Genomic DNA, 110,363 nt, shown 5'->3' on the forward strand with positions numbered 1-110,363 from the left:
AGCTTTGGTGGCCACGGCCTCCCCCCGGTGCTCTGGCAGGAGCCTTGAGCTGCTTACATGGGGCCCTGGCAAGGAGAGGGCAAACCCTCCGAAGGGTCCTTGGAGTTTTCTGCCAAGAGCACACATATGCTGACTAGACTGAAAAAGGCAAAGGAGGCCTCTCTCCTTTAAAAACCCAGCTGGGGGCCTCCCTCATCGTGGCCCTGTGTGGTGCCATTAATGGGTCCTGCCCACTTGGCAGTGTCTCCCCTCTGCCAGCCCTGAGCTCCAACTGCCCTGGCACGAGGGCCCTGCTCAGCCCGTGGATGTCGGGCAGCCATGTAGCTGTGAGAGGCACAGCTGTGGCAGAGGAACCGAGACCTGAATTTGCTTCAAGGAGATGGGCGCTCAGTAAGACAATATCATGAAACACACAGGCCTGTTGCTTCAGTCGCTCAACTCTACTGGGCTCGCAAGCAGCAACGCGCAAAGACAAGACCATCCTCTACAAAGACTGGGAAGCTCACCTGTCCTTGATCCAGCACTTCAAAGATGAGGCTGCCTTCCACGTCCTGCCGGGTGATCACGGCATGAGCAGGGACCCGTGCCAGGTGACAGGTCCGCCACTCGCTGACTGCCGCCCGGCTCCCATCCTGGCAGAGCAGCTGGAAGTCCTCCAAGGTCCAGGGAGGCTGAGCTTGGCCTGGAAGAAGAGCATTGGCCTGAAAGGAGAGCATTGGCCTCTCCTTCCGCCTTCCTCCCCCACCCCAGGTGGACCCCAGAGCTGAGCTCTAGGCTGGGCACTTGGGAGGGGCTGCCGACACTGTGGAGCACCTGGGCAGAGATGGGTCATTCCAAGTGGGCCCAGAACATAAATTGGCTTTATTTTAAAATGGTGAAACAGTAAGAAAAGTAAATATGTGCCATTTAAAAATGGCTGTTCCATTTTTAATTTATAATTTTAGGAAGCTTCTTATGACTGACAAAATAGCTGAACTTTTACATTCCAATCTGGTTTCACACTAACTTGCTAAACCCAGGTTTAGAAGCCATAATTCCTGGGTTCACATCCTGTTAACATGCTATATCACCTACCCAAGAATTATCCAGAGGATGCTGTGTCTGTTCTGATAATTGACGCGTTCAAACATGCGCCCACCTATCCCAACCTGCAGTTAGGGTTAAATTTCTGGGAAAGCAGTTTGCCCTCACACGCCCCCCCCCCCCGCCAACTGGGAGCATAAGAGTGTGACCCAGGCCTGCCCTGGCTGGACTCCTCTCGCCTCCCACCCACCCACCCATCCAGCCATACTTTGGACCCTCTGAACTGAGGAGGAGGATGGGAGACACGCTCTGCCCAAATTCTTCTTGCCTCCTGCAAATTTCTGACCACTTTCCCCTCTGATTAAGGCAGAGAGGATTGGAGAGAGCCTTTTCTGGGCAGGGAAGGCTTGACTGAGAATTGACGGGATTGTGGAATGTACCTAAAAAAGAAAATTTGGCCAAAAGCAAACCTTTGACATTAGAAAAGCAGAATTTTATAAATGTGGGATGCTGGTACATAACATTTCGCAGCAAGAGAAGCCAATGAGCAGGACTTCCTAAAGAAGAGATACTAAAAGCACAATTAGGACACAATCTGAGTAAGGGAGAGGGAAAGGTAGGAGAAGATGCTTTTGCAAAGCAAAGCGAAGACGGATATGGGGAGTGGAAAGGAGGAGAAGCAGCCGTACTAGGCTGGTGGTGATGTCAGGCACACGAACACTCGGACTAAGCTGCAGGAGGGGAAGGACACTTAAAACAACAACCACAACAGAAGGAATGGGTATTATAGAAATATGCTCAAAAGAAAAAGAATCAGTATACTAGGAGTTCGCTGAAGAAGGCAAAATGCTAAGAGGTAACAGGAAAACAGACCCACTCAATTTGGTCTTTTTTGGGCCAAAAGCAGGGAGGGGGTGAAGTGGGACGAGAGGGCAGCCCAACTCGGATCAGGGAATTCTTCCCCACGTGGAATGGCTCACCGTCCATGGCTTCGGTCACCGTGGTATGCTTGACGAAGGCCACCTCTCCTGGCCCTTCCGCCAGGCACCTGTGGGGAGCACCAGCAGTCGTTGGCCACAGACCCTCGGCACTTCCCACCCAGACGACCCCCAAGAGGCATCTTGGCCTGTGGCAGGACATCCACCCCCCTCCTACTGTGGCTTTTCCAAGGAAAAGAGCATCCTCCCCCACACAGATACCTGAAGGCACCCAAGTAGTCGTAAAATCCCTCTTTGGGGCTCATCTCACACTTGTTCTGCCCAGCAGAGTCTCCTCTGCAGAGTTCACAGAGGGAGGGAGGGTCCCCAACAGCAGTTGCCCCAGGGACACAGCTGGCATTGAAATAGTCACTGACGGCTGAAAGAGGAGGAGGAGGGGGGGAGAAAGAGAAGAGGGGCTGCATCTTCAGTTGCAACATCCTCCTCCATCTAGCCTCCCTGCTCACCCCAAGGAAAAGGACCACGGGGGATAAAGCCCTTTTGTGGGGCCCAGCAGGCCTCCCACGACCCGGGCAGGACTTACCTTGGGTGACACTGCAACCCATCATGGGCATTCGGCCGCTATCAAGGAGGAGGCCCACCGGGATGTTCCAGCCAGCTGTTCGGTTGATCCCTGTATGACAGGTCTTGGCCCCTCTCAGGTGGTTGATGGTCAGGCTGGAGCTGGCCTTCACCACTGCCACTGCGTAGTAGGAGGTGCCAAGGTCTAGAGAGGCAACGGGAAGGCCACTTACTCCAGCTTCTCTCTGCTGCGTTCACAACGGGGAGAAGTGCCGCGTGAAGGCAAACCCTCCAAATGCAGCGAGAGCATTCTACCCATAGCAGGGAGACAAGGCACTCGGCCCTCCTTGGTCTGGGAAATAATACACTTTTATCACATACAGCAGAATGAAATATTTTGTTTTTTTACGATGGAGGAGGAGGAAGAGGAGAAGAAATTGTTGTTATTATTATAAAACTTTTATTCATTAAACATGAACCTCAGTTGGCACTAATTGTTGACATGGGTTGCTGCCAGCATCCTAGGTATCAACCAGGTACCTCCTTAAAATGTAAGATGTTGTTGTTGTTGTTATTATTATTATTGGAGTGGCTGATGCCGCAATAAACCCAACTGCTCTAAAATCCAAAGAGCTGCGTCAAATTTCATTGCTCAGTCCAAAGAGCATCAAAGGAGAACGAGAGGCAAATAAGGCGTTTGTTAAGTACTTTGCAGACAATAAAAACAGACGCAGATTTATCAGTACTTTGCACACTGCATTCCGGCTGAGCCTTTTGCCCTCAACACGTGCAGTGCGCTAGTGACACTTGTTTCCTCCGCTGGGCAGATCTGGAACAGTGTCTTTTCTTTCACCTCTGGTTCCTCAAGTGCAAAATAGTATCAGTAATTCTACAAAATCCATGAGAGGCAGAAGACAAAGAGGTGGTCACTGGTCTTGTGGCCTCTTCTTTGGTCCAAAGGAGAAGCTTTATGACGGCTATTTAATAGGCAGCTACGGAGCCTTCCCTGCTGCTCCTCTCGCCCACTTACCTTGGCCATAGGCCTCAGCCACGACTGGTTTCAGACCGTGCTCCTTCCCAGCCTGGTAAAGGATGCCCCCGTCCACAGTGGCTGCATCGGCCAAATTCCGCTGCATGCAAAAAGAGAACTTCCTGGTAAGAATGGAGGCTGCCTGGCAGCGGCCACAAGAAGACTTCTCAGGAGACGGACTGAGTGAAGCAGTGGTGTGGCCAGGCCATTTCCCAAAAGCTTTGCCCTGCTTAATGTGCAGGTCCAATACACCAGAGTTCCCCAACCTTTCCAGGTTGGAGGCCTGGGGAGAGGGGAAAGAGGGAATGACTTTGTGGGAGGGGCAGGCACATGTGTGTGTGCATGCATGTGCATGCATGAGCACCCACAATGTTCACAGCAATGTGTGAGTGGGGGCACAAGCGCCCGCAATGAGGCTCGTGCAAGTGGGACAGAGGACTCCGGCGATGAGGCTCACACGAATGGGATCACGAGTGCCTGCGGCGATGCTCACACATGGGCCACAAAGGCCACTGACATTCACAGCACTGCTTGCGCGAGTCGGGTCCTACAGTAGATGCGCAAGCACCAGCCAGCCCAGTGGCAATTAGGCCACAGCCTGGCAGTGGGCCACAGCCCACAGGTTGGGGGCCTCTGCAATACTCCGTTCACACTGCCCTCCCTGCCTCTGACAGATCCAGAAGCAAATATTTCCCACTTACATTAATCCTAGAGATGCAGTCGGTTACTGAGCCACCATTGACACAGGCCAGTTCAGGGGAGATGTTTGCTCTGGAGAAGGCCCTGCTCATGTCGCTACACTTGGCCAACTCTTGGTCAGAGACCGCACACCAGCGCAGCAGGCTCAATGTGGCAGCTGAAAAGAACACATGCCCACATGCACACCCGTGCAAAGAGCGGTTCAGAGTTCCTGGCTGAAATAGCAGGTGGCCCAGAATCAAGGGCTCCCATAAACCGTTTGCAGATTTCAGGGACCAACTGTCTCCAGTTGTTTCTACCCATCCGATCCAGTCAGGAAGGAAGGGCATGCAAAAGGGCAGTTGGTAGGGCCTTGAGGAGCTTCTGGAAGATTCTGCTCCTGGACATCAGGGTGGCCTGACCCTGCTGGTCTTCCGTAAGGCCCTGGAGACCTGGTTCTGGCCTGGGCTTGGGGCCCCAGGGTTCCCCAGGGACCCGCTTCTTAGTTACGCTAGCGATTCGGGTGGAAGCTGCTCGGCCACTGTGCAGTTTAACTTTTGCAGTCTGTATAATTGCTTTTATAACCCTAACTGTAACTTTGTTTGCTGCTCTGAGTCTCTTGTTGAGGCCATATACATTGCATAAATAAAGGGAAAAATAACTTTTCCAAATATAAACTAAAGTCACTACAGTGAATAGATCTATGCCGAAAATACCTACTGAAAGGCATCATAACCATCCCACTGGATTGTGCACTAGTCTTTCCCATTAGCTGACTTATTTATTGATTGGATTTTGATTGGATTTGGGCACTGCCCAGATCCAAACTCTCTCTGGGTGGCCAAAACTCAGACCAGTAAGATAGCAGAAACACTGTCGTGAGCCTCCTAACGATGAGTTCGGACTAGACTCACCTCACTGGATTCTTGGACAGGCAAGGTGTTTTTTTTGTTTAGTTACCTGGGTTGGATTAAAGCTTTTCTGGCTAACAGAATCGCTGGAAGACCAGCCTGAGCAGAGGCATAAAGGTGTGTTAACCGTCTCAGTAAACACCAAGAAACCCCCTCGGCTACGCTTGGCGGCCAGAGAAAGAAGTCAAAACCTGCCCAAGCCTTGCTCTGGGTGGCCTATTTTCCCACCCAAGGCAGGTTCCGGTGCCCATCGGCTGTGGCGGCCAGAGGGGAGGCTTTGATCTCCTCTTTCCACCAGAGGCCCCTTCTCTGCAGTTCTGCCGTTCTGCTCATTGTGCCCAAGAAAAGGCGCAGATTGCAATCTGCGTCTTTGCCAAAGCAGGGGCAGTTTTTGCTCTTTGGACAGGCTGCCTCCTCCTCCTCCTCCTCCTCCTCCCAACTTTATAAGGTTTCAGCCACACTGTAAGGAACAAGCCCAGTTCACATTCGGAACAGCCCTGGTGGTGGGAGAAGACAGTTTCCCACAAGCGCTTGCAATGATCCGGAGGGCGACAGGAGGCAGCAAAGCAGTTCTTATTAAACAAGCCCGCAATTTTGTCTTGGTCTACATCACTGTATTGTCCAGAAAGCAAAGGAAAGAAAGTCTGTAGGTCTAGAAAAGTCCTGAACCTACTGGAATATACTTTTGCAAATATTTTCCCCCTTCTTCAAATTATAACAAGGGTTAGCAATCAGTAATGCACGAGCCCACAAAAATCCCACCAATACAAGAATAACTGGTGCTGTTGCAAGCTGGAAGGGGAACATCTCTGCACATGAGGAAAGTTAGATGGCTGGGATTTCTCTAGAGGCTGCACCGGAAGCATCTCCTGAATCCACCCTGGCCAAGAAAAGCACCCTCCTCCTACCTGTGGGGAAGCAAAGCAGAAGGGCGAGGAAGCCCGCCGGGGGCTTCATGGTGGGAGCCCTGCGTCTCGTCTCCTCTCTCTCCGGCCCTGCCAGCCAAGGGAGGACTCTGGCCCCTTCTGCAGCCCTGGTCCTCCTCCCGGCCCCTCCCCCTCAGGACACAGGCTGGGCCCTCGGGTGGGGAAGTTAATAACTGCCAAGGTTCATAAATGTGTCCTCCAGCCTGGAAAAGGAGGACTGTGGCCTGCCCAGCACCGCCACCTGGATGGAATAGAGGCTCTCTCAGCAAGGAGGACCAGAGCACAAAAGCCCACCTTGTGTTCTCGCAGGGAAGGGGGCGTGGAAACGGGGGTGGGGGGGAACTGGACAGAAGTCGAGCTACTGAGGTCAGGCCGGGCCCTCCTAGAAGCAGCAGAGCAGGCCTGAGTCCCGATTAGAAGCAGCTGACGTCAGGGGAATTCATCTATTTTTATGACGTAACCCATTTGGCCACCCACCATGTTTTCACCACTTGGGGACCAGCAAATCGACTCCCCCACTCCCAAAATGAAGAAGGAACTATAACAGGAACAAAGGCAACAACCCAAGATACAGGCAGTCCTTCACTTACAACCGTTCGTTTAGTGACCATTCAAAGTTACAGTAGCACTGGAAAAAAGTAACTTATAACTGTTTTTCACACTCATGACTGTTGTATGACACCCATGGTCATGTGAACAAAATTCATTGCCGAGTGACTTGTTTTCATGCTGCTTGCCGAGTGTCCCGCCAGGGTCACGTGACCCCCTTGTGTGACTTTCTGACAAGAAGAGTCAATGGGGTCCGGTAGCGCTGCCGCGTCGAATGGCGGCGTTCTGAAGCCGCCCGATCCTGGGAAGCGTCAAAACGCCCGGAGGAAGCGAAAATCAGCTGTTCCCTGGCGCCGGAGCTTCTCCCTCGGGAGAAGAGGGAGAGGCGAGCCTGCCTGGGTAGAGGTAGAGCTCCCCTGCGATTCTCCCAAGTAGTTTGGGGGATAACAGGGTGAGCCCCCTCGGAGCCCAGGCTTTCTCCGCTCTCAGGACGTCTCCGCTCCAAAAGGAGTGGAACAAGACGCAACAACTGCACCTGCTGCTTAGAGGGGATTGTGAGTATTTTGTTCCTTTGAAAAGCAGGCAGAGCAAAGCAGGAAGATCTGAATTTTCAAATTGGATTTTAACTTTAACTCAGTTTCATTATCTTCTTCAAGTTTCAAGTTTGAAATGGAGTAAAAATGGCGCTGGAATGTTTCTCTCCTGTGTGAAGTGACTGTGTTTGAAAATTGTTATATTTTGCTACAAAGCAAGAGATACAATTTGCAACTGAATTTATCCAGTATCGGATTTTGCTTATTTGAAAGCCTGTTCCCTTTTCTTCTTATTGAAGGCTAAGAACTTTGAGAGAATTGTTATTTTTTCTTTCCTTTTTTTTTCCTTCTGAACTTTGATTCTGCTGGGTGAAAGAGGAAATCGAAACCTAAGAGATGGCTGCGAGACGTGGGGGAGGGCCTCCGCTTTCTAAGAATGTTATTTCCTCACCTATACCACAAGCTGCAGGGCAGACCTCGATGAAACCTACAGTACAACCACCCTCTCCTCCACCTCCTGCATTTACACTGACAGACATTCAGCAAGTTGTGATGCAGTCTACACAAGTTTTGCAGCAAGAAATACAGAAAACAAGGGAAGAATTTGTTAATCAAAACAACCAGATTAGGGAAGATATAGTGCTTGCACTCCAGGGTTTAGCTGCACATATAGAACGCCTGGATGTTCGTGTGGACTCAATTATGGAGTATGTGGAGAATTTGGAAAATAAAATTATTGATGCTGAACAGAAGATTGATAGAGCAGAGGCCAAGATTGACAGAACAGAAGACGAGCTTACTCTATCAGAATACAAGAACATGGAGTTTGCTTTGTGTATCAGAGGCCTCAAAGAGAATCCTAAATAAGATTTGGAATGGGAAAAAGCACGAGCAGTGGCTCCTGTTTTGAAATGTGAACCTGAAGAACTACTTAAGGAAATGGATAAGACATTTAGGGTTAACTCCTGGATTGCCAGGCAAAAAAGTCTACCTAGAGTCGTAGTGATTTATTTTTCCATGAGATCAACCAGAAATTCTATTATCCAGGCTTTTTATCGGGAAAAATTTCAGATTGCAGGCCAAGATATTATGATTTTAAAAGAGGTACCTTCAAAAATTCTTAGAAAGAGGAAAGACTTTGCCTTTTTGTCTGATGAGCTTAAGAAGCGACAAATTCAGTTCAGATGGGAAATACCTATTGGAATTGTGGTAAATTATGCAGGGACCAGATACAGATTGGATACAATTTTAAAAGCAAAAGATTTCTATACTAAGGTCCTGAAAGCAGGTTTACCACCATCTCCCCGAATTAAAAGAACAGAAGCAAGACAAGATGATAAACAATTGAGTGAAGGGGCAATGTCATTGCCTCTCAAAAGGAGATGCAGAAGGCGGAGGCCATGGAGCAGATTTGGCATTAAAAAAAAGATCCAAAAGAACAGAGGATGACAAGAGCTGCATATAAGTGTATGGGAAAAGAACAAAAACAAAAGCCTGTAACTGGTCCAGCTACACAAGATGCGGCTGTTTCAGAGCCTGTGGGAGGAGCACGTCCTAAGAGAGCAACAGCTGATCTTCAGGCCTTGTTCCAAAGGCTCATGGTCACCAGAGATGGTGAAGTTCCTGACATGGAATGTTAATGGGTTAAATTCACCACAGAAAAGAAAGAAAGTATTTTTTTATCTGAAACAACATAAAAATGACATTGTTTGCTTACAAGAGACACATATTGCATTAAAAGATCAAAAATATCTGATTAATTCCTGATTGGGAACACATTTTGCATCTTTTGTTCCGGACAAGAAGGCTGGAGTGGTTATTTACTTAAGAAAAGACTGTTCGGCAAGATTGATTGAATTGGATAAACAAGGGAGATATGTTAGTATTGAATTAATACTACAAGGAAAGAAAGTTCTTCTTATTGGATTATATGCTCCAAATCAACAACAGCAAAAAAAATTTAAATTTCTACATCAGAGACTAATTGAACTGGATTACAAATCTGTTATTATGATGGGGGACTGGAATGGGGTTTTGGTGCCATCTGAAGACAAGAAGGGATCTTCTAAAAACTTTTTTAATTCAAAATTACCTAAAGCTTTTTTTGATTTGAAGGAAGATCTGGAACTAAGAGATGTATGGCAGGAGAGGAACATGAGAGACAGAGATTTTACTTTTTTTCCGGATAGACATAAATCTTTCTCCAGGATTGACTTTATTTTGATTACTACTGATCTTTCTTCTTCGGTTAAGAACGTTAAGATTTTTCCTAGGACAATGTCTGACCATAGTCCTGTTTGGTTGGAGTTCTTCGCTGAAGATGCTAGTAGGAGATTCTGGAGGCTGAATGAGAATTTATTTACAAATGACTTGTTTTTGCAGAAATGTAGAGAACATATGAAAGAATTTTTTTGTCACAAATATGCATAAAGGTACCTCGATGGAAATGGTTTGGGATGCTAGTAAAGCCTATATGAGAAGGGTTTTGATTTATATGAATAATGCTTATAGGCGTAAGCAAATGCAAAAACGTTTAGATATTGAGGAAGAGATTAAAACTAAGGAGAAAAAGCTCATTTTGAATCCATTGGATAATAATTTAAGGATCTCAATACATTTATTGAAAGAACAATTTAATATGCTACTGGCTGATCAAGTAGCAACTAATTTGCGCTATGCCAAACACAATACTTTTTGCAACGCCAATAAGCCTGGTAGATGGTTGGCTTATCAATTAAGGAAAAAACAGAAATCACGTACTATAGATAAAATAGAATATAAAGGCAAAGAAGTCTACCAACAAAATTTGATTAAGAGGAGTTTTTTTAGATTTTTACTCAAAATTATATTCTAAAGAAAATATACAAGCTTTAGATATAGACAAGTATTTACAGGGAGCTCATTTTCCAAGACTTTCACAAGAACAACAACTTGAGATGAACTGCCCAATTACATCAGAAGAAATTTCTTTAGTTATTAAACAGTTGAAACTGGGCAAGGCTTCGGGAACGGATGGATTAACAGCAATTTACTATAAAAAGTTGTTGCCTGAAATGATTGAACCCTTAAAGATTTTGTTTAATGAAATTCAGACTGGAGGTGTAGTTCCTCCATCATGGAGGACAGCTTTTGTATCGTTGATTCCAAAGGAGGATCAAGACCTTACTCAACCTAAAAATTATAGACCTATATTGCTTTTAAATACAGATTATAAGATTTTTGCTAAAGTATTGGCCAATAGATTAATGCAAGTTTTGAAACAAATGATTCATAGTGATCAATTGGGATTTATATCTGGGAGGTATATGAAATATAATGTAAGACAAATTGTTAACCTGCTTGAATACTTGGATAACAACAAAGTCCCCGCAGCATTGATATTTTTGGATGCAGAGAAAGCCTTTGACCAATTGAATTGGCAATTTTTATTAAGAGTTGTTGAGGAGATGGATTTTGGAGAAGGTTTTCTACATGCTATTAAAGTTATATATCAACAACAAACTGCACAAATTATAGTTAACGGGGGATTAACAGAGACCTTTAAAATTGAAAAAGGTACAAGACAGGGTTGCCCCCTATCACCATTATTGTTTGTTTTAACATTAGAGATTTTATTAATCAAAATTCGAGAGTCCTCTATGATAAAGGGAATTAAAATAAAACAGAATGATTATAGATTGAGAGCTTTTGCTGATGACTTGGTTGTGACAGTATCCCAACCATTACAGTCGGTTATAGATTTGATGGAAATTATAACTCAGTATGGTAAGGTTTCTGGGTTTAAGGTGAATAGCAATAAGACCAAGATATTATCTAAGAACTTATCTATGAGTGAAAGGGATATGTTATCAAAATTAACAGGTTTTGAAATAGTGAAGAAGGTTAAATATTTAGGAGTATATATTGCAGCCTCAAATGTAAAATTATGTAGAATAATTATGAAACACTATGGTCGAAGGTACAAGGGGACTTAAATAATTGGAAAAAATTACAATTATCATTACTGGGAAGAATTGCAGTTGTTAAAATGAATGTTCTACCAAAGTTTCTCTTTTTGTTTCAAATGATACCTATATTGAAAAAGGATGCCAACCTTGATCAATGGCAGAAGGGTATTAACAAATTTATTTGGGCGGGGAAAAAACCAAGAGTTAAATTTAAGATTTTACAAGATGCTAGGGAAAGAGGGGAACTCAAGGCGCCGAATTTGAAATTGTATTATGATGCGGTTGCCTTGACGTGGGTTAGAGATTGGCTTAATTTAACTAATAAGAGAATACTTCATCTTGAGGGATGGGATTTGGTATATGGATAAAACAGAAAAATAAGCAAAATCCGATACTGGATAAAGTCAGTTGCAAATTGTGTCTCTTGCTTTATAGTAAAATATAACAATTTTCAAACACAGTCACTTCACACAGGAGAGAAACATTCCAGCGCCATTTTTACTCCATTTCAAACTTGAAACTTGAAGAAGATAATGAAACTGAGTTAAAGTTAAAATCCAATTTGAAAATTCAGATCTTCCTGCTTTGCTTTGCCTGCTTTTCCAGTGGCGTAGTGTGGGGGGTGCAGGGGGGGCCGGCCGCACCGGGCGCAACATCTGGGGGGGGCGCGCTCGCACTCGCAGCTCTCTGCCCCTGCCTGGCTCACTCACTCTCTCTCACTGCAGTGCTGGCTGTGCGAATCCGATCCGAGCCGCCGGGTCGCCTCCCACTGTGGAGGGGGGGTGCCAGGCGTGCGGTGCGGTGCAGAGAGAGAGCGAGGGACTATCTGGGGGAGGGACAGTGCAGCGGCCGCCCAGCGGGTTAGGGGGCGCAAATTACTTGCCTTGCCCCGGGTGCTGACAACCCACGCTACGCCACTGTGCTTTTCAAAGGAACAAAATACTCACAATCCCCTCTAAGCAGCAGGTGCAGTTGTCGCGTCTTGTTCCACTCCTTTTGGAGCGAAGACGTCCTGAGAGCGAAGAAAGCCTGGGCTCCTAGGGGGCTCACCCTGTTATCCCCCAAACTACTTGGGAGAATCGCAGGGGAGCTCTACCTCTACCCAGGCAGGCTCGCCTCTCCCTCTTCTCCTGAGGGAGAAGCTCCAGCGCCAGGGAACAGCTGATTTTCGCTGCCTCCGGGCGTTTTGACGCTTCCCAGGATCGGGCGGCTTCAGAACGCCGCCATTCAGCGCGGCAGCGCTACCGGAAGTCTCCTTAAATCCCATATTCTTCTTTTAAATCCTATATTCTTAGAAGTGCTTTATTGCGTGTCTGGAAAAAGTATTATTATAAGTTAAATTATAAAATACCGATTTGGGGGATTCCTGGACACGCGATAGAGGGCGTATCTATGGGAGTGAGTATGGATATGGTTTCTTATAAGGAACTACTTAGATTGCAAGGGACTGATTGGCAACTTAAATAATTAGAGGAGTTAAGACAAGAAAACATAAGTTACTCTTGGTTTCAATATACCCAATTGAAAGTTAGGTGGAAGTCAGATCAAAAGGTTGGCATCACAATTACAGATCAAAATTTATTAAAACAAATTAGAGATTTAAATTGTGCACATATAAAGAGGATATATAATGCTTTAATTGAATTGGATTCGGAAACGGAACTGGTTAAAGACTGTATGATAAAGTGGTCACAAAATATTCAGGAACCAATTTCGTTGGACACTTGGGAGATAATTTGGGTTAAAGGTAAGGGTAAAGGTTCCCCCGCACATGCGTGCTAGTCATTTCCGACTCTAGGGGGCGGTGCTCATCTCCGTTTCAAAGCCGAAGAGCCAGCGCTTGTCCGAGGACGTCTCCGTGGTCATGTGGCCGGCATGACTAGATGCCAAAGGCACACGGAACGCTGTTACCTTCCCACCGTAGTGGTCCCTATTTTTCTACTTGCATTTTTACGTGCTTTTGAACTGCTAGGTTGGCAGAAGCTGGGACGAGTAACAGGCGCTCACTCTGCTACGCGGCACTCGGGATTCGACCCGCCAAACTGCCGACCTTCCGATCGACAAGTTCAGCGTCCTAACCCACTGAGCCACCGCGTCCCTTTAATTTGGGTTAGAAATGTTAAATTTACTCAGGCTCAAAATTTAAGAGAAAATTTTTATAAAATGTTTTATAGATGGCATCTGGATCCCAAGAAGTTGTCTAACATGTATCCTAATTTACAGTCTAAATGTTGGAGATGTGGTAGTTTAGAAGCTACCTATTTTCACATGTGGTGGACTTGTAGAAATATAAAAGCTTTTTGGATCAAAATTTGGTGGAACATTCAAAAGATTTTTAAGAGAAAGATAAAGTTTTCTCCGCAATTGTTTTTACTGGGTATTGTGGTAGATTGTGATGTTAAAGAAACTAACTTGATGTTGAACATGATAACGGCAGCACGGTTACTGGTGGGACAATATTGGAAGAAGGATAGTTTGCCCACTATAGAAGAATGGGTGTTTAAAGTTTCGAATCTTGCAGAAATGTCTAAGATTTCTGCTTATTTGAAAGATCATTCACAGGAAAGATATATTTCAGTTTGGAGGAGATGGATAAATTATATTCAGAACAAATATGGGACTAAAAAGTTCCATTTAGCTTATGAGTAGATTTTAGTGGGATATTGTTATTGGTACTTTGTAGTTATGTTAAAGGGGAGTTAAAGCACATTATGAATTTGGTTAATTGTATATTATGCATACTTTTTATTTAGAATATGATTATTGTAACTATAATCCTGTATTTAGCTCTGGGAAGTGGGGGGGGAAGTGGGTGGGTTTGGGGTGGGAGGGATTTGGGGATATATTGTAAAATTTTGTTTTTGTAAAACTCTTTAATAAAAAAAAAGTCAATGGGGAAGCCAGATTTGCTTAACAACCATGTTACTAACTTAACAACTGCAGTGATTCATTTAACGACTGTGGCAAAAATGGTTGTAAAATTCACTGAACAAATGTCTCACTTAGCAACAGAAATTTTGGGCCTAACTGCACTTGTAAGTTGAAAACTACCTCTACAATATGAAACACACCAGAACAAACTAAAAACATTATTCACTGAAATGAGAAATGCACAATTCTCCATTGTGTGCCTGTTGTGCCCTGTTCCTAGACTGAGAGACCCTTCTCACAGTCACTCATGCCCTGGTCACCTCCTGGCTGGCCTACTGTAATGCACTCTGCATGGGGCTGCCTTGAAGACTGTTCAGAAATTTCAGCTGATACAAAATGCAGGGACATAAGCAGTTATGTGTGTTTCTGATAGAACACACCTCTGCTTTGTGAGTTGCACTGGTTCCCAGTTTATTTCCAGATCCAATTCACAGTGCTGATGTTAATCTTCACAGCCTCAGATGGCAGGGAACCGATTATGTGAGGCAGCACCGCTCCCATCACATCTGTCCATCCCACCAGACCCAGCAGAGGGCAGGATCTCTGGGTTCCGTGTAACCTTTGGCTGACCCCAGGGGGCGTGGGGGTCTGCTGGGGTGCCTCCCTTGTGGAATACCCCCATGCCAGCTGAGCCGAAGTTGGCTCTGTTTGGTCTGACCTTCCGAAGGTCCCTCAAGATCCACCTGTGCCATCAAGCCTGGGCACCTCGGAGCAGGGGGACTGGTGAGTTATTATCAACATCTCTTCACCCACTACTTGCCTTAACTTTGTTTTTAAGCTTTTAATGCATTTATTGTTTTAAGGTTGTTGTACGCCACTCAAGAATCCCTTGCTATGTGAGATGGGCAGCTAGAGGCCTTGGATACATACATCACCCGGTGATTGTCCCCAGCAGTTTGGCTTCAGGCAGCCTTGACCCAGGCGCTCAGCTCAGCTATGCTGGCCAGGCAGCTTGCTGTGGGCTTGTTTCAAAGGCTTGCTTCCTTTGGTTGATGTCAGTCTGGCTTCGACTAACTCTACTCAAATACTTATTTCACTCATTAAAATGCAAATCAAGTTATAACTTTATTGAAATGCGTTTTTCTGGATTTTTTTTGTTCTTATTCTGTCTCTCACTTTTAAAATAAACCTACCATTATCATTATAGACTGATCGTTTTTGTGTCAGTGGGAAAACGTACAAAATCAGCAGGGGATCAAATAATTTTTCCCTCACTGTAGAACCCACTCTATAGCAGGGGTGTCAAACTCAATTTTATTGAGGACCGCATCAGTATTGTGGTTGCCCTCGGGGGGGCCAGGTGGCTATGGCCAGGGTGGGTGCAGCCTACTGGGTGGGCGTGGCTGGAGTGCGTATGGCCTACTGGGTGGGCGTGGCCAGCTCTACATCATTGGCATCAAGGGTGCCTATGGGGGCCTGGGCAGGAGTGGGACAGATCTGGGGGTCTCTGGCAGAAGGAGGGTCTCTGGGCCAGGGCCAAGGAAGCGGGGGCTGTTCTGTTTCCAGGATGGCTTCGGGGGCCACATGAAACCATTTCGCCCCCGGGCCTTGTGTTTGACATGTCTGCTCTATAGTACTCCCACACATACAACCCAAAATATGGATTCAGCATGGAGACGACACCTTTGTCATATTGAAAAAGGACAAACTATAGAAAACACAGGAGAACTACCAACATCATCTTCCAAGGAATAAAATTCACAAGGGATGAAGAAAACAACTCCAGGCTAGTGATGGCAAATTAGAAACACACATCAACACACATCATCCGTGAAACTACCTACAGCCACCTCTTTTACACCAGGATAAACTCTACTAGTTGCTCCTGGCAGGTTTCATCTTTATTTCCAGAGTTCTGTCTGAAAACCCAATTCTTAATCTTTTCTCTGTGATGTAACAGCAATACACTCTGCAATTCACAGAGTTTAGTAGCTCTTTTTCTGAAGAACTGATAAGGGCTGTTTATAGTTTTATTTATCTATCAAATTTGTATGCCGCCCATGGCGCCAAAGGTGACTCTAGGCCAGGGGTTTTCAAACTTGGCCCTTTTATGATTTGTGGACTTCAACTCCCGGAATTCCTCAGCCAGGCATGCCTGGCTGAGGAATTCTGGGAGTTGAAGTCCACAAGTCATAAAAGGGCCAAGTTTGAAGACCCCTGCTGTAGGTGGCTTACAGACATTGAATAAAATGAAAAATAAAACATTAAAACAATAAATAAAGGCCAATCCATTGGGTTGAGCCAGTTTCCCAGGTAGCCTGGATCCCTGCCATGCAGGGCTTAACACCTTGAGCTGGACCCAGAAGCACAGGGGAAGCCTGAGGGAAGCTGAAGGGAAGGAAGCTGCACCAACTTGGCTTCAGAAGCATTTGAACTCTGGCCTCGATAAAGGGAAACCGCTGGAGACAGGTCTCCCCTTGCCTGGGCGTGGGGTGGGACACCAGGGTGCGCTGCTCTGGGTTCAGAAGCCCATATGGGACAGGAACCTGGCAAACACATAACAGCAAAACTTGCTTATAAATCAATCTTCTATTCTCAAAACTAGATGTGAAAATTATGTATTTTGTGGAGCGTTTTTAAGAAAAACAGTTCTCACGCTTAGATTTTAGTTAAGGAAAGTTTAATACATGTATATATGTGTGTGTATATATATATATATATAGTTTCATTATAACAAAATAAGCAATTATTATGAGTAAAATATTCATTAAAATCTGGCTAACAATATATTTATATTTTTAGATATTGAGAATTTATAACCATTATAATTGCCTTTATAATATTTTCAAAGCAAAATCCATAATTCTTAAGCAAAGTCCAAGGTATTTAAGCACCTAAAATTTAAAAATGCAGTTATCTATTATGATCTGAAGACATTCCAAATAGTTTTGTAGGATCTAGTTTAAAAACAGGAGGACATTTCACCCTGTAAGAGCAACAAGAAAAATAATAATGAAGCTATAAAGATTTTCTTATGAAATTATGAAAATTAGTTTTTCCTTTTCAAATAATGCCATTTAAGAATACATTAGCTTTGATTTTGAAAAAGGTTTTTATTAAACTAAGAGAAAAAATATATATTTGTGGCAGAAACTGTGAAACTATAATTTGAACCCAAATCTCTTGAAGGAAATCATGCTAGCAAATTCAAACGTGCAAAACTGCTCACAATTTACATTAAGACCACTTTTCTTTCATCTTATTACAAAATCGTTAAAAGGCTGCATAAAAAGCTTTGTTTTCTCAAAGTCTCTGAAGGATACTTTCCCTTAAACATTAAGGAATTTTAACCACATTATTCTCCATTTCTATCCACAGGAGTGGAAAGAGTCTCCTGATTCTCGAGAAAAGAGCCCTCGAAGAAGCAGCTTGCAAAACGCTGAAACCAAAGAGAGGCTTTGTACGTCGCAGGGGAGCCCTGAGGAGCGAGTGCCGGCAGGCAGGCAGGCAGGCAGGCAGGCAGCGGCAGAGGAGGAGGCAGAGAAGGCCGACCCCTGGAGTTGGGGGACCCTCAGAGCTTCTCCTTGGCCAGCACCCAAATGACAGGGCTGGAGTGATCCTCAATGACTTGCTTGACATGATTGTAAATCTCTTCCAATGTGTCGCCTTGCACAATGGCTGTAGGGACACAAGCAAGACAGCTGCTGAGGACCCCATTCTGCTCTTTCCCTTGCTTCTGCAGAGTTCTTGCAGTCCCCCCCCCCATTCTGGTCCTCCCCCCACTCTGTTGCGAGGCTTGGTCCGCCTCGATTCTCTGTGGTTCAGTTGCTTCCCGTAAAGATGCTCAGAAAGTGGGAGTGGGGTGGGGTCTATTTAGGACCTTCTCCTTCCAGATCCCTAGATGACTGCTGGGGAGCCCTGGGCCGAATCCCCCCAAAGATGGCGGGTGCAAAACCACACACTGCAAATGGGGAGCAGCCAGCCCCCCACCTCCACTGACTGGGCCTTCCATGGACAGAGCCAAGCTCGGGAGCATCTCTCGCACTCGGGAACCAGAGGAGAGCCTGGTGCAGACTCCAGAGGCCAGGCACCACGGAGGCCGGCTCCAGGGCCACATAGACAACCGATTCCTCCCATCGTCCCCAAGACAGGGAACGTTCCGGCTGCTCCTGGGCCATTTCAGATGCCCCCCCATACCCGACAGCCAAAAGAAGGGAGCAGCGACAGCGTTGGGGACACACGTGGAACGGAGGAAGAGGCCCCCCACCTGTGAAATGTTCTGTAAATTCTTGCTCCAGCTTCATGGCCCGTTCAAAGGTTTTTCGAGCTTGCTCATCTGTTAATCGTTTATTCATTTCCCTGAATTTGCAGATATTTCAAACTTATTAGCGTTATCAACAAAACAGATTTACCAGATTTAGTTAAACACACGCAGGAAGGTCGGAGGGGGGCGAGGCTAGACAGGGTTTCCCTTGGTTAGGGGGGTGGGGAATGGGGTGGGTGGCGGTGGGGGTTTTCCTCCAATCTCGACTTCCCCGAGTTGCCCTCCCTCCCCACTTTAATAACTTTGTGGAACTATGTCATAGGCATGAGGAGCATAAGGGAAAACGGAGGGAGTCGCCTTTTCAGCTCAGGGGAGGAGGGCAGGGAAGAGGGCAGCCAGCCAGCCAGCCAGGACTCTGTTCCCTCGGAAGACTCCGGGGTGTGTGTGTGTGTGTGTCCCAAAAGAGCCCCAGCAGCAGCCAGAGGGGCAGAAAGGGGCAAGCACTCACATGATGTTCTCCACGGACTTGGGCTTGACGAAGATGGAGACCGGGTGCAGCTGGGTGCTCTGGAGCCTCTTGATGGCGTTCCCAGAGACGTCAAGGATGCAGTGCTTGCCCTGGCAGGGACAGAGAAGCTGCCTGAGGGGCCGCTCAGCGCCACCTGCCGCAGGGCCTCGACGCAGGGTGGGGGAGAAGCACCTTTACCTTCTCGGCCACCTCCCTCACGGACCGGACGCTCGTCCCGTAGAGGTGGTGGTTGTACTGGCCGGCTTCAATGAATCGGTGATCCTGGATGTCTTTCTCCATTTGTTCTCGCGACATCACAAAGTGGTAATCTCGCCCATCCACCTCGTAATCTCGTTTCGGCCGGGTCGTATCTTTGGAGAGAGAGAGCGAGGGGGAGGGGAGGAAGCAGAGGCTGAGCGGACATCCACTGGCAACGAGGTCTTCTACTGATGCTGCAAAGCAGCCGGACACGAGGCCCAGCGAGGAGAGATGTGCGCATAACACACGTCTGGTCCCAGAAGCACGGCTGACAGAAGGGTGTGTGTGTGTGTGTGTGTGTGTGTGTGTGTGTAGGTAGGATGATCCTTCACAATCATCATGACTCTGGTGGGACAGCCAGAGGCCCTTCAGAAAGATAAGACAACTTTTATTGTCCTTGTTACTATGAACACACTGGGCCACATTAAAAATAAAATTCTGTTGCCTGCTCTCAAGAGAAAGTATATATGCACATATACACATGCTATATACATATATCTATACCCATATACGTTTATACATACACACACACACACAAATCATTCTCCATTTTGAATATATAGCGGAAAGAGGAAACTTGAGAGTTCACAAGGTTGATGTCGTAAGGAACAAAACTGCGACTGAATCTGGATGTTCTGCTTCGGGTACCACGGAGCCCCCTCCTCCCAGAAGGGAACAAGGAAAACAGGTCGCGAAGAGGATGTGTAGCATCCCAGACAATCCTGCTCAGGCATTGCTTATATGCCATATCCCGGATAGAAGGGAGGGAACTGCCAATGATCTTTTCTGCCGTCCTCACCACTCTCTGCACTGCCTTCCCGTCTGAAGCAGGGATGCTTCCAAACTTGAGAGTAATTCAGTGTGACAGGATGCTCTCGATTGTCCCTCTGTAGAAAGTGGTGAGGACGGGGGAAGGAAGAGGTGCTTTTCCCATGCGACTCAGAAGATGCAGGCGCTGCTGTGCCTGCTTTACCAGTGTCTCACTGTTGAGCAACCAAGCTAGACTGCTCCTTAGCTGCACACCCAGAAACGAGGTGTGTGGCTGTGCCTGCCTTTTCTGAAATCAACAATGATCTCTTTAGTTTTTTCTATATTTAAAATGAGGCTGTTTTTGTTACGCCAGTTCACCAAACCCTCTACTTCTTTTCAGTAAGCACTCTCATTGTCATCTTGCCCACTAATGTTGTTATCATTCACATACTTCACAATATGTTTGGTGGCAAACCTGGCACAACAGTCATGGGTCAAAAGGGTGAACAACAGCAGACTTAGGACACAGCCCTGAGGAGAAGCTATGCTCAAGAAAATGGTGTTAGAAATATTACACATACTGGGACCTGTCAGTAAGAAAATCAAGAATCCACAAAGGAGTGTTGAATCCTAAAAGGCCCAGTTTGTCTACTACTACATGCTGAGGAATGATTGTATTGAATACCAAACTGAAGTTGACAAACAACATTCACACATGAGTGTTTCTTTCCTCTAAGTGTGCCAAGCTCAGATGGAGAACAGAAGAAATAGCATCCCCTGTAGAGCAATTTGGACGGTAAGCGAACTGAAGCAAGTGAAATGCCAGAGGGGGGCTGGATACAATAATGTCCTTCATCAGCCTCTCAAAACCTTTCGTAACGATGGCTGAAGTGCAACTGGACGGTAGTCACCGAGACTCGTAACTGCAGACATTTTTAGCAATGGCAAAATAATGGCCGTCTTAAAACACAATGGGACCACTGCCTGCTGCAGTGAAAGACTGAAAATATCCGTAAGAACGCAAGCCAGCCCATCTGCACATTCCCTACGGACCCACCCAGGGAGGTTATCTGGGCCTGCTGCTTCCCGAGTGTTAACTTTCCGTAGTGTTCTCCAGAGGTAACGTCAAAGCTAAGCGCTTGCTCCTCAGGATGGGGTGCAGCTTTCCTTGCGGAAGCCTGAAATCTTCCAAAAAATGAGTTCAGCTCATTTAAAAAGTCTGTATCGCCTTTATTACATGACGGAATCACTTTTTAGTCTATAACGGCCTGGATGCCTTGCCATAAACACCTGGTGTTTGTTGGGTCCTGAAAAAGTTCTGAATTTTCTGGCAATAGGCTTGCTCTGCTCTTTTTTGTGGCGCTTTTCAAACTGGCTCCGGCTTTTCCGAGTGCCGGCATATTGCCAGATTTAAAAGCCACCTTCGACATCTTGCAAACCTCGTATGTCACCAGAAAGAAAAGAACCAGAGCCATTTTAGGGAGTCCAAAGGCGCTCCTGCCCGCTCCTTTCAGACAGATTTGATCAGGGCAAGTGCGCCTGTGAGCGGGTCCTGGGCCTGCTCTGTCATCTCCGCCCCTAGAGGAGGCCGCGGTGGGCCCAGGCGCCAATTCGGGAAGGACTGGGGAAGAGAGCCCGTCCTGGGGTTGCACCTGCCCAGGGGAACCTCACACGCAACCACGCCAGCGGAAACCAGACGGGCTCCGACCCCATTTGGCAGGGCCAGGAAGACGGCTTGCCATCCCCTTGAGAGACAGCAGGAAGACCCGCAGGAGAGCGCCTCTCAGCCCTCCCTGCCCAGACTGGCCGGCTTCTGTGACTGCAGCCTTCTACAAAAGGAAAGGGGGAGGGTGGGGGTTTTACCTGTCTGGTCTACCTCAAAGGGCTGACACGGGGGGGGGGGGCACACACCGCTTTTTCTTAGTTCAAAGCCTCTCAGAATCACCCCTCTTGCCTCATCCGGGAGCAACCGACTTCCCGGAGGAACCTGGCCAGATCCCAGCAAGAGGGAGACCTTGCTGGTCTTGGACCCACCAACGGTCACTCCTGGGACCGGGAGGGGGGCGGCTGCTCCTGCTGCGTCAGTTCTGTCACCCACCTGAAATTTTGGCTGAAGGCTTCCAGGGGCTGCTGTGCCTGCACACGCTGTGGGGCTGAGGGGAACAGCCACAGCCACAGTGCTCACCCGCATCCCCTCGTCACCCCCCACTCCCACGCGGCATACATACGTGGGACGCAAGAGCCGAACTTGTCAGGAAATTCTGAGATGAGGTCGTCGTTGATGCGGTCTTTCATGGGACCCAAGACAATCACAGGACGCGTGTAGCCGACTGAAAGACAGAGCGCGGGCCTCCGGTTAGGGGGTTCTGGTGGGGGGGGCGAAAGAGCCACATCTCCCTAGGAGTAGCAGCACCCCCTTTCCTGGAAGACGCCTGAGGAAGTGGGAGAAGGTTGGAGGGCCACTGACACTCCAGTTTGAGTCAGTCCCTCAAAGACATTCTTCAGCAACCCAACCCTGAGGACCAGAAGCATGGATGGGCAACCTTTTCTTGAAGACCCTTCCACTTTTTTCTGTCCTCCACACACTTGAAAACCACAAGGTACTTTTGATTGGTCTGGCCACGTGAGGTGGAAGAGGACACGCTCAGCAGCCGCGCAGCAGGGCAGGAAGGCGAGATCTGACGGCCAGGGAGATCTACATCCCGGCCAGCAGACAAGGCCTTCGCCAGGCAAACTCTCTCCGCCGGGTGAGTCCCCAGCCAAACGGTACAAACCTTCCTGCTGTGTGACAGGTTCGTAAGAGAAGACGTACTCTTCCTGGCCACCTAGAAAGTCAGAGAGAGACTGGGGTGTAACACGCACGTTTCTAGGGCGCCCTCCTTCCCCTCAGCCCCTGTCCAGCCAGGCCTCCTGCCAGCGCGACACAAAACCCTCAGCTCCCCAGGAGCCCTTGGCCCACCCCGGCCTGCCGGGGGGGGGGGTTGCAGGTTAACGCTGGAGAACAACAGAGACACTGGGAAGGGGAGAAGACCAACGCTTCTTTCAGTTTCATAATCAGGTTTTTAATTTTCTCTTTCTTTTCCACCTGTTGCTTACAGAATCCTTAATAATGTTTCAGTGAAAGGGTTTTATTTTTCAGGCTGCTGAAATGAACTTTGCAACAGAAACACCACAAAGGCCCCTTTCGCTTCTCTTCAAAGGCCCAGGGCGGGGGGGGGGGGCAAAAAAGACCCCCTTGAAACCGATTTGAAACTCCACTAAAAGCAAAACAAAAACCAGAAAGAATAAAAGGCCGGCAAGGGCAAGGGATGGGTCAACCAGCACAGCCACCCGGCAGCCTCCGAACCTCCGCCAGGTCCACCGAACCCCTGACCAGCCACGTCTTTACAGCCTTTGGGAAGCCCAAGGCAAGAGGAGGCTCCGGCGGGATGAGCGGCTGCAGGACGGCCACTGAGGCACAAAAGGCTCTCCTCCTCCTCCTCCTCCTCCTGGGTGGCGCCAGGCAACCTCCCTCGCTCAACGGGGCCCACGCACGCCCCTCCTGCCAGGTCTGATGGGGTGGGCAGACGCAGCTGGGGAGAGGCAAACCCCCAGGTCACCCAGCCCTCGGCCACGGTGGGTTTTACCAGCACCTTGAATTGCCCCACAAGCCAGCTGGCAGCCACCGTCTTTTGTGCCAGCTGAAGCGTCAAGGACAGCCCCTGTGAGATGGTCTCATGAGGTCGATGTTTCGTTAAGGTGCTTCCAAGTAAAAAGCATCACGCAGGAATGCAATCGTTCAAAAGCTTTACTTAACGATAAAGTAAATAGAAAGGGTTCCCTGGTGTGGAGCCATCCATGCCTGGGTTGAGCTCAGTTAGCAAGCAAGCAGAAGAAAGAACAAAAGAGAACAGAGAGAAAGCAGCCCCTGAGCAGAGGTTTTTATGGGGGGGTCTCAGCCCCTCCCTTACCATAAAACTCTCGCCAATGGGGCTGCAGGGGCCGGGGACCCCTGACCCACCAGTGGGAGCAAAGAAGCCTCTTTGCTCCCATCTGATGACCTTTTTGGGGAACTGCCATGGCTGGCACGAAAACATCTAACAATTCCCCTTCTTGCCAGCCAATGACAGGGACCAGTGAGTGTATGTGAGGGGCGAGCAGGTGTCATTGACATGCATATACACGTTCAGAAGACCAAACACAAACGCTTACACAGAAGTTGTGCCGGTCAATGGGAACAGGTTTGGTGAACAGATCAGCTATCTGGTCAGTTGTGTTACAATGCTCAACATGTATAAACCCCTGTTTGGCAAGCTGCCTGACATTTTTTTTTTATTTAAAAAGTTTTACAATACATTTTGACTTTAATCCCCCCCTCCCCCACCCCTATCCCTCTCCCCCACTCCCTCCTCCCCCCCCCCCGACTTCCCAGAGCCAAATACAGGGCATAAAATCAAAAAACAAACATAAACACCCCTATGTTATCAACAATAAACTATAAATTCTATCTCTCTCTAGCTCATATAAAATGAGTACAAACAATATTAATATTACAAATAAAGTAGAAAAGAAAAAGAGGAAAACAGAAAAAGATCTTTACTCAAAATAAATTTTCTTAATCCCAGTCCTTATTCATATTAATTTCAAAAAAAAGGGAAAAGAAAAAAAAACTTTCACCTGCTATTTGCATTCTCCCACCTTTCTCTAATTTCCAAACAAATTCTCAGTTACGCGCCAAAAGCGCTTATCTCTGTTAATCTTAATAATCTCCGACCAAACTAAACTATAATCAAAAATAGTTCTTGCATGTATCACGCCAAATGTCTCGCAGTTCCAAATCATCCTTCAGTTCAAATAAAAGTTCAAATAAAAAGAGTATATAAAAAAATATTTAGGCAAACTCTAAGACAACTTGTTGTTAATTAGGAGCTTACATACTCATTCTTAGTTCAACACATACTTTAAGTCCATAACCCTAATATACTTTTCTAGCAAGCAAATAACATCAATCTTAAATTGTGTAAAATATTAAAAAAGGAAAAAAAACTTTCTTTCTCCTCTATAATAATTTTACTCCATTGACATTCTAATCTAAAAATTTAATCAGCAATCTTAACGCCCCAAAACTTTTGGAGCACCTCTGTCATGACCCCCAAAACTTCTTTAGACCGCTCTCCTCCCACATCTTCACTGTAAGCACACTTTGAAGATTCCATAACTTTCTGCTGGTCTTGCTCTTGCTCTCGTCTCGCTCTTCTTAGGGCAGCACGCGTCATCTTCTGGCCTCCTGCAGCAACCGATGAGACTGTGGCTTGATCCCCTCCAACACCATTGTCCTCTGTCTGTCTATCTGCAACATCTTGAAGCTTTCCCACACCGTATCCTTTTGCAGCTTCCAAAAATGATAGGGGGGTTGCTTTTAACACATTACTATAAAAATCACGTGCCTGAGCCACAGTAACCAAACGATGTCCTTTACCTTCGTGCGTCGCCACCAACCCAACTGGAATCTCCCACGTTTAATATCACGTTTCTTAAGTTCCTGTACTAGAAATGCAAAATCTTTCCTTCTCCTTAGGATCTTCGGAGGGATCTCTTTTAAAACCAAAACTTCTTGCTCAGCCACTACCAAATTAGTATCATAAGCAGCTTGAATGACTTCATCTCTAATTACTCTCTTTGTAAAATAGACCACCACATCTCTGGGTAACTTCCTCTGTTTTGCAATCCATGAATTTACACGAAAAACTTTGTCCATATTTCCCTCAATTTCAGATGCTGACTGGCCCAGTACCCCTTCCAGAGCCTCAGAAATCAGCTGCTTTAAATCTTCTTTACCATTCTCCTTTAAACCCCTAATTCTAATAGCATACTGCATCTGATTATACTGAACAAGGCTCAATTCTTCGTCCATTTTATCCCTTATATTTTCATTTTCTAATACCTTTGCTTCTAATATAGAGTTCTTTTGACTGAGATCCTCCACCTTTATATCCAGCTGTAGCACACATTCAGCTACGGATTCAACCTTAGACAAGATGTCCACCCTCATTGCTCTCAGCTTCTCTTCCATCTTCTTCTCCAATTTCTCCATTTTCTCCTCCAATTTCTCCTCCAGCTTTTTCAACTTTTCATCCATCATATCAGACATCAATTGTGCATGCTTTCCAAGAGCGTCTTGTAAATCCTTAAGCGTCAATACCGGGGGAGATGCAGGAGGAAGCAAAGCTTGCAGTGAGGTCTCTTGCACCAGGGAAGACCCCGCATTCCGAAGAGCTTTAGAAGTTTTAGCCGCCATCTTCCCCCACTTTCACTTATTACGCACTTTCACTTTAAAGCTATAAAATCCATTGAGCTAGAGAGTAAAAATAAAGAGTCCACTTCACCTTGACCTCCTGTACCGCTCTGCCTGCATCTTGATAATCAAAAGTATTTCCTTTTGGCAGGGGTGGTTGCTAACGCCTGGCTCTGCTCCAAAAATCCCGGAGCAAAGGCGCTGCGCAGCTCGGAGCAACCCAGGCTTCGGGGGGGCTCATCCTTCAGCCACCCAAGCTCTCAGCTCAGGCGGCCCCGGAGAGCTCAACCCCTACCTGGGGCCTCACCCCCTCCTCTTCTCCCGAGGAGGGGGCTTCAAATCCATCTAAACAGCTGATCGGCGCTGTTTACGATGGAAAAACACAGCTGTGGAGCGGACAGCCCGAAAACGGCTGTCTTTCGACGTCGCGTCGCCACCGGAAGTCCAAGCTGCCTGACATTTTTATAGCGTATGTCTATGTGGCGGGACCTAGAGCCCACTGCATATGCCCCCGAGATTGCAATTGCGGCCGTATTATCCTCTTGAACTTGGATGGGCAGAGAAGGAGGTGCCCAGATGCTTGTTATCAGAGCATCGAACCAAATCAAATCATTGGCCGTGTCTGACAGGCTGGCACATTCAGCCTCGGCCGTGGAGCAAGAAACAAATTTTTGCTGCCTAACATGCCAATGGATAGGACAGCCATTTAGCAATATGAGGAAACCAGAGGTGCTCTGTCTACTCTTAGTGTCGCCGGCCCAGTCTGCGTCTGAGTAAGCGGAGAGCTGGGCCGTCTTCCCCTTCTCTGGTTCCAGCACAAGGAGAGCATCGGTTGTGCCCCTGAGGTACCTAAGTACCCTTTTAACGGCAGTCCAGTGGAATTCTTTTGGGTGTTCCACATGCCTGGACAGTAGATTCACAGCTAAAGCTATGTCAGGCCTGCTCCAATTGCTGATATATAGCAAGGAGCCGATCACAGATCTGTAAAGCATATTATCTGTGAACTCAGGACCGTCCTTGTGAGTGTGATTGTAATAGTCACTTTGTATCGGGCTACGCGTTGGGTTAGATTCTGCCATTTTGCATTTGGCCAATAACTCCTCTATCTTTTCTTTCTGAGATAGGGCGAACCCCCCTTAGTGGCCAAGATGTGCACACCCAAGTACTTGTCAACCCACCCCAAAGATTTCAGGGTAAACTTTTCCCCCAGGACCTTGGCAAATTCGTTACACCCTTCCTTGTCAGGCACTACATATAGGAGGTCGTCCACATAAACTAACACCCATTCTGTGGTACCCTTGGAGTTGCGTGTGAAAACACATTCATCTGCATGGGATGCAGTGAAACCAACTCGTTCTAAACTTTTTCTAAGGCAGTCGTACCATAGTTTCCCCGACTGCTTGAGGCCATATAACCTTTTGTGGAGCAACCATGTATTTCCCCCTTCCTGATGGTAGCCAGGAGGGGCCCTCACATAAATCTGTCGGTCCAAGTTGGCGTGGAGGTAAGCCGTCTGGATGTCGAATTGGAAGACTTCCTCCCGCAGAGCGGCTGCAGTTACGAGGGTGGCCTTGACGCTCTCTGCCCGGACAGTTGGAGAGTAGGTCTCCCCGTAGTCCTCCATGTAGCGCTGAGCGAACCCCTGAGCTACCAAACGGGCCTTATACAGGTAGAGGCCATTGGCAAGTGGTTTGGCTTTGTAAACCCACCTTGTGCCAATGACTTTCCTCTCCTTTGGTGGTTGCTGGGAGGTGAAGACCTTGAGTTTTTTTTCAGGCTCTCCATTTCCTTCTCCATCGCGAGCTGCCATTTCTCCTGTTCTTCGATGGGCAGCTCCTGGATGTCAGAGAAGGATTTTGGGGTGACCACAACGCTGTTGACAGACGCGATGTGCCCAATGTCGATTCTCTTTGGCGGGATCCCTTTGTTGGAGCGCTTTGATCTCCTGACCTTCTGCCACTCACTGCTCTTTTCTTCCGCGGGTCTCTGAGGCGTCGCTGGGGGTGAAGACGGCGTGTCTTCCCCCTTTGGACTGGACGGCTCATCCTCCCCATCTGATCCAGGTAGGATGAGATCTTCGTCATGTTCCTCACTTTCGTCGGTGGCAGGGTATGTGGTCGTCTCAGGTGATGTCGTGGTCGGTGTGTCCTTGCTGGGTCGGTTGACATATGGGCTCAGATCATTTGAGTGGATCTGGGTCCAATTGGAGTCCTCTTCGAAGGAGGCAGATTGGGAAGTCACAGTCCTGCCCCCTTCTCCCAGGAAACGGTAGGCCTTGGAGCCAGGAGCATAGCCCAAGAACCTCAGTCTCTGGGAGACAGATCTCTCCTTCTTCCGCAACTGCTTGGGGATGTGCATCCAAGCGTAGGAGCCAAACACACGCAAGTGTCGCAGACTTGGTTTGCTACCGTGGACCAGGAAATATGGGGTCTGGTCCACAACACTGCTCCAGGTGCGGTTTAAGGTGTAATTGGCGTAGTGCACCGCCTCTGCCCAGTATGATTCTGCGACCCCAGCGTCCGCAATCAGACTACGCATCATAGTTTGCAGGATTCCATTTCTTTTCTCAGCCACGCCATTTTGAGCGGGAGTGAAGGGAGCGGTAAGAAAATGTCGGATGCCCTTACGCCTTACCCAGTCCTGGAATTTTCGGGACATGAACTCTGCCCCGCGGTCGCTCTGCAGTTGTGCGATCTTGGTCTTATACTGGGTCTCTACAAAGTCATACAGTGATTTAATGGCATCAAAGGCTTCGGATTTTTCTGTGAGGGTATACACATGGCCATATCGTGAAAAATCGTCAACGGCAGTGAGAAAATACTGTCTTTTCCCTAGGGATGGTGTGAAAGGCCCAACCAAATCAACATGCACTAGTTGGTACGGGTATTGGGTCTTACGCAGTGACACCTTAGGGATGGGGGCAGCCTTCCTCTTTGTCCTCTTACAGATGGCACAGTCCAGGAACACCTCACAATCCTTGAGCTGGACTCCCTCAGCAAACTCTCCCATCTTTTTAACCACAGGGAATCTCGCATGACCTAATCTTCGGTGTAAGAGATGGGCACACTTATCGTGGAGCGGCTTCCCCACTGACACCCTCTTGGCTCTGGTTGCCTTGAGCGGTGCTGTAGGTGCCTGAGATTCGGGTTTCTTGTCCACACTGCCCTTGGAAAGCCTTGGGGCTGGCTGAGGTGGCTTGGGTGCAACCGCTTCGGCCTTGCGCTCCTTAAACAGCCTTGGGGCTGGCTGTGGGGGCTTTCTATCATTCCGTGTGCAGGCGCCTTCTTAGGTGGCACCCTGTGGACTGTTCTCAGGGGAGAAGTATGGCAAACCATTTATGATGGCAATACTTCCAATGGCCCTCTGGTTCCGGGTGACATGACCTCCCCCTTTGCGAAATAAAACTTCCACCCTGTCATCGTCACATAATTTGATAATGCTTACTAGGTTGTTGGCAATGGAGGGAGCATGCAATACCCCTTCAACTTTTCCTAGTCCAGGTACAGAGACAGTGCCCTCCCCAACAACCAAAGCCTTATCACCATTGGCCACCTTGACAGATGAGTTAATTTTGTTTAAGCTTTTAAACCCTTGTTTCATATTGGTAATGTGAGATGAAGCTCCAGAGTCCAGTAACCATAAGTCAGTGGGGCTATGAGCCTTTGTGGTGGGGGTGAGAGGACAAGTATGCACAAAATTGCCCTTGGCACTACCTTTGCCCCCGCCACGCCCCCTACCTTGCCCCTTGCCCCTTCCTTGATTGGGACCACGCTTGGGGCCTTGTTGGTGATGGGGGCAGTCCTTCTTCAGGTGCCCCTTAGAACCACAGATGAAGCACTTAAGTAGAGCATTAACCTGCTCTGAGCTGTGGCGCCTCCCGCTGGCTCGCTGGGTGGTGACTCTGGCGTATTCTCCTGCATCTCTTCTTCTATCTTCCTCAATGAGCCTCCCTGTGAGGTAGGACAGAGTCATGACTTCCTTCATTGTCCCCTCCAGTGAAACAATGAAGCTGCTCCAATTTTTGTCCAGGGAAGCCAGAACGACAGCGACCATGTTAGCCTCAGGTACAAGGTAGTCTCTGGACATCAGTTCTGCCCTGAGTGTTTTCAATTTTCCCAGGTGCTCGGCCATGTTAGCTCCAAATCTGAGTCTAGTGGTGTAAAACTCAGTTGTGAGTTTGGTGAGCGAACCGATGCTGTCGCTGTTGAATAAATTGTATAATAACCACCAAACTTCACCAGCTGTGAGCCCATCTGGAATGCTGGAGTACAAGTTAATATCCAGTGAACTCAGTAGAGTGGTATATGCTTTCCTATGATACCACTCTTCTTGGGGTCCCCAGGGAAGAGGTGGGGGGTCCAGAACCATCTCTAGAGTCCCTTGCTCTAATAGATACATCTGCACTTCTTTATTCCATCTGCTGAAATTTCCCCCCCCCCCCAGTTGCAGTTTTTCAAATTTATTTAAGAATGCAGAAGCAGATGAAGAAGAATTCTCCTTGGCTCTAAATCCATTTATATAGATCCGTGAATTTTCCATTGAGGTGAATGGAAGAGGGACCCCTATGCTGGTAGATGGTGGTATTTTACTCTGGTTTTTGGATGGCCCCGACTGGGCATGCTCAGAGCTCATTTGGGCCTGGGAGGCGGAGAGAGTGGATGTCTGTCTCTCTGCCTCTGGACTAGGCCCAGTCCTGGGCCTGTAGGCTGGAATTTGGGCTTGAAGAGGGGCTGAAGGCCGCAGAAGCCCCGAAGATTCCTTCTGAAACCCGCCCGGCACTGGAACACTCACCGAGGGGGCGAAGATCGCAGGATGGGGGCTGGATGGCACATGGATTGCCTGGATTGCTCGGATTGCCTAGAGGAGCCCATCGCTGGTCCTGAAGACCCTGGAGGCGGCTGAAGATGGTGCTGGAGGAGGGGGCCTCATCCGGAGCCCCCCCGAAGACCATCTGGCAAGCAGGGCGTCTGGGCGGCGGCAAAAAGTAGGCTAGAGGGCCCAGGGGTTCACTGGGGGCCCTTTGGGGTTGCAGGACGCAGCTGGGAGACTCCAGGCCGGACGCCTCCCGGCAGTTAGGCCCCGGGGAGAGGATTGGAGGCCTTGGAACTCTTCCGGGAGCCCCCTGGGGTTGGCAAGGGAGGCTGGTTACCCCCGATGTTGAGGCTGCGGTCGTTTTGGCCTCCAGAGCTGCAACCAGGGTCCGGATAGTTGCTCCAATCTCTGCTGCAGTAGGCACGGCTGGGCAGGCTTTGAGGCTATCATAGGCCTTGAGGCTTTCTGGTGGGGAGGACCAGGGGGTTTCCATGCTGCTTTGGCTGGATGCCACCGATTGCTGGGCCTCGAGGCTTGGCTGAGGCCTATCAATATCAGGCCATGTGGGTGTCCTGGGGGCCGCCATCTTGCTTCCGGTTGCCCCCGGAAGCTGTAGGTCATAGTTTGGCGGGAAAATTCGCGCCAAAAGCTCCGGGGTCCCGGGGTCATTCAGGGTGGCCGGCGCCATGTTAGAGGGCCTCGTGGGCGCTGGGGAAGGACTTACCTGGCGTCCAGAGGCCTCCTGCACTGGCATCCCCCGTGGAGAGGCTTGTGGCGTCCTTTGTGCTGCAAGAAGCGTTCGGAGCAGCTCCCTGCATTCCCGTTCAGTCATCTGGTCCACGTTGGGGGTGGCCTGGTCCCTGGCCACTTCCCCGGTGTCTGGCCAGTCTTGGGAGGACTGCAAGCCTTCCATGCTTCCCTCTGTGGCTTGCAGCTGTAGGGAGGCATGCAAAGGGGTCCCTGGCACTGAGCTTGCGTCAGGGGCTGGATGCAGGGCAGCCGTCTTTGATTGAAGACTCCTTGTCACAATTGGGGACCTCCTGCCATCCGTTTCAAATGGGTTCTTGCTGGAACGTCCAGGCATCTTGCAGTAGCTGCTTGGCTTGGAAGCGTTGCCTTAAACCATCCTCTTGCTTCCAATTTGTGAGATTGTCTCACGAGGTCGATCTTTCGTTAAGGTGCTTCCAAGTAAAAAGCATCATGCAGGAATGCAATCGTTCAAAAGCTTTATTTAACGATAAAGTAAATAGAAAGAGTTCCCTGGCATGGAGGCTTTTTTATGGGGGGTCTCAGCCCCTCCCTTACCATAAAACTCTAGCCAATGAGGCTGCAGGGGCCGGGGACCCCTGACCCACCAGTGGGAGCAAAGAAGCCTCTTTGCTCCCATCTGATGACCTTTTTGGGGAACTGCCATGGCTGGCACAAAACATCTAACAGCCCCGTTATCCAGCAGCTGCCCTTAAAGGTAAGCCTGGATTTCCGTAAGCTCCCAGAAAAAAACAGCAAAAAGGAACACAATTCCATACACTTACGGTAACTGCTTTCACTGTCGCTGGCGTTGGAAGTCACGTGCTCTGAAAAGAAGCAGAAAGCAGAGATTAGGAGCCGTGCCAAGAAACCCGAAGGGCCTTCAAAGGCTGAAGAAGAAGGCCTCCGGGGGCAACTTAGGGTAATAAAGTGCCTGACGAGCCTCTCTCGACACACATCAGGGCTCTCCTGCTCCGTGGCCAACATCCCTAAAGCCGAAAGAGAAACCCACAATTCACAACACACTTCCAGAGACAGGAGGTTACACAGGCGGCCCTCTGCCCGCTTCCAGGGATCGGGACCAGGACCCAGCCCATCGAAATTCATTTCCACAAAAGAGGGGTGGGCACAACCTGGAGGAGGCGGGTTCAGAGAAGACCCTCATCAGAACCCGGCTACGATGGGGGAGCAGCCGCCCACCCCAAAAACGCAGCCGTAGGGCCCAAAGGGGGCTGGGCGTCTCTACCTGGAAGAAGGAAAGCCTGGCCTGGAGGCGGTGGGGCCAAGGGGAGGGTCCAGGAAGAGCCCCGAGGCCTGAGGCTCCCTCCACGGGGCTCCTTGCGGGGGGAAGGGAAGCGCAGCAAGGGTGGGCATCCCTGGAAGACGGGGCAGCCCCCGGGCGCCCTGCCTGCCAAAGCGCCTTCCCAGGCCACTTCTCCTTCCCTCCAAGCGTGGGGAGAGAACGAGTGGATGGCCGGCCAATATGGACTGGCACCAGGTGCCTGTTGCTCTAATGTTTCAACCGGTTGTTTTTTATAATTTTAAAATGATTTCGTATTGTCTTTTAACTTCTGACTGGAAGCCGTCCAGAGTGGGCTGAAAGGGAAAAGGGAAGCTTTGCAGCCCAGCCCAGAGGGAGCCTCTGGGGTCCGGGGGGCTCTGCAACCTTTCATCTTCAGGGACGAGGAGGGGGAACGAGTCCAAACACGGGCGGGGAAGAGGGGCTACGTGGTCAGCACCGGGGGCTGCGTGCCGGCCGAGCTGCCTGCAGCGAAAAGGAGGCCCAGAGCCGCCAGCTTGAGAAGATGAAGCCAGACTCCTCGGGAAGGGCCCAGAAGAGGCCCGTCCACCATCCCTTCGCCCCTCTCCAAGCTTCAGCCCACCTTCAAGCCTTTTTGCCAAGGCCCGCACCCCCCCCAGCCACCCGGCCAGGAGACCCTCCTGCCACGATGGCTTGTTAGAGAAGAGGCCTTAAGCGGCTTGGCCAAATGAAGCTGGCCTCCCACTGACCGAGCTGGACAAAGGAGCGGAGCCCGCACTCAACTGGAGGCAGGTCCACTGCAGGCAGACCCTCCCCATTCTCCCTTCCTGGAGATTTTTGCCTGCCCAAAGAATCGCCCTCAAGGCAAGGCAGGCTAACCAGAGGGCAGGGTCCCCGCCAAGGGCCAAAGCCGCAGAAAGTGGCCCCCGGTGGCTCCGCGGGCTGAGCAGCCTCGGGACCCCTCCAGGGAGAGGGGCTGCTCTGAGGGGAGGGGGAGCGTGGCGAGGGTGGCGGCTCAGGTCAACCTCATAGTCGAGGGAAGACCATCGCCAGGTTGCAGCAGACCTGGGCGTATCTGAGAGAAAATCTGCTGCCGATTTAACCCAGGGGCTAAGCTGCCCTATGAGAAGGGAGGGAGGGGCTGCGGCGGGAAAGCCCCCTGCCCAGCAACAGCAACCAGGTCTGGGGAAGAGCGGGTGGGGCAGGAAGGCCTGGAGAGAGGCCCGCTCATGGCTGTGGAGAAGCTTGGCCCGGCAGTCTTTATCCAACCGGTGTCATTTCTCTACCAACAGTGCCGCCTTCTTCAATGCCACTTTTAGGTTTGCCAGGAAAGAAACCCCTAAAAACGCACTGGCTCCCCATTTCTGAGCCTCCGCAAAGGCTCCTCCCTCTGGTCCTCTCTGCCCCAGATCAAAGGAATGAGGGGCTGGGAAGCTCCCCAACAAGGCAGCCTGCAGCAGGGAAGGGGGGGAGGGAGGGGGGGGTCACTTACTCAGGCCTTTTGATCCCATGTCTCCAGGGATCTCCTGTGGAGTAGTTCCCCGAGGGCAAGCAAGGAGGAGGCAATCACAGAGAAAACATCCGGTCAGTAGGGCATCCTCCGGAGGCTGCTCCAGGACGGTCCCAGCAGCATCCGTGGGGAGCCAGCCCGCCAGCCCCCCATTCAAAAGCACAATTCCCCTGAAGCCCCGTCTCAAAGTGGGGTGAGAGGAACCCCCCCCAATCGGCCGTGAAAGGAGAGTTGTTGCCTGCCAGCTGCCCCCCTCCGCTCGACCCACGGCTTGGCTCCCCACGGATGCTCTTGGGACCCTTTTCCAGGCCACACCGCACCCCCCATACTTACGGTCAACATCACTGGCCTCTGCCTCGCTCGGGTCCTTGTTCTTGTAGAAGGGGAATTTTCGGGAAAAGAGGTTCTTTTTACGCTTGTCATTGAATGACTGCTGAAGAAGAGAAGGAAAGAGGGGCAAATAGAGGGTGGGTGTCGGAGGCCCGGCAGGTCGGAAAGGCCCAGGGCCAGCAGCAGCAGACGCTCTGGGAGACCGACTTCTACCCTCCAGCATGCAGACCGCTTCCGCCCAAGACGGGAGTAGGAGGATGGGGGGGGAGAACCGGGGCTCTGTCTTCAGACGGGGGGGGGGGGGGAAATGGTCGAGGGGCTCTGCCTTCTGGGCTCTTGTGCCCAGAAATAAGGCCAGCCCCTATGATGCCCTCTCTTCCAAGAGCGAGTCGCTGGACGTCTGTCTCTGCTTTGGGCCTTCTGGTCCGCTGGCCGAAAGGAAGCGGGAGGAAACCAGGCCTGCCTTTTACTCTGAGGAGCTTGTGGGTTTCCAGACCCCCAGCCTAACTGACTCCGGCCCCAGGGATCCTCGGGAGTGGCTGGGCAAGGTTGCTGGCACCGAGGAGCCCAGGGCGAGCTGCAACTCTTGGGGTCCCAGCGACTGAAAGTCCGCATCAGACCCCCAACACTGTGGGCGGGCATGGGGGGGCGCAAGCCAGCGGACCTTTCCCTGAGGCTCACTGGGGACCAAAGTCATCAACTGTGGGTCAGGGTCAGGGTTATGGGAAGGGCTGGAAACACTAAGCAGGAATGCTGCTGAAAGCCTGTTGGGCCCCACAGCTTCACCAACATGGCAGACTTGGCTCAGCTAAAATACGCTCAGCTGGTTAACCTTGACCTTCCATTTGGGTATGGGGGGGTGTTAACTCTTAGGTAATAGTTTAATTAATTGTGCAAATTCATAAATCGGTGAATTGGTATCGGGGGGGCTGAGCCCTCCCAACCTGTTACGGCACAGCTCCAGCATAAAGCCGGGAGGGAGGGAGGGGGAGGGACACACACCCCCTACCAGGTGCAGGAGGGTTTGTGCCAGGGGTTCGGGCAACTTTTCATGGATTTTTTCCGCCTGGATAGAATAGGGGACGGGGTGGAACGAAAACTCCCATCCTGCCTCCCCCACTTGCAGAAACGGACTGGGCTCCTTCGCTGCATGGAGAACGATTAGAAGTCGGCTCCGATAGCAAAATAAAATGAAATAAAATGTGCCTAGAAATCTCTTTGCCTGTGGACTCGTGAAAGCTGTCAGCTGCGAGGCTTTCACTGGGCGGGAGAGCTCGCAGGAGTGTTAGGCGTGTGGGCTAGAAGCTCTGCTGGCCCCTTTCTGGAGCACCGTTACTGGCAAGGGGAGGGCAGGGACAGGCAGCAGGAAGGAAAGGCCACAGCCGGCCAGCCCCGTCTGTCCCAGCAGGTGACGGAGCAGAAGCGGACACTGAGCGAGCGAAGAAGCCAGCCCCTGCAGCACCCAGCCGGGGTGAGCCCTAAGCGGGGCATTCTGATCACACTGCAGCAGAGGGAACTCCCCGCCACCGCCGCCACCAAGGGGTCAGTCAATTTGGCACGACGTTTCCGTCTCTCTGCTGTGCCTGGTTAGTTCTCCCAACGATCAGGCCGTCATGCGCTCCTGATCAAAGAGGGCAAGGGGGTACTAAGCGGCCATCAGCAACGGCAAGCATGCTCAGCGTTTCCAGGAAGATGCCAGGCGGGGGGGGGGGGAGAGAAGAGACAGGCTCCCTACGGGAAAGCCCACATCAAAGCGAGGCATGGAAGGCAGGCAGGCAGGCAGTGGTCTCTCAATGGCAAGCGTACTTGAGGGTCTCCTCCTCCGGTTTCCATGCATGGGTCTGGTGCAGGGTTAAGGTACAAGAGCCGCGGGCAGCTCAGCTGCAAGGAGGCTGCACAGCAACCAGAGAGCGGTTCATGCTTCCCTAAAAGAAAACGTAACTCCGGACTCCGAGGGGTCCCGTAAACAACCGGTTTGCCAAACGGAGGGCTGCCTCAGGAGGGGGGGGCAGGGGGGAAATTACTGCAGCATAATTGATGCACCCCGCCCTTCTTGAGATGGGCAGCTGCAGAGATCAAACCAACCAATCAATAAAAATAAACTGTCCTGCAATCAATAAACTGCCCTGCAATCAATACAAATAGACTGTCCTGCAATTATGCCACCGCCCCCCACCCCGATTTGACAACTGCTTGGCCAAGCCCTGAGGATTTCTCCAAGTGTGGGTGCCTGGCTGCTGGCCTCCAAATGGCTTTCGACTGCAGCCACACACGCCTCCTAGTGTGGGCGATCAAGCCCGTCACACTTCACTTCTGGTGTTTATTTTTTCACCCCAAGTCTTCAGTGAGGAAGGCAGGAAGGACCAAATGGAAGAGTGGATAACAACTGTGAGAGAACTTGTAGAGAGCAGTCACAGATCCACGTGTTCTTCTTCTTCGTCCCGCTGGCTGCACCGTCACAGGTCAGCCAAGCCACGTTCCCCACTTGGGGGGGGGGGCGACCAAGAGGGCCAGGCCAGCACATTCGCTCTTCCCAAGTGGCCGAACCACGCCAGGCCCAAGAGGCCCAGGGATCCCTGCAGCTGAGCCTCGGCTGATGCTTTGGGTACAGTCAGCTACCCACTTTGCCTTCCTCAATCCTCAGTGCTCCAAAATGAAACCACGAATCACCTGACCAAAAAATGCACAAAAAATATATTTCCCAGTACTTTATAATAGGAGACAGATGAGCACTGTCCTGGTAACTGGCGATGGCCGGACCGGGGTATATCAGGATAGAAACACGGAGCCAGCTGCATGCCTGGCTGGAGAAGTGATGGACACAAAAGGGTGAGAGGAGAATTAGGGGAGCCTGAACCCTGGGGGGGGGAAGGGGGCTGACCTACAGGCACAGAGACAGAGGCCTGGATTCCTAGATTCTACATAATCTAGATATGATTTCCAAGATGCCGTAAGGGTTTTATTTGGTCTTCCGTGCCTCATTATGGCAACCCAGAAGGGTCACGACTCAGAAAGAGTATAGAGAAGTGCCAACGAATACAACAGCAAAGGGGGGGAGCTCACCAGGCGGAGAGGAGAACCAACCTGGAACTAAGGAGAAATTTCCTGCCCGTGGGAATAATGAATCTATGCAGCACCTTGAACTCCTGGAGTTGTGGGGGCTCCATCCTGAGGTTTTAAAGAAGAGACTGGATATCCATTTGTCCAGAATGGAATAAGGTCTCCTGCCTCGAGCAGAGGGTTGGACTAGAAGACCTCCAAAGTCCCTTCCAGCTCTTTTCTATTCTAGATACCTCCAAGGTCCCTTCCAGCCCCATGGTTCTAACTAACTGAAGGTAGTTATGGAGTATAAGTGACAGAATTGTCCAACTATTCTAACGATAGGGCAAAAAAACTCTGGGTTTAAGGAATGAATGAACCTTTACTATCGAAGTACAACATGTGTACAGTGAGACTGGCTGAGCCCCCCTTCCAATCAGTTGTCTTTGGAGAGCAGGAAACATTTCCTAACCGTAAGGGCTGCTTCAACAGTGTTTACTCAGGAGGTGGAGACTTTCCTTCGCCAGATTTGTATAAGCAAAGATTGGACAGCCATCTCTCCAGGATGCTGTAGCAGTGGAGTTCTGCTCCGGAAGAGGATCAGACGAGGTAAGATCCCTTTCCACACCCTTACGTCCCATTCTTCTTCCCCTCAGGAGAACTCTTGCTTCTGTGTTTGCAACGCCTACCTGCTGCTGCCCTCACAAAAACCTGCAAGTGCTTTTTGAGGCCACCTGGTTTCAGAAGTGCCTATGAGGACCTGCCCTAGGACTCTTCTCCAGCGCAGGAGCTTTAGCATCCGGGACTCTTGCCCAAACCTCAGAACGGCCTCCTCTTTACGCTGCTGTGAGGAGGCTAAAGGCTGGGCTTTAGGGTTAGGGTAGACAATGTACCCCTCGAAGGCAGGGAGGGGTCTGTGGAAGAGCTCTGGTGTCCCCAGGGATAGCGCTATGGCAGCCGGGACCAGACTAGGCCCAGGTCGGCACGCTGGGCCACCGACAGAGGCGAGGGAAGCAGTTCAAGGGTGCTCGCTCGGCCGAACATCCAGGAGACTTGCAAACGCTGGACCCTGGCAGGAGAAGGCTCAGCCGTGGTCGGGGGCACCGGCCTTCCCCACTAAAGCCTTGCTCACTGGCTTTGAGCGGTGCGCTCTGGGGTCGAGGGAAGGTGGGCCTTCTGGCAACCTGGTCTGGCCCACCTTCTGCTTCCCAGACCATCAACAGAGGCTCAGGAAGGCAGGCTCTGAGGGGACGTCAGGAAAAACTTCCACACAGGTAAATCCGTGGCCCAGAGGCGGTGGACGAAGAGGAGAGGAGACTGGACAGTCATCTCTACGGAGGCTTGAATTTTAAGCAGCCTTACACCTGAAGGCCCCCCCCACACCCGAATTTAACAAGAAGGAATATTTAGAAATTCCTCAATGCTTCCATCCTTCACCAACCTCTGATTATCTGGGGTCTTTTTCTTCCTTCAAATGTCCTTTTGGTTTTCAGTGTTGGAAAAACTACTCAGAATATCCAAATTTGCATCAATCGGCCTAAGCGAAGGCTTCTGTCTTTCCTCCCTTCTCTCTCTCCCGGTTGCCCCAGCAGTGACTCTGCAGTGGCCAGGCACTAAAATGGCAACCATTAATCCAAACTCACCCCTTTGTCGCCTCTTGCTTTAGAATTAAACTTCACCGTCTTCAACCGAGCGCGTTCTTTCTTCTCCACTCTGCAAGGAAAACGCAGGAGAAAAACGTACGAGGGTCTGCGGCTCTGAACCTTTCCTTCCCAGAACCGCTGTGCGTCTCTCTCTCTCTCTCCACCAGGTCGGCTGATAGGATGGGGGTCAGCAAAGGCCACTGGAGTTGGGCAGAGAGAGACTGCTGAGGGGGGTTGCTCTTCCCGCTCAGCACTTGCCTAACGGGCCACAAAATAACGGGGAGAATCAAGGAGCTGTTCACAAATCCACCTGTTGAAAGCATCCCCTAGTGCACCAGGAGTGGCAAAATGTATGCATTTCATCTGACTCTGGGCTGCTCCCAAAGCAGCAGTAGAAGGCAAGAAACACAACACACAATAGATGGTGAGGCAAAGGGGAAACCCAGCCAAGCCCATCCAACGAGGGGCTCAATCCCTGCCAGATCAAGGCCAGGGAGGACAGGCAGGCCTTTAAGGCCTCCCAGGGCCCGGTCAGAAGGGGAGGCCCCTCAGCTTTACACCCCACGGAAACATGGCTTTGCTTGGTTAGTGGTAGAGAGTCCAATCCATTCGCCTCAAAGGGTCCCTGGGAGCTGAAGCTTGGCCACCAGCGCCCCTTCTGGCTGGTCCAAGCCCCACAGGGGTTACGGGGGGGGGGGGGGGCTGGAGCTGTGCCGTGGTGATTGTGTCTTTGAGGGAAAGAGCCTGCAAGAAGCCATTGCTGGATCCATCACAACTGTACAATTTGCATTTGTCTCCAAACTTCCCTTTTTTAGGGAAGCTGGCCAAGAAGGCTGTCAGTCTTCAGCTGCCTTGAATCCCGGAGGAAACTGGATGTCAGAATCCATTTATATCATATTCATAAATGGAATGTTTCAAACATTATTCCATGGATTCTGCCATCTCCTAAAGAGAAGAGAATGGATGTGTATTGAACCGGTATTAGGCATTTCAAAGGAAAGGAGAAGCCTTTTGAACTGGGAAAACAAAAGGGGGGGGGGCTAGCATCTGGCTTTTGTCACGGAAGAGAGCAATAAACATGAAGGGATAAAGGATGGGGGACTGACCAAATGGGGTTAAGGGGGGTTAAACCGTGAACTCTTTATAAGGGTTTACTTCGTGGGATAATATTAAGTCCTGTCTCGTTCCTACAACCAAGCATGTCATAGTAAAGATTCTTTTTGGAATAGATTTGACTCCAAGAATTTTGTCTTCCTAAGACGTGGTTTGGGGTGGGTCCTAACATTAGACAGGGCTTGCACTGAAAGTCAACCTGGGAAGAGGAACCTTACCGGGGGACTTTGCAAATAAATATGATGTCTGACGATGAAGCAAGAAGGGAGGGAAACCCCACGGAGAAGGAGCCTTCCTCCAAGCCGAATTCCCAGAAACATTGGGAAGCTGAAGCGTCATATTCCTCCTGGGAGGAAACGGCGGAGCAGTACGAACGAAAACCCCGGTGGTCGATGGGCGTTGGAAGGAAAAGTGAGTGGGAAAAGGCTTCGGGAGAAGTGACCCTGAGACGGAGCGACCACCAACCGGAATGGAAACAAGAGATGGAGAACTCCCTGCACGCCAGTGAGGAAGAGCGGATTCTGGAAAAGGCCATTGATCTGATGAAAGCAACCCTGAGCTCACTAAGGGAGGAGAGAGCTGAAAACCGTAACCGACACAACACCTGGGGTCGCAACTGGAGGGGTAACGGAAGGGATCCAACACCTGAAACCCCAGGGCTGTCCAATGGAACAGGAGCCGCTGACTCAGCGGTACCCCCCCCAGACCCACAGACGGGGATCGAGATGAGGAGCGATACACTCTGCGGCGCAGACAACGCTCCAGCCAAAGATTCCCACCCCTGGAAGCAAAGTTCAAGGGGGAGCCATCACGACTGGGATTTTTCCTAACCCAAGTCCTCAGCTACATGGAAGAGTACGGACGGGACATCCCCAGTGACAAAACACGCATCCGAATTGTGCAATCTGCCCTGGATGGGACGGCTGCAGACTGGGTGGTGAACCTGCATGACTCCAACGCCCCAGAACTCAATGACTTCAACCAATTCATGTCATCTTTGAGGCGACGATTCGAGGACCCTTTGGCTGACCGGAAAGCCCAGGAGAGAATCAAAACGGTGAGGCAGGGCGGGAGAACAGTGGCCGAATATACCCAAGAATTCCGAGCCATCGCCAGCAAGCTGAACTGGCCAGAAGACATCCTCCTCAGCCATTTCAAAGACGGTCTAAACTACGACCTGTATGACGCTTGCCTGCCTCGGGGAGACCCCTACCATCTCGACGACTGGTATGTCCTGGCAGAGGAAGTGGAAATAGACCTATTGAAGAGACAACGCAGAGGAAAACCATGGGGCCGCCTGCCACTCGAGCAAACATGTGAGGGGGAAAACCCACCGGCCACGGCTAAAAAATCAAAGGGATGTTTCAATTGCGGGAGAGAGGGCCACCGTGCTGCAGAATGTCGTTCGAAAGCCCCTCCACGCAAAACAGAGGCACCATCTTCCAAAAAGCTGGGGAAGTCTCAAGGCAACCCAAAAGAATCTTCCATGAAGGGGACAGAGGCTGTAGAGTCCACAATTCCTGCCAAAACCTGGGATTGGACTCCAGCCTACACCGCAGGGGCGGTGGACACCTCGGAAGACAGCTCAGAGGGAGAACCTTTGGTAAGTGGACCTCTTCCACCCATACTTAAGACAGTGACTATATTAGCTTCCTCTGTACCAAAAGCCAATGAAATAAAAGCTCTGATAGACTCTGGCTGCATCCGCTGCCTCATCAGCCCAATGCTGGTGGAGGAAGTGAGCATCCCAGTGAGGAGGCTAAAACAACCAATCTCCTTCAATTAGATGGGTCTATAGCAGGGGGGGGACCAGCTACCCTAGCCACTCTACCACTCCACATGTCCCTGGGGCCCCATGAGGACATAACGTTTATAGTGGCCCCAGGCATGGAATGCCCAATGATTTTAGGACTGGAATGGCTGAAGAAATGGAACCCCGGGATAAACTGGAGGACAGCAGAACTCAACTTCCCAAAAGGGGAACAGGAAAAAATAAAACCCCCAAACACCCCCCCAACCCAGAGGGAGGAGACAGCAGCAGTGGGGAAAGAGAAGGGGTTACCAGAGATACCGGAGGAATACAGGGACCTGGCTGAGGTTTTCAGTGAGGAAAGAGCAGATGAGCTTCCCCCCCACCACCCCACAGACTGCACCATAGAATTCAAACCTGGGGCAAAACTCCCAAAACCCAGGATGTACGCCATGAGCCCAAGGGAAATGGCAGAAATGGAAAGATTCATAAAGAAAAACTTAGAAAGAGGATTTATTGAGCCTGCCAAACCCAAAGTGGCCGCCCCGGTTCTGTTTAGGGAGAAGAAAGATGGTTCTTTCCGCTTGTGCGTGGATTACCAGAACCTGAATACAATTAGTGAATGTAATCTGTACCCCCTTCCCCTAATGAAGAATATGCTATCCCACCTATCGAAAGATTTTTACCAAACTAGACCTGAGGGAAGCATACTACCGTATTAGGATTAAGGAAGGAGACGAATGGAAGACTGCATTCAACTGCCCAATGGGGTGCTATCAATTCAAAGTATTGCCATTCGGACTGCAAGGGGCCCCGCAGTCTTTATGCAATTAATTAATGACGTGCTGAGAGAGCACCTATATAAGGGGGTCCTGGTTTACCTCGATGACATCCTTATCTTCACAGAAACCAAAGAGGAACATATCAAACTAGTCAGAGCAGTCCTGAAGAAGTTGCAAGCTGCCCATTTATATGCTAAATTATCGAAGTGTGAATTCCATCAGGAAAAAATCGACTACCTGGGATATCGCATATCTCCAGAGGGCATCGAAATGGACCCTGAGAAGGTCAGGGCAGTACTAGAGTGGGCACCCCCCCGCACACGGAAGCAATCGCAAAGTTTCCTGGGGTTTGCAAATTTCTACCGCCAATTCATCCCCGCATTTGGCCAAATAGCCATGCCCCTCACAAACTTGTTGAAAACGAAGGGGGGGTCACCCGTGAAACCCAGCCAGCCTCTAAAATGGTCAATGGAATGTCAAGCAGCATTTGAGAGGCTAAAGAGACTCTTTTCTGCGGAACCTGTACTTAAACACCCAGATCCCGACAAACCTTTTGTAATACAGGCAGATGCGAGCGACGTAGCAGTCGGAGCCGTATTACTACAGGAAAATGATGAGGGGGCGTTGCAACCTGGCGCATATACATCCAGGAAACTTACAGAAACTGAACAACGATAGCCAATATGGGAGAAGGAAGCATTCTCATTAAGGTGGTCATTATTAACTTGGCGTCAATTTTTGGAAGGAAATAAAATACCTTTCCAGGTCTGGACTGACCACAAAAATTTAGAAGCACTAAAAACGCCCAGGAAACTCACTCCTAAGCAAGCCCGCTGGTCCCAACACTTTCACCGATTCAATTTCACTCTCAAACACTTGCTGGGGGGGAAGAACTTCCTGGCAGACGCATTACCTCGCATGCCCCAATATAATAGCACACGGGTAACTGACTTTAAACCACTCGTACCAGAACAACAACTGGCAGCACCAGTCACCACCAGGGCACAGGTAAAAATGAAGCCGGAAGTGGATAGCCAAACCGGAATAGAATTCCGAAAGTCCTTGGAAGGGGATGAATGGTTCCAGAAAAATAGGCATGTATGCACTATTAAAGATGGGTTACCTTGGGTGGGTGAGAAGCTATACATAGCTGCCACCCAGAGGACCAATTTCTTGCAACTGTGCCATGATACAAAATCAGCAGGACATTTCGGGTTTGTAAAAACATTACACTTAACTAATCCTTTTCAATCAGGATTCAGACCTGCTTACAGCATTGGGACAACTCTGGTCACACTGATGACTTTTAGCAGGTCCAAAATTGGGTGGCACGTCCACCTGGCCCTCCTTGGCCTCTCAGCCATTTCTGACACCCCTGACGCTGGTAACCTTTCAGACAAGACTTGGGTGTTGGGGAAGAGACCTCCCCCAAATCCTGTGAGGGTTCTTCAGAGACTGATTCAAATTTGTATTGGGGAGACCCCTACTTGGTGAGGTGCCTCCAGGCTCTGCTCTCCCCACTGCATTCAACATCTATAGGAAACCCCTGGGCGAGATCATCTGTCCACATGCGGTGAAGTACCGTCAGATGCTGATGAGACTCAATTCTACATTTCCACCCTGGGCCCATCGAGTTTGGCCCCTCAGGTTCTCTGGCGTCTGGATGAGGAGCAGCCGTCCTCATTTCAACCCAGACGGAGTACGAAGCGTTTTCTGCCTCCCTGAACCTGGACCATTAGGCAATTCGGAGGCCATTTTGAACCCATAGCTCTGCTGAAAGAGCAGGCGGTACCTGTGGCTAAGAGGACCTTGGCACAAAATCCAACTTGTGCGTCAGCTGCCCACATTGTTAGACCTAGAGACCCTGCTCAGCCTCACACACACCTTAGTTTTGCAATGCACTCTGCATAAGGCTGTCCTCGAAGGCATTCTGAAATTGCAGCAGGCCCAAAATATGGCGGCACAGGTGCTCCCGGGCACAGTCAAGAAGAGCCACGTAACACCTCTGCTCTGGGCACCGGCTCCCAGGAGGCTCCTGGGCACATTTCAAGGGCTGAAACTCTAGCGTGGCTACAAGGGTTTGGGGAAATTCCTCTCCCCGACTCTGTGTGCTGGTGCTGGCAGCTTCAGCAGAGCAAACGTGCTCCTCTAGGCCGGAAGAGGTCCCTGCTGGTGCTGCCCTCCAAAAGGGGACTCACCCCGAGAGTCAGAGGCCCACCAGCCCTGCTCATCCCTTGAGGAGGCCCTAAAAACCACGACTCTTTCCCAGGTGCTGGGACAGGGATGGTACATGAGCCAGGCCTGCACAGCTTGGCAGAGAGACATTTCGAGTGGGCTCCGGCAAGGGGTTGCCGTTGGTTGCTAGGCTGTTAGCCACCCAAAGACCTCGGGGACCCTCAGAGAACAAGCAGGGCAGCCATATACCTTGTAGGTAGACGGAAGAGAAGCCCCAAGCCTTCTGCAAGGCCCACCTCTCCACCTGCAGACTGCGGCCCTCCTTGTAGCCTGGGGGAGGGAGGGAACCCTGCTACTTCTGGGCTCCTCCAAGCGAAACAAATCACATCAATCCTGGCTTCTCTCCCTCCAAGCTTCCTAGTGAACTGCCTGAGGCCGAGGTTGCCAGCCACAACCTTTGGGCCTCTGAAGCGAACAGTCACAATGCCGCTGTGGTTCTGGGCAGTGGCTGACTTAAGCCCTCCCTCTCCCAGGCATCCGAGGAACCTTCAGTCAAGTCCTGGCTCCCACCGTAACCAATGGAAGATTTCATTAAAGTGTTGGTTTTTAAAAAATCCTTTCTCATCTCTCTGCCTCACTCCCGGTTCCTCCGCCAGAGGCCTCCGCCGTTCCTAGCCCTGCTCTCTTCTGCATCCAGACACTCCCCAACATCCTTCCTGGGATCTGCTGGAGCCCCCTGCCCATCTTAGGGAGTCCCAGCCCCAAGGGCTCCATTGGGACCGCTCTGGCCTTGACTTTCCACATGCTTATGACCTTAGCTTATGACCTGTAAAGTGCCCAGAGTCACTTAACAGGGGAGATGGGTGGCATAAAAAATTCAACAACAACAACATACTCTCCGTCTCCTCCTCCTTCAGGCCTTGGTCCTTCTCCAGCTTCTCATCCTCCTCCTTCCTGATGCTGCTGTCACTTGGCAACGCCACCTCTGCCACCACCATCACCAGCTGCCTTCTGGTCTTTCTCTACTGCCACCACGTCTGGTTGATTGGCTGGCAGCTGCCTGTCCGTCTGCCTCTGGAGGTCCCACGGGACCCCTGCCCTTATTTCCACAGTCTTCTGTGGCATCTCCCACCTGGACTCGGGAGGGCCCGTGTTCTGTACACCCTGCTGGCACACCACTCGGCATATGCTGCCCCTGCCTGCCTCTTGCACGCTGCCTCCAGGGGCTGGTGTGGGGATGTCTCCGAGGCCCCTCTCGACAGTCTGCACCGTGGGCCCTCTCTGAACTGGCAGAGCCACCCCCCACCCTTCTATGGACCTGGCGCTCGGTGCCTGTTCTTCTCTGCTAGGATCGGTGCCTCGGGGCCGTCTTTTAGTCCAGCCCATTCCAAGCCCTGCTGGGATGTCCCAGAGTCTGCCAGCTTGGCTCTCGGTCAGAGGTGCCTCCCGTGCCGTGTCTCGTGTTGCCATGGCTCCTCCTTTCCTTGGTCTCCGTCTTGCGTCTTCTGCCGCCTCAGGCGTTTTCTCAGCAGCTTTGGGTGCCATCTGACCAATGTCCGGCTGAAATGGCTTAGATCTGTCTGTCTATCTCCATCCATCCATCCCTCTCTCTCCCTCTCCTCATGCTCTTGACGCTGTGGCTTATATCCCTCTTGGGGTGGGGGGGCGTACGTGTGCTTTGAAGAAGGGACGTGACATCATCTCTCAACCCTGAGGTCTCCAACGTGGCAGATAAGAGGGAGTGAAAGCGTCCACGGCAAACAGCTCGAAGCGCACGGAGCCGCTCAGAGCCTCTCCTGCCCGGAAGAGAGGAGGTCTGGCTCACGGCACCAAGCAAGAAGTCAAAAAGGCTGAACTTCGGTTTCAGTATAAATAGGGCTTGCATTTGATACAATTCCAGCAATTGCTATATGTGAAACTCGAGCCCTATTTACAGTGAAATAAATTTCAACTTGTTCCATCTTTTTTTCCTGCACAGTGCGACAGAAGTCCTCTCGCTTTGGAACAGAAAAAATGCCCCCTTTTTATGCCAATGGGATAGATGGGTTTCAGCCTGCCTACCCTGCCTTCACGTCAGGTTTGGGAGAAAACCTTTCAAACACAGGCAGACACGAAGGCTTGAGGCAGGGAAGACCAACTAACCGTTTGCACAGCCAGCCGACAGGAAATCAGTCTCAAATGGGCTCCCCACCCCCACAACCCCTCCCCTGGCAGGCACACACAGGCTCACGCCCAGGTGCAAGGCGGCTACCTGCGTTTGCTGGGAATGACGCCAACCTGGTCACTCTCCCCGCCTGGCATCACCAGCCGTGCCTGCCACCATTCATCGTCCGACGCATTAATGACGTGGAGAATGTTGCCAAAGCGGAAGTTCAGTCCTTGGCTGGGGAGACCGCTGTCTTTCGTTTTGTCGTAGTCAAAGAGGGCCCTGCAGACAAAGGGGAGGAAAGCGGAACGTGTGACTAGGGAACAGAATCTGGAGGAAGAAGCCAGCAATCCTGGGGGGGCGAGGACAGGATCAGAGAAGGGCCTTTGCGTCCCCAGGAGAAAACCAGTTAAGTGCAGCACTAGGTCCCCTTCTCATAAAGCCATCGCTGAACCCCCGAAACGGGAGAACTGACAGCAAGTCTCCAGTCTTCCCATCTTGGGCACCAGCAACGAAGCCAGGCCCCACAGCAGCCTCACCTGACGTAGAGGGAGCGCTTCTGGCTGGTCCGCAGAGAGCCAGACCCCGAGCTGACACTGCTGCTCATCATCTGCTCTCTCAAGTCGTGTATTTTGGCTTCAAAACGGCCGTATTCTGAGGAAAGGGGAAATGGCGGGTCAGCTCCACAAATGCTGTCACTGCGGAGTATCAGGTTCCGGAGCGCCCCAAATCTTAGACTTTTGGAACAACTCTGCCATTAACCCCCGGTGCTCCTTTGAAACACATTATCCTTTCAACCTCCTAATATTTCAAAAACAATGTGGAACAACTCATTTGCACTCTCTCTTGCTCATGCAAACACAGACACACACAGAGGGACACTGTAAGGCTACACAAATTTGCTCTAGAAATTGGATCTGTTTGATCTATGTCTACTCCTACTCTGGTGGGCATTCAATTAAGAAAACTTGAAAACAAAATCATAAATTATCGCAAAGATGCTTTTTCAGGAGGCAACTGGACTTTCTTGTGTTTCTTTGAAGACGTTTCGCTTCTCCTCCAAGAAGCTTCTCCAGCTCTGACTGGAGGGTACTGATGATAACCAACTCCAAAACCACGAATGATCTCACCCAGAGGCTTCATGTAGATGTTGAACAGGAGAGGCGAGAGGACCGACCCCTGAGGAACTCCACAAACAAGGGGCCTCAAGGTCGACCTCTGCCCTCCTGCCAACACCGACTTTGAACGCCCCAGAAGGTAGGAGGAGAACCACTGAAGAACTTGTGCCTCCCACTCCCAACCCCCTGAGGCGCCGCAGCAAGATACCATGGTCGATGGTATCAAAAGCCGCTGAGAGGTCTAACAGGACTAGGACAGAGGAACAACCCCTGTCCCGAGCCCGCCAGAGATCATTCACCAGCGTGACTGTGCTGTACCCGGGCCTGAAACCCGATTGGTACGGGTCTAGATAATCAGCTTCCTCCAAGAACAAAGGGAGCTGATGCGCCACCACGCTCTCAACAACCTTCGCAAGAAAGCGAAGGTTGGAGACCGGACGAAAGTTATTTAATACAGCTGGGTCCAGGGCAGGCTTCTTGAGGAGGGGTCTCACCACTGCCTCCTTCAAGGCGGTGGGAAAACTACCCTCCCTCAAAGAAGCAGTTATCACTGCCTGGAGCCAGCCTTGTGTCCCATCCCGGGCTGCATAAACCAGCCAGGAGGGGCACGGGTCCAACAAACACGTGGTGGAGCTCAGCTTCCCCATGATCCTGTCCACATCTTCAGGAGTCACAGGATCAAACTCCTCCCAGATAATATCAACAAGACTGCCCTCATCCTCATCGTCAGACTCTGCCCAGTCAGAGTACAAACCGGTCCGAATCCGAGCGATTTTGTCCGACAGATGTTGACTAAACTCCTCGGCACGACCCTGCAAGGGCTCCTCCCTCACCTCCTGATTAAGGAGGGAGCGAGTTACCCTAAACAGGGCGGCCGGGCGATTATCTGCGGACGCGATGAGGGCGGCAAAGTGATTAGACCTTGCCGTCCTCATCGCTGCGAGGTAAGATCTCGTGAAAGACCTTAGTCGCAACCAGTCAGATTCAGATCGGCTGGATCTCCAACAGCTCTCTAGGCCCCGTCTCCGACGCTTCATCTCCCGGAGCTCCATGGAGAACCATGGTGCCCATTGGGATCTGCGCCGGGTCAAGGGCCACATGGATACAACTTGGTCGAGTGCCTCCATGGCTGCCTTTTCCCAGGCTTCCACTAGGGCATCGGCCGAGCTGTGAGCAAAGGAGGCAGGTGGGGATCCAAGCGCCGCCTGGAACCGCTCAGGGTCCATTAAGCGCCTAGGGCGGAACCATCTCGTTGGTTCAACCACCCCACGACGGGGAGTGGCAAAACGGAAGACCAACCGCAGGAGGTGATGATCGGTCCATGACAGGGGCATAACAATTGGAGAACCTCCACCAAGATCATCTAACCAAATCGAGCGTGTGGCCCCCCCCATGAGTTGGACCCTGAATAACTTGCGTCAGGTCCATGGCCGTCATGGAAGCCATGAACTCCCAAGCTAACTCAGATGATCCCCCCAGGGATGGTAGATTAAAGTCACCCAAAACCATAAGTTTGGGGAACTCAATCACCAACCCTGAGAGGATATTGAGAAGCTCAGGCAGGGCTGCTGCCGCACGACTAGGCGAAAGGTACACCAGCAGCAGGCCCAACTGAGCTCTAGGGCCACATCTAGGGCCACATCTCAGGAGGAGACTCACACCTGTCTATTTGGACAACGGTGGCCTCCCGCGGACATAAGGTCTCCCTCACAACTACCTCCACTCCACCACCCCTACCCTGAGCTCGAGGCTGGTGCAGCACCCGGAAACCCAATGGACAAAGATCAACCAGAGGGACACCGCCCTCTGGGCCCAACCAGGTCTCCGTGATGCAAGCCAGGTCTGCATGCTCCTCCTCGATCAAATCACGTATAAGAGGAGCCTTATTGGCTACGGACCTGGCATTAAAATACACGAGCCTGAGCTCAGGAGGCTGCTCATCCTCGCTCCCGGAACCATAGGCTGAAATCAGGGGGTCGGAGCGCATCACCGCACAGAGACAGCGGGGACGCACTCCCGGATATAGATACGGCCCCCTGTTCATACGCCTGCTGCCATTCCCTACCGCCTATGACCTGGATGACTGAGAATCTCCGTAGAAAAAATGATAAATTGATAAAAGCAATTAAACAAGAGATTAACAGATTCAATTAACAACAAAGCCAGTGCCAAAACAATCTGTCTTGTCCAGGGCTGGGAGAGAGCATGGGTCTCCCCCCCCACACACACCTCCTGCTGGATTGTGAGGCCCTGCGTTCGGTCATCTTGCGTTTGGACTACTGCAATGCACTCTCCGTGGGGCTGCCCTTGAAGAGTGGAAGCTAAAGCTGGCAGGGTCAGTTTTAAGGGCCCTCCGGATGGCCCACGGGCACCGCAACTGTGCAAACTGCACCGGCTGCCAGTCTGCTTCAAGGCCCAGCCCAAGGGGTGGGTCGTTACCTTTGAAGCCCTCGACGGGAGAGGTCCCAGGCTATCCGAGGAAGCACCTCACCCCGTGAGACTGGCCTGTCCCCCTTGCTCGACCAGAAAGGGCACGCCGTGGACCCCACCAGCCGAGGAATTTTGACCAAGGTCCTTGCTTAATGACCACTGGTTCAGCATTCAAAGATACATCAGTGCTGAACAAGTGATACTTATAACTGGTCCTCCAATTTCTGCCTGTCCCAGCCACCCGGCGAGCAGGTGATCGTGATGTGGGCATCTGATGACTGGTTCGCACTTACGACAGCCGCAGTGTCCCAGGGTCACCTGACAGCCATCCGCCACTTCTCCCACCGAGCAGGGGAAGCTGGCAGGGAAGGTGGCCAGTTGCTCTGGTCAGTCCCTTGCACCCTCCCCCACCCCGCAGCAGCCACCCCTCCCCCCGGCGCTCCCGGCTTGCCTCATATGCCCCACCTCCGGGAACTGGTTTAATGACCTGTGGTTCTCACTTAACAACGGCAGTCCGGACTGCCATCGTTCAGAAACGTGGTCAAATGACATCAGGTCTTAACAACCTCTGACATAAATTCTGGTTCCGCTCACGGTCATTAACTGAGGATTAGACTTGGGAATGCAGAGTCATTTCCCACAGAGCCAGATTCCCATTCTGAAGAGTATCCCAGAATGAAGCCATGACAGGTTATTAGGCATTTTGTTTTTAAAACGTTGCAAACTAGGCCATCTCAATTTGTGACCCTGGGTAGGGGTCTACATTTTTTAAAAAAAGGAAGGGATGGAAATCAACAGAAGGAAGCAAAAGGCAAGAGGCAAGGAAAGTCCGTTCGAGGTTGGGGATAACGCAGAGGCGCATCTGGGCCCAGAGGTGGGGGGGGGGAGGGGGGAGCCAGGTCTGCCAAAAGGACTAAGAGGCTCAGAGCCATCACAGTGCCAGAATGCCCCTGGGGGGGGGACGCAGGCGGGGACCACCTCAGGTCCCCCCAGATGGCGCTGCTTCAGAGGGGGCAGCCTCCCCACCCCCACTCCCCCCCGGTGTGACCTCTTCCTGGCGTCTTGCATCAACTGCACCGAGGCTGGGGGACTGGAGGGCACCTTCCACCTGCTCAGGTGCAGGTTTGAAAAGGGACCAGGACAGTATTGGTGCTGCTTGGGGGTTCTGTGTGGCCACAATTCATTTAAAATTTAATTGTATAAAGTGTTAAACAAAAAGGCAAGAGAAGAAACGACGGATGGAAACTGACCAGGGAGAGGAGCAGCCTGGTACTAAGGAGAAACTGCCTGACAGTGAGGTCAATCAACCAGTGGAACGGAAGTTGCCTCCAGAAGTTGTGGCTGCTCCATCGCTGGAGGCTTTGAAGAGGAGACGGGACAGCCGTCTGTCCGGAAGGGTATAGGGCTTCCTGCCTGAGCAGGGGAGTTGGACTAGAAGACCTCCGAGGCCCCTTCCAACTCTTATTCTACTATTGTGTACTCCCTACCCTTTGTACTCGTGGGGGGAGCACCGTACTGTGCCTTGACAAAGTCATCGGTGAAACAAAGGTGTAATTCGTATCTTCGGCATCGCCATCATCACGGCAGGCAACCCAGACACTCTCAGCCTCTCGGCTTCCATTCTAAGAAGGGGCTTCCCCAGAGAAAAGAGGCTTCACTTGCCTTCGGGACGATACTGAGCTACGATGGTGACCGACTGACCGGCGTTTTTCAGGGCAGCAGCTGCCTCTTCGTGGGTTGCGGCTTTGAGGTCCACACCATTTACCTGAAAAGCAACACAAATGAACCGTCGCTCACATCAGGACGCACCAAACTGACCAACCTGGAACCTGACCGGGCTGCCTGCCGGTGGATCACAGAGGCCTCCCTCCCTCCCCCGTCCCTGCTGCTCTCCTTGCCAGGCAGAGGCCCACACGGCCCGGGGGGGGGGCTCTTGCCAAGAAGACCCCACGTGGCCCAAGGAGACCCAACGGCTGCTCACCTCGGCAGGGTCTTACCGAAATGATGCGGTCTCCTTTCCTGAGCTCCCCGCTGAGGTCTGCAGGCCCACCAGCAAGGATGAAGGAGACGAAAATCCCCTCCCCGTCCTCTCCCCCCACGATGTTGAAGCCAAGCCCCGTGGAGCCCCGATGCAGCACCAGCTTCCGTGGCTCCCTAAAAGGAGAAACGAATTGGAGCCACTGCGGCAGGGGATCCTGATCTGGGCACCCGGCCTCTGCCTCGCAGTTGTGATATCGCAGAGTCCCACGGATCACCCTTGGCGACCTTCACCGTCGGCTTCTGACGAGCAAAGCTAGTGGGGAAGCCATGGGAGAACTCCAATGGGGACCACGCGGCTGCCGGGTGCTGCGACCAAGATTTGTCCAACGGCAGCACCTGGAACCGCCGCAAATGCCTTCGTAAGATGGCACGGCCCTGCGACCTCGCTCCTTACGACCGGGGCCACTCAGGGACGGAGTGTGATGGAAAGTGCAGCTGGAGGAGGAGTGGGGAGAAGGCAGCCCCTTCCACAGAGGGGCCCAAGCCGAGAGGCTGCCCGGTCCTGGCCTGGACGGGGAGGGAAGAAGAGGTTTAGGGTAACCCCAGCCTAGAATCTCCCAGGGTAGATCTGTTAGATCAGAAGGTTACAGCCAGGATCTGTCCACAAAGGGTAAGGCAATAAAGATCTGAACTTGAGTGGCTCCCACTGCGTCCTGTCTGGGGCTTGTGCTTGACAGTAAGCGAGGACCACCTGCCCTTCATTTTGATGTCAACCCACTAAGTTGCATTACAGGAATATTCTAGAGTATCCTAGAAGGGACCCAAGAAGAAGAGTTTCCACTGAGAGAAGTCATCCACAATTTGGTACTAGCAAGATTCTCCTGAGAAATATATATATATATCTAAAGCATTAAAAAAACGTATGAACGAGACTTCCACCACGACACCCCCCCCCAAGCAGAAAGTGTATCCTTTGGCTGGATCCATCGCACGCCACATGGCTCCTATTGCAGGTATTCTGGCCAGGCTTTTTCTGGCTTCTTTCCAGGTTATCCCTTGGACCCGATCTACGCTCCTGCTTATCCGATTCAACTAGACGCGTTCGACCCCCGTCCAACTGCGGACAACTCTGCCCAGCTGCCCAGCTCTCACATCCGGGCTGCTGATCCTGGATCTCCCTTCCTACTCTCGCTGGTCAGCCCCCCCCCCCCATTGTTCTTCTTCCGTCAAAGCCGAAGGGGGCAATGGTGGGGGAGGGGTCAACGGTGGGGGGGGGCAGAGGGAGACGTTCTACAGCCAACCTTGGAAGAAGCTGCCAGGATGCCCAGCACAAACCCTCCTGCCACCCAACCATTAGCAGGTGCCGCCTCCGGGCTTCCTTGCGGTCATTTCCACACCACAGTTGAGGAGGAGGAGGAAGAGTGTGGGCTGTGAGGGAGGAAAAAAAAGTCCGCACCGGAGCTGTACTTTATTACAGGTAGTTCTCAAGTTATGGCCACACCGGGGGCCAATGTTTCAGTCGTTAAATCGTGACAGTCGTTAAGTCAAGGCACCCATGGAACCAGATGTGATTTATGACTATTTGGTGGCAGTCTTTAAATGACTCACATAGTTTTAAGTCCGAATCGTGCAACACTTAGACAAATCATACAGTTCTAAAACTGAAACGGTTCTCTGGAAACTGGCAAAAAATATTGCAAATCGCACACGCCCACACCACACCGCAACAAGTCGTAAATATGAGCCAGCTGTCAAACGTGGGAAATGCAGTCGTGTGGCTGTGGGGGAAGGCAGATTTTGTGACAGCTGGAAGTGCTGTACCAGCCGTGAAGCATCCCTGCCGGGCACTTACGGTCGTAAGTCAAGGACTACCTGCGAAGCTTTGCTTGGCCCAACGAGAGCCTTTCTTCGGTGCACTGACAGCCGCTCTCAGCCAGGCGCCCATCGTCCCCTTTGGGGTGCGCTGTTCTGCCGGCCCTTCTCTTCCAGGAGCTTGTCCACTTCCCTCCATCCCTCCCCCGCAAGTGCTCAGCGCCCCCCCCCCCCGTAAGATGTTGCATCAGTGGCTGCAGAGACGCAGCTTCCTCCTACCTGGCGGTCTTGTCTTCTCCCAGCACTGCCTTAGGAGCAGGCGAGTATCTCCCTGTGGAGGCTGGTGGCAAAGGCTGGCCCAGGTAGCCTGATGGGCTGACATGGTTCTCCGCAGGCTGAGAGTAAGCTGAGGAGGAGGAGGAGGAGGAGGAGGAGGAAGAGAGGCAGGTCAGTCAGAAGAAGGTGCCGTCTGCTGCCATCTTGGCTCTGCTGCTCCCTCCAGGCCAGTCACGGCTGAAAACTGGAGGGCCCAAGAACGAGCCTTGTGGGACCCCCCAACCCAAAGAGGAGCCACTGCGAAGCACCCAGACAGCTAAGGTCTGACCTGCCGTGTCTCCCTTAACGCCGGGGCATGTCCCCAGGCCCACCTGCTGCCGCCTGACTCAAAGGAGGGGCTCCCACCCAGATGAGGGGGGAGGGCAGAATGAAAGAGGGGAGAGCTGGTTCCCTCTCGCAGCCCCAGTCGGCTGCCATTCCTTGGCCCTTTCGCCTTCGGCACTGAGGCGGCCACGAAGGAAGCCAGGCACTCGCCGCCTGATCCAATACCGGGAGCCAGACTGTCCGACCACAGAGTGCCGAGCAGAGACTCCACTGGGTCTAGGAGTCCCTGCCCTCCTTGGGGCCAGGTAGGGCAACAGACCTCAGTGCTCAGGAAGGCGCTGACCACTGAATCCTAAAAGCCACCGCAGTGCTCGACGAGAAAAAATTCATCTACCTACAGTGCCGACTGCAGAAATCAAGCTCCGCCCTCCTCCCCGCCCCCCCAACGGTGATATCTTCATTTGTTTGGTGTGGGAAACTTTGGGAAAAAAGCTGAACCTGCAGATGAGGCAGATCCTGGCGAAGAATCTCAAACTGGGGGCAGAGCACTTTTTAAAGAGGCCCACAGGAGAAAGTTAACAAGTGCTGGACAGCATCTAACTCAAAAGGATGACACTCTTTCAGAAAATGCTCTTGGACCAGGCCATGGGTGCAAGGAGCTCGTGGGTGGCCAAAGCCACCCAAAGATGGAAGAAGGGGGAGGGAAAAAAAACACCCAGCGGAAGTAATTGGACTGTCAAATGACCAAGGAATGAAACTCTGGCTGAGCGAGGATCTGGAGGCCACAGATAAAGCGAAGCCAGCTCCAGCACTCAGACGGTTCTGGGTTCAGAGAAGCCGCTGAAGCTGAACCGGTGGAACGTCAGCCTTGGGAGACACCTTGAAGCTGGTCGAAGCGGTCAGGTGATGGGCTGCTCCCTCCAAGCGCTCGGACGGGGTGGTGGAGAGGAGAGCAGAGCAACGAGGCTCAACGAGGCTCCTTCGGTTCCACTTGCCAAGCTACAAAGGTTGCTTGCGCTACAACAGCCACGCCGCTCCTAGCTTGCCAACAGTTCCGAGGGGGGAGGGGAAAGCATGGAATGCACAGCTGGTTTCTATCTGCATGGGAAGCAAGGGCGCAGGAGAGACCCTTTTCTCGTAACATCTGCCTGAAGAACTAATTGGACATTGTGCCCTGAACCGTCAGAGAGGGGAGGGAAGGTTTTACTCTTTTAATTATCTTTCTGGAGCCAAATTGCCAGAGCTGGTTTTCTATTCATTAGTGCCGGTATGCTGTGCTCAATAAAGTTTTGCATTAGAGACTGGAAGGTCTCAGGTCTGCTTACTTCGTTGGGATCATCAGCCAGAACCTTGACCCCAGCAGCAGTCACCCTGCATTGGGCCCTGCTCCCCACAAAGGAGACGCTTTGTGGGTCCAGATGTGCTGGGTCCTTGCCTCCTGCTCAAGCAGCAGGTGGGCAGCTTCAGCTGGTGTGCCAGGTGTTACGCTGGCAGGTCAACCCAGGATGCCTTGGCAATGTTCATTCATGTCTCGACCACCACTCAGTTAATGGTAATGAGCTTTACCTGGGGCTGCCTTTGAGAATGACCCCAAAATTACAGCCGGCACAATCTCACCCGTAGAAAATAACGCCAATTTTAAAGTTCCAGGTAGTCCTCACTTTCCGACTGCGACTAGAACTGGCAACTCTCGTTAAGCAAAGTGGTTGTAAATGGAACAATCATGCAACAGCACCCAACTTACGATGGCAGTTGCGGCTGCAGTCCTTTAATGAACTACCCATGATCACGTGATTGCGACCTGCAACTTCCTGACAGCCTCTTCATTGACTTTGGTTGTCGGAAAGCGGCTGCGAAGATCACAAATCTCAATCACGAGTGGCAGGATTGTGACTATTTTAAAGGCACCCTGGTTGCCAGGGGCCCGAATTGCTACGATGTGACTGCAGGGAGGCTGCAACACCCACAACTTCAAAGACTGGCCATAGATATGCTTATTTAGCACTGTTGTAACTTCAAACAATCACTGAACGAGCAGTCAGTAAGTGAGGACTGCCCATATTGTAGTGGTTACCACCTGGCATCCAAGTGCAATTCAAAGTCCTGATTGTGACCTCGAAGGCCTCACGCAGAACCGACGCACAGCAGGAACAAACCCGTCAGAACTGGAGCCCCTTGTCCATGTTTAGAGAGGGCCCCCGGGGGTCCCCTTTGTGCACCCCCTCATGGGGTGTGTGGCCCCACCCTTTGGAGGCCTCTCCCACCAGCGATACCCTACGTGCAAACAAGTCAAAAATCTTATTTCCATGCCTTTGCCCTAAGCTGAACGTGGCCTCTGCACTCATTTTTGTTATGTAACTTTTTGTTCTTTATTGTTGATCACTCGGAGCTCTTAGGAATGGGGAAAGTTTTGAATTATGTTAAGCAAACAAATTATTTAACTCAGAAAATTACACACGGTAATGACGCCATTTTTGGAGTGAAGTGTTAGATGTCTCCCACCCTTTGCAGAGAGGCTCTTCTTCCCTTCCGGCATTTTCCCACAGGTTTGCAAGAGTGGCCCAACTCCGACTCCTCCGTCTGTTTGCCATCCTTTGGCTCAAGCACCCATGCAGATCTTTCCCCCCCCCTTTCTCTTCACTTCCTGTATCTTACCAACATTATGCACGGTTCTGCTACACTGGGGCATCAGAAATAAAAACGCTATTTATTTTTACACGAAAATTGTTGGCACACGTAACAAAAGGTCAGCAGAGGAAAAGGAGAGAAAAGATGGTTTGTGTTAATTCTTCTCTAATAAAGAACAGCCATCCCAAACTCAGACTTACAGCCGGTGATCTCAGGAGGTCCGTAAGCATCGTTTATGAACATGCTGGTGGGCTTTGCAAGTTTCAGATAGACAAAATCAGACGTGTTCTTTAAAGCAGCCACTGCTTCTTCGTGGGTCACTTCTTCTAAGCAAACACTGTTCACCTGGAGGAGGGAAAATGCAAAATAAACGTAGCCCTGGAAGAAAACAGACCTTCCCTGAGAATCACTCCTTGTGTTCCGTATCACGAGACACTGGCGCAGGCAGAAGTCGGGCTTTTGCCCAGGAAGTCCCCCCCAGATTGCTGCGGTGACTGATGCAAAACACTATGACAATAAAAATACAGAAAGTGGCTTTTGAAGAATGGAAGCAGAAACAGCCACCCTATCAACGATGTCAGTAACGATGTCCATTTCTATGAATAGACTGTGCCCAAAAGAAGTTATTGAAGAAATCTCAACAGTAAAACAAGTTTTATCTGACAAGAAAAAAGTGGATTTATAATTGAGAGACCAAGAGAATGATTTGGAAAAGGGTATTTCACTGGGCCTAGAAAAGAAACTGGCTGATGCTTCAAAATTTGAGAGAGGAAAACAAATGACAAACCAAGAAAGGTTTTTTTTTCTTTTTAACGACCCTGTAATCCCTTGCGTCGGGGTGGAATCGCAGCAACTGAATGGAGCTGAGAGTTTACTGGCTGAATGCCCTTCCTGACACCTTCAGAGCTCACAGCAGATATTTTCTCTTTGCACCCAGAGAGAGAAGCATCTGCCACTTCCTAGGATCCAACTGACAGCTGCTCAGACAAACCAAGAGAGTGGCCTAGTTCATTTTTTCCCTATTGGATTTACAGGAGAGACTTACTAAAGTCTAGAAAAAAAGTGTGCGTAATGGGACCACAAAGTGAAGTGAAATCAACTCCTATGACTATATTTCAAGGAAGGCAATAAAATGAAATAATATAAAATTGGTTTATTTGATCAAAGTTAAAACAACATACGTTACTACCTCTTGCTATCTTTATACACTTTCTGTTGACATCAAGACTGAAAAAATGTTTTATGGATTTGCTTATAGATAAGAAATGGGATACGGGATGAGGAGATAAATATTTATAAATTTAAAGGTGAAGAGATACTAAATTTATTTATGCTTCTTGCGATGAAGTTGCTTCTTCACATATTTTTTATTACATTCTTTTCTTTTTCTTCTTCCTTGCACTTTTTACTTCTTGTCTCTATTCTCTTTTAAATTTAGTTTGTATTAAATTTTACTATTACAATCAAAATTCTTTATTAAAAAATTTACACACACACACACACAGACACAGCTGGAGACACAAGACTATTCAGTTACACACATTTAGCTTTTGTTTGCCTCCTAAAGACTTCTCTGCCCTCTGGAATTGGTGTCTTGCTGCCTTGTATACTTGCCACAGCCAACCCGCCATGGGACAACTCGCCACAGGGCAATTCAACAATTCAAAATAAATTTTTAAAAACTGTTTTAATTTTCGTCATTCACATTTCATTTTGTTCCTTCTTTGACTGTTGTCCCGTGGCGAACTGGCCACGGTGACTTGTCCCGGACCCTTCTCCCCCTCCCCCCTCAGCAGAGCAAGGAGATTGGAGAGGAGGGATATCCAGAGCCTACACATCAAAAGCAATGTGATCATGCCGGCAGTAGCAAAGGAGGAACTGCCTACAGAAACTGATTGCTTTTTTTTCCTTTTCCCCACCTCACAGAGCAAAGATTGGAGAGATTTCAAGACAGCAATGCAAGCTGTTTGTGTTATGTGCCCATAGTATCTAGCCCCAAACTACTTATTCTCTTGCACTCCCCCTTCCTCTCCAATCTCTCTGTTTTGCAAGGAGGGGGAGGATAAAAACAACACAGGTTAGGCACAAGACAATGCTAACAGCGACCATGCAACTGGATGTAAATTGGCCATAAAGTCATTTTTTTCAGCACCGCTGTAACTTTGGTCGTTGAACAAGTGGTCAATAAACGAGGACTATGTTTAAATACAACGCAAAAGACACAGTGATAGTGACTAACTTGGGTGGCTTAAGAAGGGGACTCAAAAGGCTCTTTCGAATGCCATGATTTTCAGGGTTCATTGTTACCCCTAGACAGGGAGCTGGAAGCCTCCGGACACCCCTTGTAGAGGAAAGGTGGGGGAGGGGTACATCTATGGCTCCTGGCAGAAAAACAAACCTTGTCTGGATTAAGACGGGCCCTGACCTGGCCCAGCAACATTGTTATAGGCGTGTACTAAAGGCCACCCAACCAAGCAGAAGAAATAGATGAACTCTTTGCTAATCAATTAACAAATCTATGTAGGAAACATACCAAAGTAGTAATGGGAGACTTTAACTACCCTATCAACTGGGAGACAAACTTTGCAGCAAGTGGGAGATCAAACAGATTCCTAACCAACCTAGCTGACAACTGTCATCGAAAAGGTAAAGGAGGGAACTAGAGGAAAAGCTATTAGACCTAATTCTTACTAATCGAGAAGTAATAGAGGGAGTTGAAATTGCCAGAACTTTGGGTAATTTTCAATATAATGAAAACAGAAACCATAGAATATAGTCTAACCAGCGTCTTAAACTTCAAAAGAGTTCTAACAAACTCAAAGAGAGTCTAGGAAAATTCCATGGATAAAAATCCTAAAGGGGAAAACAACTCAAGAAGCATGGGAAACTCTGAAAAATATGATCATAAAAGCCTAGTCCAGCACAATACCACTGGGGAAAAAAAACAAGAAATCCAAGAAGAGACCAGTACGGTTGCACAAAGATCTCTCTGATAAACCGAAAGACAAAAAGGACAATTACAAAAAATGGAAAGAGGGATACATAACCAAGGCAGAATATCAGCACAGCCCGAATCTACAAAGATGAAGTCAGGAATGCAAAGGCTCAGAATGAATTAAGACTTGCAACAAAAGTCAAAGATAATAAAAAAAAAGTTTATTTCAACATATAAATTACAAGAAAAAAGTCAAGGAAACAGTAGGTCCGCTTAAGAGAGAAGATGGCAAGGAAGTAACAGGTAGCAGAGAGAAAGCAGAGCTGCTTAATTCATTCTTTGCATTAGACTTCACGCAAAAAGAAACTATAGCCCAGCCTACCAAAAACCTAACAGTAAAAGACAGACTAGAAATAAAAATTACAATAAGCAAGAAAATGATTAGAGAACACCTATCTGATCTTGAGAAAGGCAAGGCTAGATGAATCAAAAATTGGAATTAAGATTGCCGGGAGAAATATCAACAACCTAAGATATGCAGATGATACCACTCTAATGGCAGAAAGTGAAGAGGAACTAAAGAGCCTCTTGTTGCGGGTGAAGAAGGAGAGTGCAAAAGTTGGGTTGAAACTTAACATTAAGAAAACCAAGATCATGGCATCCGGCCCTCTCAATTCCTGGCAAATAGATGGGGAAGAAATGGAGGTAGGGGCAGATTTTATTTTCCTGGGCTCCAGGATCACCGCAGACTTCAGCCAAGAAATTAAAAGACGCTTGCTCCTCGGGAGGAAAGCTATGGCAAATCCAGACAGCACACTAAAAAGCAGAGACGTCACCCTGCCAACAAAAGTGTGCATAGTCAAGGCTATGGTCTTCCCAGTTGCAATGTATGGCTGTGAAAGTTGGAACATAAGAAAGGCTGAGCGCCAAAGAATTGAGGCCTTTGAACTCTGGTGCTGGAGAAGACTCCTGCGAGTCCCTTGGACTGCAAGGCGATCAAACCGGTCAGTCCTACAGGAGATCAACCCTGACTGCTCTTTAGAAGGCCGGATCCTGAAGCTGAAACTCAAATCCTTTGGCCACCTAATGAGAAGGAAGGACTCACTGGAGAAGAGCCTCATGCTGGGAAAGATTGAGGGCAAGAGAAGAAGGGGACGACAGAGAATGAGGTGGCTGGATGGAGTCACTGAAGCAGGAGGCCTGAGCTTAAATGGACTCCAGAAGATTGTAGAGGACAGGAAGGCCTGGAGGAACTTTGTCCATGGGGCCGCGATGGGTCGGACACGACTTTGCAACTAACAACAACAATCTGATCTTGATGAATATAAATCAACTGGACCTGATGGATTACATCCCAGATTTCTGAAGGAGGTGGCAGAACCATTGTACCATATGTTTCAAAAATCCTGGAACATCAGGATTGGAGAAGAGCTGGTGTGCTTCCCATCTTCAAAAAAGGGGAAAAAACATTCGGCCTATTTGAAAGATCATTCGCAAGAACGTTATATTATGGAATGGAGAAAATGGATTGAGTTTATCCAGAACAAGTATAGGGTTAAGAAGTTTTATGTAGCATTCGAATAAGTCTTCTTTCGTTTTTTTTTCTTTTTCTATTCTAGTTTTTTATATATATTTAATATTGCTAAGGTGTGTCTTATCCTATATAAGCTAGAGAGTGATGGATTTTAGAATTTATAGTTGTTAGTATATGGTTGTTTATGATTGCCTTTATATATATATATACCTTGTATTTAGCTCTGGGAAGTCGGGGGGGAGGGGGGGATGGAGGGAGGGGGGGGAGGGAGGGAGGTTGGGGGGAGGTAGGGGGGGAGCAGGGAGGGGGAAGGGGGGTTTTTTAAAGGAAAACTGTATTTTAAAACTTTTCAATAAAAAAAGGGGGAAAAAACAGACCCAAGAAACTACACACCTAACATCTGCCCAACATCAGACTAACATCAATACCTGGGAAGATACTGGAAAAAATAATCAAAAAACAGGTCTGTGAAAATCTTGAAACAAATAAAAGTTATAACTAAAAGCCAGCATGGGTTTCTTAAAAATAGATCATGCCAAACCAATCTTATTTCATTCTTTGATAAAGTAGACCAGCGAAATGCTGTGGACATAGTATACTTAGACTTCAGCAAGGCATTCGACACAGTTGACCACAACCTACTTCTTGGTAAGGTTGAAAAATGTGGGATAGACCAGGGGTCCCCAACCCCCAGTCCATGGACTGGTACTGGGCCATGGCATGCCACCAACCGGTCCGCATAAACAAGCAAAGCCCCATCCGTGGGATGCAGGCAGCACACAAAACCACGCAGTCTGGAGTCCATGGAAAAACCTCTCTCCACGGAACCGTTCCTTGGTGCCCAAAAGGTTGGAGACTTCTGGGATAGACAGCATCACCACCAGATGGATCTGTATTAGGCCCAGGACTCTTCAATATCTTCATTAATGACTTAGATGAGGGAATAAAAGGGGAACCTATCAAATTTGTAGATGACACTAAACTGGCAGGAATAGCCAACACCCCAGAAGACAAGCTCAGGATCCAAAAAGATCTTGACAGACTTGAACAATGGGCCCTATCCAACAAAATGAGTTTCAATGTGGAGAAAAGCAAAGTTTTACACTTAAGGCAGGAAAAACCAAAGGCACAAGTACAGATTAGGCAAAACCTGGCTCAAAAACAATTAACTGTGAGAGGGACCTTGGAGTCCTGGTGGACAATCACTTAAATATAAGCTAGCAGTGTGCGGCACCAACCAAAAAAGCTAATACAAAATCACGTAAAGTATTAGTACTGCTTCATAAAGCCTTTGTAAGGCCACACCTGGAATACAGCATCCAGTTTTGGTCACCACATTACAAAATTGATGTTGAGATTTTGGAAAAAGTGCAAAGAAGAGCAACTAAGACGATTAAAGGCCTGGAGACAAAAACATATGAAGAACGGTTGCAGGATTTGGGTTTGTCTAGTCTAGAGAAAAGAAGGACCAGGGGGCACACGATAGCAGTTTCCCAGTATTTGAGGGGCTGCCCCAAAGAAGAAGAGGGGGTCAATTTATTTTCCAAAGCACCAGGGGGCAGGACAAGAAATAATGGATGGAAACTAATCAGAGAGAGAAGCAACCTGGAACTAAGGAGAAATTTCCTAACAGTGAGGACAATTAACCAGTGGAACAGAAGTTGCCTCCAGAGGTTCTTGGTGCTCCATCCCTGGAGGTTTTTAAGAGGAGACTGGACAGTCACCTGTCTGAAATGGTCTAGGGTCTCCTGCTTGAGAGGGGGGGGTCAGATAAGAAGACCTCCAAGGTCCCTTCCAGCTCTATTCTGATTATGATTCTTGCGCAGAGGAGTGGGTGTAAGAGACAAATGCAAAGTTTCCCAGCAAACAAAATCAAATGCATAAATATAGGTTGTAGCTAGGGCAACAAACTTGTGAAAAAATTGTTGGTGCACAGCAGTTGCCTGGGAACTGAATTAGTGAGCCGTGTGATGAAGCTGCTGGAAAGGCAAATGCAGGTTTAGAATGCAAAAACAGAGGCATGATTTCCAAACTATAGAAAGTAATTATCCCACTTTATTTTGTCTTGGTCGCATTCATCTCAGGTAGAGTGCATGGTATCAATTTGAAGCAGCGATGAGAAGGGCAGCCCAGGGGGATCAGCGTGCGGATTCACGTATGAGCGCAAGGAGTTATTAGACTTAACTGTCTAAAACACCCCGTCCAGCTCTATAATCCTCCTATGAAACCATCGGAGAAAACTATATAGACAATGGAGCATCAATAGGCAGGTTATGCTCAGCTCTGTCCCTCATCTAGGATGGCTTGGGCCAGGCTCGGGGGGGGGGGGGGGGGGGGCTTCCAAGTCCTCAAATGGAGCTGGGAAGAGATTCAGGAACAGAGGAGTGGGGGGCAAGGCAGAACACAGAACAGGAAAATAATATCAGGGGAGGGAGGTGAAACATGGAATTTGGGGTTTTTAGATTTGGCATTAACTGGGGACGCCTTGGTTACTGGCAGAGGGTGCTTTTGACCAGCTCTACTTGGTACTCCAACCGGCTAATCTCATTAATAACAACAACAACAACAAACAACAATAATAATAATGTTGGAAGGGACCTTGGAGATCATCTAGTCCAACCCCCTGCTCGGGCAGGAAACACTATACCATTTCAGGCAAATGGTTGTCCAGTCTCTTCTTAAAAACTTCCAGTGTTGGTGCATTCACCACTTCTGGAGGCAAGGAGTTCCACTGGTTGTCCTCACTGTCTTTGGAAAACAGCTTGACTGCCTCCTCTTTGTATCAGCCCCTGAGATACTGGAAGGCTGCTATCATGTCCCTCCTCGTCCTTCTCTTCGTTAAACTACTTAACCAATTCCAGCATCCGTTCCTTGTATGTTTTAGCCTCCAGTCCCCCTGTTGCTTTTCTGTACTCTTTCTAGTCTCAACATCTTTTTTACATCGTGGTGACCAAAACTGGATACAGTATTCCAAGTGTGGCCTCACCAAGGCCTTGCAAAGCGGTACTAGAACTTCACGTGACCTTGATTCTATCCCTCTGTTCATGCAGCCCAGCACCGTGTTGGCTTTTTTGGCAGCTGCAGCACACAATTCCAGACTTATTCAGTGAATATAATTGGTATGGCCCAGTTTCAATACTGGTTTATTTTATTTATTTATTAAATTTTTATGCCACCTATCTCCCCTGCAAAGTGGCTCTGGGCGACTTCCAATGAGATACACAAGATTTAAGGCAGATTTTCTTTCCTGTAAAACTTACTCCAGACTCCTTCCTGCTCCAGGGCACCCCTTACGCTGAGCCTGAGTCTTCTGAGTTTGTCGGACGGGCCCCAGAGCGTCCCTAGCAAAGCTAAAAGAAGACAGAACTGCCCAAGGGAACAGTGGAAAAAGCCAAAATGAATATAAACTCACAGCCATCAACTTGTCTCCGATCTGGAGCCGTCCGTCCTTATGTGCAGCTCCGCCTTCTATGATTTTGGTGACGTAGATGCTGTTGTCCCCGGGGATGTGCTGGTTGCCAACACCCCCGGCGATGCTGAACCCGAGACCTGCTTCAGGAGAGCAAAGGCCATCAGCACCGCCCCCCCCCCCCGGCACACGCGGCCTTCCGCTCCCTGGCAGGGAACCAGGACCCTCCCCTGGGACAGAAGGGAATCTGCCCAGAGGCTCCCCAGGGGGAACTGCAGGGTGGGACCCCAGAAGCTCTGCCACGCTGGTGAGGCGCCCGCTGGGACCTGGCCTGGGCTCCTCTCTTGGACGCCCCTCCGCCACTTCCAGGAAAGGGCACCTCTTGCGCGCAGGGCGGGAAAGGGGAGAACCCGCGCAAAACACCCTCTTTGCTGGGGCATCGCCCGGCAGGGGCCGCTCACAAACCTTTGGGCCCCTTCACCAGTTTTATGTCCACCACCCTTTCCGTGGCCTGCCTCCTCCTCTTGACGTACAGACGGACCACGGAGCCCGCCTCCTTCAAGGCCTCCACCGCTCTGCCGTGGGTCACATCGCGGACGTCTACCTCGTTCACACGTAAAATGCAGTCATTCACCCTGTGCGGGGAGGGGAGGGGTTTCCCAGACTCAGCACGTGCGCCTGTGCCTCCGCTTGTGCCTGCATGTGTGGAGGGGAGCTGCGTGCTTGACTGACTGGAGGACGATCAAACACGGAGCAAAGCGGCACTCTGGACAACACAAGAGGCATTCCCCCCCCCTTTCTTTGGAGGACGGCCGTCCAAGCTGCTTGCTGTATGTCCAGCCGGAGTGGCCTCTGTCTGCCTCCACCCAGGACCACCCTCATCCCTCCCTCCCTGCTCTGCTAGTGCTTCCTTTGTCCGGGTGAATTTGGGCCAATCACCCGGAGATGGTGAGTTCTAGTTCAGTCTCCCCTTTGGGGCTTGTTGGAATAACCATGATCTCTGTTCCTATACATGTAGCTGGCTAGTACTTTTCTGGCTAGTACTTTTCTACCATGGAAAGTCTTCAGTGAACCATGTGTAAGGAAGTAAGCCATAAACCCAGAAAACAAAGAAACCTAGGAGAGATGTCATTGGCTACAGCCAGATAAGGGCATAATCACAGTATTCCTTCACACCAATGGCTATTCCATTTAAGGCAAATTCTGACGCCTCCTGCAGATGATTGGTCATTACTGTATTTGAATCTACCATTAACACCAATGTCCTTTCAGGATAGTTTAGTAGAACACATGTGTAACCATGATTGGTCTATTTGAATAATAATAAAATATGATTGGTTGCTTTTGCTATAAATAAACAAGGTCCACTGCTCCTCGTGTGGAGAGTGCATCCCAGGTTCAGTGTGCATCCCAGGAGCAGCGGGGCCCTTCCCCCGAGAGATCTCTGTGTCCTTCTTTCTTGGGCGCCAACCCTGGGCAGGAGCAGCCTCTGCCCAGCTTCACCAGCAGCTAATTTCTCAACCCGGCTGCACAAGCAGCAGGTTCCCAGCACCCCCCACCCCCCAGGACCTGGGTGTGAACTCAGGGCTCCGGGCAAGGAATTCTCTGCATACGTCAAACAAGCCCCCTCCCCAGTAACTGGATAAAATGAATTTGGGGGGGTTCCCCTGAGACTGACAGCAGCCCAAGGGACTCAACTTCTAAAAAGGCTCTCAGGGAACTTCCTGACTACATAACAGCCGTGAAGCCGCAGCACAGTCTGGCTGGAAGAGCTGCTGAATTTTTTCAAAACCAAACTGGATACCCTTCCCCCCCCCCGAGTTGGTCTAGCGGATTCTGATGTCTGCGGCCCAAGTGAAGCATCATTCTGTGACGCTCGGTGGTGAATGCAGCAGTGTCATTACTGTGCAAATCCAGAAAAGCTGATTAGTTCAATAACCAGGTTCAATGTGTTGTATGAACGCCACCCGTCGGAGAGAGGCGCCCCTGAGGCAGGGGGAGCCACCACCGCCCCCAGCTGCTCCTTGCACACCCGACCGGAAGCCGCAGCTGCAGGGAGGGCTTGGAGGAGGAGAGACCTACCGCAGCCTCCCGTCTTGGGCAGCCGCCCCTCCTGGGATGATCTTTGTGATGAACACACCCGAGTCGTCCTCCACATGTGGGTTGTCGGTACCGCCTGCGATGCTGAAGCCCAGTCCAGAATTGCCCTGTAACGGCAGCCTCTGGTTACCACGCTGGAGCGCCCGGAAGGGGGACGGTCCGGGAGGGCCTGAGGGAAGGGTGGAAGGAAGGCCCTGTCCCCGCGGGAGAGAGCGGGGAGGGGGAAGCACGCAGCTCAGGAGCCGCCCGCGGCTGGCAAGAGAACTGGCACCCACACCAGCCTTGCCCTGCCGGCTCTTCTCTCCTTGCCTCCCCAGCATGGAAGCCCACCTGCTGCCTGCCTTCTCATCAAAGGGCCTCCCTCCCCCCTCCCTAGGAACTCACAAGCGCACGGCTGGGTGGGCTGAACCTGTGGAAACATGGCAGGAGAGGTGACCACCAGGGTTGCTCCAACCTCAGTTGATAAAGCCCTGTGCATGTTGCTTAAAAAGGGGGGGGGGTCGATTTGCCGGCCAGGAAATGGGGCGCACGGCTTCCCTTGGCAATCAGATCCCACATGCCGGTTTGAACTGACCATTTCAGAAGAGCTGGTCAACAGCCAGTTAGTCTATGCCAAGAGGCAATCAAATAACCCACCCTGGCTTTGGCACGGCCAGATTAACTGGGTTAAAAGAAGGCAGAAAACCTGAGCCTGGAACCAGCAGAATGGAGCCCCAGGAGCCACCAAGCAGTGAAGACCCGCAGGAGCCACTGAGGAGCGGAAACCGTATGTGTGTGTGTGTGTGTGTGTGTGTGCGTGCGCACGCAGAATTCTAACAGCAGAATGAATGAACTCACTCGATGGACTAAGGAGCAAATATTTACCCTTTCCAGCATAATTTCTTCATATTCGTACTCTGTGTCCGTGCCATTGACCTACACAGGAACACACAAGACATGCAGAGAATGGGACAATGACTCCAGATTAAGAGAGGAGCAAGACATTAAGTGGGACACAAACACAGGGCTAGTTCTAAGCTTCAGTGAGAGAAACGTACGTAAGTTGGCGTCTCCAGAGTTTCTGTGTTTACCAAAACTGGAGGGGGATTTGCCTGGAAATAAAAAAATGAAAAGCCAGATTAAAAGAAGTATGACACTCCCCCCCCCCCAATTTACATCCCCCTTATTCCTGGGCCTTTTCCCTGCTGCTGCAGCTCTTCCATTTCAAGCTCTTGGACTGGTCAGCCATGCAGCCCCCCCCCACACTGCCCTCCTCGCCCGCCCCCCCGCCCCCAAATCTCTGCCTAAAGTAAAATAAAAAAGAACTTCAAAGATCTCAGAGTTTGCCACGTCACAAAGCTTCACCAACTCCACCTTTTATTTGGTCAGAAAACCCAGCCAGGTTCAGGTCAAACCCAACAAGGCCTTCTGCCACTGCCCCCCAGATCAGCCCCCTTCCAGCCCCAGCAGGTGTGGCTAACTGGCCCCCAAGGCCCCCGGCCGGGCTCTTCCCAGCATCCTCATGGAGGAAGCCTCCTTTGAGCATCCTCCCCCCTGCTGAAGGCTCCACCCGACTCTGCCTGGCGTCTGGCCTGGGCCCCATGGTTCTGAGCCATCTGCTCTGAAGGAGAACCCCCCCCCCCCCGGACCAACCAGGCAGGCTTTCAGCCCATCTTTTCTCAAGGCTAAGCACACCCAGGTTCCTCTCCCTCTCTTCAAGGGCCAAACTGCACACAGTCCTTGGGGCGGGGGGGGGAGGGGCATGATTAAAGCAGGTGTTGCACCTTCGACTCCTTTCTCCAACCCACCGGTTCCTCCACGGACTAGAGCATCCTCCCAAGCCCTCTAGAGAGGCCCCAGCCTTTCTCTCAGCCGGCTCTGCGCCTGGAGGCAGAGGGGAAACGGCCAGAGCCCCGTGCCCCCCACCCCACGGGATATGGCTCCTTGCAGGGCCTACCCAAGCGCAGCCGGGCCTCCTGTTCTGCCCATGGAAACCTTCCTGAACCGTCTCGCTTTCATGCAAGGCGCCGGCTGCCTCGGCTAAGGTTGCGTCACCTGCAGCTTTGGGCGCCGGTGAGGACCGAGGTCCTCCGAGCAGAGGGCCATCCTTCCAGAGGAGAGCCTGGAGGGCCCCGTCTCTGCCACTCCCGGTGGGGCCCCTGAAGGCTGTGTCGGGGTGTCTTTCTGGCACAGGGGCAAGAAAAGCCGAGGCCCTGCCTACCTGCCCAGCTGGCCAGGAAGGCCGAGCCCCGGTGACCAACACAAGGTGAGCCTTCCGTCCACCGATCTCTGCCTAAAGCAACCCAAATTTATCTTAGATGGTTCACAGCCTTCATCAATGACACACTGGGCTGTGCTTAGAAACAACAACAAAATGTACGCTCCATCCGGTCATTCAAACCCCCGTCCCAAGCAGCATTTTAGACGCCACTGTTTTAATGCGGACCAGCCTGAGCAACAGCGTGGAGAGCACTCGGGGCCCATGTGAGGACGGAGCTGGCGAAGCCCCTGGGCGGTCGCGGGGGAGGGAGGGTGGTGGGGCAGGAGGGCCAGAGTGGACCTAGACAGGGACGACTGGGCCAGAATTGCCCCCCCCAAAGGCTGAAGGTTCCCAGCACGACGGCACAGGCGCAAAACAGGGACCCAGGCAGCTGGGGGATTGGACTGTGGGTGATCCAGAGGGATCTGGGGATCCAGCTGTTTTAATGCCACCCGGGAAGCAGGGAGGGCCAGTGGCCATCCTCAAATCTCTTCTCTAATGCCACCCCTTTCAGCAGTTGAAGTACGGGCAGTCCTCCACTTACCACCATTCCTTTTAGCGACCATTCAAAGTCACCGGAAAAAAGGGACTTACAAACCGTTCCTTGCATCACAACCGTTGCGGCAACTCCACGGCCACATTCGGGCAACCGGCATGCCACATCCCGGCTTCCGGCGAGCCAAGTCACCGGGGGAAGTCAGAGTCACCTGACCGTCACGTGTGACTCACTTAACAGCCTCCTTGCTTAACCACAGACATTCTGGTCTCAATTACGGTCATAAGCTGAGGACTACCTGTACAGTAGATTCTTGGAGTGAACCAGACCACACACACACACACAACCCCCCCCTTCCTTCACCCTTTCCTCCCCCCTCCCGCAGGGCCCCTCTTCTAGCGCAGGAGGGGAAGGCGGCAACCTCTGAGCTGAGCTGCGGCCACACAGATGACACGCAGCCGTTACCGACCAGCGTGCAAATGGCATGAGAGGAATAAAAACCTGAGAGATGGAAGATGGGATGAGTGAAGCCTCGGCAGGAACTGGCAGAGCAGAGACAGGAGGAGGAGGAGGAGGAGGAGGAGCAGCTTCTGGCGTCTAAAAGCAGCAATGAAAAGGAGTCAAGGGCGGGGGCCACGGCAGGCACCCCAGACGCCAGCTGCCGGGGGTGCCCCCTCCGCTGCCCGAAAGCAGCCTGACTCCTCGTGCCCAAGAAACGGGCGAGGGGAGCCTCGCTGGCCCAAGACGGGGCTCCGATTGCCCCTTTGGGGAGAGACCCAGCCCCCAGAGCAGCCCAGCTCAGACAGGAATGGCCCCTCGCAGCGACCCCCCCCTCGAGTGACAGAGTTGAAATGACCCCCCCCCCCGCAGACCCCCTCGGTCAGGGTCTGGGGCGGATGGTCCACCATCTCACCCGGGGGGGGGGCGAGGGGGGAGAACAGATATTGGAGACCTCCCACCCAAGAGGCAATCTGGTTGGCAGTCTTCACCAAGAAGAAAATCTTCCTAGTATCCGACCTGCACTGTCACCTGAGTGGCCTTAGGCCTAACCGCCCCCCCCCCCCAGGGCAACGGAGACCCTCCCCACTCTCAACACAAAGGAGCCCCCATCTTTTAGCTCTCTGAAGGCCGCCTCCACGTCAGCTCAGCCTTCCTCCCGGGGCCTTGAGCCGTTCCCCACAGCGCCCGGTCGGGGGTCCCTTTACCCGGCCTCTTCTGAAGCCCCACCAGCGTGTTGGTGCCCAGGACTGGGACTGGCCTTCCAGAGGTCGTCTGGCCAGGACAGACCAGAGCGAGGGGAGCAGATTCTGTGCTCATGCAAAGCACCCCAGATGAACCCGGGCCTGTTAGCAGGCGCATTTTCACACGCTGCTGACTCGTTTTGATTCCTGGGCGCCCGTTCACACGGACTATACTGCCAAACCAGGTCTCTTATCTTCCCCCCTCCCCCCCCGATGCAAGATACCGTATTTCTGCCTGCCCTTCTTGTTCATTTCAGCCAACGGGTAAACTCTGCCCAGACGTCCCTAGTTTTATGTTATCTGCCAATTCGATGATGTCCCCCTCCACCTGTGCCAGATGCCCACAACGGAACCGGGCCACGGAAGAGGTGGGCGAGGACGCCTGCGTGAAGCTGCATTTGTGAAAGTGCTCATCCACCCCACCCCCTTGCCATCGCCTCCGCCGGTCTGCCGAGCCAGGAAGGTTGGGGACCGTTGATCTGCGCCACTAATGAAAATGCAGAACAGGCAACGTGGGGCCCAGGACAGTCCCTTTCCAGCACCACAGCTCAGCAGCACTTCTTCATCTGCTTAAGCATCCCAAGGCGAATGCCCCCATCAGGGTTGCCCCCGCAGCCTGGGTGACTGCCAGGATAAGGGAGCCAAGCTGTTTCCATAGACTGAACAGGGTCGTTTTACTTCCTGAAGAAATGAAGCACAGCTCGGTAATCAACCAGGTCACTGTTCACTCAGAACTGTATTATTTAAAGAATAATTCCTCCTGCCACAATCTGCAACTCAGTACTATAAAGAAAATTACAAAACGGTTAACCTCTTAGGTCAGATTCAGCGGGCATCCTTAACGGGAGAAGCACGTCACCTCCCTGTTGTGGCTTCAAGCGGAAGAACAAGAACTCGCCGGCTCTGGCCTGGCACCCAACAGGCCTCACAGTGAGATTCAGGGAATCAAGTCAGAGCCACCAGCACAAAACGGAAATTAGATCCCAGCTCAGCAGCCTTAAAACCTTGATATGGTTCCAGTACAGGACGTCTCGCAATCCTAGCTCCTTAACTTTTGTTAAGGATTTTGTTTAGATGTTTTTTTATTCTTCTTTTTGCACACAAGCAATACTGGCATCGTGAATACATATTGTTGCATTTGCAGGATATTCAAGTGTAGAAACACATCTTCAAAATATCTTTTACCCACTAAGAAAATATGAATTCTTTAGCAATGATGCATTTAAGACCACCTTGAAAAACTAGTCCGATTTAAGCCTTGAACCCGTTTATAATGAGTAGTTACTGTGAGGCCGCCTCTTATGGCGGGTTTCTGCCTCAGAGTAGGACTGTTCCAGGGCCGATGGGCAAAGCTCGCTCCTTCCTTCCTTCCTTCCTTCCTTCCTTCCTTCCTTCCTTCCTTCCTTCCTTCCAATTTGGACAGAGGGACTCTGAGTAGGGCACAGTTAAAAACATAAAGGTCTAAAAAACCATATAAAAATACCGTGCCTCAACCAGGAGGGCTGGATAAAGATCCAAGGCTGGGGGAGGGCCATCAAGGGTTGCCCACTACTCAGTGAGTCCCCTGCCAGTTGGCAGAGCCAGGTCTTCAAAATCCTGCAGGCGGCCAGGAGGGGCGTCCTCACCTCCAGAGGGCGAGAAGGGCAACGGCAGGGAAGGCCTCTACCTGGAACCTCCAGTCAAAGTTCTTTGATCGACAAGGTCTGTAACACCCTCTCTCTGCCCAACTGGGATAATGTCAGAGGGACGAGAAGTTTCCTTTGCTCCCATGGCTCCCCGATGGGCCAGGAACCACGCCTCCTCCGTCACGGCACCTGTCCTGTAGACCGGTCTCTCCCCCAAAATACGGATGCCGTAACTCCCACCCTGAACCCTTCCGGCAGAGAAAGACCACCAGCGCCAGGACGCGAATAAGCTCTCGCCCAGCTCTCTTGCGTATGGCAGTCCTCGGTGCCCTCTTTTTGCCTGCAGAGCTTTTATTACCCAAAGAGGAAATGGGGAGCAGTGATGGGGGGCCCTCCGGAATTCACAGTCGCTGCGGGATGGGCAGCATTTGCCCGTGGCCATAACAGCCTTTGGGACGGCACCTTTGCCGGTGCACCTGCTGTGGCCCTGCCAGGGACCACGGGATCTCACAACTGCAACTGACCCCCTCAGGATCACTGGGGTTGAGGGGATGCCTCCAGGTTCAAGTCCCTTAGAAGACCATTGGAACCGCAACCGGCACGGACTGGCGCTCCCCTTCGCTCAGCTAGCGCTGGTTGCCAAGAACGTTAATTGCTGCACACCCTGCATTGATGGCCAAAAGGATTTCAGTGCCATTCAGAGAGGCCCTTATTTCCAATTCTAGAAAGTTCCAGCCGGAATCAACCCACCCAACACATTCATTACGGAGGAAACGTTTGGTGTCTCCATCTTTGTGTGGACCAAAACCAGGAGGTCTTCTCTGCTGTGGCCCCACTGCACTGAAGGTCTCTCTGGAAAGCGTCTTGCCTCGTCATGTCTCGCTCTGGCCTGAGCTGGCGAGGACGATGCTCTCCCAGAGCACTTTCCGGACAGGTCGAGGCCGCCTCTGGCTAGCACAGGAGGCGCCCAGTATCTGATCTGCTATTAGCACAGCAGGGCTAACAGTCTGAACTGGCTACTTAACCTTCATTTACCATGGGTGATTCATAGGTCGTTTCTTAGGCCACAAGTCATGCCAGAAATATAGCGGTACATCCTGCCTGGGCCCTGGGGCCTCTAACCAGAAGGCACCGCAGCCCACTGCACCCCAAGGTTTGATCAAGATGCCCCCAAGGGGCCTCCGAGGGTCCAGCCGAATTCAATATCCTCTGAACCTCTTGGCAGAAGGCTGAAGCCACGGCTATCGCACAACCACGCAGCAAGACCACAGAGGGGCAGCCAAACGCTGGAGGAGAAACGCCAAAGCCAGAGGCTTTGCCAGCGGCGGAACGGCCCAAGGCCCACCGAGGACAGAGGCTTGCAAAATGTGACCAAAACATTCCAGCCGAGGCCAAGCGTGGCGACCGGGGGGGGGGGGGGGGGGGGGTTGGGAGGTCAGTCAGGGAACTGATGGAGGAGGACCCAAGCGCTGGTCTCACCCTGTGAGCGGCATAACTAAAGATGGGAAGTAAACTCGGGTCGAGAGGGAGCAATGGGCTCTTTCCAAGAAAGCAGCCCGGGGGGGGGGGGGGGCAAGAAGCAAGTGAACAAAAGCCCTTCTCAGCAGCTGCCTCTGGTGAGGCTCAAGCTGTCGCCAGGCTCATTCCCGGTGCACACCCTTTTCTATTCAGAAGGGGGTATGATTTTCATCCCCACAAGCTTCTGAAGGGGCCTGGAGTCCGCCCTCTGGCAGGACACACCCAGAAGCCCATCCTGGCAGGCTGGCACTGCCAATCAGCCCAAGACCAGCCAGCTCCGCTGCTTCACTCCTATGCAATGTTCCAGCTCCCTCCCCTCCCCCCGCAGTGGGATAGGGCCCCTGGCCTTAAGGCCCAGCCGAGTCTAAAACAAGCCCCTTGGTGGCACCTGTGAGCCCCCCACAGCTGGTCTGGCCCCCCGCGCTTGCCACACGGAGGGAGAGAATCCCAAGCCCGGAAAAAGGCTCCCCCAGGCCCCCCAGCCTCCCACCAGTCCTGCTCTCCACACCAACAAAGCTCAAAAGGAGGGGGGGCATTACCTGGCTGGAGGGGCCGGGGGCGACCGCCAGGCAGTCCAGGAAGGGTTGCAGGCAAGCCAAGAAGGGCGGGAGGGGCGGCCAGCGCCAGGGCTCCTGGTGCCCAGGCAGATCCTCCTCCGCAGAGCCCTTCCTGGCCCAGAATCTCAGTTTGGGTCTTGCTGAGCCCTGGCCGGGCCCTGGGGTGCCGCTCCGGCCGGCCCGCGAGTGGAGCAGGGAGCTGTTTCCAAAGATGAAGTTCATCCCTGCACCAGTGCGGCAGGTGGCTGCGAGGAGTGCCCGGCTGGCTCCCTGCCGCCCACCCAGCGGGGAGGGAGGGAGCAGCAGCAGCAGCCGAGCACAGGCGGAGTGACGGCTGCATCCGTGAGCAGAGGCAGGAAGGCAGCCAGCTCATTGGCCCCGGAGGCTCCTTCCCGGGCAGCCTACACACGACTCCCTGCGGCCCCCCTGGGAGCTGTCTGGCCGCTCCTGCCCTCGCCCCCATTAGGATCTCCTCCTGCTGCTGCGAGCACTGAGCAGGAGATCCACGGAGGGAAGGCGGCCTCCTTGCAGGTGACCCAAGGGCTGCCCCTTCCAAGCCGCCCCCGCAAGTCCCTCTGGGGATGCCCGGGAAGCAGGGAACTGCCATCTCAGGGAGGGCCTCGCAGCTGCTTCCAGCCGGTCTTGGAAAACAGCCCGACAGACGCTGCCGCCGCCGCTGCCCGGGGGCCGCCTGGCTGTTGGCAGAGCAGCTTTCAGAGCTGCCTCCCCTTCCTCCTCCTCCTCCCGCCGGAGCCCTCCTGATCTTCGGAAGCCCCTTCTCTTTCCCACCCTCTTCCTTAGCGAGCAGAGTTCTCGGACATGCAAGATATGACGGCTGGTGCACCAACCCTGCAGCTCGAGTGTGGCTTTGATCAGGGCCTCCCATACATTTCGCTCCCGACTCCTCCTCCGTTCGCCCGAGGGGAAGGGCCACTGGAGGCAGCAAGCGGGCGAGGCCGATCACTGAAGTCACCCGTGTGACTTTTAGAAATCAGGGAACAAAATGCCTTGAAGAAATAAAATGAGTACGCTGAAAGGAGGGGATGCTTCTGCCTCGACAGCTGGATTGGGAGAGATCCAAACGCAACAGGAATGCAAGGATTTCTGACACGGCCGCAAGCCTTCTGCAGGAGTCCCAGCGACGGCTATTAAATGCAGAGTTCTGTCTGTAGCACACCGAGGTCCAAAACCTTTACAGCTTTCTCTTCCCTCTTCTGTACGTAAAGTGCTAGAAGTGAAATGGGCTGACAAGAAACGGCTTTCTTTTGTCTACGATGCTTCGGCATTTTGATCTGCTCTCGGGTGGTTCAAACGCTTTTGGCCCTGCGAGAGCTCAACTTGGTGCCTCTGTTATCAAGAGACGGTCCGTCCCAATCCAAGACGCGAAGCCCACTGGCCCCTTTAAAAGAGCAGCCCCACAAAATGAGGCCAATTCGGATCTTATCAGCCACAACACTCCAAAAGCAAAAATTAACCACAGGACATCCAAAATGTATTCAAGAGGAACTCCCGCCTCCCCCCTCCCCCCAATCATTCAGAGAGGCAGTAGGAAACAGGACAAGAGAAAAATACCCCAGGAGCCAGTGGGCACAATAACGTTCCCAAACATAAAAAATACAACACCAGGCTACGTCAGCCACCAGGTATCACAGTGGCCCACAACGCTCAAAAAATCTGGGGAAAGCAAAGTTGAACCCAAAGTTAACCGCAAGGATTGCAACCAGCAAAACAGAGACAAAGACCACGCCAGCTGTCTCAAAGCATCAAAGAACACACACACACACACACACACACACACACACAAACACACAGACCATCTCAATAAAGAGCCAGGGTCACAAGGCTGGAGTGGCCACTCCACACAAAATACCCACTTGACCAGGAGGAAGAGAAGGGGAAGCTGAGGCCCCCTAGAGGCCTTCAAAGGAATAGCCAGCAACCGATCAACAGAGCTGGGCACAATCGGCCAGCCAGCAGCCGATTCCGGCCAGGCGCAGCCAGCGGGCAAGCCCCCCCACCCCGATCCAGATGGAGGTGGCAGAAGCACCCCTGAAAACCGATGGAGGAGTTACACCCACAAGGGAATCATCAGCACCCCCGGCTTCAAGAAATAGTAACACAGGCTACACTTGGTCCTCGCTTACCAACCGCCTTGTCTAGCGACTGTCACGTGACTGCCATTCCCGATCTTCACAACCGCCTTCCAACAAGTGGAATTAATGGAGAAATGACATCACCACTTATGGCCGTGTGATACCTTGCTTAACGACCGCAGGAATTTGCTTAACAGAAGCGGAAGCGACATTGTTTAAGTCCAGCTGATCACGTGATATTTTTTTTTGCTTGGCAACTGTGGAGCTTAGTAACAGAGTCACTGGTCGCCATTGTTGCCGGTAAGTGAGGACTAGCTTTTATTGCAAACTCTCCCCCGGCTCTGAGCCGCTGCACTGAAGACTCCCCCCTGGGATGCGAGGCAAAGCCTTTGCAAAGAGCCCCAACCAGGGCCTCGGCATGCTTACCCGGGGCCAGCGGCCCCCCCTCCTCCATCTTCCTGAATCACCCACAGAACGGGCTGAAAACCCAGCACCAATCTCTACCATCCTCCCTTCAATATTCCTGTGCCGACTGACAAGCGTCTTTCCAAGCCCAGCCCATTTTGGCTCAGTGGCTTAATGGGAATGGAATAAAGGATCTTTACAGCTTTGCTAAAATGACGATATCACGTCTTCAGAATTCCCACAATCTGCAAAGGAAGATTCCAAGCCAAAAAAATTGATAAAAGCTAATGTAGCAAGACTAAAATCTTGACAAATCCACAGTCACTTCTGGCATTTTCTTTCTTTCTCCCCTGCCTTTATTAATTTTATAAACCACTCAAGGTGGCAAACACACCTAATCCTCCTTCCTCCTAATCCTCCCTCAACAACAACCCTGCGAGGTGAGTTGGGCCGAGAGAAAAGGACTGCGCCAGAGACACCCAGAATCGCTCTGAAGTCCTCTAAGGTCTTTCTGCCGTCGCTCAGCAGCCATGACACCCAAAAGGACTGACTTGGGATGCAGAAACTCCTTCCTGGATTCTTCAAGTTAGAAATTTCCAGAGCTCAGGTCAAAAGCCTGGTGGAAGAGAAGGTTTGTCATGCTTTTGCACAAAGCAAACAACGTGAAGTCTTAAAATCTAAGTGCCCGAGAAAGTCCATTAGCCCTTGGCAGGATATTCAGAACAGCATCCGAGAAGCACTCTAGAAGCCGGAAAAAGCAGCATCAATTCCTTGGTGTGTGACCCACGGTGGATTTGCAGCTGGCAGAACAGCTGTATTTAGGAAGTTACGGCAAATGTCATCGTCCCACAGAGAGCCCACCCTGAACGCACGGCCGTTCCACCTTCTCAGAAAGAACACAGATCTGGGATTCCCAAAGGGAGGCCCAGGGAGCTGTGAGTGTTTTTTAAAGGGATGCACAAAGCTCACCCTGGGCTTTGCTCCCGATCTGGCTGGTGAAAGTCCGAGGTGCGTGCAGGCAAGGCAACCGCAACAGCACTTAGACTCACGCACCGACTCGCAGTGCTTTACACCCCTCTCAGTCTGAGCGGTTAACAAGAGTCAGCATTATTTGCCCCAACAACCTGGGTCCTCCTTTTACCGACCTCGGAAGGATGGACGGCCGAGTCCACCTTGAGCCAATGAGACAGGCGAGGGACAAAACCCGGGGCGGACTCTGGCCGGAGCCCAGCTTTGCCATGGCTTTCCATAAAGAGCCGGAGCCCCATAAAGCCTAGAAGAGCGGAAAGCAAAGCCGGTTCAAGCCGAACATCCAACATGCCCCAGAGAGATTGGGGGGGAGGAGGGAAGAGGACTCTCTGGGCTGGTAGTTCTGCAGTCTCAAACTGCTCTGCCTGGCGAGCGGCTTTACCTAACGCTGGGATCTATTATTCCGAGTCCAACGGCTGGAGCGACACCTTTGGATTATCCTCCCCGTTTCCTGGGCTCTCTGGCTCAATCCTACCCGAACTGCCTCCGGGATCAGGACCAGAGAAGATTACTCAGAAAGGTTCCCAGAGTGGGGTAGATTTCTGGGTCTCGGCAGGGGAGAAGAGACGGAGGGTTAAAAAAATAATCCAGTCCTTCCACAAGCAACGAAGCAAATCCAGCGGGGAATCCCACCCCCCCCAATCCGACCCTTCCTATGGGACACCTCAGCAACCCAAACCCTGATGGTGCCAGGCCCCAGGAGCTGAGCCCCCCCAACCAAGGAGGGGCTCTCCTGCCTTGCTTCTGCCCCTCTCGCCTGCCGCCCTGACCTTCCCCCCCATCAATGGGGGGCGGCTCCTCCTCCAGGTGCCCACTTCTGAAGGCTGGTCAGGTGCAGTTGCAAGAATAAGCCTACCTAGCAGGACTTCCTGACTGTCCCTGCTGGCTCTCATTGGCTGCCATTCTCTCTTTCATGGGGTCTACGAGTGGCGCTCAGAATCTCTCCCCCCAACTTCCCCCCCATCAATGCCAGGCTGGTCAGAACCCTGCTTCCACCCCCCCCTCCCGAACCGCCGTGTTCTCCGTGCTGGGAGACTCGCCCGTGTCCGCGGGGGGGGGGGGAAGCAGGCGGCCCCTCGAAGCAACTTCCTGAGTACTATCAGGTGGCCGCTTTGCATACTTATGATTTATTCAGGAGGTCCAGCTTTTTTTTTTTTTACAGTAACTCAATATTCCGAAATGGAAAGAGATGATGGGAGCATTTCTGAGGCGGCCAGAGAGCATCAGAAGAGGTTTAAGGCCATGAAATAATCCTCTTCTGTTATTTCATGTCCTCCAAACCCTCCAGGGTCTTTGGAGACGACCTCAGACTCGTCCGGTCTCCGCTACGCCTCAGGCTCAGGCCGTCCTACGAAGGGGGGGCTGTGGAAGTCCTTTGGAGGACGTTGAGGGAGGCGGGGAAGCAGCTCTCCCAAATCTCCCTCTCCGTTGCAAGCGTTCGGCTGAGGAAGCCTCGTGGTCCTCCAGGCGACTCAACTGTCAGCTCCCGAAAAATTCACCTATCCCCACTAAACACATCGACGGACCTTGTAGACGAAAACCTCCCGGTGTCTCGGCAAAGCCAGGCTGCTCTGTCTTGCCCGGCCAAAGGCCAACCGACGGGCGAGCAGCTGTTCCAGAACCAGAAGGCCGCTTGGCCTGCGCGCTTCCCTGGGCCTCCCAGCCCTTTCTTTCCCTGGCCGCCCACTGCAACTACAAAACCCACCACTTCTCCCCCCTGGGAGGGTCTCTGTTTTAGGAAGCCCTTTGGGGAGGAGCCGAGAGGGAGGGGAGCCCACCACATCCCCCCTCTAAATAACCGCCCTGTAAACATGGCAGAGAAGAGGAACGATTTTTATTATTTTAGGCTCCGTGATACCCACCCGATTCCAAGAAAGAGGGACGATGCAATTTTCATGACAGCCAGAAGCCGGCCTAGAATCCCAGAAGCCCCCCAAGGCCCGGCCTTTTTGCACCACTAAGACTCGCAGATTGACTGGATTCTTCTGCTGATACAGCGAGTCCTTGATTTATGACCGTTCGTTCAGAGACCATTCAAAATTGTTGACACAAGACACCTATGACCCATGTCTGAAGCTATGGCTGTCACAGTGCCCCACGTGGTCGCATGATGAAAACTGGGCACGTGGCACTGTGCCCACCCCTACGGCCAACAGACTCAGTTATGGCCATAGGCTGAGGACTGTCTATACTAGGAAATGGGCAATTAATTTTTAAAAATCAGAACTTCAAACTTTGACGGTGAAGCAAAGATCGGAGAGGTAGGAGACGAGACACTTGGGTGTGAGGCAGCTCCAGCACTGCTTCCCACCGGCCACGGTCCCAGTGGCTGTGGCTGCCCAGAGTCTCCCACCAACCGCCAAGGACTTTTGGCCAGACCCGAACGGGCCGCCGGCCACCTCTGGGGCTCCGACTGGTTCCCGCAGCTTCTTCGCTCTCACCTTGGCTGGCGAAATGTGCGAGTGGCCCACGAAGCCACGGACGCTCTCCAGCTGCGAGACACTCTTCTGGGACACGTGCACCAGCTCCAGAGCCGGCATGGCTGGGCCCGGAGCCTGAGGGACGCTGCTGGGCTCTGAGGGGAAGGAGTCTTCATCTTGGGAGCCCAACTTCTGCAAGGTTCACAGAGAGGCGATTTTTACAACCACACTGAAATCAACAGCCACCTGCGTCTTCTGCCCAGGGCAGGGGAGGCATCTGCAAGGCCTCCAAAACCTCCCACAGGGCAGGTCAAGATGCTTTTCGTGGGCCTTCCTGGCCACCCCTGACCGATGCTTTTCACTTCTTTACGTTATTCGGATCACGCTTTTTTGCAAGCCCGCATTCAAAACAGCTTAATTCAGAAATCTTCTTCGGATATTTATATATCACCTGTTACGGCATGTCAAGTATGACGCACCAAACCTGGTTATCCCTATCAGGAGTAACCAAAATTCTAGAAAACACTCAAAAGGAGTAAAAAAACAACCACCCAACCCTGTAAACCACAGAAGTCAAAGACTAAGGAAGAAGCTAAAGGGAATGGACAATAGGAGCCGGAAAGGATGACAATTGGAGGAGGAGAACATTCAAACTCAACTTACTAGCACAGAACAAAGCAAAACATTTTAACACTGGACGTATTGAAGGAAATTTCTGAACCAGAGACCCAGAGGTGCTTGCCTCCATGGACAGACTGTGCTAAAAGATGCCTTGCAAGAGAAACAAGTAGGACTGATTTGGAAATGACATCCTACAAGAATGATGTGCAAAACGTTATCCTGGGCATGCAAAAGAAACCGACGATCTCTTAATAAACAAATTTCTGAATCACAAACGAAGAGAGCCTGTGGGCCAGACTGTCCCACCCTTGCAAATGGGCCCCGCTCGACCCACATTCAAAGCCCCCCCCCATTTTGCTCCTTCACCTTCTTGTCTCATTAATTAATTAATTTATAATTGAATTTCTATACCGCCCTTCTCCCGAAGGACTCAGGGCGGTGTACAGGGCTATAAAAGCACTAAGTTACAAAAGTTAAAAGTAAAATTAAATTAATGAAGCCCTTTTGAGGGACCCAAGTCCCAAGCTTAATCACTCAGGATTAAACTCAGACCTTTACTTTCTTGCACGAATCCATCAGATCTTTTACAGTAAAGCCTTGATTTTAAAAAACCTCCATTCAGCAGACTCCGGAAGCTACAAACAAAATTTGAATTCAGGATAATCATGTTCTGGAATCAGTTCAGACTACACTTTCCACTACTATGCTAATTTTTCCATAAATATTTTATATAAAATACACATTTCATACAGTTTTAAGATATTTGGCTTTAACAGGCGGACTTTCTCTTCAAATGAGGTGTAAAAATCAAGGTTTTACTACCAACGCTTCCCCTTTGCCTCTTTTACTTTCAGAGACCAACAATGAATGCACAATTTCCATTTGCCTCTCGGTCCCTCTTTCACCCCCTTCATGGATTACTGCCTTGTCGTGGCGAAGGGGCTTGCGTAATTCAATGAAGCTATGAGCTATGCCGTGCAGGGCCACCCAAGACGGACAGGTCATAGCTGAGAGTTCTGACAAAACGTGATCCACTGGAGAAGGAAATGGCAACCCACTCCAGTATCTTTGCCATGAAAACCCTATGGACAGTACCAAAAGGCAAAACGATATGATGCTGGAAGTTGAGCCCCTCAGGTCGGAAGGCGTCCAATATGCTACTGGGGAAGAGCAGAGGGCTAGTACTAGTAGCGCCAGAAAGAATGAAGCGACTGGGCCAAAGCCGAAAGGATGCTCAGCTGTGGATGTGTCTGGTGGTGAAAGGAAAGTCCGATGCTGTAAAGATTTTCTCTCCATAGGAACCTGGAATGTAAGATCCATGAATCAAGGAAAGCTGGACGTGGTCAAACAAGAGATGTCAAGACTGAACATCGACATCTTAGGTATCAGCGAACTAAAATGGACAGGAATGGGTGAATTTAATTCAGATGACCATCAGGTATACTACTGCGGGCAAGAATCCCTCAGAAGAAATGGAGTAGCCTTCATAGTCAATAAAAGAGTAGGAAAATCAATACTGGGATACAATCCTCAAAATGACAGAATGATCTCAGTTCGAATCCAAGGGAAACCATTCAATATCACAGTAGTCCAAGTCTATGCCCCAACAACCAGTGCTGAAGAGGATGAAATTGACCGGTTCTATGAAACCCTACAGCACCTTATAGAAGTAACACCAAAAAATGATGTCCTTATCATCATGGGGGATTGGAATGCTAAAGTAGGAAGCCAAAAGATAACCGGAATAACAGGCAAGTTTGGCCTTGGAGTACAAAATGAAGCAGGGCACAGGCTGATAGAATTTTGTCAAGAGAATACGATGGTCATAGCAAACACTCTTTTCCAACAACCCAAGAGACGGCTCTACACATGGACATCACCAGACGGTCAACACAGAAATCAGATCGACTATATGCTCTGCAGCCAAAGATGGAGAAGCTCTATACAGTCGGTAAAAACAAGACCAGGAGCTGACTGTGGCTCAGACCATGAGCTTCTCCTTGCAAAGTTTAGGCTTAAACTGAAGAAAGTAGGGAAAAGCACTAGGCCACTCAGGTATGAATTAAATCATATTCCTGTTGAATATACAGTAGAGGTGACAAATAGATTTAAGGAATTAGATCTGATAGACAGAGTGCCTGAAGAACTATGGACAGAGGTTCGCGATATTGTACAACAGGTAGCAACCAAAACCATCCCAAAGAAAAAGAAATGCAAGAAAGCAAAATGGCTGTCTGAGGAAGCTTTGCAAATAGCTGAGGAAAGGAGGAAAGCGAAAGGCAAGGGAGAAAAACATAGATATGCCCAATTGAATGCAGAATTCCAGAGAATAGCTAGAAGAGATAAGAATGCCTTCTTAAATGAACAGTGCAAAGAAATAGAAGAAAACAATAGAATAGGGAGGACCAGAGATCTTTTCAAGAAAATTGGAGAGATGAAGGGAACATTCCATGCAAAAATGGGCATGATAAAGGACCAAAATGGCAGGGACCTAACAGAGGCAGAAGAGATTAAGAAGAGGTGGCAAAATTACACAGAAGAACTATACAAGAATGAGCTTAACGTCCCAGATAATCACAATGAGGTGGTCACTGACCTCGAGCCAGACATCCTAGAATGTGAAGTGAAGTGGGCCTTAGAAAAGCTGAGCAACAACAAAGCTAGTGGAGGTGACAGTATTCCAGCTGAGCTATTCAAAATCTTAAAAGACAGTGCAGTAAAAGTGCTACACTCAATTTGCCAGCAAATTTGGAAAACTCAACAGTGGCCACAGGATTGGAAAAGATCAGTTTACATTCCAATTCCAAAGAAAGGCAGTGCCAAAGAATGTTCAAACTATCGCACCATTGCACTCATTTCTCATGCTAGTAAAGTCATGCTTAAAATTCTACAAGCTAGACTTCAGCAGTATGTGGATCGAGAACTACCAGAAGTACAGGCAGGATTTCGAAGAGGCAGAGGAACTAGAGATCAAATTGCCAACATACGCTGGATCATGGAGAAAGCTAGGGAGTTCCAGAAAAACATCTACTTCTGCTTCATTGACTATGCTAAAGCCTTTGATTGTGTGGATCATAACAAACTGTGGCAAGTTCTTAAAGAGATGGGAGTACCAGACCATCTTATTTGTCTCTTGAGAAACCTATATGCGGGTCAAGAAGCAACAGTGAGAACTGGACACGGAACCACTGATTGGTTCAAAATTGGGAAAGGAGTCCGGCAAGGCTGTATACTGTCGCCTTGCCTATTTAACTTATATGCAGAGCACCTGATGAGAAAGGCAGGGCTAGATGAATCAAAAGTTGGAATTAAGATTGCTGGAAGAAATATCAACAACCTAAGATACGCAGATGATACCACTCTAATGGCAGAAAGTGAAGAAGAACTAAAGAGCCTCTTGTTGCAGGTGAAGAAGGAGAGTGCAAAACTTGGGTTGAAACTTAACATTAAGAAAACCAAGATCATGGCATCTGGCCCTCTCAATTCCTGGCAAATAGATGGGGAAGAAATGGAGGTAGTGACAGATTTTGTTTTCCTGGGCTCCAAGATCACTGCAGATGGGGACTGTAGCCAAGAAATTAAAAGACGCTTGCTCCTGGGAAGGAAAGCCATGGCAAATCTAGACAGCACACTAAAAAGCAGAGACATCACCCTGTCAACAAAAGTGCGTATAGTCAAGGCTATGGTCTTCCCAGTTGCAATGTATGGCTGTGAAAGTTGGACCATAAGAAAGGCTGAGCGCCAAAGAATTGAGGCCTTTGAACTGTGGTGCTGGAGAAGACTCCTGCGAGTCCCTTGGACTGCAAGGCGATCAAACCGGTCAGTCCTAGAGGAGATCAATCCTGACTGCTCTTTAGAAGGCCAGATCCTGAAGCTAAAACTCAAATACTTTGGCCACCTAATGAGAAGGAAGGACTCACTGGAGAAGAGCCTAATGCTGGGAAAGATCGAGGGCAATAGAAGAAGGGGACGACAGAGAATGAGGTGGCTGGATGGAGTCACTGAAGCAGTAGGCGTGAGCTTAAATGGACTCCAGAAGATGGTGGAAGACAGGAAGGCCTGGAGGAACGTTGTCCATAGGGTCGCGATGAGTCGGACACGACTTCGCAGCTAACAACAACAACAACCCTCTTTCACTTGGTTGTTTATTCATTTTATATAGCCGTCCATCTCACATCTGTGGGAAGCAAGCAGGAGGTCCTGCTGAGGAAACGCACTAAATTGGAGGGACAGAGAGAGATCGGCAGAACTGTCCTAGGCCCAAGCCAGCCCTCTCTGAGGCCGCTTCCCCTTCCACAGGGCAGGACCCTGGCGGGGCCAAGCACGAGAGCGGAGGGGGGGCGCGTGCCCGCCGCAAAGCGGAACACAGCAGAAGCACACCAAGAACGCCACTGTCTTTGCGAATAGCTTTGTGTCTCATAGTTTTAAAAATGTTCCCTCCAAGACTTCTTTCACCAAGATAGCAATTAAAAGAAACAAAGAGCTGTAGAACTGGCGCCTGAAACGCACCCTTGCAAAAAAAAGAAAAAAAGGAAGCCAGCATCTGAAATATTCAAGAGCTTGGCATTTTATTTCAGATGATCAAAAAAATATATATTTCAGACCTACCAAACGAAGAAATTGTTTATGTTGGCACTAAATGACCCATTGGAACTTCCATCTCACCACAACCGTGAGCCCAGAAACATACAAACATCCCCCATCACACACACACCGGGAATAACTCACGTTACACAAAGTGCGGAATACATGTCAGCAAAGACAGGCGACAGGAAAGGGGACCCAGCCTATAGTAACACACTTCCCTAAACAACTGCAACCCCACCTTTTTGTCCCTGCAAATAACCCCCTCTTGCTCACCCCCATCCTCACTCCCTCTCTTGCAGGGCAGTCCTTCTCCCCACAGAACCCACTCCTTCCCCCCCCCCTTTTCCCCCACTGGTCAATCCGGATGGATTCAGGCCCCAGTGCTGCCAGGCCCTCCTGATGCCAGCGCTTCCCCACAAATGCCAGGCTCCTGAAACCCAACCAGTTTTAGCGATCGAGTTCTTAGTTATTTATTCTGTTAGTCTACATCTATGACAGACTCAGCTTTCGTTTCCAGATAACAAAGGGCCAGGGTGTGTGTGTGTGTGTGGGTGTGTGTCCGTCCCCGCAGAAACAGAAGGTTACACATGATTTTCCCTTGTCTGCAAAGGGATCTCTGACCCGATCCTTCCCACTCAGTGGCATAGGAATCCACTAAACTGCCTGCAAAGAACAGCCTGGGAGGGGGGAGGGGAACGCTGCTTAACTGCTCTCATAGCTGAAAGAGCTCACACACACACACACAAACACAAACACAATCTGCTTTCTTTAGACCCCCTAGGTGGGCTCTTGTCCCATCTGCCCTTTCAGGAGAAAAGGACCCGCCTTCTAGGCAGGGAAGGTCCTCCACTGATGCGGAAGGCCTGAGCAAGGTGGGCAGTGAGTCACACTCGATTCTACCACCTTTTTGCCGTGGTCCTTAAGTGAATTACAGTCATTAAACATGTGCAGTTTACCCCACTGACCTTTCCTGTCAGTGGGGAAGGTGGCAAAGGGCAGCCACCCAGGGATAACCACCCTGCTGGTTGCCAAGGGGCCGCAGAGAAGCCGCCAACAGTCGCTAAGTCTGAAGACCAGCTGCAAATCTCTTTTTCCAGCGCCCTTCAGTAAGCAGATGGTCCTAAGCACAGGGCTACCTGCATTTGTAGACATAGTCAAACTTACACCCTAAACAGACCCACCTTATTGTCCCATTCCTCAGAGGCTGGCTTGGGGGTGCCCCACTCGCACTCCCCCATGTTCCTTTGCAAGTGGCCGGAACCACGCTTCCAAAGAGGGCACGGAGAATCTTCCCTCTCAAGGAAAACATGAAATTGCCAAAGTGAAATATGTCCAGGATGAATGAATGCACAAATAAATTCCAATGGCCCACTAACTCGAAAAATACATTATGTGTTATATTCTAGGGCATAAAATGGCACAGCAATGATACACAAAAATATACAGCCAAAGCAAAAGAATCATAAACACAGAACTAACAGATGCTCAGTAAATATGAGGCAAAGACGTAATAGAGGAAGACGCCAAGGAATTCTGGGACAAATTGGCACCCGGTCCAGAAAGGAGGCAGCGCTGCCAATATGGCAATCAGGAGGGAGAAACGTAGAATCCCCTGGAGATCCGAGTGGGATCAACCCCCCCCCAAGTGCAGAAAGAGGCGGAGGGGGCTTTGCAGAGTCTTCCTTTGCAAGCTACAGAGGCTCCAAGGAACCGGAAGGCAACTGTGCCCGCAGCATCGCCTGCCCGACTCGCCAGTTCAGAATCTTCTAGGAGCCAGGAAGAGATGGAGAAGGGCCCCTCGGTCTACCTTTAGTGTCAGAAAATTAAGGAGAAGACATCTGCCACTGCAATGAGTGGAGAACATATAGTCATCGTACAAAATCACTGTAAACAAGAAATTTAGTGGGTTGTGAAAAAAGAATCTGAGGAGTTACAGAGAGAGACTGGCCACCAAGCCACTAGGCCAATTCCTTCAGGCGGCAAAGTTTTTGCACAAAATAGGGCTGTGCATACCAAACAGGCTCCAGAAAAGGGGTGCAGAAGATCAGAACCCCAAGACAAGACACAGAATGGAGGGAGATCAAGAGACTTTCTGGGCTCCAAAGAGCTCACACCTGGCCCCCCTTGCCCGGGATGGAGGCTTTTTTCAGCATCACCCAGAGGAGGAAGAGTCACAGGCCATGGACAGCGAAGAACAATCCTCCCCCCCTCCCCATGGCTAACAGGAGGGGTGGACAGCTGGAAGTCTCAATTCATCCCCCCCTTGAAATTTCCATCCCTTCGCTCTTAAATAGCATTTAGCAGCTGTGGATAGCTAGGAGAGGCGTTGTGTTACTGTAACCAGACTTAAAAGTCCCCCAAAATAATGCACCTTATTTTGATTGTGCATCTTTTTATGCACGTATCCGCATACAGAAAAGGGACGTGCCTTGAACCTTACGATGTCAAAAGGGACGTGAACAGTAAGAGAACTATGCTGTAATCAGAGAAATTGGAAATATGAAAAATGTATTTTTGGTAGGCGTATAAGAATTTGCCTTATCAGCAAGAGAACATTGTGGGGAATGTTGTCAAGTTTGGGATGGCCTGGCAATTTGTCAGAAGTTAATCCCTACCAGAAGCATTTCATGGTATTCCAGAGGATTCAGCCCCAAGGGCAGCCTATTCTTGCCAGAATATCAGAAACACAGAAATGGGGGGGGGGGAGAAACCCCACAGACAACTGATGGCAGAGAAAGGCCTAGTGGTCCATCGAGTCTGCGCTTAAGGTTCTTTTTTTAAAATTTTGTCAGATGATGGACACGTGCTTCTCCCAAGCAGCTGGAAAGACGGTTCCTGACGACTGATCCGCTACTTCCAATGGAAGTTGGTTCTAAGCTTCCAGCATCCTGCGAAGTCTTACTTCCTAATGTGACTTCTGTCAGTTTGAAAGAGCCTCCAGTTCCAAGGATTCCTCGCCAGAACACCGAGGACCGCCCCCATCCCCATCTCCCTCTTCCTGAGCTTTAAGTAACAATAACTTCCTTGCGTCCCTGCTCAAAGGCTGGCTGAAGAAAAACCGTTAACTTTGCCAAAAAGAACAAAATTTACACTATTCTGCTGTGGGTTTCCGTGTTTTCAGTGGGAGAAAGTTTTTCCATCCTCTCTGTCCATAACAATTAAAGCAAACGAAGTTTGTAGAATTCAGCTTGGGCTTGAGGAAAATGCTTTCCTATCGCTAACCATGATCCGTGCCAGCGCACAAGGAAACTGTTCAAAAGCTCATTTAAATCACGCACAGGTAGGCAGGTGGGTGGACTGGCATTTCTCCCCAAACGTGCAGTGGTGAAAGGGCACATCCCAAAGAACCATCCTTTGGTTCTCCTAGTTCAGGGGTCGGCAACCTCGGCTCTTTTATGACTCGTGGACTTCAACTCCCAGAATTCCTGAGCCAGCTGGCTCAGGAATTCTAGGAGTTGAAGTCCACGAGTCATAAAAGAGCCGAGGTTGCCGACCCCTGTCCTAGTCCAACAAAAGAAATCCAATGAGGACTGGCTACATTTCTCTCAATGGGCATTTCAAAACCGTCGGGCCTCCCCACTGCTCCTCCATGCGCACACTAGTCCTGCCCAAGGCCAGGCCGCTGGCAGTTCAGCGCGGTGGGGCGTTTGGAGGCAGAAGGCAGCATCCAAAGGCAGGACGAAGAAGCCAAATGAATATATCCCACCACCCGGGCCCTTTTGGGGGAGCCTGGCTGTGGGGGTCTCCTCTCTGGTGGCCAACCAAAGGAGGGTTTCTTTGGAAGTGGGGGCACAGCAAGGGCCTCTCTGCCCTCAGAAGTGACTGCTGCTGGCTAGCCATGTATTTCGTATTTCAGCGGGGCGGGTGATTTCCTCTGCTCCCCCCCCATCTCCTTCCCCTCCCCCAGACCAATGCAAGGACTCTTAATAGAACCCCGCCCCCCAGTCCGTGTGCCCACTATGACAGAGTAACCCAAAGCAGGGGGCATTTCTGGCAGAGCTCAAGCTGCCTTACCAGCAGCCCCATCCCGAGCACCCCTTCTTCCAAGGGGCACCCCCAGCCCAGAGCTTCCAATCCGATACATCTTTTTTTACACCACGGCTGTTTGGGGAAAGTATAACTTAGGTGCAATTTGCAAAGGTGATTCTGGAGTAGATGCTGATCGTTACTCTAAGGCTTGTTTGCAAGTGTTGCACAGCAAAGCGAAGTGCTGAGCTACCCGGACAGAGGCAGGCAAGGCAAAATAGGCCCTTCTCCGAGAGGCCCATTTGCCATCCCCAGGAGGCGCTCCTCTCCCAAGGAGGCCGGAGTTGCACCCACCTGGGTGTCGGCGGTCCGGCTACCGGGCGAGGTCTCCGACGTCGGGCCGGCGCTGGGCGGGCGGGGGACGTCCCAGGCGCTCCCGGGCTGGGCAGCTTCAGCCGGCTTCGGAGGAGGCTCCGCACTCTGGGGGCTCTCCAGGAGGGCCGCCTCGTAGAACTCCTGGATGTCTGGAGGGCAGGAAGGGGCGCCGGCTGCTCGGGAGGAACTCTCCCCGCCCCCGCCCGGCCTTCCTCCGGGGCCTCTCCTGCCCCCCCCGGCCCTTCCGCGCAGGGAGGACGCCGCTCCCGGGGACCCGCCACGCCACCGCCTCCCGGGGCGCCGGGGAAGGGGGCTGCGGCCGGGGAGGGCCGGGGGAACACACCGACGCGGGCCCCGCGCCCTCCGCCTGGCAAGGGGGCTTCGGCGGCGGGAGGGAGGGAAGGAGGGGGGGAGGGAGGGGGGGGTCCCGCGAGCCGCTTCTCCTCCTCCTCCCCCCGCCCGGGGCCCCCGCCTACCGAGCAGGGCCTGGAAGAGGCTGCTGCGGAAGATGCCGATGACCCGCTCCACCGAGCTGCGCAGCTGCCGGTCCTCCCGCGGGCTCAGCTTGGCGCGGTAGTCCTCCAGGAGCCGCAGGGCGCGCTGCGTGTCTGCGGGCCGGGGAGGGGGGGGGAGAGGACCGTCGGAACCGAGCCTTTCCTCCCCCCCCCGCCGCCCTCTGCACGCGCCCAGAGGCACGGCGCAGCCCCCCCCGGCCCCTAACCCTAACCCCCGGGCCCACCTTGCCTCCTGACCGGCATGGCGAGCGCCGCTCCCGCCGCCTCCCCTCCCGGGCTCCCCCCCCCGCGGCTGTTCCGGCGACCCTCCTGGCTGCGGGCGGGCGGGCGGGCGGCGCCGGGAGCCCGAAACTTTTCAGGCAAGATGGCGGCGCAGGCGGGCGCCTGGCCACGCCTCCCGGCCGCCCGCCAATCCCCGCCGGACGGCCCGCCCCCTACCTACCCGGCGGGGCGGGCCAGGTGAGCGCCAGGCCTCGGCTCCGCCCAGAAAGTTTCGGGCAGAGCCCGCGCGCGGTGTCCGCCCATTGGTTAACCGCCGCCGCCTGGGCCCGCCCCCGCCCCGCCCACCGCGGTCTTGAGCGGAGCGCGCCCGCTCGCCTCGCCCCCCCCCCGCGGGTGCGCCCGGGGGTCCCGTCCGAGGGGCAGCCCCGCCCGCGCGGAGCTCGACCCCCCCCTCCGCTCCTTCCCCCCGCCCGCGAGGGGTCTCGGCTGCCCCTGCCCCGCGCCCACCACCACCCGGGAGCCCCCGGCGCCCGAGGGGGGGGAGGCGGGCGCCCGCTTGGAGGGCCCTGGGAGCGGGGGGTGGTGGGAGGGGAAGGGTCTTTTCCTGCAGAGGTTTCATGGTCCAAAGCGGGGCGTGCGGGGGGGGCCCGGGGGGAGCAGAGCCGCAGACGGAGCCCGCTGCCCTCGGGCCTGCCGGCGCTTTCCAGCCCGGCGCCCCTGCTCTGCCTTTGGGTAACGGGGAGCCCGGCGTGGGCCCCGCGCTTTCCAGGCCCGGTTGGAGCCCCGTAGCGAAAGGCAAGGGGGACCGAGGCGGGGCAGGGGACGCGTGAAAGGCTGGCCCCGAAGAGGCTCGGTCCAAGCCGCAGAAACTCGTCGAGCGAGTTGGCGGTTTTAGATGGACTTTCCTCTGCAGCCCCGGTAAATAAATAGAGCTGCCTCGTTTCCCCCCCCCCCCCCCCCGCTGTGGAAATGTTTGCTCAGATGTTTTGGCACTTTGATGCTGCCCCATTTGCCTGAATAGGAAGCAAGGGAAAGCTCTGCGGCTGTAGCCCCAGGGGAGGGGGGGGTCTTCTGGAAGGGGCAAATGTCTGTGCCCCACCAGAGCAGTCATCCATACACCATCTGGTTGGCCTTTTCCACATGATCAGTCAGATATCCAAGGCAGGGTAGAAATCACAGGCTGGCAGGGCCAGCAGCCTTCGCTATTAAGACAGGGCGGGGGGGGGGGGAGCTGTGAGCGCTGATTCCCAGGCTCTGCTCCCTGCAGAAGAAGCGGGCTCAGTCAGGGCCCAGAGACCGAAGGCTACCTAAGGGCGCAGGAGGAATCCGGGAGCAGCTTTTCCAACTAACACATTTCACAAAGGGATAATTTCTCATGCATCTGATGTATTAAGCTGCGGCTCACAAAAGTTTATGGCTTTTAATGAAATTTGCCAATTGGAAGAGCTGCTACCAGGTTCCTGAGTTGCTGCCACTGTGGACTAATGTGGCTCTTCTAAATTTGCAAAGAACCGTGACTGCTGTTGGAGGCATCTCCCAGGAGGAAACCACCGCAAGGACAAGGTGCCCCAGCCCCACCAACCTCCTCGGGCCATGGGGGAGGGGGGGAGAACCTGCACGGCTCCTCTTGCAGCCAGGCATCTGGAGGTGGCATCGCTGCCCCTGAGTTTTCCCACAGTGCTGTGTTGTATTCTTCAGAGACAGCCAATGTTTTTTTTACGATTTTATCTTTTTAATAAAGTTTAATTTTATGCATCACATGAAAGAGCTTTACCTCCAGCCACACACCTTGCCTAAATGCCTCTGCAAACTCAGGGTGGCCTTCCTGCCAAGGTCCAGGCTGAGCCCAGTGGTTTCCCTGCTGGGAGGGGTATCTGGGAGGGATGGACGGGGCGAAGAGGGGCTTCGTGGCTGGCCGGAGAAGTGGCTCCCCATTCCGAGGGAACCAGCCGTTCAGGAGTAGTGGAGATGAAGACAGAATGCAAGAATCCCCCCCAAACAAAAACTGAGGCTGGCGGCATCTGTGGGGAAAAAGAGCTATGCTGGGTGAGGGGAAAAGGAGGAGGGGGCTCATGAAGGGGGCTGAGGAGTGGGGGAGCACTGCAAGCTACAGAAATGCACCTGGGGGAATTGTCAGGGCTGAGGTTTAGGGCATGGGGGGAGGGGTGGGGGGAATCCTTTGGCTAGGATTGACTATCATAACATCACCTGAAGGAGGGGGGAGGGGAGCTCCCCCATCCCGTTGAAGATGTGCAAACAGCCAATCTCAAGCTCCTAGTCCCCACCTTTCCTTAAGCCCCATATGTGCTGCTCCCTGTTGCCTTGAAGGGGAATTCCTCCTGGGCAGTGGCAGAGGCGGTGGCTGTGTTGGGTACTTGCTGGCACTCAACACGCTCCTTCCCTCTTGCCACCTTGCATTTTTCCCACCGCAAAAGATTTGGCCCTTTGGGGCTGAGGATGAACGAGAGAGAAATGCTGCGTTTCAAGGAGCAGCCGCAGAGGGAGGGGAGTTAAGGGGGCAACACTCCCAGGGCTCAGGCTGCTGGTGCTGGAGGCTGCAGGCTGATGGAGGGGGGAGGCAGCTCCTGGCCCTGTTGCACTGGCCATCCAGGGAACGGGAGGGCAGGGAGGACCTTCTGGCCACCTCCGGGGGTGGGGTGGGGGGGGTGGAGACAGCACATCCCAGCCGTGATGGGCTTGCTGGCATCTCACAAAGCCCGATTCATCTGGCGGTGTCTGCAGGGCTTGGAGGCCCCAAGCTCCGCCACGTGGGCCCCGCAGGCACCAGGAACAATCAGCTTTTGTGTGGGAGCCCCCCCCCGTCTGCCTGGGATGTGGAGATGCCCCGTCCAGCCTTTGCCCTGTCGCGGCAGGCCTTTCTCGAAACAGCAGCCGGTTGGCTCCTCCCAGCTGCAGCCAAGGAGCACCCCAGAGTCCCTAGAGCGTAGCAATCCAGCCCCAAGGGTGCACCAGACCAAGGCAGCCACAGTCTCCAAGGCACAGGAGCCTCTTTGCTGCCTGTGGAGAAAGCTCACTGCAAGCCATCCCCCCCTCTTCCTCCGGTAGGAAAAGCCTGGCTGCCTCGTGCGGGGAGGGGCGGGGAGGCACCTGCAAGGTGCAGAAAGCAGCAGCCCCCCTCTCCAAGGAGCCCCCATCTTTCTCCCATTAAACATCCAGAAGCGCCCCCCCCCCCCGGAATGAATCTCCTGATCATGACACGCAAAGGAAAAATGGGAAAGAAAACTTCCATTCAGACTTTACCAACCCGCCCCCCCCCCAGGTTGCCTGCCTGCCTCCCCCTCTCCGGGCAGCCGAGGTGGATGAAAGGGGGGCTCTGCTGCTGCTCATCCTGTGGGTGAACAGAGGAAGATCGGAGCTTTTGCTGGGATCCACCACGTTCATTTCAGAAGCATTTGGATGAACTAAGGCGACCTCTGGATCCGTTACCCGGGAGGACTAGGGGCAACCAGATCAGGAACGTGAGCTATGGCCAGAGTTTGCCGGGCACTCAGTGGATCACTCAGGAAATGCCCTAGCATTGTCTGGAACCAGCCCAGATCCTGAGATACTTCAGAGAGACTGTTCTGACAAACCCCTTCCCCCTCACAGTAATCGGCCTTCTCTGAAGTGGACAGGTGGAGCAGAGAGCGAGTGAGGAGGGGGAGTCAGCATCAATTCAGCAGCCCCCTCCAGAGGGGAAAATTCTCCCTTGGGCTCCACAGGCCAGCCAGCGGGGGGCATATCTTAGCCTGGAGGGTGGGGGTCACAAAGGGCAGGCACTGTGACAGAGAAGGCTCTCCTGGAGTTGTCTGACCGAGGGGATCCCTAGTAGAAGCCTCTCTGCTGGCACAAGCAGGACAGGCATGTCCTAGCGCAAGGGGGTGCTCAAACTGCCGGCCTGCAGGACACGTCACGATGAAACTGCGCCCACCCCATGGCCGGCAATGGGGGAAAAGTTCCGAGGCGTCGCGGGTTTGACATGTCTGTCCTAGCGGGACGAAGTGGTGCATCAGCTAGCCTGGACCTATGTGCCACTGAGGGCTCTAAAGGTCAGAAGCAAGCCCTCTGGAGCTGCGCTCCGAAGCAGACAGGCAGCCAACGAGGTTGGCAGAGCCGGGGTATGACAGGAGCCGTCCTGGTGGCCCCAGAGACGGCTCTCGCTGCAGCCTCCCTTCTGCAACAGCGAAGCTTCCGAATGAATTTCAAGGGTAGGCCCACATAGAGCGCATTGCAGTAGTCCAGATGAGAGATGACCAGGGCTTGAGTACCAGAGCCTTGGTGGCGCAGTGGGCTAATGCCTCCTTAAGTAACACCAGCTGCCTGCAATTAGTGCAGGTTCGCATCCCACCAGGCTCAAGGTTGACTCAGCCTTCCGTCCTTCCGAGGTGGGTAAAATGAGGACCCAGATTGTTGGGGGCAATTAAGCTGACTTTGTAATAATGCCGCTTGGGTGTGTGTGTGAAAGCCCTAATAAGCAGGCATATACATAGAATGAAGGCTACTGCTAAGCTTGTAAGCCGCCCTGAGTCTTCAGAGAAGGGCGGGATATAAATGGAATTAAAATAAAACAAATAAATAAAATGAACTGAGTACAGAAAGTCATGATCCAGGAAAGGCTGTAGCTGGTGCACAAACTTTGTAATTTTATTAAAAGTTTAAGAAGGAAAATAAAAAACTAATATAAACTAATATAAAATGAGAAAAAGAAGAAACCAGAGAGAAAGCTAAGCACGCAAGAAAGGGGGGAGAAAGTAAAAGAAAAATAGAAAAAAGGGTACGAAGAAATGGCTTTCCATCTTCTTTACAGCAGTTAATGTACAATCTTAAATTTACTTGTTATTCTAAATGCCACTCATCCTCTTAGCTCTGCCTAGAGCAGGGGTGGGCAACCTTGGCTCTTTTATGACTTGTGGACTTCAACTCCCAGAATTCCTGAATCAGCACGGCTGGCTCAGGAATTCTGGATACTGAAGTCCACAAGTCATAAAAGAGCCAAGGTTGCCTAGAGCAAAAATCAGAATTCAGAGGGATCCGGGTGTGGGGTCAGACACCCCCCCGCCCGCGGGTCCACCCCCAATTTACTACAACCCTGGAAACATGCACATCACAAGACGCATTTTCACAATTAACCCTTTTTCTGGGGTTTCACAATCCAGCAGAGCATAAAGGAAAAGCTAGGATTTGCGCCGAGTGAAACCAGTCTAAGGGAGATTAACATTAGTCTGTCTTAGCCTGTCCACTGAGCGCAGATGCCGGGTCTTTTCCTGCTTAGGCATCATGTGTGAACTCAGCCAGTATGCAATATTGCCAGGCATTGGCAAGCAGCTTGTTACCCCAAAGAACAGGGGAGAAAAAACACAAGACTGGGGCGCAACCCAGAGTTGTAGCCTGGCTAGGAAGTGACCTTTCCCAAAGCAGCTGGAATCCCTTGCACCTTCAGTCAGGGGCGTCTTCCCCACACAGCTGGAAAGAGAGAAGCCATTCCAGGGGGGTGGGGGGTGGAGGCAGGGCAATCCTGCACCCAGAAAGGCCACCCCCCAGGCTTCATCCTTCAGCCACACCACCCTGACTCACCAGCTCAGGCAAGTATTTTACCATCAAGCTGGGGGTCAGCAGGTGGGAACAGCACACGGGGGTCAACGGCACGGGAGGGCACCACCACTGCCGCCTCTGTCCTTATCAGAAGACAACCAGAAAGCGAAGGGGGTACAGACACAGCTGGGACCCCTAAGCTGCAGTACCCCTGCCTCGCTTCCCTCCCCTCCCCTCCTGCCACACAGAGCGGCTCAATCCTGGGGGAGGGGGTCTGCTCAGCATGCAGCTGCAGGCCCATGGGGGGGGCAGGGGGGGTGGGGGGTCAGTCTCCCATTGTCCAAGAACCCCTTGGGGGCCCCACCGAGACAGTTCATTTGGCCCAGGGCAGTGCCATAGCCTCTTCCCCCCACACACACTGCAGTGAGCCAGGGGGAGAAGCCCACCACCCACCCATGGCCAGCATCCCCCCCTCTTCAGGCAGGGAGAGAATTCTCAAGCCGCTCTTTCCTGCAGACCCTTTTCCTAGAGAAGAGGCAGGAAAGGAGCTTTCACCCCTGAAAAGGCAGAGGGACCTCGGATCTCCCCCTCTCCCCTGCGCTCTTTCTCACCCCCACCCCCACCTCTGGTGGGGCAGAGACCCTTGGGGAGCGCGGAGCTTGCAGCTGAGGGAAGGACCTGTGTGTGTGTGGGGGGAGGACAGCCATTCCCTGCAGAGGTTGCAACTCCAAGAAGTGCTGGCTGCGAGGGGGGCAGTGAGGGGAGGGGACGGATTCCCGCCTGCTCTGCTGAAAGACCTCCAAGCTCATTCAATTTCAGGACGAGGCTCTTAATTAGACCAAAATGCTTGTGCGTGTTTTATTCCAGAAAGGGCCTGGGCAGCTCCACCACAGGTTAGCCTGGAAGGGGCAGGGGTCTCCTTTTCCTCCTGGCCCCCACAGGCCCATCTATCGCCCTCCTCACAGGCCGTGGAGCAATGCAATATTAAAATGCAGCATAACGCATAAACGGGGTCACATAATTGGGGGCCAAATGAATGTTTTCATGGGCTTCTGAGGCTGCACAGTCTCTTTTTTGGGGGAGGGGGGAATCTTCCAGAGAGGGAGGGGCACAGACAAAAAGCTAAGGAAAATCTATGCCCTTTCGTGGGTGTGCGAGGTGGGGGGGGTGTTGCCCCGAGAAAGTGCTGTAGTGGGGAGAGAAAAGCCCACCTCAGCTCTTGGGTCTGCTGTACGAAAGCCCCCCACCCTGGCCGGCCCGTTACTAGGACAGAGACTGGCCCAAGATGGTCCTCTGGGTCCTGGTGCCCGGCCACCTTCCTGCTTAGTCTCCTGGGCAGGAGGGCAGGGCCGACCCCGGGGGGGGGGGAGGAGGAGGAGGGCACCTCTTGCCCTCCCCTCCCTCTCAGCGGCCAGAAGCGCCTGGTCTCTGGTCAATGAAAAAGGCCAATGATTCAGGCAGGTTTGTCACATGGTTTAATGTTCATCGAAAGAGAAGACATCCGATCACAGCCCCTCCCGCTTGCTAGTTGGAGGTGATGCTCCCCCGTCCCCCTTCACTGCCGGCCACAGGCCTGGGCCCCCACGAGGCACCCCTCCCCTGGCGACAGACGAGGGGTGCCAGATCTCTGCCGGGTCTTCCCGACACAACACCGCCGGCCAGGGATTAACAGCCACGAGTCACACAGACTTCACGGGTTAGGATTGGGGGGCAGGCACCCTGCTTGGCCTGATCTGCTGGGGGGGGGGGAGGATTTTAAGTGCCAGGAGAAAAATGACCTTCACGGTCAAGACGGAGTGATCCATGGTGGCTCCCGGGCTGTGGGTGGCTCATGCCGCTGGGGCAGGTGGAAGGCGGCCTCCCTCCTGCCCTGCGATTCCCCCCCACCCATCGGCACCGGGACCTTAGTGCAAAGAACTCAGCCTGGAGCCTGATCAGCAGCCCCTGACTAAGGCCAGGCTGCCCCGCCCCCCTGCAGGAGGGACTCTGTGCACTGGCAGAACCCCCCAGGGGGGTGGAGCCCACGGACACAGCTCCTCTGGCGGCAGAGGGACACGGCAGCGCTTGGTCCGTGGCAGCCTTGAAAAGGAGTGTGCAAAGGCAGGGGTAGACAAGTGGCCCCTGGCTGCTGCGATTACCCCCTCCCATCCCCAATCAACCAAGGCCAGCTGCCTCCCAGCAAGGATGAGCCCCAGGCTGTCCGGGACTGGGTGGGCAGCCTTTCTCAAGGAGGGGAGGAGGTGATCAAATTCCCCTAATGCAAGCCAGGCAAAGAAGGGAATACTTGAAATAAATCATCTGGGTCCCTCTGAAAGACACGAGGTCCTCCTGCCTACCAGACACACCATGCAAGGGGTTAAATTACGTCCCAACGTTTAAATTAATAACAGGCCTAAAATACAGACTTTAAAACCAAATAACCCAGCGGCTGCCGGAGAATCGTACACCTTAACCTTTAGCGCGAGCGTCCCTCGCCGGTCCGGCTCCCGCAGGACCCCTCCCCACCCCTCAGTAGATGTAGAGGCGGTCGGAAATGGCTGCGGGCATGTGGGTCATGACCTGCATGCGCAGCCACCAGTAGTAGTCCATGGGGTGGTAGCGGGTGTAGGGTGTGGTGGAGGTGAGAGCGTGGCCGATGCTCTCCACGACCGGCGAAGTGTCGGAGGAGCCGCTGCTGCAGTACGACTCCATCTTGGCGATCTGCTCGTCGAAGTACTTCCGCCCGTAGTCGCGGCGCACGATCTCCGGCAGCTCGTCCCACATCTTGTCGGCGATGGCCTGGATGCGCTCGGGGCTGTAAAGGCTGGTGCCGGCGATGAAGTTGCCCGGCTCCACGATGCAGACCTTCACGTCGTGCGGACGCATCTCGTAGCGCAGGCAGTCGGAGAAGGCCTCCACCCCAAACTTGGTGATGCAGTAAGGGGAGCGGGCAGGGTTGGCCATCCGGCCCATCATGCTGCTGATGTTGACCACGCGGCCTGCCGGGGGGAGGGGCAAAGGCGCCGTGAAGGGAGCGGCCCCCCACAGAGATCCCGCAATTGCAAGCCACCTCTGGAAGTGGCCACCCAGCCAGGCTCAGAGGATGCGGCCCTGCCGGGGCGAAGGAGGGACCCCCCCACCAGCCCTCCTTCTGCGACCGTCACCCCTCCCACCGGGAGGAGCTCCACCACCCTCTGGCTGCGCTGGGGCTCTGCGCCCACCTGTCCAGGGAGGGACTCTGCTTACCTTTGGCTCTCCGTATCAGGGGCAGGAAGGCCTTGGTGGTCCGGATGGTGCCCCAGAGATTCACTTCGGCCACTTCTTTGTAGGTGTCCATGCTGGTGAATTCCACCTCCCCAAAGGTGGAAATCCCAGCATTGTTGACCAGTCCCCAGAGACCTGAGAGGAGGCAAACGAAGCAATCGTCTTAGCCATCTCTGCCAGTAATTCTATCTGGGAAGAGGATTTCCACTTCTAGGAAGGCCAAAGGTCAGTAACCCTAACCTTAGTTGAAAACTCCAGAGGCCCAACAAATGACCGCTGCTCTCTCTCTCTCTCTCTCTCTCTCTCTCCCTCTCTTTTTCTGAAAAGAAGACACTTCTGCCCACTCTTCAATCTTTCATTTTTTAGGGAAGGGTCCTCCAGTTCTCCAGAACAGCTGCTGGAGCCTGGGGTGACATGGATTATCTGGGTCCCCTGGTTCAGATCCAGGGGCTCCTATGATGGAGGAGGAGGAAGAGGAGGAGATCTGAGGAAGCATCAGGCTGCTGGTTCCTCCAAAGGATTCGTGGCTCCCAACCCAGCAGCAGGCGGAGACCGGAGCCACCCCAGCAGCAGCAGCTCTCCTGTGGCTCCTTCCCAGACCAGTCTTGCCGTGGCTGGGACAACCTCCAGGACTAGCAGAACCTGCAACTGGTGCAAAACACAGCCGCTTGCATGCCGATTGGGGAGGAAAAACTGGCTTAGCAGGATGACGCCTACAGGCGCTGCACTGACTGCTCGGAAAAGGTTTCTGCTACTGCAAGGATACTTCCAAAACAGACTCCTCCGAACAGAACGGCCTGTTCCGTACAGCGGGCTCAGGAGGGGAGCTGGGGTTATTCCGGCCTCGGAGGCGAGGGAGGCGGGGGCCGGAGGCCATCCTGCCCTCTGGAATACACTTCCCCGATAATCAGCGAGGGGAGGGGGCTGTCTCGTCCTGCCTGGGTCCCAGATGAGGATGCTGTTGTCTGGCCACACCCACGAGGGCAAGCGGCTGCTTGAGAACAGGGAACGCGCCCCACACTCCCTGACGCCACCAAGGGACGCCCCAGGGACACCCAGAGCTACAGAGATTGCCTCCTCCAGTAATCCCAAAGACCCTCAGAATCCTCCACCGCTCCCCCAGGGGAACAAGGGGGGGGAGGGAGTCCAGACTGAGGGGATGTTGGCCAAAGCTGCCGTAACAGGAAAACATTCTGGGCTCCTGACCCAAAACATTTGGATCATGAGGACCTGTCTGGGTTCAAGGCCACCCATATCTTCCATTTGGTGCACCCCTTAGTTCAGAGACAAGCCTACTTCCCACCCTCTTTTGTGAGTCAGGAGCAGCAGCTGCATGGGCCACACGTCTCGCTCTGGCCCTCAGGGTGTCGGGCTGCTCTAAGACAATCCTGTGCAAAGATGGGGGGGGGGAGAGGTCAAAGGATGACCCATGGGGAAAAGGAGCAAAAGCCGGCCCAGACCTCGCGAAGCTACTCAGGAGCAGGGAGACCCCTCCCTAGGCGGCCTCCTGAACCGTCACCAAAGCCTTCGACCGGATGGAGGAAAACTAACGTTTTGGACTATGAAGCAGGAGAAGCTCCGGGTGCATCAAAAGCATCAAAGCTTCCTGCAGCTTCCTGGTTTATTTGCTGCCTTCCGTGGGGACTTTGCTGTCTTTTCCACGCTAGAAAATCACCGTGGGATCAAGGAGCCACAATACAACATTTGGCAACTCCCTAATCACTGATCTAGACACCCTCCCTGCCTGCCTGCCTGCCTGAGGCGTCTGCTGGAATGGAGGCGGCAAGCGCAGGGGCAGCTGCGCTCAAGCTGGGAGGACTCGGGCCAAGCGCTGGCCTCGCGTGGGGACGGGGACTGGCTCGGAGGGCAGGGAAACGGCTCTTCCCTCCCTTGTGCGATTCCTGCCCCAGCCCCGTGCCCTTTCTCTTTCACCTCCAGTCTCCGGATCCTTCAGGCTGCTGGTCACGTAGTCCACGGCACGCCCCACCTCCTCGCTGTCACAGACGTTGAGCTGGACGGTCCTCATTCGGTCACTCTTCATGTTGTCCAGTTCCTTTGAGCCCCCCCGGCCTTGCTCCTGGTGAAAAGCGGCAGAAGCAGGGTGGGCCTCTGCTGCCCCACAACAGGAGACGTCCACCGCCCCGTGGGAGGGCGTCATGCAATCGCGAGGGGTCTGTCTCGCGCCAGCTTGCAACGCCCCGTCAACAGACACAGCAGCTCCGCACAAGGGGTCGCCCTGCCAATCCGGGCACTTTTCCCACCCGCTTTGGGCAAAGGGCTCAAAGTCATCGTTTCCCATGACTGGGAGATGCGTGTCTGGCCAGAGCGAATCGGGGTTTGGAGAATTTGCCACTCTGAAGTCTCACACACCACCGCAGCCATGGTGCTTCTCCCAAGGCCCATCGGGCGAATCCAGGGCTGGGTAGTTACAAACAGCAACCTTGGAGAACAGACACCCCTGCAAAAACCCGCAACCCCAGCTGAGAATATTTCAACCCTTTCCTAAGAGAAATTGCAAGGGGAATTGCACTTCCAGGCCATGGCCAGCAGGGGGAGCAAAGCCCTTTGCCCACCAGGGCAGGCTCTCCTCCTAAAGCCCTCCCCCCCTGCTCCCCACAGCCTTCAGAGTCAGCCCAGTGCAGACCTGCAGGTCCTTCGGGGAGGGGCAGACACAGCGGCTCTTCTCCAGCCCCCTTGCTGGAGAGCAAACGTCCAGGGCCGCCCCAAAAGGCTCAGTAGTCCAGTCTTGGTTCAGGGCAGGAGGAGCCGGGAGGATTGGGGCCCACCTCCAGCCTAGGGGAGACTGCACATTCTCGGGGCTGTCACTGCTGCCGCTGCTGTGTTACTACATGCAACTGAGTTCTGTGTCCTGGGCCCCTGGAATGAGGGCCCACAGGCCTTGACACCGTTTCCAAGAGGAGAGCCATTTTCCAAACTGCTCCACTGCTTTTTCTCAAAGGAAAAAGAAGCGGGGGGGGGGGCAGAGCGGCAGAGTCCTTCAGGCTGGCCTGAATGGAGCAGAATGTGGGGAACAGGGGTCCCTTGTGATCTGGATGGCAAACTTCTGTTGCAAAAGCTTCAATCTGCATTTGCTTTTTTTGCAATCAGATCCTCTGTGAGTTTCAATATTTGTGCATCCAGAGTGAAGAAAGCTGCACCTGTTGAACTTCACTCTCTTTCCCCTTGGCCCATTTCCACAAGCTATCAAGGCGATTTTGAATGCTATTTTAATTTCAGAGCCTATTAACTAACCATTCAATGCTACGTCCTCTGCAAATACAATAACCATTCTCTTTACCCAATAGGAATTATCGGAACGTGAATTGCCCACAGGGACTACTGCGTCGTAAGAAGCCAACACCCTTCCAAACACAGCTCAGAGACAAGAGCACACCGGCAGAGTTCTGCTTGAGGGGAGGGGGGGTCTTCAAGCTGGCTGGACTTCTGGCTTCTCTCGCCAGGAGAGGCGCTCTCCACGGCCCTCTGTAAGAAGCCGGTCTGTTGGTCGAGCCCCCACCCCAGGGCTCCTGCTGCTGCCCATCCATTTTCTGGGAGGATCCAGCCACGGTGGGCAGCAACCTCTGACCCTGGAGGACTTTTCTACCCTCCCCTTGTGTGCAAAGATCACTTCCTCCCGAGGGCTCGGTCAGCCATAAGGAAGACATCCCACCCAGCCGTCGGATGTCTCTGGGGGAGCCTCCACTTTGGACCTGGAGGACAGATTTGGGGAAGCCAGAGGCCACCCGGGTGATTTCTCTGGAGCAAGGCCTGCTGAACTCAACCAGCTTTCGGGTTTTCAGAGGGGCTCGGGAAGCAAAGCAGGTAGGGAGACGCCTGGAGCGAGGCCGGTGGGGGACGAGCAGCAAGGTCAGAGACGGCAGCACGATGGTGGTGATGGGAGCGGAAGAGCCCATTGTCCCCTGGGGCAGCGGCACAATCACAGCCAGCTGCACCATCTAGAGCACGGGTGTCAAACTCGCCGCGTCACATGTCATGACATATCGCGGGTCTTTTTGCATTGCCGGAGCTGGGGTGGGATGCAAGCGGCCTGCAGGCCGGCAGTTTGACACCCCTGATCTAGAGTGTTCCAAATCCTTCGGGGGGGGGGGGAAACAATGATATTAAACTGTGTCTGCAGTCATTCCATGGCCCCCTCTGGCCTTACCTTCAGCAGGCACCCAGCGTAGATGATGAAGCCTTTCTCGTGGAGGAATTTGGCCAAGGAGAAGCCGAAGCCCGAGTCGCAGCCCGTGATAAGGACAGGGCGCTGGCCGATCTGAAGGGGGTGCACAAGAGACAGTGCTGAAGGGCCCGGAGAAGAATCCCAAAGGGACATGGGACCCTCCGCCATGGAGCCACCCACCTGCCCCTCCTGAGGTTCAACAGGGCCAAAGACGTTCCCCTGCCCTCCGCCTCGGCCGGGCTCCCCAGGCCCTTCTCCCCAGGGCAGCCGCACGGACACTGGCCGGCCTTAGGTGCTTTGCGAACTGAGTGTTGCCCTGCCCGGCTGGGGAGGTCTCTAGGCCTCAACGTGGCCCTTGAGGAGGAGCAGCAGACAAGAGAGGGACGAGGCCTGCCTGTCTTCCAGAGGCAGCCCTGGCCCTGGGGCCCAACGCAGGGGCCCTGCAGAGACGAAGGCAGCCCGCCACGGGCACGTGGCCTCCCAAGTGAGGCTGTCCTCTCCTCCGCCCAGCTGGTGAATCCTCCCCTCTCACCTCTTCCACCTCAGTGGCGTAGCAGCGCTGGCTCCTCCAGCCGTGGGCCGTGGCCTGAGCCTCGGGAAGCAGGCTGAAAGAGAGAGGACACGGCTGCCATTGGGAACCACAGCCTGGTGCAGAAGAGACAGGCTGGGTCCGCTTGCTTCAGCCGAAATGGATCGGATCTCTGGGCCCCTCCTGCCCCGACTCTCCCAGAGTGTTTGCTAAGCCAGCATGGGCACCTCCGGGACCTCCGAGTTCAAACGTGGGTGCCTGGGCAAGCAGTGCAAGCCAGGCATGCCTCCTGACCTCTAACCAGCGGCCAGACCCTCCGGAGGGGCCGCGGCCCGTCTGCAGAACTCTTCCCTCCAAGCGACTGAAACACATCTGGCCTGCTGACCCCATGATTCACTGGCACGCCCAGGTGCTGCCTGGCTCTGGGGAGCATGCAAGGACCTCTCGGCCAAAGCCCCTGGCCCCTCGGCTAATGGCCACGCTCACCCCCCACCACGCAGCCACAAGAGCTGTGTTGACTTGTGGGCAGGACCCTCAAACAGCCAAACTGAGAGGACAGCTGGCCAGGCCTCCAAAGGTTGGGGGGCTCTTGAGAAGCAGCAAGAAGGTTCCGCCCCCGCCCCACCCATTCTGGGCAGGACCCTTCCTCTTTACGCACACGTCTGCAGAAACCCAGGAAAGGGAGGGTTTCACCTTTGCACCCGTGGCCTTCCTGTTTGGGGAATTCAGTCACACACACACACACCCAGAATCCTAACAGCTGCCCCAGGGATGGGGGCTCAAGTGAGCACAGCCCCCTTTGGCGTTATCTGGGGGGACTTTGGAACAAGGACATCTTTTCGGACTCTGTTCTGCAGCCCTGTTGGAGGCCAAGCAGCACTTAAGAGGTTCATCAAGGGGCCGATTCTGCTGGCTTGGACCCCCGCCCACCCCCACCCGGGTGGCTGCAGCAGCGGCAGCAGCAGCCTCTTCATCTTCCTCCTAAGCAAACCAGGGTGTGGTGGAGCATTCAGGGCCCCCAAGCGAACAGGTGGCCTCAACATACAACCACAATTAGGGCCAGAATTTCGGTTGCTAAGCAAGATATTTGTTAAATGAATCGTGTCAGGTTTTACAACATTCTTGCCACGGTTGTTAAGCATATGCTGCAGTTACTAAGTAAATCATGCGGTCATTAAGCAAACCTGGATCCCCCCCATTGGCTCTGCTTGTCGGACGCCACCTGGGACGGTCGCAGATGGCGATCGCTCGGCCCCGTGATGCGGCAACCCTCCTGAATACAGGCGGGGACCCGGACTCAGATCAGGCGATCACCGAGGACGGAGCGCCAGCCGTAAGTCAGAAGTCGCTTTTTCCCCCCGGTGCCGTCGACGCTCGACACGGTCGCTAAATGGTCGGTGGTCGGCCGTGGACTTTCTTTGGAGAAGACAGAAGCGGACCTCCAGCCCGGCGCCCTGCCCTCCGTACTTACCGCAGGCCAGCGGCCGCGACATCCTCGCAGTGCGGAGTCTTCAGGGCCAGCCGGGCAAGAGGCCGAGCGACGCGGGTGGCGGCCAAGAGGATCGCCATGGGGGGCGTCTCTGCTGCTCCGACTCTGCCAAAGAGGAGAGAGGCCGCTCTGTGCTACCTGCACCCCCTCCCACCTTTATGGCCGGGCTTGAGGGCGGGCCCCGCGGAGGCTCCCCCCACCAGAGCACGGGGGTCCGGCAACTCCCCTCCCTCACAGACGGCCAGATGCCTTTGCCCCGCCTACTCACCTTGGTTTGGCTTCCTGGCTGCCTTGGTGACCCCAGCAGCCTCCCCGGGAGACGGTCTGCTCTGAATTCAGGAAACAGGGCGACTCAGAGCCCAGCAGAGCCCAGCAGGGGGGGGGCGCTCCCTACCGCCTCTCTTCGCCCTCCGCATGCCAGGACGGCGGCTGGAGGGGGGGGTGAGGGAGCCCGGCCAGCCTCCCTGCTCCCTCGGAGGGGGTCACCGGCTGCTGCCCCCCCAGAAGGGCCGGGGCCCGTTCCCAGAGCTTCCCCCCTGCCAGGGAGGGCGAGAGGGGGGTGGGGGGAGGAGCAGAGCCCCTTCTGCAGGGGGAGGGGGGCCGGTCTTGGGGGAGGCCGGGAGGGGAGACCGGCGGGGGGCTTCGCCTACCGGCTGCCTGAGCGAAGGAGCCTCCTGGCCAGGGGAGCCTTCGGGGGGAGGCAGGCCGGGGCTGAGGTCGCGGGCGCTTCCGGCCCCTCCACGGCCCGAGCCGCGCGGAGAGGCCCGCCCGCCCCCAGCCCTCCCCGCGGCCCACCTCCCCTCCCCTCCCCTCCCCTCCCGGCTGCTTACCGCGCGCTCCGTCCGGCTGACCGCCGCGCGTCCCCTCCGGCCGGCCGAGGAAGTGACGTCACTGCCGCCCCGGCCACGCCCCCGCCCCGCCCCTCGCGCGCCATGTGGCCGCCGCCGCTCGCCGCCCTGCTCCCGCCGCTGCTGCTCCCGCTGCTCCTGCTGCTCCTGCTGGGCCGCCGCCGCCGCCGCCTGCCGGTGAGTGGCCGGTGAGGAGGAGGAGGAGGAGGAGGGGCGCCCCTGGGCGGGGGGAGGCGGGCGGGCGAGCCGGAGCCCCGACGGCGCGGTCCCAACCGCGGAACTCCGCCGGGAGAAGCAGCGCAGAGGCGCCTGGCTGGGTCTTTGGCGGCGGCGCGAAGGGGGCCCCGGGGCCGGGTGGGGCTGCCCCCTCCCCCGCCGGGCCTGAGCCCTCCCGGGGACCCCCGGCTTCCTTGAGGGAGGGGAGCGGGCGAACCGTCACGCACAGCCGGGAGACGTGGTTTTTTTTATTATTAAACTACCGTGCCCCCCCCATCGGGCAGAGGCGGCTTCCGGTGACGCGTCAATCAACCTTCAAACCTCCGCCCCCCCCCCCGGTATTGCATCGTTGCACGGGGCGGGGGCGTCTGGGGCTGCTGCCGGTCAAGGTGAGGCAGCTTGGCAAAGGGGGAGAGGATGCCTGCCTGGAGGGCCCCTCCCCAAGGAGCCCCAGGAGCGGAGGTTGCTTTTTCTCAAGGCCACCGGGGGTCTTGCTCCCCCCCCCCCCCGATCAGGAGGCTCTCCCGTTCTCACCCAAGTCCCCCCCCTTCTCAAAGCTTCCCCCCCCCGACCGTCTATTTGGTGGGGGCATTTTACAGGAGGGGCTGCTGCTGTGAAGGGCTGTGTGAGGGAAGGAGGGAGAGGAGGAGGCGTGGCCTGCAGTGCCCCCCCCCAGGCCGAGGCAGCTGGCTCTTGAGAGAGGAGACGGTCACTCGATAGTTCCCATCAGACACTGGCTCTCGGCCAGCTTCTCCCCATCCGGACTCCGACGGTCTCCAGGACTGGGGCCAAAGTCCTCGTGGAGCCCCGTCTTGCCAAGGTCGCGTCCTTACCGCACAGCGAGCGCCTGTCCTGGGCAGCGCCTGGGTCAGCTGAGGCAGCTTTGCATCCCAGGGTGGGGCCAGATGAACAAGTGCCAGGCGGACACCCAGCCGTGCCCCTTTCTCTGCCAAGCTGCTCTGTTTGTTTGCCACCGGCAGGAGAGGACGAGGAGTGATGGCTCTCCTCCCCAAGGTCCCTTCTGTGGCTCCTGAGAAGGGGAGACCCCCCCACCTGGCTGTACCTGGAGGACAATCACTGGGGGGGGCGTCCCTGCTGACTCACTCTTTCCCTTGCCTGCGCTCCTGGCTCTTGGCACACCACCTGCCTCCCCGCTTGACCTTGAGAGGCCGTGTGCCCGCTGAGCTTGCTCAGAGAACCTGCTTTTCAGCCTGAACACCGGTTGGGGCCGGACTAGCAAAAAAGCAAGCTGGCCAAGGCGGGAGCGTCAGTGCAGAGGCTTTGCTGAAGGGACAGGTGCCTGCAGTGCCCTCAGGTCAACTACATGCCCAGCCCCTGCTCCTTTTTAAGGAAGGGGGTTGAGGGGGGGTGGCGCTGCGACTCCGGACAATCCTGTAGGAAACGGATCATCTGGATCCCTTTCAGTCGGGTTTCGGGCCCAAATAAGGGACGGAGATGGCGCTGGTCACATTCACGGATGACCTCCGGTGTGAGCAGGTTGGAGGCTGTGCGTCCGCCCTTGCTCCTCCTCTTGGTCTCTCGGCAGCTGCTGAAAGCATCAGCCACACTATTCCTTTCTTCTCAACTTGGGGAGCTGTGTGTGTGTGCCTGTGTGCGTGTGTGTGTGTGCGCGCGCCACAATTCCGTGCTGGTCCACCTCATTTCTCCAAGGTCAGTCCCAATTGGCATTGATAGGCAGAGAGGGGTCCAGCCTACGGCCCCTTCTCTTTGGGGTGCCGCAGGGATCACCTCTTTCTCGCCCCCTTTTGAACCTCCTGCATGAAACCACGGGGTGAGATCATCCGTCACCGCAGGGTGAGTTACCCAGTTATCCCATCTCCATCCCAGGTGAGGTGACGTTCGTTCACGGTGCCCGGAGGCTGCGGGGGCCTGGCTGGAGAACAAGAGGCTTCAGCTGAACCCTAGTAGCACGGAGTGGCTGGACCCCTCTGGATCCAGGAGCTTTCCACCTTTGGTCTCGGGTGGGGGGTGGCACTACCTCCCAGACAGACCCGGTGTGTCACCTGGAGGTTGTCCTGGCCTCTCGGCTCCTGCTCGCAGAGCAGAGGGCAGCCGTGGCTGACCGGAAGCCCAAGCCTTTGCTGGATAGCACCTTGCGTCACTGTCCCTCCCGGCATCTCTCCGGATGGTTCATTTCTGACACATTGGGTGACGCCAGGAGAGGTGATTTTGGTCTAGTTTATTCATATACGGGCTGCCCAAGTCTATACAGTAAGAAAGAATTAAGACGTACCGCACTATAGAGAGAATACGAAAGAAGCCCGTGGAAGAACAGCCCCACAAGTCTCCCCCTTTGCGGGAAGAGTTATTGGAATGGGGTGCAGATCTCGGAGGGCAGCACTTCCAGAGAGAAGGCCGCTCCCTGGGGGGGGCAGGCAGGGGCGGCAGCAGCAGCTGACCCTGGTCCCCTGGGTCTTCTCTGGCCATTGGACCGTCTGCTCCTCTGAAGCAATCCGAGAGCAGCGCCGTCTGAAGCAGCTTTTGTGGCTGAGCAGATTTGCATTTTTCTGTGCCAAGG

General features: G+C 52.7%; 3 protein-coding genes across 21 annotated transcripts in view; all 3 read right to left on the reverse strand.

The window, feature by feature from the left end:
• Positions 1-6,098, reverse strand: part of MELTF (melanotransferrin) — a gene marked incomplete at its 5' end in the record, with an annotated part of 17,787 nt that extends 11,689 nt beyond the window's left edge. Inside the window, 7 exons of the mRNA XM_083364919.1 lie at positions 507-682; positions 2,004-2,071; positions 2,223-2,379; positions 2,545-2,727; positions 3,553-3,652; positions 4,254-4,408; positions 6,050-6,098. Of these exons, the coding sequence (XP_083221045.1) occupies positions 507-682; positions 2,004-2,071; positions 2,223-2,379; positions 2,545-2,727; positions 3,553-3,652; positions 4,254-4,408; positions 6,050-6,098 (888 nt within the window). The remainder of the gene's footprint in view (positions 1-506; positions 683-2,003; positions 2,072-2,222; positions 2,380-2,544; positions 2,728-3,552; positions 3,653-4,253; positions 4,409-6,049) is intronic.
• A 10,538-nt stretch (positions 6,099-16,636) lies between these two features.
• Positions 16,637-91,929, reverse strand: DLG1 (discs large MAGUK scaffold protein 1). 19 transcript variants are annotated; one of them, XM_083363890.1, is made up of 25 exons: positions 91,787-91,929; positions 91,524-91,655; positions 91,027-91,196; positions 81,520-81,690; positions 71,112-71,207; positions 68,913-68,966; positions 68,740-68,790; positions 67,858-67,982; positions 66,241-66,410; positions 65,779-65,918; positions 58,098-58,242; positions 54,949-55,075; positions 52,875-53,031; positions 52,540-52,642; positions 47,869-47,983; positions 47,435-47,611; positions 39,364-39,433; positions 34,685-34,784; positions 32,366-32,407; positions 22,522-22,572; positions 21,976-22,077; positions 18,938-19,110; positions 18,740-18,849; positions 18,235-18,326; positions 16,637-17,645 (listed from the first exon to the last, which is right to left on the reverse strand). In XM_083363890.1, exons 1-25 carry the CDS (start codon positions 91,803-91,805, stop codon positions 17,539-17,541), a joined length of 2,799 nt encoding a protein of 932 aa, XP_083220016.1. In that variant the 5' UTR covers positions 91,806-91,929; the 3' UTR covers positions 16,637-17,538. The 19 variants fall into 19 exon arrangements, 17 of the variants coding, with proteins under 17 accessions (XP_083220016.1, XP_083220015.1, XP_083220024.1 ...); XM_083363889.1 differs by having other exon boundaries at positions 54,949-55,078; XM_083363898.1 differs by lacking the exon at positions 34,685-34,784 and adding an exon at positions 34,334-34,367 and having other exon boundaries at positions 65,779-65,915; positions 91,027-91,655.
• Positions 91,930-96,407: 4,478 nt separating this feature from the next.
• BDH1 (3-hydroxybutyrate dehydrogenase 1) lies at positions 96,408-106,881 on the reverse strand. The gene is made up of 6 exons (XM_083364024.1): positions 106,743-106,881; positions 105,275-105,347; positions 104,725-104,835; positions 102,492-102,636; positions 100,542-100,694; positions 96,408-100,294 (listed from the first exon to the last, which is right to left on the reverse strand). Exons 1-6 carry the CDS (start codon positions 106,838-106,840, stop codon positions 99,825-99,827), a joined length of 1,050 nt encoding a protein of 349 aa, XP_083220150.1. The 5' UTR covers positions 106,841-106,881; the 3' UTR covers positions 96,408-99,824.
• Positions 106,882-110,363: the final 3,482 nt, after the last annotated feature.

The sequence above is a fragment of the Vipera ursinii genome (assembly GCF_947247035.1).
Source record: "Vipera ursinii genome assembly, chromosome: 5".
Classification (NCBI taxonomy): Eukaryota; Metazoa; Chordata; class Lepidosauria; order Squamata; family Viperidae; genus Vipera; species Vipera ursinii.

Excerpts from the sequence above, each read along its gene's own strand:
- BDH1 (XM_083364024.1), bottom strand. The coding sequence starts at position 106,840 with ATGGCGATCCTCTTGGCCGCCACCCGCGTCGCTCGGCCTCTTGCCCGG. Across the intron at positions 102,637-104,724 it reads ACGCTGGGTGCCTGCTGAAG|GAGCAAGGCCGGGGGGGCTC; the intron begins GTAAGGCCAGAG and ends GCTTTTCACCAG. Across the intron at positions 100,295-100,541 it reads CCTGATACGGAGAGCCAAAG|GCCGCGTGGTCAACATCAGC; the intron begins GTAAGCAGAGTC and ends TCCCCCCGGCAG.
- DLG1 (XM_083363883.1), bottom strand. Across the intron at positions 34,785-39,363 it reads AAGCAAGAGGCGACAAAGGG|CAGTCATTCAATGACAAGCG; the intron begins GTGAGTTTGGAT and ends TCTCTTCTTCAG. Across the intron at positions 32,408-34,684 it reads AGAGGCCAGTGATGTTGACC|AGCACGTGACTTCCAACGCC; the intron begins GTAAGTATGGGG and ends GCTTCTTTTCAG.